This window comes from Triturus cristatus, chromosome 4_1 (genome assembly GCF_964204655.1).
Source record: "Triturus cristatus chromosome 4_1, aTriCri1.1, whole genome shotgun sequence".
NCBI lineage: Eukaryota > Metazoa > Chordata > Amphibia > Caudata > Salamandridae > Triturus > Triturus cristatus.
The window spans coordinates 504074709-504218887 of record NC_140585.1 but is presented as its reverse complement, the minus strand read 5'-3'; positions in this window follow the sequence as shown (position 1 = coordinate 504218887).

Here is a 144179-nt window from a genome sequence, read left to right as displayed (position 1 = left end):
GTGTACATACACGGTGGTACAACACATACACGGGTGGGGGTACTACTCGAACATACAGGGGTGTACATACACGGTGGTACGACACGTACACGGGTGGGGGTACGACTCGAATGTACTGGGGTGTACATACACGGTGGTACGACACGTACACGGGTGGGGGTAGGACTCGAACGTACTGGGGTGTACATACACGGTGGTACGACACGTACAGGGGTGGGGGTACGACTCCAACGTACTGGGGTGTACATACACGGTGATACAACACGTACATGGGTGGGGGTACTACTCGAACGTACAGGGGTGTACATACACGGTGGTACGACACGTACACGGGTGGGGGTAGGACTCGAACGTACTGGGGTGTACATACACGGTGGTACGACACGTACACGGGTGGGGGTACTACTCGTACGTACTGGGGTGTACATACACGGTGGTACGACACGTACACGGGTGGGGGTACTACTCGTACATATTGGGGTGTACATACACGGTGGTATGACACGTACACGGGTGGGGGAAGGACTCGAACGTACTGGGGTGTACATACACGGTGGTACGACACGTACACGGGTGGGGGTACTACTCGTACGTACACGGGTGTACATACACGGGTGGGGGTTCGACACGTACACGGGTGTACATACAGGGGGGGGTGTACATTCACGGGGAGTACGACTCGAACGTATGGGTGCTGGGGGGAGTGTTGGGCGCGTATGCGGGCACATGTCTCCATGGTTGCAATGGGAGTTCGGTGCGGACGGTGTTTTTACCATACGGTTGTAAGATCGGACGCACGGGTTGGATCGTGATTCCTCGGTCCTACTTCACTTTTCACATTTGTAGGGTAAATCGTCCGAGGACGTGTCGGACACATTTTCCGACCCGAGGACGTGTGGGGAATAATTCCCAAGGCGGTTCGTATGGACTTTTGACCATGCGAATCGTGATTGCCAGTTTGTACGGCACTTGTACGATTCGTACGGTAAAAAGACCGGATACGAGTCGTACGGGGAAATTTTTTACCGGATCGTAATTGGCACCGAAGTATTTACAGTGATGCCATTCAATTCACAATAATCACCATTTGATTTTGAGAAACAAAATATAGGTGCTTTATAAAACCAGGCTGGCTGTATTGAATAAAGTGAGTTGTAGATGGCCCCTGGCCCCTTAAAACTCATACATTCCCTAAACCCTAAAATTACCCCCTGGCACCCCAAAACTCATTACCACCATGAACCCTAAAATTTTCCCTGGCACCCCAAAACCCATTCTCGCCCTGAACCCTAAAATTACCCCTGGCACACCAAAACTCATCACCATGCTGAACCCTAATATAGCACTAATTCGGAAGATAAGCATATCTGACGAACTTTTTATAAGAAATGTATGTTCAGCCTGCCATTACTTTCTGCTGAGCAGTCAGGTTCTGGGTAGATGCACTCCAACAGCTGCCTGGGGGTGCTAAAACGTTCTAAAAGTTCTGTTTGCGGAATTCTGATTATGTTTGCCAAAAGAAAAACACCTGACAATGACTAGAAAGTGCTCACTATGGGGGCATACACTTTCAAACAAGAGAGAGCTGGTATGTTATGTGCTGATTTTTTTTTTCTTTATTTCATAAGTATTGTTTAAGATGTATTCGCTTTGGAAAATATAAAAACTTGTAAATTATTCCTCTCGTTGCGCACTTACAGTGAGGTCTATTGATTGACGGCTTCTTTGTCAACCCAAAGCCATCACAATGGAGTCCTCTGAAATGTTACATAAGCCAAAAGACTAAAAGTGTAGGAGTCACATGTCATCCATACTGGTAGGCAGTATAGTTTAAGAGTGCTTGGTGTGGAGAAGCCAAAACTCAGAGTCGAAAAAGAAACTGCATAGTTGGGAGTTCTCTTTAATAATAAGAATCGATTTCTAGCCAAATTAATCCTTTTTGCAACATTAATCAATTTTCTAATAATGTATTATTTGCAATGTGTATGCAGTTCTGGGATGAAAGTTAATAGCTCACTCTTCTATATTAGGACTTTAAGTTATAAATTGCAAGTAACAAAAGGAGGTTTCTTTTGAAAGCAGTAACCTGCTGCTCTGTACATACGCACTCTGTAATCACTTGGTACACACGTTCTTTGCAGAAGGCATATTAACCCTCTGCACTAACTTCACATAAGTCAAAACCTCAACTATGCAAAATGCTGATCTCTCTCGGACGATAATTAATCACAGGAGTTATTGTGACATTTATGTGAGCCTGGTAATTGCCGGGGGAAAGAAACGCTGCAGGCAGCAGGTGCTTCAAAAGCGTAACGTTCAAGCACGGCGCCACCAGGAAGGTGGCACCGGTCGCACCGCCCTAAAGCCGGCCCTGGCGCTCCATGCTTCTAACAGGTAAGAAAAACACGTGCATTTGCGTTTTAAATGTCCGATCCTGCAGCTACACACTTCCAAGGCCCATACATGACAGTAACCCGATTCAAGGCCCCATTCTCCCGATTTTTTTTACAGAATCTCCGACTTTGCTCTCCTGAAATGGTGGCATGTATGGGTAAGTAAGTACACCGTGACCCGGCCTCAATAAACACGGCGTCCGAATGGTTCAGTGACTAAATATCGAGGGACAAAATATCGACTATACAAAAAATCGACACTAAAATATCGAGGGACAGAATATCGACTCCCTATCTACAAACAGGTAAGTACTAAAATATCGATTCCAAAATATAGACTGTCAAAATATAGTTAGCCAAAATATCGAATTTTTTAAATGTATTAAAAATAATATAAAATTAATTAAATATTAAAAACTATTAAATAAAACATACATAATATAATATAAAATAGCTTAAAATGTAAACATAATATAAGTAATTTAAAAAAGTCGAGATTTTGTTGGAAACTAAGAGCGTAAAAATTACTATTCCCACTCCAGTGAGTGCAACAGTAGGGAAAGCGTTGGATAGCGTAGGGGTAAAAATTACTATTCTCACTCCAGTGAGTGCAACAGTAGGGAAAACGTTGGATAGCGTAGGGGTAAAAATTACTATTCCCACTCCAGAGAGTGCAACAGTAGGGAAAGCGTTGGATAGCGTAGAGGTAAAAATTACTATTCCCACTCCAGTGAGTGCAACAATAGGGAAAACGTTGGATAGCGTAGGGGTAAAAATTACTATTCCCACTCCAGAGAGTGCAACAGTAGGGAAAGCGTTGGATAGCGTAGGGGTAAAAATTACTATTCCCACTCCAGTGAGTGCAACAGTAGGGAAAACGTTGGATAGCGTAGGGGTAAAAATTACTATTCCCACTCCAGAGAGTGCAACAGTAGGGAAAGCGTTGGATAGCGTAGGGGTATAAATTACTATTCCCACTCCAGTGAGTGTAACAGTAGGGAAAACGTTGGATAGCATAGGGGTAAAAATTACTGTTCCCACTCCAGAGAGTGCAACAGTAGGGAAAGCGTTGGATAGCATAGAGGTAAAAATTACTATTCCCACTCCAGTGAGTGCAACAGTAGGGAAAACGTTGGATAGCGTAGGGATAAAAATTACTATTCCAACTCCAGAGAGTGCAACAGTAGGGAAAGCGTTGGATAGCGTAGAGGTTAAAATTACTATTCCCACTCCAGTGAGTGCAACAGTAGAGAAAACGTTGGATAGCGTAGGGGTAAAAATTACTATTCCAACTCCAAACAGAGCAACAGTAGGGAAAGCGTTGGATAGCGCAGAGGTAAAAATTACTATTCCCACTCCAGAGAGTGCAAAAGTAGGGAAAGTAATGATTTAAATTAAATATAAGATGACATTAATTATCAATACTGATAAAAAGTTAATTAAAAATAATTACCAATTAATAACAACTAATTACCATTTAAAAATATTAATTATCAATTGATAAAAATTTAATACCAATTAATAATAATTAATTAACAATTACAAATTAATTATCAATTATCAATACACATAAATAAAAAAATGTATATTTACTTTATTACAATTAATTTACTTCCCAACCAATTCCCCTACAAACCCACAACCCACTCCCAATAATAAAAAATACAATTCACATTATTATCAATTAATCAATTAATAAAAATATTTTTGCAAATAATACAAATTATTTAGCAATTCATACAAATTATTTACCCATTAATACAAATTTATTACCAATTATTAATTAATTATCAATGAATTATCAATACACATAAATAAAAAATTAATTATTTACTTTATTACAATTAATTTACTTCCCACCCAATTCCCCTACAAACCCACAACCCGCTCCTATTAATAACAAATACAATTAACATAATTATCAATTAATCAATTAATATAAATTAATTACCAATTAATAAATTACCAATTAATAATTAATTATCAATTAATTAATTATCAAAACATATAAATATAATTAACATTTAATTAACCATAATTAAATTACTTCCCACCCTATTCCCCTATAAACCCACAACCCGCTACGGAATTAAATTACGCAATAATTAAATTACATAACATTCATTTGTTTAAATAAATTAAACATACATTACAACAATAATACATCATTTTAACACATATACTACCATACATAACACAAAAAAAAAATCGATATTATGGTAATCTATATTTTAAAATTCGATATTATGGTATTCGATATTTTTAAGGTCTATATTTTGGTAATCGATATTTTTAAGGTCTATATTTTGGTAATCGATATTTTGTACCCCAATTTCGATATTCTGACCTATCTATATTTTGTAGAGTCGATATTCTGTCCACTCTATATTTTAACTTCGATATTCTGGGCAGTCGATATTTTGGAATCGATATTTTGGGTGTTTACCGTCCGAATTCCCCTGGCCTTGCCCTTGCCCACTAGCTGTAAATTTAATTAAAAAATAAACACTCACGTGCTCCGACCTCGAGTGGTCCAAGATGCCGGAATGCTAGTGTTCTTAGCCGAAAGCGGAGACAGGGCGTTGGGCGGCAAAATGCTCCTGGGCTGGCCGCAAACGCGAAGGAAGACGCACTGCCGTGCGAACGTGCGCGCCTATAAAATAATAAGCCAATCACCCTTCAGCTTCCACCCCAAAGCTGAAATGGTGATTGGCCCGATTTTTTTGGGTCCTGCCGCCCTGGCCTGCGCTGTCATTCAGTGCTTGTAGCCGTAGTAGCGCATGGGCGCTTCAATATAATACGATCCTGTTCGCGGACCCCCTGGGAATGCACGGCCCACAGGGCCCAAAGAGGGGCACTCTGGGGGGGGGGGGGGCAAGTGCCCCTCCTTGCCCCCCCCTTGCGGACGCCCATGCGCTCACCAGCTGCAGCGGCTCGCGTACGAGGGTTAGCGACGATTTTCAGCACTCCTTTCTCAGCAGTAGAACTAGAGGCCCTGGAACTCACAGGAGCCTCACCTGCAGATAGAAATCCTCGCTGGGAGGAAACAGGAGGCTGGTGGTGGAGTCTGATGTGCCTGAGACTCCAGCAGGGGGCTAGCTCTCTTCTAGCCCTTGGGTGATTGCTGTAGCAAAAATAACAGTTCCTTCAAAGTCCTTTTCCTCTTCTTCCAAGTCCAGTAGTAACCACTGCAGGCCAATCCAAGAAACAGCACACCAGCACAAGGACAGTCCTTCTCCTGCAGATTCCTGTAGTTACACGGACAGAGGTTCTTCTTGTTGTCCAGGAGCAATACCAATTGTAGGGGTTTGGGCACAAATCTTTATACCCCCAAAGTCTTTGTTCTTAAGAGTCACAAGTCTCTGAACCCAGCCAGAACCAGTTCTGCCCAGCCCTGGAGCACGTTGTTTACCAGGCTGCATCCTTCCTTTCAGAAAGAGGGGGTCTGCCTTCAGACGCACAGTGGGAGGTGGAGCCAGCATTCACCTTGCCAGGCACAGCCCTATTCAAGTGCAGGAGCTATCCCTCCCCTCACTCCAAGGCAGATCTCTCTATTCAACCCAGGTCTGACTCAGCCTGCCCTGTCCCTCCAAAACCAGACAGCCAATACACATAATAGCAGAGCACACTGGAAGGCTTAGGCAAGACAGTACCTATACTCTAAAAGTGGTTGTTTCAAACACAGAATATAAAAATAACCTTCACTAAAGATGTATTTTAATATTCTGAGCTCAGGCACACTAAATTCGTTTTTCTACCATGTTCTGTGGGTCAGTTAGGACTATAGGATGTAATAGCCCAGACCTCCAATTCTGGCCTATGGAGAACAGGTAGCCTTACAGTAGTGAAAAACGAAATTGGGTGTAATTCACTGCCAGGACATGCTACACACATCAGAGCATGTCCTACCTTACACATACAATGCACCCTATCACAAGGGTGGCTTACAGGATGCCAAGGGAAGGTTCAGGGGCTGGGAAGTGGGTGCACTTCACAGCCAAGATGGCAGTTCTGGACTGCACGCAGACACTGCAGTGGCAGGTCTGAGACACACTTTACAAGCTGCTTCTGTGGGTGGCACAAACCAGTGCTGCAGGCCCACCACTAGCATTCGGTTTACCAGCCCTGGGCACACACAGGCCATGCTACTAGGGACTAACAGGTAAACCAAATAAGCCAATCATGGATGTACCAATTCACATGTCATCTTTACAAAGGGAGCATTCGCGCTGTGGCACTGAATGGCAGTGGCACAGCGCCCAGAGCATCTATAACCAGCAAAAACAGAGGAGACACAGCGAAAAATGGAAGGGAGACTCACCCCAATGGTGCCAGGTCTAACAACTCCTAACTAGCAAGTGACGAAAGAGAAATATTGTGTTCATTTATAATATGCGGAGGCCCTTGGTTTTTCGTGCATGAGATTTCTTCTCATCTCTGTGACGTTTTTCGTATGGATTTGGTGTGATGATCTTAGAAGGAATTATACTACATCAGTTACATTTTTACTTACCTGCCTTGAAAAAGTCAAGATTGACAAAATACATGTTGGCTGAGTTTTGTCTGGAGGCATTGGTGCCGATTACGATCCGTTAAAAACCGCGTACGAACCGTCGGTCGGAGCGAATTCCCCGTCCGACTCGTACCCGGTTGTAAAACTTTACAAACATGGAATTACGATTCGCACGGAAACACCATTTCCGTACGAATCGTAAAAAACACCGACCGACGAAAATATACATACGAATGTGATCCGGGAATGCTGCGACGTGACGTCGGGACGCTTTCAGGCAGCGTTTCACGAACCAGGAATTACGATTCGAACCGACAGCAGTCCGGACGGCAATATTTTCACGGCACCCAAAAAGTGCCGCAAAAGCGAAGTACGGCGCGAATCGACCAGAGTAGGTGGCCCGGTACGCGCCGACCCCCCCCCAGCCCCCGTAGGTACGCGCCGACCCCCCCCCAGCCCCCGTAGGGACGCGCCGACCCCCCCTGTGTGTACACCCGTGTACGGTGCGTACCCCCCCGTGTACGCTCGAGTCGTACCCCCACCCGTGTATGTACGGTGCGTACCCCCCCGTGTACGCTCGAGTCATACCCCCACCCGTGTATGTACGGTGCGTACCCCCCGTGTACGCTCGAGTCGAACCCCCCCGTGTACGCTCGAGTCGTACCCCCACCCGTGTATGTACGGTGCGTACCCCCCGTGTACGCTCGAGTCGAACCCCCCCGTGTACGCTCGAGTCGTACCCCCACCCGTGTATGTACGGTGCGTACCCCCAGCGCGTAGCGCTGGGGGTACGCACCGTACATACACGGGTGGGGGTACGACTCGAGCGTACACGGGGGGGTTCGACTCGAGCGTACACGGGGGGGTTCGACTCGAGCGTACACGGGGGGGTACGCACCGTACATACACGGGTGGGGGTACGACTCGAGCGTACACGGGGGGGTTCGACTCGAGCGTACACGGGGGGTACGCACCGTACATACACGGGTTAATCACACCTTGAGTTGTTTCTGTGTTGAACATAGCTGACTCTCCCGTCTGCCACCCCACACCTCTAGCCCCGGCACAGAAGACGTGCCTTGTTTTCATTTGTGTTCCTGTTTCACGGCGGCTACCTGCAGCAATGGGCACATTGCATTGGTGTTCAGTGCAGCAACAAGTGAGAGGGGTGTAGGGCGTTATATGGTCAGTGTATGCCTTGAGCGGTGATATGCTTTAATCCCAAGCATTCTTTAGTTGAACAGCCTTTCAGGTCAGTAAGAGGAGGCCCATTCAGCACGCCCATTCTCATGCCTGCACAGAGTTCAGATGTTCTCTACAGTTAAAACAGATATTCATTTATTTTTTTTTAAATCATTTTGTACTTTTATTACAGATTATTTATGCATGCAGTCATTGTTGAACATTCTGGCTGATACATTAGATATGGTACATGTACATTTGTATGTCCCATTTGTATGTCCCAGTTGCATTCCCAAGACAGTATAAATGCTGCGAAAACAAAAGCTTTTGGGTGCAGTTGCAATTTGTGTCCAATAAACAAGCGAAAGAAGAGAGGAGGAACAGAATGTCAGAACAGTTACTATTAGCGTACAGTTCTAATTGTCCTTTAGACCATACATGTTATTACATGTCAACTACTGCTTGCCTTTACATGTGTTAACATACAGAAAAAGTGATAGTACTGGTACTTGTAAATAGCTAGGCAAAATTAATAGCTTAACAAGATAAGTCAAAAAAGTTGCATGACCTAACAAAAACAAGCATTGGCATAGGCAATAGGTCTCGCCTTTGGGACCTTATAAGTGTTTAGCTATGCAGCATAATATTACGGGTGATGTGCCATCAGGGATTGAAGAGCTATCCGATAACTACACAATGGGTCATGCATTCTGATGCAGGAATACATGCTTGCCTCAGGAAAGATCTATAGACCCATTCCAAGGATTTTTAATACGCCGACAGAAAGACAAATGCCTCCATGCATGTGAACATGAAAAAGAACAATATCTCAAATGGTATCAATCTGAAGGACAAATAGACATGTATGTATAAAACATTATGTGCAAAGAAAACATGCACAGCACTAAAAAATTATCTGTGTGACTGCAAAGTATCATAAAGTAACATATTATAAAATCATGTACCTTCCCTTCTTCTGCGTCACTTTGAATTGTTGAAGCAACAGAAAGGCAGTAAAAGCGCTGCCCAAGCTCCAGCATGATGCACACAGAAGAGTTATTATATTGTCATAGTGTCCACACAGCATATGCAGGGGCGCAGCTTCCATTGGTGCAGCAAGTGCAGTTGCACCGGGGCCCACTGAACCCTTATTATTGCTGTATTTTATACTTAAAACAGCTTCCAGGGGAGGACATTTCCTTCCTTGCCCTAGGGCTTAGGACACCATGGCTACACCACTGAATACAATCTGAGTAAGTCAGCGCACTACTGGAGTAATAGCAAAAGAACTAGTGTTCACAATTGTTAATCATTCTATAACTTGAACTGCGTGCAAACCGGAAAAGGTAGCCACCCTGGGAATACATGAAAAAGCAGATGCAATGCACCTGCTTTTTCATGTACACCACTGAATACCCACACAATCTCCCTCCTTTTTGGCGTATTGTGTACATAGCAGGTAGCTTCAAGGGCTGGGGGCCTGAAGCACTATCAAGCCATTGTCCATTTCATAGCTGGAAGTTTGGAGGGCTGTGAGTGCTTCAATGTTGCCGCTGTACATGTACATGTCCGTCATCCAGGAGTGAGTCAGATTCAAATGGTAGCCTTATTAACACAGCCCTTCTTCAGTGCACCTGGCTTATGGTCACTTTTCCACAGAGGATTCTGTATAAAAGGTCACTGGTTTGCCAGCGCCCCACCCAGTGTTGTAATTTCCCCAGACTCTTGTGACAAACGGAGTGGTGTCACTCACTCATTGACCCCTTGTGAAGAGACGTTTTAAAGAACACAAGATAACAGAGACTGCAGCATTTGATAATCCAGGATTGATGACGGACACAAAGTCCAAGCGACTGAACTAGCAAAGGTAGCAATACCGGTGCGCTCACTGCTAAAAGATTTGTCAGACCTGTTGGTCAGTGTGCCTTCTGGTCACCAAGGGAGACTTCCTTCGAGTTCAGTGAGCATCATAGCTTCATCAAGGCTCCACGTCTTATTAAACATTTCCAGGCATGACTTTTTAGACAGCAGCACTCTACAGTTATAATGTGCATTCAGCTAAAACGGCAAACACTTTCTTAAGCTTCAGTTGTATTTATAAGGGGCCACTTGAATAGCCCCTTTTTACACAGAGCAGTAAAAGTCCGCACTTGTGCAACCTCAAGGCTGTCTCTTCCACATACAGGCCGTGAGGCTGACTCAGCCATTGGTATTTCTGTTATTAGGTTTTTATTGCTGTTTTATTATAATTTGCTTCACACCTGCCAATTTACAAACAAGTTTCACTGTGTGAGGAGGGAGCGGGGCCTTGGAGGGGTGGTGCCGAGAGCTACGTAAGAGGCACTCTGTCCCTCACCAAGCCCCCCCCCCCTCCCTCCAGGAAAAAAACAATGGTCATTGGGGATGTGGCCGATGTCCTGAGGTGTTTTTGCACTTCTTAATGGAGATCAGCTGCTTACTGCCTCTGAAAAGGAACAGCAAATCCACTGTTTACAGGGCTTTTCAGCTTTTTTCCCCCAGCACTGTGTGATTTCGGCTTCTCATCGAGTGACCGTGTGAAGGGAACCAAAAATCGTGTGGCACGCGGTGCCACCGTGTGTGTTGGCAGGTCTGGTGCTTGCAGTTTATCATTTTATTTAAAAAATGTGCTTGCTATCACACACATGTATCGTAGAAATAAATCGTGGAAGTAAGTGCAAATCGCAGCCCAGTACTACTGACTCAAATCTGGGCATAATTCAGTGGGACCCTTCATGCCAAGATTACAGACCACCATATGTAGAGCAGCCCCTTATGTTTTGTCTATTTTATGTTTTGGGCAGCCTTGCTAACTCTGGGCTGTGATCAGGACCGCTGATGTTAATGAGGTAAACACATTTCACTGAGATAAGGACTTCTCTTTGCATAAAACAGCGCCCCTCCCTCCAGTCCCTTTGGCTTTTATGCATGTTGAAAGTCGAAGCTTTCCTACACAGTCAATAGTGGGGTGATTAGAAAGCACACACCCTCTCACGTGCTGATGTTCTAAAACAACGCAGAGGTGATCAGTGTTTACTGAGATCTCGATTGCTCTGGGCATTAAATGGTGACCTTTGCTCTTAACAGACCTCTGCATGTAGTAATGTTGAAAGGCGGAGCTTGGCATTCCTTTATTACACTTATGCTAGTTAACCTGTGCAAGGTCTTTTTGCACATATGACCACTAGTTGTTGACTTAACCCAGAGAACTTGGCTCATTTTGCCAAACTTCATAAAATCTTCTTAATATCTGTTGTGTATATTTTCCAAAACGCATTAACAAATATCCTGATTGTTTTCAACATTACGTTCTCTGTTCTGTGTTCTATTTCCTAATGCCTTAAAATGCAGAATTGCTTTATTTTCTCCAGCAGCCATCTTGAAACAAGTAATCAACACTACACCATCAAACTGTGGTCTAAGAAAAAATGAGCCAGTCCAAGCAGAGTAGCAATAGTCCTTCAACAGTGTCCATCGCCACTCAAGCCTCCTCTTTCTCTCTGTGAACACAGCCAATCCTGTCCAGAATTAGTCTTGATTATTCATGTACAATCCTACGAAGAGAAACACTGCTCGTGAGACAAAGGAAACATTCCAATAACTCCAATAGATCAATAGCTGAACAGTTAGCGAAATACTATAACTCTAACGCAAGCTTAACAGACTGATATGGAGAAAACATTTCATGTAACAAACACCTCATATTGACAGACAATTCATAAAGAAAATCCACATATTTTCGTCAATCAGTTAAATCCTCAGGTTATAGAAAGAACAGACACTCTAGGGTGGGAAGACTGAGATACCATCAATCCGGTGGGCTAATCCTCGCCTCTGCGTCTTTAATAGAATTGAAACTTTCCTTTACGTTAACTAGGAAATGTTTTATTCTATGTCAAGGCCGGAGGCGAAGATTAGGTTAGTTTCAAGCTTCTCCACAACCAGAGATGCCAAATGTGTAATCGGCTTACAATAAAACCATTTAAACATAGAGTTAGAGGAACAGTCCACCGCATTGAGGATGTCCTTCAAGCGCGCCCCTAGAGAAAAAGCCTTGGAAGCCATGGCCCCTCGCATAGAGTGAGCCCCGACTTTAGAAACATCAATCCCAGCTTCCTATAAAGCCCATCTGACCCACCTGACAATGGTAGGGGAGGACACAGCTTTGTGAGGATTTGTAAGTGCAATAAACAGTTGTTGTTCGCCTGTAGGGTAGATTTCTTCAGTCATGGTTTCAGATATTTTTGGTGCCCTTACAACACACAATTTAGGAACATTAGGAAAATTGGTATAATACACAATTCTCGAATTACATTTTGTGCATCTAGAGATGTGAAAAGTGACCCCCATCCAGAGTAAATACTCTACCTGTGAGATCCAGCATCCTCACATCTGACACTCTCTGGCAGGAGACAAGACAGAGCAGTGTAGCCAGCTTCACTGACATCTGTTTCCTTGAAATCTATTTATTGGCTGGCCAGGACTTGCAGAAGTGAAAAACCGTATTACCGTCCCACAGTTGGGAATAATGCAGTTCTGGGGGGCTAGACAACCTAATGCCCCTGAGGAGTTTCCAAACAAGGGGTTGCTCCCCAACTGGATGCCCAACCTCAGAACCATGGTCAGCATAGATCGCCGAGCAGAAAGTATTGATCGACTGGTATGCCAAACCGTCAGTTGCCAGATCCACCAGAAAATTTAAAATACACACAACTTCTGCCCACACGGGATCAAGTTGCCGTTGATGACACCGTTTATGTGTGCCCTCCGCCCAGGCTTTGGTAAGAAGGGCCGCAGCTTGAGATGAAATGCCCGGGACTTTCCATCGTTCCCTGTAACACGCCACACCATGAGACGGAGGGTCCGAGAGAGCACCAGATGATGAGGGTTCCTTGGGGATCTTATAGGAGATATGAAACGGGGGTAGAGGGATTGGAAAATCCCTAGAAAGTTCCATCATAACTGGAAACCAGACTTGAGACCTCCATATCGGGATGATCAGCACTAGGTCCACGCTCTCCTGACGTACTTGAGTGGAGACTCGTATGATCATTGCAAATGGGGGAAAGGCATAACCCCTCTCCTCGCTCCAGTATTGGAGAAACAAATCAGAGGCCACTGCATCGGGGTCTGGACGCCAACTGCAGTACCTCCCCAGCTGATGAGCAAACCGAAATGCGAACAGGTCGATTGAGAAGGGCCCCCATTTCCACTGCAGGACAACAAATACCGTCGGGTCAAGCCTCCCAAGGCTGGTGTCCCTCCAATGGCGAGAGTGCCTGTCTGCTACCCGATTGTATTGTCCCGGCCGATGTTCTGCAGACAGAGAGATTGTGATTAGTCAAGCCATAGTCACATAGTACTTGTGCTAGATTGGACAGCACCCTGGACCAGGTGCCTCCAAGATGATTTACATAACAAACATCCTTTCTAGTGGCACTCTGAATCTAAACCTTTTGTTGATTTCTTGGGATGTCTTCTACAACCAGTGCATTAGTACGGATTTCCTGTACCTTGGGTACTGAAGGCCTCTCATTTTCTTTGCTTTTCACTTTTGAGCACTTCTCTGGTGACAGAAACACACAAGCATGCCACACATGTTGTGTTTAAGATTGACAATTACAATATTGGGTTTTGTATATATTTCTAATTGATATTTCACAACTGCTACTATTTGTTGTGGTAATGCAATCTACATGTGACATGTCTATAATGATGAGTAATTGTAGGATGTTTTTTACAGGTTTTCCCCTGAAGAAGGGACTCACCAGTCGCGAAATGCATCGGGCCGCTCACTAACGACAGATGAACTGATTTCTTTTGCTCTTTATATTGCGATTGATTTGTGTTATGTATTATTATGCACAAAGCAGTGCATTTCTTGTTTATGTGCTAATAAAGTAATGGTTTCATTGGATATGAATTGAATAATTCATGAACATATTGAATACAACCTTTACTTGAATGAACATTGTTCGTAAAAGTGTTTAGTTATTGCTTTGATTGTACTAACAAGATAGGGTCTAGATAAACCGATAAAACCCAGTGAACAGTGCACGGTACCAGCAGTCACCCCTGCTATTTCCATATACATAACTGTTAGAAGGCGACCTCAGAGGAGCCCGGAGGGGGCCCTGACTATCCTGAGACCAACCCTCAAGGTATCGTAGCCGGGCACTGGCGGGAGACTCCTCAAGGGAGGAATCTCTTGTCTAGGATCGCACACTCGGCACCACACGACAAAGAGATGCCACACCGTGAGTTCTTAAGAACAAATCTTTATCAAATCGGAGTCGTAGGATCTTTATGATCAGCACGGCAAGTATATACAAGTAGAGCACGGGCTCACAGAGTCTCGGGGAGGGGTAGGAGGTAGCGGGACAGTCTTTGGGGTTATGGATCAAATGCAGGGGCGTACCCAGCGCACAGCTCACAATCCTCGAGCTGGGGGATACGCTTGTCGTCGTCGGGGTCCGGCGGGACCAGGAGAGTATATGGGAGCCGCGAGTCACTCAGCAGTGCTCAAGCACAAGTTCGGAGGTCTTACGATCTTCAGGGAGCCGCGAGTCACTCAGCAGGGCTCAAGCACAAGTTCGGAGGTCTTACGATCTTCAGGGAGCCGCGAGTCACTCAGCAGGGCTCAAGCACAAGTTCGGAGGTCTTACGATCTTCAGGGAGCCGCGAGTCACTCAGCAGGGCTCAAGCACAAGTTCGGAGGTCTTACGATCTTCAGGGAGCCGTGAGTCACTCAGCAGTGCTCAGGTGTTTCCAAAGGCGAATCTGCCGGATCATCCCAGCGCACCCCTTGTTATAGGTCGACTCCCCTTTGATGTCCGGAGTCTGTGCAGGCAGGGGTCTTGTCACCTGGAAGTCGCTTGGCGGGGTTTCCTGCCATTGTCTTTTGATCCTTTCAGGGCCAGGTCGGGAGGAGTCCCAGACACCCAGCAGGCGTGGAGCCAGCCCTCGGGGAGGCTGGAGGGCCGATCGAAACCCACCTGCCCAGGGGAGCTCAGAGGTGCGATGGAAACTGCTCCTCCTTCTCTCATCCCAATGGGAGCGCGATGTCCTCCAGCCGGAGTGGCGCCTCTAGGCCAGGGTCGCGCTGGGGCCGGGCGGCCATCATGGTGCATGAAGTGGGCACGCGGGCCCGGCGTGGCCGAATGGAGGACGGCCACGGACGGGGAAGTCCGGGTCGGGTGTGTGTGTCCTGGTGGGAAGGATCGGCTAGGCCGTGTGCTCGGGGGCTGCATGAGGTGCATGGGTCAGGGTGTGTGGTGCGGGGACAGGGATGGCCATGCCACGAGGCCGGGTCTAACACGCGTCCCCCCCAGCTGAAAGCCAGAGAGAACTACCCATCTTCTTGGGGGTTCTCTTCGCTGAGGCGGAAGAACCGGGAGAGGCCATCGGCGTTGGCGTGGTCAGTACCAGGGCGATGTTCCACGGTGAAATCCATCCCCTGGAGGGAGATTGACCACCGCAGTAGTTTGGGGTTTTCTCCTCGCATCTGCATGAGCCATCGCAAGGGGCGATGATTGGTTAGGACTTTGAAATGGGTGCCGAACAGATAGGGGCGTAACTTCTTGAGGGCCCAGACTACGGTGAACGCCTCGCGCTCGATGGTGCTCCATCTCTGTGCTCTGGGCAACAGCCTTCGGCTGAGGAAGGCTACGGGCTGGTCTAGGCCTTGGTCATTCACCTGGGACAGGACGGCCCCAATGCCATGCTCGGAGGCGTCCGTTTGTACCACAAACTCCTTGGAGTAGTCGGGGGCCTGGAGGACGGGGGCAGTGCACATGGCCGCTTTCAGGGCATCGAACGCCTCTTGGCAGGCAGAGGTCCACTGCACTTTCTTGGGTTGTTTCTTGGACGTGAGTTCCGTGAGAGGACCGACCAGACTGCCGTACCCTCGGATGAATCTCCGGTAGTAGCCCGTGAGGCCCAGAAAGGCTCGGACCACCGTTTGGGTAGTGGGTGGTTCCCAGGCTAGGATGGCGTTGATCTTGGACTGTAGAGGGGCGACCTGGCCGCTTCCAACCTGGTGCCCCAGGTAGACTACCGAACCTTGTCCGATCTGGCATTTGCTGGCTTTTACGGTGAGGCCTGCCTGGCGCAGGGCGGTTAGCACCCTCCGGAGGTGCTGGAGGTGCTCACTCCATTCGGAACTGGAAACCGCGATATCGTCTAGATAGGCAGCGCTGAACTTTTCCAACCCGGCCAGGACTCTATTTACCAGTCGCTGGAAGGTGGCCGGGGCATTTTTCATCCCGAAGGGCATCACGCGAAAGCGGTAGTGCCCATCCGGGGTGGAGAAGGCGGACCGCTCCTTGGCTCCTTCTGTGAGCGCAATTTGCCAATAGCCGCAGGTGAGATCGAATGTGCTGAGGAACCGAGCAGCCCCAAGTCGGTCAATGAGCTCGTCGGCGCGGGGAATGGGGTGGGCATCGGCTCGGGTGACTTCATTGAGTCCCCGGTAGTCCACGCAGAAGCGGAGTTCTGGGGCGACACCGGGAGCAGCTGCCTTCGGGACCAGGACCACGGGGCTGGCCCAGGGACTGTCTGAGGGTTCGATCACTCCCAAGGTAAACATCTTCGAGACCTCGGCTTGAATGCAGGACCGGACCCGATCAGGGACGCGGTAGGCTCGGTGTTTCACCGGTGGGCTGTCTCCGGTGTCCACGTCATGGACACACCAGTCGGTGACTTGGGGGACTAGCGGGAATAGGTCGGAAAACTGCCCTAGGAGCTGGTGGCAATCCTGACGTTGCTGGGAAGTGAGGGAGGGGGAGAGGTTCACTCCCTCTACGGAGCCATCCTTCTCTTTGGTACACAGGAGATCAGGGAGGGGATCCGACTCCTCTTCGGCCCCGTCATCGGTGGCCAGCAGGAGGCTCAGTTCCGTCCGCACAAAGTGAGGCTTGAGTCGGTTCACGTGAAGGACCTGGAGGGGGTCCCGTGGTGACTGGACGTCCACCAAGTACGTGACCTGGCCCTTCCGCTCAATCACTTTGAAGGGCCCGGTCCATTTATCCTGGAGGGCGCAAGGTTTCACGGGGGCCATGACCCATACCTGCTGGTCCGGCTGGAACTCGACCAGAGTGGCGTTCTGGTCGTACCAGCGCTTCATCTCTTCCTGGCTCGCCTCCAGGTTGGCCTCGGCCAGCTCTCGGAACTTCCTAGTCTGGTTCCGGAGGGTCAGGACATAGCGGAACACATCTTGTGGGGTGTTTCGGGGCGCCGCCTCCCACCCTTCCTTGACCAGGCTGAGGGGCCCCCGGACGGGGTGCCCATAGAGTAACTCAAATGGGCTGAACCCCAAGGATTTCTGGGGAACTTCCCGGTAGGCCAACAGGAGGCAGGGGAGCAAGACGTCCCACTTACGCCGGAGGGGTTCTTCCAGGCCCGCGATCATCCCCTTCAGAGTCCGGTTAAACCGCTCTACCAGGCCATTTCCTTGGGGGTGGTACGGTGTGGTGAACTTATAGGACACTCCACATTGTTGCCACAGGGACGTCATGTATTTGGAGATGAAGTTTGTGCCGCGCTCGCTCACAACCTCGTGGGGAGAACCCATACGGGAAAAGATTCCCATCAGCGCCCGGCCCACCACGGGGGCTGTGACGGTGTGCAGGGGTATGGCCTCAGGGTATCGGGTGGCATGGTCCACCAGGAGGAGGATAAAGCGGTGACCTTGGGAGGTTGGGGGGTCCAGGGGCCCCACAATGTCGATCCCGACCCGTTCAAAAGGGGTACTGACGACAGGGAAGGGTTGGAGGGGAGCCTTGCGCTTTCCTCCGCTCTTCCCACTAGCCTGGCACGTGGGACAGGACTTGCAGTGGGCTTCTACATCCGCTTTCATTCTGGGCCAGTAGAAGTGAGTCACAAGGCGACTGTAGGTTTTGTCCTGGCCCAAGTGGCCTGCGAGGGGGACATCGTGGGCCAAGCCCAGGAGGAGGTCTCGGAAGCGTAGGGGTACCACCAGCACCCGGGCGGATCCTAGCTCCACCGACTTCTGCTCGCTGTACAAAAGGTCATTTTCCCAATACACCCGGTGTGTTCCAGTTTCGTCGGCCGCGGCCTGGGCCTCTGCTTGTTGCCGGGGCCCGACCAGGGAAGGACAGGTAGCTTGCTCCTGGCAGAACTCCTCTCAGGAGGTGCCCCCCTCGTGGCGCCACTGGGCCAACTCGGGCAGATCGCCTAATTCGGTGACCTGGGCGGAGCCGGAAGGTGGGGGTTCGTCGCTGGCGACCGGCCCTCCTTGTGGGGGGATGTGGGGACCCTCGGCGGAGACCATCCTGTCTTCGGTGGTCGGGGCGTCTTCGACTTCCCCAAGGGGGGTCAGTCGGGCTGCCATAAATCGGGTGGTGGCGCACACCCACTCAGGGAGACCCATCATCCCTAGGTGGGTCTTGCGCTCGACTTGTTTCCAGGGGGAACTTTCCAGGTCGTTCCCCAGGAGACAGTCGACTGGCTGGGAGGTTCTCACTGCAACTTTCAGTTTACCGACCACCCCTCCCCATTCAAAAGGCACCAGGGCTACCTTACACAAACTTTCCGTATTGTCAGCGGAAATTACTGGGCAAAAGACGTTGGGGAGGACCTGGTCTTCGTTGACTAAATGACTGAGGACACCGGTGTCACGAAGGGCCTCTACTTGGTGGCCATTGATCGTTACGAGCTGCCCATATTTCTTCGTGTTGGAGGGCAGGAGGCTTCCAGGGACCATTTCTCTATCCCCTAATGATACTAGGGCCATGGCGGCGGGTTCCCACTCTACGGTCTCCTCAACCTCCTCCCCCAGTGCTACATTGGCTATCTGTCTAACGGGGGGTGCTGTCGGGGTGATGTGTGGTGCCATGGGGCATTCAGGGTCGTTGACGTAATGCCTGGGCTTCTGACAACGGAAACAAGTGATGGTCACCCGGTGCCCCGTCTCACGGGTGGGCCGGATACAGCTGGTGGGGGCGCCGGGAAAGGCGGAGGTTGGGTTTTCGGGGGACTGGACTGGGACTCTCTCTGCCCTCCCTGGTTCCCCCCCCCCTCTCTGGCGGGGTGGTCCCTGACTGGCTCGGGGGTACTCTCCTACGGGGCCCCGGGAGACCCGGGTGTTGGTCCAGCGATCCGCCTCGACAGCCAGCTTTCTCGGATCCGTGAGCTTGCTGTCGAGCAGATGCTGGCGTAGTTCCACAAAGCAGTTTGCAGCCAGGTGCTCCCACAACATGAGGTTGGTTAGTTCTTCTAGGGCGGTTACCTTGCTGCCCTTGATCCACCCATCGAATGCACGGCTGAAGAAGTTTACATATTCCACCCAGGTGGTGCCCGGGATCTTCCTGCAGTCCCGGAACCGCTGGCGGTACATCTCCGGGGTGAGGCCGTACCTTGTGAGGAGGGCCTCTTTCATGTGGTTGTAGGAGGTCTGCATGGAGGTCGGTAGGTCGAGCAGGGTGTCTCTCCCTTCGCTCAGGAATCGTCCCCACAACCCGGCCCCCCAATCCTTCTGCGGGACCCGATGGGAGGTCATGGCGGCCTCGTATGCCCTGAACCACTGTTGGATGTCATCGTTTTTGTAATATTCTTTGACCACATCCTTGGGAATGTGGACCTTCTGCTCCGCCGGGGAGGCCGCCTCTCGGTTCCCCGGGGGCCGCGCTTCTTCGCTTTTTGCTTTTAGCTCGATTTCCTTCAAGCTGCGTTCGTGCTCCAGTTGGAGTCTCCTTCCTTCGTGCTCCAGTTGGAGTTTCTTCTCTTCTAGTTCTCCTTGTACTCGCAACTGTTCCACTGCTAGCTTTTTCTCGGCTAATTTCAACTCGCCCTCGATTTTAAGTTTGGCCAATTCGAGTTCGTGATAGCGACTTCTCTCTCTCTCTGCGAGTTCCTCCGGGGATAGGCCACCGTCTGGTACGAAGCTTCGCACCTGGTTGCTGCCGCGTTCTCCTTGGGAGTGTCCAGCTTCGTCGTGGAGCTCCACCGCTCCTTCTGGGCGGGGGGCTCCAGAATCCACCCAAGCTTTCAGTGCCTTCTGCATATCTTCTTTGCTGTTGAGACCAGTGGTAGCGATTTTTAGTTCTTTGCAGAATTGCTTCAGTTCTCTGTGCGTGTATTCCTCCAGTTGTTCCGCCTGGAACACGGTACTGGTGTCGTTTTCTGTGAGACTCATGGCGTTTCCTTCTGCCATCTTTGTCGGTAGTGTGTCAGCCGTTCACGGTACGATCTCTAGATTATGGGCCCGAATCCCGTCGCTTGCCACCAATGTTAGAAGGCGACCTCAGAGGAGCCTCGAGGGGGCCCTGACTATCCTGAGACCAACCCTCGAGGTATCGTAGCCGGGCACTGGCGGGAGACTCCTCAAGGGAGGAATCTCGTATCTAGGATCGCACACTCGGCACCACACGACAAAGAGACACCACACCGTGAGTTCTTAAGAACAAATCTTTATCAAATCGGAGTCGTAGGATCTTTATGATCAGCACGGCAAGTATATACAAGTAGAGCACAGGCTCACAGAGTCTCTGGGAGGGGTAGGAGGTAGCGGGACAGTCTTTGGGGTTATGGATCAAATGCAGGGGCGTACCCAGCGCACAGCTCACAATCCTCGAGCTGGGGGACACGCTTGTCGTCGTCGGGGTCCGGCGGGACCAGGAGAGTCTGTGGGAGCCACGAGTCACTCAGCAGGGCTCAAGCACAAGTTCGGAGGTCTTACGATCTTCAGGGAGCCGCGAGTCACTCAGCAGGGCACAAGCACAAGTTCGGAGGTCTTACGATCTTCAGGGAGCTGCGAGTCACTCAGCAGGGCTCAAGCACAAGTTCGGAGGTCTTACGATCTTCAGGGAGCCGCGAGTCACTCAGCAGGGCTCAGGTGTTTCCAAAGGCGAATCTGCCGGATCGTCCCAGAGCACCCCTTGTTATAGGTCGACTCCCCTTTGATGTCCGGAGTCTGTGCAGGCAGGGGTCTTGTCACCTGGGGGTCGCTTGTCGGGGTTTCCTGCCATTGTCTTTTGATCTTTTCAGGGCCGGGTCGGGAGGAGTCCCAGACACCCAGCAGGCGTGGAGCCAGGCCTCGGGGAGGCCGGAGGGCCGATCGAAACCCACCTGCCCAGGGGAGCTCAGAGGTGCGATGGAAACTGCTCCTCCCTCTCTCATCCCAATGGGAGCGCGATGTCCTCCAGCCGGAGTGGCGCCTCTAGGCCAGGGTCGCGCTGGGGCCGGGGGGCCATCATGGTGCATGAAGTGGGCACGCGGGCCCGGCGTGGCCGAATGGAGGACAGCCACGGACGGGGAAGTCCGGGTCGGGTGTGTGTGTCCTGGTGGGAAGGATCGGCTAGGCCGTGTGCTCGGGGGCTGCATGAGGTGCATGGGTCAGGGTGTGTGGTGCGGGGACATCGATGGCCATGCCACGAGGCCGGGTCTAACAATAACAAACAGCTGCCACATTGTCCATCTTTAAAAGGACACAGCAGTGAGCCCTGTCTTTGGTCCAACATTTCACTGCAAAGGAGCCCGCCATTAACTCCAAGTAGTTTATGTGGAGGGATTGTTCGGTGGAGGACCATTTTCTGCCAAAATAGCCCGGCTGTTCCCAGCGGCTATATGATTTATCCACCACCGCAGTTCCTCTCTCACCCCTTCCGAAAGAGGGATGGTCTGGGAGTAACTGAGACCGCTATGTAAATGAGATATCTTCAGGCATTTTAATTCCCTGTAGTGCAGGGGGCCTGGGAAGATTGCAAGATTAGAAGATGAAAGCAGGCCCACCACCCGGGCTAAGTGGCATAGGGTGATTGAAGACTTGGACAATGTCCGATGGAGCACGTGTTTGATCTTTGTGAGCTTGCGGGAGGGAAGGCTAAGAGATGCTGTCACCGAATCCACCACAAACCCCAAAAATAGGGTAGACTACGAAGGGGTGAGGGCAGACTTCTCCTTGTTTATCACGAAGCCCAGAGACTCCAGGAGGTCTATGGACATCTGACGCTATTGGACTAGGCATGAGTAGCACTGATTCATAATCAGAATATAGGTAGACGATTATCCAGATTCCCTGGTCCCACAGGTGTTTGGTCACCGGTTTCATGACGTTGGTGAATCACCACGGAGTGGATGACAGACCGAAAGGAAGGGAGGTGAACTTGAACACTCAAGATCACCATTGAAACTGAAGGAACAGCCTGTGAGGAGGAAAACTTGGGATTATGAGATAAGCATGTTTGAGATCCAAAGGAACCATCCAATTCCGGGCCTGAAGGAAATCCCGAAGGAGATGAATATCTTCCATTTTGAAATGCTGATAAATCGGCCACCAATTAAATTCTTCTAAATTGATCACCGGGCGATACCCTCCAGCCCTCTTCTCCACCAGGAAGATGTTGCTGAGAAACCCACGGCAATGGAGGGTGCACTCGACAATGGCCCCTTTTTCCAGCAATTGGAGAGTCTCTTCCTCTACCAGGGGGGTCTGTTCCGGGGAAAAACTTAATGGAATCGGATGAGACAGCTGAAGAGGAGAACCCAAAAACTCCATCTGAAACCCTTGAACCGTGTGCTGTACCCAAGCATCTGAAGTGAGGAGTCACTAGTTGTGGAGGAAGACTCCCAACCTGCCCCCCAAGCGTATCCCCACAGAAGATTGAACTCTCACCTGATTGGGTCTGATGTTGGCTGAAGCTTCTTCCTCTCAACCCTCAACTTCAGGGTAGGTTCTGGTGTTATAGAAGGTACCAAATTTCTCTGGGCCTTGCCATTGTCCACAGCGATTATTTTCACCTTTGGTTGAGGGCTGATAGAAAGCGATTCTGTGTCAGTTTAATTCGCTGCCATATTATTATTATTATTATTATTATCGATATTATTATTTCCCCTGCTGTTTAGTTGTATAAAAACAACACTTTAAATAAGTACTTCTCAATGCAGTTTTATAATATGCCTCTTAGTGTCAAAACTCCAATTTAAAGAACAGTATATGTTTTAGCATCCAGGATAATATGTTCCATGGCTTAAAATTTATAATCAGTGGCGGCTGCCAGTTATGGCAGTGGTGAGGTGGGCAAATGGGTGCATGCATAGGCGAAACAAAATTCAAGCCAACATGCATTAAATTATTGTTTTGAAGTTAAAATGTTTAACTTTAAAAAGGTAATGTAATGCATGTTGGAGATTTAATGCCATACAATATACATTTAAAAAAAGAAAATAAGTCTCTTACCTGGCTGCACTTCCTCGCTCCGGTCCTAATCTTCTTCTCACCTTCAGCATGGGCCCGGCCACCTCCCTTAACCAATCATGGCCCTATTCTCATGCTGTTAACTCGCATGAGAGAAGCACCAGGATTGGATGGAGCGGGCTGGCTGGAGGCTCCTTCAGGCCCTGTAGGCTTGTGCTTGGTCTCCACCCAGCTGTCTATGACAGCTGGGTGGAGTGCTTAAAAGTGCACATGTGACTTTGGTCGGCTGTGTGGAGAGCTTCAAAGTGAACATATCACTTTGACAGGCGTAAAAAAGCCGACATTGCACCAGCCAAAGTTACATGTGCACTTTGATGTGTCTGGCAAGTCACTGCTTCAGTCCTCCGAGCTGCCAATCAGCAGCAGAGGACAGGAGGACACGCGCTGCATGTTTCTGGCCTCGGGAGGAGCTGACTGCTGTAGTGTGCACAAGATAAAAAATAAAATGGCAATTAAATCTTTTTATTGCTTTTTTATTTTTTCCTGCGCGGCTCGCAATCGGTGGGGCGGGGTTATGCTCCTCGGTCCTCGAGAAGAACCCCTGTTGCTTATAAGGTCCCAAAGGCGAGACCTATTGGTTATGCCAATGCTTTTTGTTAACAACAGTGTCTTGCCAGCAAGACGCATGCTCTAGCGCATGCTGTCGCAGGCTCGACCCTAAAATCAGACTGTACATGATGTTCTTAAATAGTAATGTTCGTGGCATGCTCAATTGACTCGATTTCTAAAATTATTTGTGCATAAGCAAATCACGTGCACAAATAGCCTTGTTTACTTGTGCAAAAGCAGCAAACTTGTTCTTGCATTCGTAAATGAATTTACTAACGAAGATTTTTGAGTGAGTAAAATCTGGAACCAGACAGCTTTACAGTATCGGAGTGCCCTTTGGGTTTATGAACACCCACAAACATGAACAATTGAGGGATTTCACAAAAAAACAATCCAACCAGTTCCCAACCTGGAAAAGGTAGGAAACGTGTTCTTGTCAAGAGTGGGAAGGGTAAGTAGTCAGGAGGATTTCACTACAGCGAATGCGGCTGTCCGCAGCCCCCACAGGGGGCCAATCAAGCAGGGCGGCCCTTTAGTGCCATTTTGGGCACCGCCCACCCGCTCTAGTCGTTGGGGGCTCCTGGAGGATTCCTCTCGCCAGGTCGCCACTGTGGCGTCAGATCCGGTGCGCCAGTTAGGAGGAGGGCACATAAGCCTCCCCCGCCCTTCCTTGCGGTCTCTGTTTACCAGGCTCGCCGTCTAGAAGGGTCGTTCATCGTCGTCATTGTCCTCACAGGCCCGGTCATTCCTTGTGCACTCCCACGCGACATCAGTCACGGTGAGTGCACCATAGCCACCCCCACGCCCCATCCCTGGGACAGTTCCGGGTTGTACAGGGGCCATGGTGGGGGGTGTGAGCTCTTTGCAAGCACGGTGGGCCGACTGTGGCCTTAGGGCACGAATCGGTGCAGCACTCCCCCCCTCCGCACCCATACCTTCCCCCGTGTCCCCACCAGGAAGGACAGGGTCCAGGGGGATCACGCCCGTTGTATGTTCCCGGGTCTGGCTCCCACAGGAAGCACAATGGCCAACATTTGCGGTTAGGGTCGTGTCGGGGGATGGGGGCAAGGAAGGGGGGGGCTATCGTTCGGCCTCTGGCTGCGCTGGCCGAACGAGTCAGCCACAGCTCAGGAGCGCTTCTGGTTCACCCGGGGTCCGGCAGGCACGCCCCCGGTTTCACACCGGCATGGGCAGGTCACAGCGCGGCGAGATTGAAGGCGTGTGGGAGCCTCCGGCGGTTAGCCCATGGGGGGGAAGAGTACAGCCAACCCCGGCATCAGCGCCGAGGGTCGGGGTATTTTATCGGAGCCAGGCAGGGAGTCCGCCAATGCTTGTGGGGTGGAGGGGCGTAGAGCCGCGCTGCCCCCCACATGTGTACAGATGAGCCCCCGGCATCAGCGCCGAGGGGCGGGGAGTGCAACGTTGTGGGGGAGGAGGGAGAGCGACGAGCCGCGCTTGTCCGCCTCCCCTGGAGACTGCCTTTCTGGGTTGCGTTGGGCCAGGCCTCGGCAGGCAGGGCTCGGTGAGCTTGGAGGCCCAGGGCCCGATCCCAATTACCCTGGGTTGGTCGGTGGAGCTGGGCCCTGGGTGTATGCTCGAGTGTTTCTGCCCATTCCTTTCGGGCGTGGGGCCCGGCTCGCGATAGCCTGGGGGTGGTGGTGCGTGGCTCCCTCCCCGCTGCCCTTACACACAGGGTGGTGGTAGGGTCTTTACCTGCAGGGGTCCTGTGGCAGCCGTCGCTTTGTCCTCCTGGACACGCGGGGCAGCGGTGTAGCTTTGCGCGCCCATGGGTTCCGGCGGTACCGCTGACGTTGGATTTTCTTGGTGAGGGCTGAGTGGGAGGAAGGCCCGCCCCAATCCCGTGTAGTACAAGGGTGCCAGGGGCCCTCGGAAAAACCTACTGGTAACAGGTAGGGGGCAAGGTGTCGGGGATTTCCTAAGCTCGGCGGTCCTCACACCTGAGCGTCTTCCAAGTAGTGATCCCGGGGGCTCTGACGGACAAGCTCGCTGCCCACCAGTTCTAGCTGTTGTGAGCATAATTTTAACTTGAGCTAAATTCCTGGCATCAGTTTGGTGTTGCGGTGGGTGTCGGGCCAGGGCATGGGCCGAACAGCCTCCCCCCTCTGGGTCCTCCAGCGAGGACACGGTGGCCAGCGGGGACCCGGTTGCCGCGAATTGTAGGCAGCGCGACTCTCCAACGCCCCCCCGAGCGTGGCCACGGTCATGCGCGGTGCAGAGCGAAGAGCCGCTGCGATGGCGGGACAGCGGGACTCTATAGACGCTCATCATGGTTAAAGGCTTGTGTAGCCCCCTTAGCACAATGGACCCCCCCCCCTTGTCCCTCACTATTCCCGAGACGGCCGGACCTGTGCATCCACAGGCCTCACGGTGGGAGCTCCAGTGGTGCAATCGCAAAGGCGTTCACGTTTTTGCATTGTAATTTGGGGGCTGGCACAGGGCCACTTTCGGTCCTGAACTTAATCTCCTCACGCTATGGAGGAGCGGGCGTGCCACGTTTGCAACAGCAGGCTGAACCCGATACTGTTTGATGTTGGTTTTATGTTGTGAAAGTTGTAATTGAAATAATGACACCATATTTGTCCCCACCACAGGCTTCAGACGTGGGGTGGTGATGCCTCAGTGCTTTCATCTCCCCAAGTGAAAACCGGGGAGTGCAAGTACTAGAGCTGGACGGATGCCCCCGCTGGGCCATTCCTCGTGTCCTGCTAATGTTTATGCTTTGTATTACAGAGTACCGCTGACAAATAGGTCATTGTGAGGCTCCTGTAGTTTGGGGAAGTCAGGCAAGGGTCAACCCGTGATCGATCGCTAGAAGCCGGTCGCTCATGAACAATAAGGAGGTTTGTGGCGAAGGGACAAGCAGGCATTGGTGAGGTGATTATTGTAGCAGAAGGGTGACCCTATGCCTCTAATGTGCCCACTGCACTGCGTGCAGGGAGAAGAAGGGCAGTAGGCAGGGGGGTATCCTCACTAAGCATGGGAGAAACATTTTGCGGGTGGCCGGCGGGCAGTATGAACCTCAAATGAGGGAATTGGGTTTGTGGTGAAGTGTCTCATTCTACAATATGAATTGCAGCAACCTGATCACCCTTGGTTCCGTTGTCGTGGGCGCTTCGCCCCACAAGTGCGCCGACTACCTACCGCTCCGACCGTCCAACCCGTAACCGTTCAAGAGTTTAGGGTGTGAGGAATCAAGAAGTGGAGTAAGTACCGGGGAACGAGTGAGTTGGACACACGCCGGGGATTGGGAAACGGGGCTCCCTGCGGCAGTATGGTGGCACCCTCAGGGTAGGGCGGGATAAGTAATTACGATTTTCTCTCCCCCCAGAGCACACCTAGACAGTCGGCTCGACAATCCGGAGCCATGGACAGCCAGGGAACTCCCGCCCCACTGTTCTCACAAATCAGCTGTGTAGATGAGTCCCAACCCAGCACGTCGCAGGAGGCACTATGGGAGAACTTCATGGCCATGGCCAAGGCTAAAGGACCGGAATGGGCTCAAGGATTCCTCCACGCCAGAGGGCAGGAGGATTCCGGGGTGGTTGCTGACATCCCACCTGTGACACAAGCGGGGCCCGTGGATCAGGGAACAGCCCGATCCAAGCGGGTGCGCAAGCCCACCAACAAGGACTTTCCTGTGGACCTGCCCCCAGTGAAAAACAGGGTAGGGATCACCCCGTGAGAACCAGAACCCACAGGGGTACCGGCAGCGGTAGCCAACACTATCACAGCAGGCACCAAGAACTTTGAGAAAATGGGTAAGGTGATGGACAATATGCAGATGTTGATGGGTACATTTCGGACGCGACCAGACGCCATGGCATCAACGCCCATAGTATCGCAGGTTTGGGGGGCCAGGCAAGTTGCGCGAATACAGCCGCTAGGGTGGTGAGTTCTGGGGCCACTACGGGTCTAGGGCCAGGGTCCGATGCAGCGTTGGTCTCTGACACCGCAGCACCAGCCATTTCTGCCACTGGTCAGGGGGACAGCCAACTGGCGACACCACCATCAAATGCTAATCAAGCGGCTGCGACGAGTTCCCCGCCGATCAGTGGACTGGGGGCTGTCACGACCACCCCACCTCAGCCCAGCACCATCTCCTCCCGCGCCGAGCCCCCCAAAGCAGCGACACCCCTGCCACTCGTCACTGTGGCACCCTTGGCCTCGGGCGTTGCTCACTGTCTTGCCCCAGGCGGCCAAAGAGGGGATTTGGAGACGGGAATTCATTGATATTCTGACCTTACTCATGCACGGGGCAGCAGGGAGAGATACTAGGAAAATGGGTGGAAAAGATGAGGAGAAGAAGGTGAGATACCAACGCTGCCCCGAGAAAACGATTGAGAACTGGGTTGAGGCGTTCACCATACTCTCAGCAGTAATTATGGCGAAGTATCCAGAGTAGGGGGAGGCATTAATGCAATATTCCCAGACCATGCAGCAGGAGGCAAAAGTGACAGGAGGGGTCGGGTGGTTCAACTATGATCAGGACTTCCGCAAGAGAATGGCCATATGCCCGGAGTTAGGGTGGGATCAAAAGAAGATCCAGCTATGGGTTCAACACATGTGTAAATTCACCACGGAGTACAAGGAGGGGGCGGGCAAGAACCTGAAGGAGTGGGACAATCAGAAAGGGACCAAGCAGACTGGAAAACGCCCGTTCAAACAGCCTTTTCGAAGGAGCCAGGGAAGGGGACAGAAGCAAGGGAGTAGGAAATCCAACTCCGGCAACTGCAGGCTTTATATTGCCGGGTCCTGCTCCTGGGGAAAGGTCTGCAAGTTTGCCCACAGCTGCAGCAAGTGTGGGGCCACGCACCCGGCCGTGTCATGCACTATCAGGAGAGTAGGTCCTCCGCCTCACACTGGCAGACAAGATAGTTAGTAACATAGAGGAGACAGAACCACCTGTGAAATCCCACCAAACCCCTCCCACCCCCTCCGCTGACCCTGCAATGCCGGCGAACGCCAGCCTGCCAACCTCAAATGTCAAGGGACCCTCCCCCATCATCATTAGGGAACCTCCTCCCCTTGCTCAGGTCCTATCCCAACCATAAAGACAGATTGCTCTTGGCTCACGGCTTCATCGAAGGGTTTAGGATTCCATACCAGGGCCCCCTGGGTTGCAGGGATGCAGAGAATCTCAAATCAGCCAGGGATGCGCCAGGAGTAGTAAGGGAGAAGGTCCAGAAGGAGGGGGCCCTGGGCAGGGTAGCGGGACCCTTTAACCACCCCCCACTGGAGCACTTCCTTATCTCCCCACTGGGTGTTGTCCCCAAGAAGCAGCCTGGGGCCTACCGAGTGATCCACCACCTGTCTTACCCTGACGGCAACTCGGTGAACCACTGGTTAGAAGAGGGGTCATATTCAGTCTCCTACTGCTCCCTAGACATGGCAGTGGACATGGTCAGGAGAGCAGGAAAGGGGGCCTGGCTGGCCAAGGCTGACATTGAGTCTGCCTTCCGCATGCTCTTGGTTCACCCGGCCAGTCAGCACCTCCTAGGGTTCAAATGGCAGGGTGAGGTGTTCTTTGATCGCTGCATGCCTATGGGCTGCGCGGTGTCCTGCGTGTACCTTGAGGCTTTTAGCTCCTTCCTCCCATGGGCGCTCTCCTGGGCCTACGGCATCGAGGGAGTGACATACTACCTGGATGATTTCCTGTTCATCGGGGGATTAGGGACCCAGGAGTGTACTGAGGGGTTGCAGTGTTTCCAAACTTTGGCTGGGCATCTGGGGGTCCCCCTGGCACCGGGTAAGACTGAGGGTCCGGCACAGGTTCTCACGTTTTTGGGCATCGAACTGGACACCATCAAGGGTGAGTCCAGGCTCCCTGCCAAGAAGGTTGAGGACATGAGGCAGGATATCCAGGCGTTACTGGGCAAGGATAAGGCCACCCTGGGCGCGGTTCAGAGTCTCCTGGGAAAACTGAATTTCGCAGCTAAGAGTCATCCCAGCTGGGAGAGTATTTTCCAGAAGGCTATCTAGGGCTACGGCCAAGGTACATAAAAAACATCACCTGGTGAGGCTAGGCAGCGGACTGAAGGAGGACCTTTCAATGTGGTTTGATTTCCTACTCGACTTCAATGGGACAGTGATATGGAGAGCCCCCTGGGCAGGTAGTCCATGTGAGAAGGTGGTCCTGATATATGCTGTCCACTAGTTCTAGTGGGCACCCTGTATCAGTCCAAACAACCCCTTATGATGATAGGTTAAAGACAACCTTTATTGAAAGCTATCCTAGTGGTAGCTATGGAGAGCAGCCTTCAGGCTAAGTCTTGAAGGAATGTAAAGCAGCTTGTTTTACCAGTCTATAATCTCTTGAATGATCGAATGAAAAGACAACCACACCTGGTACATATTTAAAATATATGTATTTAGTATAAAACACACCCCTCTAGTCTCTTTATGAGACTGGAGTTCGAAGTACTTTGTTTACAAGTCAGCAATTATCAGTAATAGCACAAATACACGTATGGGCCCTAGGGGCGTACCAAACCATATACCAAAAAAGTGGTATAAGAACCACGACTGGAATAGGCACTAGGCCTATAGCCTCTAGAATCGCTGGGACCCCAAGGAACCACCCATGATAGTGACACAGGGGACCCACGGGACTGTATGCAGTGTGTAACACAAACACGGGTTCCCGTTATCTTCTATGGGCAATGTCGCGGTCGGAAATTTAAAGATTAGGGACACTTCTAATCGAGTCAGGACCAAACCCTTTTGGACTTAAGAAGTTCTAGGGCTAACACCCACGAGAGCACCGGAGTACTCGAGTTACCTCACCCAGGGAAGCCGGGTGCATAGGTGTCTTTTGGTGTCGAGTCGCGTCTTCAATTTCAATGGGAGCCTGCAAAGAACTGCTGCTGTTGTGAAGAGGAGAACTGTCCAAAGGGATCCAAGCCTGGATCTAGGATGGAAGGAACCTGAAAGCAGAGGAGACAGAGTCTGGGTCTCTAGCCAATGACCAAGGGCAGGATGGACCAATGCCCACAGATGTCAGGTGCTTCAGGTGAGTTGATGGGTGTCTTGACTCTTCAGCCAAGAGGTCCAGGAGGCGTCAACGAAGTCCGCGAGCCGGATTCGAGCTGTCCCACAAAGTCTGTCGAGTGCTGCGGTATCGGCGACCAGAATGGACCCAACAAGCCTTGGCAACGGCAAGTCACAGGAATTCAGAGAAAGGACTGCGGTGCAGACCAGCAAGGTCTGAGGGACTCACCCAGCGAGGGTAAGTCAGGGCATGTCTGGAGCAACCAGGAACACCCAATCAGAAAAAGAGTTGCCTTCGTGGGGACCTGATAGCCAATGGGCTAGTGATCTCAAAGGAGCCTTGAGCGGTCGCACTTGAAGCTGGCCCACGGGTCACTCGTAGAGTTGAGGCCAACAATCTTCAGTGCAGGAGGTGCTCAAGGCTGGGGCTACTCGGAGCCCAAAGCACAACTTCAAGGAGTACCAGGAAGATAGTGTTGCTGCAAAAGTTCACGGTGTCCAGGGGTCACGGTTCCACATCACCCACGATAGCCACGTGCCTCAGCTTTGCTGTGGACTCAGGGTAGCCTCGGGGAAGTCTGGAAATCCACCTCTGGTGATGCAAAGACTTCAGCGTCTGGCGGGAGCTTCAGCAATGCAGACCGGTCAGTTGCTTCTTTGGTGCCTGCCAAGCAGGAGAGTCACTCCTTGACCCCAAGGGAGATCTCTTCAGTCTTCTAGTCAGGATAGAACGTCGAAGGTCCAGGATGTACGTTGCAGAGTTTCGTCCAGGGTAATCTAAAGTCCTAGGGACTGGATTCCTATAATTATAGTAAGTTTAGGGGATGGACTAACTCTAAGGCCCCACCTATGGGTTGGCCTGCAAACAGGGGTGGTTACACCCATTTCCTTTGTCCAGTTTTGCACCAGAGCAGGGGCAGGTAGCCCCTGCAACCTGTTTGAACTGGGCTATGCACAGGGACAGCAAACGTGCCCCAGTACAGGACTTCAAAGCACCAGAGAGTGCTCCCGCCCAGCCCCAATACACATCAGCCTGTCTGGGGAGGTGGTCACACCTCCCTTAGACAGGAAACCTATTGTTCAGGCCTCCCCTGTCGGAGTTTCGGTCAGCAGGAGGAGGCCAGACCCGTGTCTTTGGCAGAGGCATCCATTTTGTGAGGCCAGGGCTCAGGAAAGTCCTACCAGGTTAAGCCAGTGTGAACCTGTCTCTCCCTCTAGAAGGGAGGGTGGAATGCTACCCCCGCTGCCAGAACTGGCGGGTGGGGGGGGGTAGTATTCCAAAGCGTTTGACACCAAACACGATATGTTTTGATGCAGCCATTCCAAAGTTAGCATTTACCGCGAGGTTATAATGCACTTAAGAGTATATGGTATGGCTGTATCACAGAACAGCCATAAGGAAGTATTTACGAAAGCTGCAGAGGGGCTCAGCTCATGCTTGGGCACCCTCTAACATAAAACCAAGCACTCTGCCTTCAGGATTGTCAAGGCCTGCCATAGGAGTGGCTTATAGGTTTATATGTGTCTGTATAGGGTAGTGATATAGGTAGCCTATACCACAGTAAGGGGTGCAAGCACACCCTTACACAGGCTGCAGTAGCAGGCCTGTGGTGCCATTTTGGAGTGCTTCCCAGGGGTGGCATAATATATGCTGCAACCCCTGGAAGGCCTCTGAGGTACCTATGCCCTAGGTACATAGTATACCATATACTAGGGGCTTATAAAGCACTCCAGAATCCAATTAGAAAAGTACCTAATGTACATGGAAACCATGTTAGAGAGGAAGCAGCTAGGCTGTGGTCCTGATTAGCAGGGCCACAGCCAGACTAAGGTAAAAAAAACTGTGAAACACCAGCAAAAAGTGGGGGTACCCATGTGAAGCAGATCCTACTCTCCTACAGTCCGGAACTGTGCCTCTTCACAGACGATTCAGGGAGAGAGGGTTTCGGTGCCATAATGGGGGAGAAATGGTGTCAACAGAAGTGGCCTAATGCATGGCGGCAGCATAAGATAACCTTGAACATAACGGTACTCGAGCTGTTCCCCATTGTGATTGCCCTGCACTTGTGGCCCAAAGCGTTGGCAGACAGGAAGGTAATTTTCTGGTCCGACAACATGGCGGATGGTGCAGGCAATCAATGGCCAGACAGCAAGGTGCCCCCTGGTGCTGTGCCTATTGAGAGAATTGGTCAGGGCCGGCTTGCGCAGCAACATCGTGTTTAGGGCTAGGCACATCGAGGGGGTCCAAAATATGTCAGCTGACGCTCTCTCTCGTTTTCAGTGGCTCTGTTTCTGGGAGGCTTGGCCGCGAGCGAGAGCGGAGATGACACCCTTCCAAGCACACCTATGGCGCATTCTGCAGTAGAGCAGCGGCTGAGATCACTGGGGGAATGCTCCTTGGCACCGGGGACCAGGAAGAAGTACAAGGCCTATCTTGATACATTTAGAAGTGTTACAGAGACTCTGAGCACAGGCTCGCTTGCATTGGACCAGCAGGTTCAAGCGTTTGTTTTATGGGCCAAAGATCAGGGGAAGAGCCACTCGCGGGTCTGTGGCCACCTGGCGGCGGTGAGCCATGACACCAAGCTGAAGGGGAGGCAGGACCCAACCAAGTCCTTCTTGATTAGAGCGGCCCTCAAGGGATGGGCCAGAGATGAGGTTAGGACCCCGGATTCTAGGGGTCCCATTGACTTTCCCACCCTACAGGGGATGCTAGATGTAGTACACCAGATCACCAACTCGCAATTTGAGGCCAAGCTATTCTCGGCAGCCTTCTACCTGGCATTCTTTGGGGCGTTCAGGATGGGCGAATTGGTAGTCAGGTCTAAAACAGACATGTCTGGTGCCACCTTGAACAGCCAGGATGTCAAACTATCGGACAAGCTGGTGATACGTATCAGGAGGTCCAAAACAGATCAGGCAGGGCGTGGGGCGGATGTAGTTCTTGAACCGCTAGGAGACCCTAGGTATTGCCCAGTGGACAGAGTTAGGGATTACATGTCCGTGCGTCCTGCGGCACAAGGGAACTTCCTGATACATGCGGCCTTGGGTCCCCTGACAAAATTCCAGATCGACCGGATCATGGGCGCCTGCCTGGTTCGCATAAAGAGGGTTGGGCGCTGGCAATCGCACTGTTTTGTGTGTTACATTCGCCCATGAAGGCTCAGCATATAAATATAATAATGAGTGCCGTGGTTTGTAGTGATCTTGATAAAGTGTGATTTAATAGATATTAAGCAAGTTTGTAAAAGATGGCACCCATTTATTCACCAAGTTCCCGAGTGTGGGTGATCGGCCATTCATTTGTTGCCAGGATGGCTCAGTGGGCTGCACGCAGGAATTGGATGCGGGGGTTCACACAAACGCAGTTTGTCTGGATGGGCTTTCCTGGAATGAGATGGAGCAGCTTCACTAGCAGACTAGAGAAATGGCTGGCTCTAGGGGGCGCCCTCCCCAGCATCCTGGTGATTCACCTGGGGGGCAACAACCTTATCCCCATGGGAAGGAGAGCACTATTACAAACCATGAAGTCTGACTAGGGGGAAATCAGCAAACGCATGGGACAATGCGAACTCTGGTGGATGAAAATCATCCCTCGCAGAAACTGGCACGGGGCCAGGTCCAGCGAGGCGGTGGAACATTCACATAAGAAGGTCAATGGTGTCATGCATACGTTCACAGACCAGAGGGGCCTGGGTTTCATCCGGCATGAGCTGATTCAGTCCAGAGTCGAGGGATACTTTGAGAAGGATGGGGTCCACTTATCTCCTGTGGGGATGGACCTGTTCCTGCTTGACTTGCAGGAGGCACTGGAAATAGCAGGTTGCAGGTGACAGTATAGCTCGTATGTGGGGGGGGGGCTCTGGCGACGATAGGAGCCGCCTCCAGAGCTGTGGCGATCTGGAAGCAGACGGGTACAGCAATATTTTCCCAGAACAAAAGTTGTCTTGTGTATTTATTCATTCTTGCATGCTCAGACCGGGGGTGGGAGAAGTTGCAGATAATGGCACTGATCCAGCGCAAACAACAACTCGGGGAAAAAGTGAGAGCACAACTGTCCTCCTTGCATCGCAGACCCGCTGTCACACTAACTCATTCACACATGCATTCATTGGTGGGGCCCATAACACCAACACTCGCACGTTTTCTCTCTCACAGGTCTGCACACAGGAGGGGTAACGATGCGCTGGACATGTGGGTGGGAGTACCTTATAACCTATAGGGAAAGAAAAGTTATCTTACATCATATACATTAACATTTGCCACCTATAAATTCCTAATCCTAAACATCAAGGCACTCCGCCCACTTGGTCGATCGGACCAAATAGTTGGATTGGTTGATGGTGATTTAGAACCAGCTAAAACACATTTAAGACACAGAATCTTCTATTCTTTTTAATGAAGAAACTCATAATTTCTGTTAATCAATATTTGTTTATCTAAAATTTCATTAAATTAGCATTTGTTTCTTCAAATTTAGAATTTCTAGATCAATTTAATCAAATCGCAGAACACCATATTTACCTATTCTGGCTATCGGGCACCAGAGGGATTCCCTTTCACTAAAAATAGCCGAGGCCCCCCCCCCCCTGCTTTCAGTGTAATGACGATCGGCGCGCACGTCGCACCGAAGTCATTACACTGAAAGTGAAATTGAAATGAGCCAAGAGGTTCATTTCTGTTTCTCTTTCTAGGTGCTCAGGGGGCTATCTCAGCCCCCTGAGCACGTAGAAAGACGGGAGAGGTATGGTTGGAAAGGGGAGAATCTCACTAGACACCAGGGAGGGGGGAGCGTCCCCTTGGGCAAGGGCCTTTGCTCCCCCCTGATTATTTTGGCACGATGTAGTCTTTTTGCCCCCCCTGGGGGGGCAGATGGGGGCAGTAACCCCCAATCTGCCCCCTCCGGGGGGGGGGGCAAAAAGTCCACTAGACACCAGGGAATTTTGAAAAAGATAAAGATAGGGGTGGGGGTTGCCTAAAATGGGCAGGCCCATGCCCCCACCCCCCCCAATTATCACAGTCTTTCTGCCCCCCCCCGGGGAGCAGATGGGGCATTGGCCCCTAATCTGCCCCTTCGGGGGGGCAGAAAGCCCACTATACACCAGGGATTTCTTTTCATTTTTTTTAGGGTGGGGGCTGCCCGAAACAAGCACGCCAATGCCCACACCCACCCACCCACCACCATTATAGCCTTTCTGCCCCCCCTGGGGGGTAGATGGGGTATTGGCACCCAATCTGCCCCCCCAGGGGGGGCAAAAAGACCACTAGACACCAGGGAATTGTAAAAAAAATAAAAATAGGGGTGGGGGCTGCCCAAAACGGGCAGGCCCATGCCCCCACCCCACCCCCCAAACTATCACAGTCTTTCTGCCCCCCGGGGGGCAGATGGGGTATTGGCCCCTAATCTGCCCCTTCGGGGGGGCAGAAAGCCCACTATACACCAGGGATTTGTTTTCATTTTTTTTTTAGGGTGGGGGCTGCCCGAAACGGGCACACCAATGCCCCCACCCACCCGCCACCATCACAGCCTTTCTGCCCCCCCTGGGGGGCAGATGGGGCATTGGCCCCCAATCTGCCCCCCAGGGGGGGCAAAAAGACCACTAGACACCAGGGAATAATAAAAAAAAAAAAATAGGGGTGGGGGCTGGCCAAAACCGGCAGGCCTATGCCCCCACCCCACCCCCCAATTATTACAGTCTTTATGCCCCCCCGGGGGAAAGATGGGGCATTGGCCCCTAATCTGCCCCTTCGGGGGGGGGGCAGAAAGCCCACTAAACACCAGGGATTTTTTTGCGCAATTGTTTTAAGGGTGTGGGCTGCCCGAAACGGGCACGCCAATGCCCCCACCCTCCCCCCCACAAAAATGACAGTCTTTCTGCCCCCCAGGAGGCAGATGGGAGCTGTAGCCCCCAATCTGGCCCCCCCTGGGGGTGCAGAATGCCCACTAGAAACCATGGATTTTTTTGTTTTATTAGTGTAGGGGTAGGGGCTCCCCAAAATGGGCATGACAATACCCCACCCCACCCCCAGAGAAATTCCAGTCTTTCTGCCCCCCCGGGAGGGCAGATGGTGGCAGTGGCCCCTGATCTGCCCCCTGGGGGGCCAGAAAGCCCACTAGGCGCCAGCGAGTACGCAGGCTTTTTTTATTCGTGGGGGTGGGGGCTGCCCAAAATGGTCATACCAATGCCCCCACCCCCACAAAAAATAGCCACAGTCTTTCTGCCCCTTTAGGGGCATATCAGGATGAAACCCCCTTTCCCGATTCCCCCCCAGGGCGGCAGAAAGCCCAGTGTCGCGGGTACTTGGGCCTCCCACACGAGTGAGTCACCGTTTTTATCAGGAGACCCGGGGGAACGCTGGGTGGTAGGAAATTTGTGTCAGCCCGGTGATGCCACAACTTTCCCACACAAAAATGTGTGAAAAAGGTGAATTTTTCAGCTAAATTTGAGGTTTGCAGGGCATTCTGGGTAAGGAAACGTTGGGGGAGCCACGCAAGCCATACCTCTCTGAAATCACCCCGGTGTCTAGTTTCCAGAAATGTGTGGGTTTGGTAGATTCCCCTAGGTGGCCGCCGAGCACCGGGCCAAAAACCCAGGTGACCCCCCCCTTGCAAAACCAGGTCGTTTTGAGGTAGGCAATTTTCATGTCGCCTCAATACGTTTTGGCCCCTTGCCTGTCGCGGGTACTTGGGCCTCCCACACGAGTGAGGCACTGTTTTTATTGGAAGACCCGGGGGAACGCTGGGTGGTAGGAAATGTGTGTCAGCCCAGTGATGCCACAACTTTCCCACACAAAAATGTGTGAAAAAAGTGAATTTTCCAGCTACATTTGAGGTTTACAGGGCATTCTGGGTAAGGAAATGTTGGGGAATCCACGCAAGCCATACCTCGCTGGAATCCCCCGGGTGTCTAGTTTTCAGAAATGTGTGGGTTTGGTAGGTTCCCCTAGGTGGCCACCGAGCACCGGGCCAAAAACCCAGGTGACCCCCCTTGCAAAACGAGGTCGTTTTGAGGTAGGCAATTTTCATGTCGCCTCAATACGTTTTGGGCCCTTGCCTGTCGCGGGTACTTGGGCCTCCCACACGAGTGAGGCACCGTTTTTATCGGGAGACACGAGGGAACGCTGGGTGGTAGGAAATTTGTGTCAGCCCGGTGATGCCACAACTTTCCCACACAAAAATGTGTGAAAAAGGTGATTTTTTTCAGCTAAATTTGAGGTTTGCAGGGCATTCTGGGTAAGGAAACGTTGGGGGATCCACGCAAACCATATCTCCCTAGAATCCCCCGGGTGTCTAGTTTTCAGAAATGTGTGGGTTTGGTAGGTTTCCCTAGGTGCCGGCAGAGCTAGGGTTAAAAAACTACTGCTAGGCACTTTGCCAAAAAAGGTTAATTTTTCACTGCGAAATTGAGGTGTGTCCACGATGCGTTTTGCGCCGTTTCCTGTCGCGGGCACTAGGCCGACCCGCACAAGTGAGGTACCATTTTTATCGGAAGACTTTGGGGAACACGGGGTGGGTCGAAATTTGTGGATCCACGCAGATTCCAGAACTTTCCACCACAGAAATGTGGGGAAAATGTGTTTTTTTTGGCAATTTTTTAGGTTTGCAAGGGATTCTGGGTAGCAGAACCTGGTGGGAGGCAGTCAAGTCACCCCATCCTGGATTCCCCTGGGTGTCTAGTTTTCAAAAATGTATAGGTTTGCTAGGTTTCCCTAGGTGCCGGCAGAGCTATGGTTTGAAAACTACAGCTAGGCACTTTGCCAAAAAAGGGTCATTTTTCACAGCGAAATTGAGGTGTGTCCACGTTGCATTTTGCGCCGTTTCCTGTCGCGGGCACTAGGCTGACCCACACAAGTGAGGTACCATTTTTCTCGGAAGACTTTGGGGAACGCGGGGTGGGTGGAAATTTGTAGATCCACGCAGATTCCAGAACTTTCCACCAGAGAAATATGGGGGAAATGCGTTTTTTTGGCAATTGTTTAGGTTTGCAAGGGATTCTGGGTAACAGAACCTGGCGGGAGGCAGTCAAGTCACCCGATCCTGGATTCCCCTGGGTGTCTAGTTTTCAAAAATGTATAGGTGTGCTAGGTTTCCCTAGGTGCCGGCAGAGCTATGGTTAAAAAACTACAGCTAGGCACTTTGCCTAAAAAGGGTCATTTTTCGCAACAAAATTGAGGTGTGTTCACATTACGTTTTGCGCCGTTTCCTGTCGCGGGCACTAGGCTGACCCACACAAGTGAGGTGCCATTTTTCTCGGAAGACTTTGAGGAACGCGGGGTGGGTAGAAATTTGTGGATCTACGCAGATTACAGAACTTTCCACCAGAGAAATGTGGGGAAAAGGTGGTTTTTTTGGCAATTTTTTAGGTTTGCAAGGGATTCTGGGTAACTGAACCTGGTGGGAGGCAGTCAAGTCACCCCATCCTGGATTACCCTGGGTGTCTAGTTTGCAAAAATGTATAGGTTTGCTATGTTTCCCTAGGTGCTGGCAGAGCTAGGGTTAAAAAACTACAGCTAGGCACTTTGCTAAAAAAGGGTAATTTTGCATTGTGAAAATGTGGTGTGTTCACGTTGGGTTTTGAGCCCTTTCCTGTCGTGGGCACTATGCCTACCCCTACAAGTGAGGTACCATTTTTATCGGGAGACTTAGGATAATTCAGATTTGTAAAGGAACTGTTATTACCTATTGACTTTCGATGCATTTCTGCCTTCCAAATGAAAGACATTGTGTTAAAAAGAAGTCATTCTAAAAAATGACTGATAATTCTCATGCTAGTATGAGTATCCCAATTTCGGAAATGTGCAAATATCTACTGTTTCTAAACTCTATATTTTGTTCCCATTTCAGAAATACATAGGTTTCTTTCATACCGATTTTTCCATGTACACATTTTTACAGAATAATTACCATATACCCGATACATAATAAAAAACCATTGCAAGTTGCTGCTCAGTTTTTGGCTCTGGGTTCGTCGGGTTCTTGGTGAACCTACAAGTCCTATATATCCCCACAACCAGTAATGTCCAGCGGATGTAACGGTATATTGCTTTCAAAGAGCTGTCAAAATTAGAAGAAGTTACAGGTGAAAAGGTTGACACAAAAGGCGCTTTTTTTCAACAAATTTTCAATTTATCCTATTGTTAACTGTTAGTTTCTATAAAGAAACCTTGATAGATCTACACAAATTACCCCTTGCTGAATTCAGAATTTTGTCTACTTCTCTAAAATGTATAGCTTTCCAGGATCCATTATTACTTTTGTACCCATTTCTACCATTAACTGGAAGGAGGTTGAAAGCACAAAAAATAGCAAAAATAGGCTATGTCCCAGAAAAATGCCAAGACTGTGTAAAAAATGTTGGGTTTCTGACAAAAGTCTGGTACCCACTAAAAGCTGGGAAAATGGTGATTTCAGCCCCACAAACCCTTTTTTGATAACATTTGCAGGGAAAAACTCAGAAGCTTTCATTTTCAGCCCGTTTTTCCCATTTCCCCCCCCAAAAACTAAATTTTGCTGTATTTTGGCTGATTTCTGTGACCCCTCCAGGGGAATCCACAAACCCTGAGTACCTTCAGAATCCCCATGATGTTGGAAGAAAAGGACGCAAATTTGGCGTGGATACCTTATGTGGTCAAAAAGTTACAGGGGCCTCAGCGCGCACTACCCCAAATAGCCAAAAAAGGGCGTGGCACAGGAGGGGGAAAAGGCCTGGCAGCGAAGGGGTTAAATTGTCCAAAGAACTGGCCAGATCTCAGAGTCAAAAAGTCCTGTGCTCAGCACGCTATAGTCCCAAGGATCATCGATGGACCAAAAGTCGTGCCAGCATTCGTCATCTGGAAAGAATAGCGTAGCAATAGCTCCTCCCTATTCTACTACTCATTTTATAATAAATTTCGGGATAACATGAAACATTTTTGGGCGGAGGAGAAAGGAGGTGATTGGTCAGGAGAAATCGTCCGATTCTGAATAGTCAGTGTTCAGAGGGATTTTGGTGATGTGATTTCCGGCTATGATCAAATTCTTAATGTTGCAATGTTTCTAAAATGTTCATTGTTCATTGATAACAGTTGTGGTCTTCTGGGGTCTTTGGCAGTTCACCAATAACCCATCCTTGACAGGAACAGCATGTACAGAGGTCGTTAGGGAATTCACGGTACCATCCGATTCTGCGCACTAGGCTTCGCGCATCACAATACGGTGGCCACTTCTGAACCCGTACTCTGCTGCCATCTTTTGCTAGGCCAAGATGTCAACTTAAGCGAAACAAACACAAAAGAATAATTAATACAAAGAAATGATGCTACTAATGTTATACCCTCACTAATCCCTTTACGTATTAGTATTTTCCTAGCATATAGTGACATTTAAAGCAGTATATTCACCTTTACGGTGCTCCACTAAGGTGCAGACATCACAAAGCAACATAAAGCATGCAATATCTAATTATCATATGTACTACTGTTAATATGCGTATGTATTTTAATTATTTTAGTTATTTTGCCATGCAATAGCAAGTTCCCATGTGTAATTCGTGTATGCAGGTTGGTTAATTTTAATATATCACAGTACACAATTAGTAAATTATAATAAGTAGATTATTCAGTTAATTCTTTCATGCAAAATAGAGGAGGTATACAAAAGTTTGCATTACCTGCTCCATCAATCCCACCTTTGGTGATTTTTAACATCACCACACTACCTTTAAAATTTTTTAAATATTTAGTAAAAGAAATGTATTCATTACTCTTAATTTTTTGTTAGATTACATTATTGTTTCCCCTGTCTCTTTTTATCTTGTTTTTCTATACATATTGTCTTCCACTCTTCTAATTCTACTTCTTCAAAATCTCTTTTTCTTTCTTTTTCTTTATTTCTTACAGATTCTCTTTATATCTGTTTTTGTAATTTCTTCTTCTTGTTACATAAACATCCTAGTCTTAGAATCAACACTAATATAACTACACATGTTACTGGAAATAATATTTTACCAATAAAAGTACTACCTAGCTTGAGTAAGAAGTTCTAAACTTTCCCAATCTTTTCCCAAATACCTTCAACCTCCAGTGGAACAATTTCCTCATGCAAATCAGTTATATTCTTAATGTACGTCTTCAAATCTTGACTTTCGTCAGGAATGTAAGTACAACAATGTTGAACTTTCAGCATTCCACAGACACCACCCTCTTTTGCCAAAATTATATCAAGGGCAAGTCGATTTTGCATTACCATGGCATGCATGGCAACCATTTCAGTATTTACCAATAAAATTCCTCCAGCGGTGCTTGTTGACAAGCGATCCACTACTCTTGATAGTTTTCTAATTTTGTGTGCATTCAGAGATATTCCCACTGCTGGGCTCCGAAAATATCTCCTACAATTTCTGACGAAGATTCTCTTTTCCTAGGAATATGTTTGGGAAAACCAGGCCTAGATAACATGTGCCATACCAATGATCTGGTAATTGATAATATGCTTTATTCCCGCAGATAAAATATAATCCAGGAAAAACTGGATCATTTCCTCCTTTAAATCCCCATCCTCCCATGATTCTATAAGTATCATGGCAATCACTGGTGCCTACAAAATAATTATCATATGCAGTTTGATTTCTTCTAATACACAACTTTCCTTTCTGAGGCCAATCTAAAGCCATTGTTGGACTAGCTTCTCCTTTCAAATGATCTTCTCTTTCAACATCCCAGACTGTCTTTTCTTCCTTTCCCTCAGGTACTTTCCTTTGCATTTTTAATCGTCTTTCTTCAACCATATCCAAGAAAACCTTTTCCTCCTTCTTTAAACTGCAAGTTAGATTATTTCTAAATATTGATTCTAATGTTACTTCTTTAGTTTCTAAGAAAAATTCACCTAGCACTTTTGCAGGTGTTACTTTATTTAACTTGTTAATTACAGGTACTTGTGAAAATACATTATCTACGTCTAAAAAATAATATTCTAATTTCCCTATTTTGTAAAACAAACTTGCTATTACACTACATGTTATTCCATATGTTACTGGAAGGTGATGGTAAGTCACTCCCTCAGATACAGACGCTGGCAACTGCATACAGACGTAGCAATCCCTCACGTCCATCGTCTTCACATATTCGTATAGTAATTTTGAAAATACATTGTTAGAAAAATCAGTTATGGACCTATCTTTATGTAAATAATTTCTATCTATTTTAGTCGGATATACCTTCTGAGTCCTTTCTACATTAGTTTTATTCTCGCTATGTCCTTCTATCGTTTCTAGTGTAACCTTAAATGAAACCATTAGAGCTAACACACTCCACAGAAGTATTAGTAATCCTGTACAACACATTTTGAACCATCTTCTAAGAAACACACATTTTGATTTTCTATTTTCTGTGTTTGCCATTTCGAAAAATGATCAGTGTCTTTTGACTTAGCCTCTTCTACTTCACAACTAGTTTTGTCTAACCCAAGGCTCTAAGCACCTACTTGGTTCTTCCAGTTTTATGTCTTTTCCGGTAATTTATTGTTTCTTCATTTTGAACACTCTTATCTTTTCAATTTGGCATTTGATCGTCCTTCACTTTTCTTTCGTAGTCTTGTTGCAGAATTTCCTGAACATCCGTCTCTTCTCCGATGTCGGACAAGATTACTCTCAGGATTTCCGATTCTTTGTCTTCCTCAACCACTCCTGGTACAGTCACCTCTGGATCCCCTTGGCTGTCTGCCTCTTCTTTTATTTCAGGCAATGCCACATAAGACCATTCCGGCGACTTATAATTCTGATTAGGTTTTCTCGTTCTTGTGTTCTCTTCTACTGTTGTTTGCTCCATATCTTTCAACGTTTCTTGGCTAGACACTTCATTTACTTGTTCAGCCCTAGATGAATTCACTCGTCTCAATCTGTATCTTAATCTCTTTATCTTGTTAGGCCAAATTTCATCTCTTGCTAGCCTTTTCAACTTACTCACTTTTTCATTTTTCTCAGATCTCCATGCTCTCTTTCTCAGGACTTGGCCTACTGGTACTTCTTCATCACTGTCCTCTGATTCAGTTACAAGTTGACTTTTACTTTCAACTGTTCTTCTTTCCACCACTTCTGTTTTATTCCCTACTTCTGTCCCTCCTCGTGGTTCTTCCACACAATCTTCCTGCTGACTAACCGTCCCTTTCTCTAACTGGATGTGTGAGTTCCCTACAACTCCTCGGGGGTCTTCCGCAAAAATCTTTCCCTCACTCTCTGTATCTGGTACCTCACCATCTAATTTTATTACTTCAGGTGGAATTTCTCTTGAACTTTCATGCGGGACTGTCTTGTCAAAAATTTCTTTTACAGTCTCTTCACTGTTTTTATTCTCCCTCTTTTGTGCTTGGTCAGGTTCGATGTCTGATTCTGAGCTGGTGTCAGAAATCTGTAACTTTCTTCTTAAAGGAAGATTTTCTGGTGCAATAGCTGGGCTTTGTTCTGGTTCCCCCCTTTCAGGAATTTGTCTTGTTCCTATTTCTTCAGTATCGGATTCAGAGCTCGTATCTGATTCTTCAAAATATTCTCCCTCCTTGTTATCCACGGGGTTTTGAATTCGCAAGGTGTGACTAGCATGAATCCAGTTCTTCACTCCTGCACATTTTACTGCTGTTGTCGTAGTCAAGATCACCTGATGTGGTTTTCCCCAACGTGGGACCAAACAGTTTCGTCTTCGGTGCACTTTTATTCTCACCCAGTCCCCTGGGCTCAAATCATGAGCTGGCTTCTTTTCAGGAGTGGTGGCATCCGATCCAACCTGATGGAAGACAGAATGAATGGAATCAGCCAACCCCTTGCAATAATCCAACTCCAAGTCATCAGATATAGGCAATAGCTTGTTGACTGGTATGAAAACATGTTGCATTGCTCTTCTCATGACGATTTCTTGGGGACTCAGACCTGTATTCCTATCTGGAATTGACCTTATAGTCATGAGTACCAGAGGCAAGACATCAGGCCAATTCAAACCTGTGGCTAAACACATTTTTCCCAACCTGTTTTTAATGGTGCCATTTACTTGTTTCACCACACCCGAAGCCTCTGGGCGTAAGGCACAATGTAGTTTCTGTTGTACATTCAATGCTTCACAAATCAACTTCATGATTTCATTATGAAAACGTTTTCCTCTGACTCAATTGTGACTGGAAAACCAAACCTTGGAATGAACTCTCTTAGTAATAGCTTGGCTACTGTAATTCCATCACTTCTTCTCGTTGGGTATGCTTCCACCCACCGTGAGAACAGACAAACCATCACTAAAACATACCTCAACCTTTTACTGGGGGGCATTTCAATGAAGTCAATCTGCATTCTGGTGAAAGGCCCTCCTTCTCGACCTATTGTTTCCAGACTTAATACTGTTTTACTTCCAGGATTGAACTGTTGACATATAAGACATCTCTGACAAAGACTCTCAGCTACAAGTCTAAATTTAGCATTGTACCATGTCTGTTTCAATAGTCTGATCATTGCATCTCTTCCTACATGTGCTTGTCCATGATACATCCGTGCCATGGCAGACACCATGCTATCAGGCATAACTGGTCTTCCATCCCGATAAACCCACACATGATCTGTTTCCCGTGGTGCACATCCTGCTTTTAACCACTGTCTCATTTCCTCATCTCCTGCTTCTTCCTGCAACTGCCTTACTTCCTCCCATGTATTCACAGTGTTAGTAAACAACAAGGGGCATGAATTAATTTCCCTTTCTCTTCCCCTGTTTATTGAATTCTGATTTTGTGCACAATATTGAGCCATATCGTTGGCGAATTGGTTACCAGCCGACACATAGTCATTAGACTTTGTGTGTGCTGCACACTTCACAACAGCCAATTGCCTAGGCAGCTGTATCGCCTCAAGCAATTTCCCAACCACTTCAGCATTTCTTATAGGAGTTCCACTCGATGACAAAAATCCTCTTTGTGACCAACTCTGGCCAAAATCATGCACCATACCGAAGCCATATTGACTATCGGTTATCACAGTCACTCTCACATTCTTTCCCAACTTACATGCTCTTGTTAAGGCAAATAGTTCAGCAACTAGGGCTGATTTTACTCTTTTCGGACACAATGCTTGCAAAACAGCTGCTACTGTGCATACTGCATATGCTGCACTCAGAATTCCCTCATCTGTTCTCAAGCATGATCCGTTCACAAACATCACATAGTCACTTTCTGTGAAAGGTACATCTTTTATGTCAGGTCGGGGTTTAGTACAGAAGTCAAGCACTTCCAAACAGTCATGATCCACATCATCTCTGACTTCCACATTCTCAGGATCAGGCAGTAACGTTGAAGGATTCACATTCGAACATCTCACCAAGCTCACATTTGTTGCACCTAGGATAACTTTCTCATATTTAGTCAGGCGACTGTGCGTCATGAACTGGGTGCGGCTTCTTGTTAAAAGGATTGCCACATCATGAGGTACAAAGACTCTCACAGGATATCCCATCACAATTCCTTCACTTTGTTCCAAACTCTTGCAAGTGGCTGTGACGGCTTTCACACAACCTGGCAATGCTACAGCAACAGGGTATAATATAGCTGAGAAATATGCAATTGGTCTCCTTAGTTTTCCATGTTTCTGTATTAAGACAGAAAGTGCACATCCATTTCTTTCGCTACAATAGAGTTCAAATTCCTTTTCATAAACGGGCATACCAAGTGCTGGTGCTTCACATAAACTGTCTCTCGATTGTTTAAAAGCTGCTAATTCCTCTTTATTTAATTCAATGGGGTCTTTTACATCACTTCTTGTCAAACGTACCAAAGGTTTTTGCAATCAGGGAAAAGTTACTTATCCACTGACGACAGTATCCAACCATTCCAAGAAACATTCTTACTTCTCTTTGTGTCATTGGGGCTCTCATTCCTTTTATTATCTTGATTCTGTCTGCAGTTACTTTTCTCAGTCCTTTTTCGATTTTGTGACCTAAATATTGTACTTCTTTCTGACAGAATTGCAATTTCGATGGAGATACTTTAAGTCCTCCATCTGCCAAATGATTCAGCAGTGCAATGGTATCCACGACACATGCTTCTCTAGTTCTTGATGCCACAAGCAGACAATCTATATATTGTACCAGAACTGAACTTTCAGGCATTTTTAAATCTTCTAGAGACTTTTTCAATATCTGATTGAATAGTGAGGGACTCTCTGTGTACCCCTGTGGAATTTGGCACCATGCCAAGATACGTTCGTCAAATCGGAACGCAAAAATTTATTGACTATCATGATGCAATGGGATGGAAAAGAAAGCATGGCACAAGTCAATCACTGTGTACCTTTCTGCATCATGAGGAATCTGATACAAAATCACGGATGGATCTGTTACAATAGGACAACATGACATAAAAATTTTGTTTATTTTCTACAGATCTTGTACTATTCTAAATGTTCCATTAGGCTTTTTCAGGCGCATAATTGGTGAATTACCATGGACTGATCATTATTTATCTCAGAATACCTTGTTTGATCATTCTGTCTATTCTGGGAGTAACTCCTACAATTATCTCGGGTGTCAATTTGTACTGGGGAATATTTGGGTAACTTATTCCTTCTTTTATAGCAACTTTTACAGGATCTACATTTTTCATTAATCCTACATCTTCTCCTGTGAAATCCCAGACCTCCGCTTTCACTGTCTTTTTCAGCTCTTGAGGCAGTTCTTCAGGGTTAAATACAGCAAATGCCTCAGTAATCTCAGGTTCCATATTAGCCATAGTCATTTTATATAGTACATCTTCATCTGGAGTCTCAAATGCTATACCATCGGGCGTATAAAATGTAGTGCAATTCATCTTGCACAGCAAATCTCTTCCTAACAAATTTACAGGGCTTGAGTCACACACGACAAAGCTGTGCATTTCAGAAAATTTCCCTATGTTAACTTTTACTGGATCAGTGAGATACGTTTTTATCTGTCTGTTGGATACTCCAACTACTTGGATTGTTTCGTACAAGAGAGGAAGATTTTTAACATCAGCTGACCTAACAGTTGAATGAGTAGCACCAGTATCTACTAGGACAGTAATGTTTTCGTCATTTACCTTTCCATCCACAAATGGGCCTGTCTGGTCTACTTCTAGATTTGCGCCAAGTACGCACTCCTCTTCCTCCCCTCGGCACCGTCAATAACCTTCTTCTGACTCACTCTCTTCGCGTTGTCGTCAATACTGCGAAACAGCACTAGCGCGCGGCAGCTTAGTTACCTGTTCTTCGTTATAGAATCCTGCCTCATTACTGTATTTCTGATGATTTACGCTCTGTGGAAAAGGCGGTTTTGGCGCCCGATTCTGTTGGGGAACAACCTGCTGCTGTTGCTGCGGTTGACAACTCACCTCTTTCTGCACCTGTGAATTCAATGATGCATTATCACCATTAGTATTCGGGGGAAATTTACACTCGGATTTCCAGTGTCCCATTCTTCCACAATTATGACATGGCCATTTCTTTTTGGCTTCATCTATATTAAATTGTCCTTTCCCTTTTCCATTATTAAATTTTAGTTTCATACCCATACCAGTTGCTTGTTCAATCAATTGAGCTTCCTGTCTTTCTGCTACCTTTACCTGAGCTCACATGGCTTTTTCTTTTAATTTACGCTGTTTTGCTTCAATTTCATCACTAAAATATTTTGCATGGCTTAATACTTCGTCTATCTTTTTGTTCTGCGAATCAACTGTATGCTGTTTAATCATTTCACTTACTTCAGGTCGCAATCCATAAACATTCGATATACAAAATAACTCAAATCCTTTTCGCTCAAGTTTTCATCACCACTATACTGTTTAAAGGCAAGAATCAGCCTTTAATGGAAAGCATGTACCGAGTCTTTCGCTTCTTGATGAGTTCTGTCAATTTTGACCCAATCAGTTTCTTTAGGAGGTACTTTATTTTTCAAAAAGGTAATTACTTGTTCATATTTTCTCATTACTTCTGGATCAGGGGCACCTGTTTTTGGATCTCTAGGGTATTCTTGTGCAGGCCAGATGATCATTACTTTGCACTCTGTCCATAAATCTGCAGGTACTATTATGTCAAAAAGACTGTTCAAATCAATCCATAGGACTTTTGGTAATTTCACAAACCTGTCTACCTGCCTATACCACTCAACTGGCTTTTCGCGCAGTCGAGGAAAATCATTGGTAAATGACAAAATATCTTGTCTAGTCCAGGGGACATGTACATAGCCTCCACCTGGAATCTCTCTCATGGGACATTCAGTTACTACCTTTTCCTTTTCTTTTACTGGGTAAGCTGCAAACGTTTTATCCATTGCATCATCTCGCTTTCGAAACCATCTACTCTTCCATTTGTCTACATCGCCCCATTTTCTCAGTAATATGATTAAATCTTTAATCTGAATCATTTGTCCTGTCGTGTTTAAGTTTTCGATGTCTTTTTGAGAAAAATCTACTCTATATGGTTTTTGTAATGACTTTACCTTTTCAAAATCAATACTCATTTAATTTGCCACTTCTTCTAGTCTTTCATGTACATTTCTGGCTCTCCATGTTATGCTTTTACATAGAAACATTAATTCTTCATCGTGATAACTTTTTAATTTTTCTGTAGGAATAGTCCCTACTATTAATTCCTCTAATACTATTTTTAATTTGGACACATCTAAGGGTTTAGGTTCAGCATCTTTTTGTTGTAAACTTCTTAGCCAATCACTTAATTCATCAGAAGTAGGACCTACAAGAATCATTTTGGTGATCCTGGTACTGACTCTGTCGTCATTATTGCTCTATTGAACTCTGATTTACTGTCAATTTTTTAGGAGTACTTTGTTCAGAAATTCCTACCATTTGTCCCCACAAATTTTCTCTTGTATCTCGTCTTTGTATTTCATTTTCTCTGTTTTCATTGTAAGGAATCATCCGACAATGCTCACTATCCTTCTGTTTATCAAAAATCTGCATTACAGGTCCTATTGTTACAGGTACAGTTACTGCTTCCATATTTGTAGTTAGTTCTCTAATCTTCTCAGTCAATTCTAAAGTTTTCCTAGCCAATTCAGCTGAATTTTCATTAGCTATTTTACTAACTTGAGTATTTTCTGTTTCTCTAAAAGGATTATTTCTTCCTGCCTCATGTGGTACTGTTTCAAATTTTATATTCTGTGGCGATTCTTTTACTGGAGCACTCTGTGTCAATGTGGAATTTGGTTGATATGGGGTGGATTTTTATAAAACATGTCCTCAAGCACATCATCCTCCATCTCATGCACACCATACTTATGACCTCCTGATCCTGTATTATTTCTCTTTTCCGTACATTTTCTAATAGTTGTCTCCTCTACATTTCTCATAGGAAACAACCCATCATTCATATTTGCCCTTCGCCATCTCTTCATTCTATCATCATGATTTTCCTGTCCATACGATCTACCAAACATATATCTATACCTTCCGCCACTCCGTTGTCGTTCTCTGTCATACATCTCATCTTCCCATTCTTTTTTTTGAGCAGAGGAGAGCAGGATAAATAACAATTTATAAACACTTTTACAGTTACTTTCTGATAGATGTATGAATCTGAAACACCACATCATGACATACCAATCTGTAAACGAGAATATAGCCTTAAAAAAAAAAAAAAAAAAAAAGCAACCCCACATAAAGTAGCGTCATGCTTTCTTAAAGTACAAGCCATAAAAATAACCCGAAACAAAGTGTAGGGCTACTAAAGTACAGCGTGCGACCCTATGGGACTTTCTACAACACTTCAATTTTATATTGATAGCAATTTATCTAATGGCCTCCATTTCACAGTAAGAAAAGCATCTGCTTTTCTATCCCCCTCATTCCCGCCATATTTAAACTATTTCCTCGAGTCAACAATAAATTGTGCAAAAATTACAAATTTTCTTAAAGTGCAATATGCTAAAGTGCTAAGTGCTAAAATGCTATACCATTACCATACTAAAATTCTATATAGCTTGATACTGTATGCATCACTATTAGACTTTCTACACAACTTCAAATTTATATTGCTAGCAATTTATCTAGTGGCCTCCAATCCACCGTAGGAAAAGCATTGCTTTTCCCCACTCTTCTTTCCCGCCATATTTTAATCTATTTCATCGAATCACAATAGATTGTGCAAAATTACAAATTTTCATAAAGTGCAATATGCTAAAGTGCTTGGTGCTAAAGTGTTGAACCAGTCCCGTACTAAAGTTCTATATAGCTTGATACTTATCCAAAAACCTCCAAACCAAAGTAAATTTTTTTACTGCCCCTACCCGCTTGGCATATGCTTATTCATATCTCCTTGTCCTCCACATTTTAATTAACCATTCCGAATAAGTGGGGATCTCTTCTGTTCTCCACTTTTGTAGAATCAATGACCGTGCTATTACAGTGCCAATAGCCACAAACCTTGCTTCTGCTTTATTAAGGTCAGCTCTTACTCTAGAGATCCCAAACAATGCCACCTCTGTCTCAGGATCAATATTTTTATCAATTGCATAGCTTATAGCTGAAAAAAATTTGTTCCAGAACGTTTGGAGTTTTGGGCATGTAAAACAAATATGAAGCCAGTCCCCCTCTCCCAAGGCCTGGCACCGAAAGCAGTTATTTTCAACCCCGGCATGGCGCTTGTTTAATACTGTCGGAGTATAATATGCCATCCACCTTGAAAGAAAGGCCATCCTTTTAAAATTGGCCGCTCTCAATGCTTTACTACCTAATAGTGCAATCTGCTGCCATTCTTGATGGGAGAACTTGCAATTTGTTTCTTGTCTAATCTTTCCCCAAAAAGTTTCAACTATTGGAGCTGACCTTAATTTTAAAAGTAGAGAGTACCAGTTTCCTACACCTTTCATCTTCCCATTCTGTCAATGCTTCAAACTGTGTAGGTCTAGGTCTTAGTTCTGATTTCATCATTCTTTCTCTCAGATTTCTCAAAACCGCTAAATTAAATGAACCATGTTCCGGAAATGCCAAAACTCCATCATCTTTTGTATACTTTGCCCAATTGTCTAACCAAATACATGTATGATAACCATATTTCGTAATCATAAAATATGCAGGTGATTTAGCTGGAGGGAGCAACTGTCCCTCTCTAGTTACAATCGGTTTGTCCTTTTTAAATATGTTCTTGATTTTACCGAACCAGGACTTTTTCTCCTTTTCTAGGGGATCGTAATACATCATTTTCACTTTTCTGTATCCCTAGATTTCTCCTACAACTGTTTTTGTTCGTTCTATCCAATCGTAGCGCAACTCACACTAACGCACCAATCCTGAGCGTCTATGTCACCGTTACAATTCTCCAATCTCAGCGCGACTCTCACTAACGCACCAATCTGGATCGTCTACGTCACCCTGTAATTCTCCACTCCTAGCCCGGCGCACATTAACGCACCAATCCGGAGCGTCTACGTCTCTTACTGACTGACCAATTTCAGCGCGGTCTTTCTGACATCAGCTTTTCTCGCTTTCGCTGCTCCTGCTGACCCCTCCTTTACAAAATTTATCTGCAAACTTTTTACAATCACTTTCTCACTAAATTCTGTTAGAAACGACATAAAAAGTCACCATTATCTGTTTCGGTAACAAAGGATAGTCTTGACCTTTTTCACAAGAATTCCGTCTTTCCCGAGAACAGCGCTTACCTCTGCCCTACTACGGAATCGTTACTTCTGCTGATAAAGTAGCACTTCCCTCTACCCTTCTAGCAAGCATTAGCTAACCATTTCTCCAGAAATAAAACACCTGTTGGAGACCCACTGCTCCTGAGAATTAAAACCAGAGTTTCACAATTAACCTGAATGCCATTTACACACATTCATACGGAAAATTTAGTTCATTCACACAGAATCCTGTCTTTCCCGAGAGCAGTGCTTACCTCTGCCCTACTACAGAATTATTTCATTTGTTAATAAAGTAGCACTTCCCTCTACTTTATCCTTCTAACAAGCGTAGGGAACACCTATTACCTTTCCAGTGATAAGCGTAATCAGAGCTCCTTTTGGACTCCTGGTACTTAAGACCAAAATTTCACAGATGACCTTTCGCTACCATACATTTCTCTCAAACAGAAAATGTCCCTAAAGGCAACACACAACGATGTTACCAATCAAACCCAGACAATGCGTTGTGCAACTCCAATCGTCACACGTTTTCCCCGTGTACCTACAGGGTAACAACAATCCCGTCTTTCCCGAGAACAGCGCTTACCTCTGCTCTACTACGGAATCGTTACAAACTTCCGACTTCGTACATCCCAGATGTCGTCAAAAAACATGGAACGCAACGCGACTCAACATAGAGTGTTAATACATAAACCAATACTTATCCACAATCAATAATCAATAAGCAATCTACTAGCAATAATCACCAAACCAATGCAAGAAAACCATAACTCTGCTACCAGAAAAACTGATCCAGGGCAAACAACAACTCGGGGAAAAAGTGAGAGCACAACTCCTCCTTGCATCGCAGACCCGCTGTCACACTAACTCATTCACATTTGCATTCACTGGTGGGGCCCATAACACCAACACTCGCACGTTTTCTCTCTCACAGGTCTGCACACAGGAGGGGGAACGATGCGCTGGAAATGTGGGTGGGAGTACCTTATAACCTATAGGGAAAGAAAAGTTATCTTACCTCATATACATTAACATTTGCCACCTATAGATTCCTAATCCTAAACTTCAAGGCACTCTGTCCACTTGGTCGATCGGACCAAATAGTTGGATTGGTTGATGGTGATTTAGAACCAGCTAAAACACATTTAAGACACAGAATCTTCTATTCTTTTTAATGAAGAACCACAAACTCATAATTTCTGTTAATCCATATTTGTTTATCTAAAATTTCATTAAATTAGCATTTGTTTCTTCAAATTTAGAATTTCTAGATCAATTTAATCAAATCGCAGAACACCATATTTACCTATTCTGGCTATCTGGGTTTTCTCTATTTAATTGGCTCAGCATAACCGGATTTTGTAGTTAAATTGTCCAAAGAACAGGCCAGATCTCAGAGTCAAAAAGTCCTTTGCTCAGCACGTTATAGTCCCAAGGATCATCAATGGACCAAAAGTCGTGCCAGCATCCGTCATCTGGAAAGAATAGCGTAGAAATAGCTCCTCCCTATTCTACTACTCATTTTATAATAAATTTCGGGATAACATGAAACATTTTTGGGTGGAGAAAGGAGGTGATTGGTCAGGAGAAATCGTCCGATTCTGTATAGTCCGGGTTCACAGGGATTTTGCTGATGTGATTTCCGGCTATGATCAAATTCCGAATGTTGCAATGTTTCTAAAATGTTCATTGTTCATTTATAACAGTTCTGGTCTTCTGGGGTCTTTGGCAGTTCACCAATAACCCATTCTTGACAGGAACAGCGTGTACAGAGGTTGTTAGGGAATTCATGGTACCATCCGATTCTGCGCACTAGGCTTCGCGCATCACGAGACGGTGGCCACTTCTGAACCCGTACTCTGCCGCCATCTTTTGTTAGGCCAAGATGTCAACTTAAGCGAAACAAACACAAAACAATAATTAATACAAAGAAATGATGCTACTAATGTTATACCCTCACTAATCCCTTTACGTATTAGTATTTTCCTAGCATATAGGGACATTTAAAGCATTATATTCACCTTTCAGTCCTCCACGAAGGTGCAAACATCACAAAGCAACATAAAGCATGCAATATCTAATTATCATATGTACTAATCTTACTATGCGTACGTATTTTAATTATTTTAGTTATGTTGCCATGCAATAGCAAGTTCCCATGTGTAATTTGTGTATGCAGGTTGGTTAATTTTAATATATCATAGTACACAATTAGTAAATTATAATAGGTAGGTTGTTCAGTTAATAATTTCATGCAAAATAGAGGAGGTATACAAAATTTTGCATTACCTGCTCCATCAGCACTATGCGGCTGTCCGCGGCCCCGGCAGGGGGCCAATCCAGCAGGGCGACCCTTTAGTGCCATTTTGGGCACCGCCCACTCGCTCTAGTCATTGGGGGCTCCTGGAGGAGTCCTCTCACCAGGACGCCAATGTGGCATCAGATACGGTACGCCAGGGAGGGGGAGGGCATATAAGCCTCCCCGCCCCTCCTGGCGGTCTCTGTTCATCAGGCATGCCGTCTCCCACCCCACCTCTTACACGGCATCCTGGCTGGTGGACACGGTACTCTGAATGTTTTAATGTTTTCTTTTGTGTTGCAGGCGGAGTTACAGGGCAATCTGGAAGCAGACGGGTACAGTAAGGGTACCTCTGTGGCAGACGGGTACAGTAAGGGTACCACTGCACGGCACAGTAAGGGTGCCAGAGCCAAAGACCAGGAGCCTCAGGGCAGGTTCCTGGAAAACCGCGATGGCGCCCCGTTAGTCCTTCGGGCAGTTGGGGGCCTGACCAACCGAGGGTTTGCCCTGCTACGCTCCGCCCTGAAAAGGGCGTGAGTAGAAGAGACCAACGTGTCACGTGATCTGGAAGAGGATCATCAAAGGTAGCACTGCCGGGGTGTCCCACAGTCAGTGCTGGCTCACCAGGCGGGCAGGGGCAGCATAGGTTGGCACAGCTGCCCACCCTCGGATCTCCCGTAAGATAACCCACAGATTGTATACTCTTGTATGGAATAAACCTGCAGCAATATTTTCCCAGAACAAAAGTTATCTTGTGTATTTATTCATTCTTGCATGCTCAGACAGGGGGTGGGAGAAGTTGCAGATAATGGCACTATGCGGCTGTCCGCGGCCCCTGCAGGAGGCCAATCCAGCAGGGCGGCCCTTTAGTGCCATTTTGGGCACCGCCCTCCCGCTCTAGTCATTGGGGGCTCCTGGAGGAGTCCTCTCGCCAGGTCGCCACTGTGGCGTCAGATCTGGTGCGCCAGGTAGGGAGAGGGCATATAAGCCTCCCCGCCCCTCCTGGCGGTCTCTGTTCATCAGGCATGCCGTCTCCCACCCCACCTCTTACCCAGAATCCTGGCTGGTGGACACGGTATTCTGAATGTTTTAATGTTTTCTTTTGTGTTGCAGGTGGAGTTACAGGGCGATCTGGAAGCAGACGGGTACAGGAAGTGTACCTCTGTGGCAGATGAGTACAGTAAGGGTACCTCTGCGTGGCACAGTAAGGGTGTCAGAGCCAAAGACCAGGAGCCTCAGGGCAGGTTCCTGGCAAACCGCGACGGCGCCCCGTTAGTCCTTCGGACGGTTGGGGGCCTGACCAACCGGGGGTTTGCCCTGCTACGCTCCACCCTGAAAAGGGCGTGAGTAGAAGAGACCAACGTGTCACGTGATCCGGAAGAGGTTCATCAAAGGTAGCACTGCCGGGGTGTCCCACAGTCAGTGCAGGCTCACCAGGCGGGCGGGGGCAGCATAGGTTGGCACAGCTGCCCGCCCTTGGATCTCCCGTGAGATAACCCACAGATTGCATACTCTTGTATGGAATAAACCTGCAGCAATATTTTCCCAGAACAAAAGTTCTCTTGTGTATTTATTCATTCTTGCATGCTCAGACAGGGGGTGGGAGAAGTTGTCGATAATGGTATTAACATCTTTTCCAACTGGAGAGAAAAAAGCGCATTCAGCTAGGGTTTCCGGTTTCTACACACAAAGATATGCATGTACATTTTTACATGTAGTAATAGAAGTAACAAAAGGTTTTCCGGAGTAATATTGTAGACCTATGACTGTTGCTGGTGTACAGGCATAATGTAGGTTGCTTTAAAACGAGAGTAAATTGACTCCCATTGCGGTCGTAAACCTTTGGGTGGAGATAAATGTAGTCGTTTCTTTATTTTTAGAGTATCGGCCCTCAGAGCCTGGAAACTTTAGAGAACAGCTGCTGGTACGCTGTATAGTGCACAAACTGTGAGTTCGAGTATCGCGTTGCTTGAGCATAAGAGCAGCGACAGCTGCTGCTCTCTGTGGCTCTGTTTTCAGAATATAGTGACTTCCACAGCACAGTGGATCAGGTTTAGGAAAAACCGTCCCTTCACTTTAAGATTATTCATAACATAATGGCTGTTTCTAGCAATGACATTGCCTTGTGCTGGTTTTGCTAGGCCTCAACTGAGTCCAGTAACTGCTGACATGGGTATGACCCAAGCCAACGCCTGGATTCGACGTAGATTCTTTGGGAGGCTGAAAATAGACCTTGTAGGCGGAGACATTCTTCGGATGCTTTCTGTAAAGCGCACCATGGGAAGTCTTGGCAGTAACCACGCCCACCTCCCCAATATACATTTGTAAGAGAGACGTGCAGAAATCAGAATGGTCTTGAGTAATTCACAAAGTATGCAAAAACATGTCATTTACTTGACTTTTCTTAGATGCCATGTGGTGTTCTTCGAGCTTCTGTGCTGCATGCCGCTCACAAACTGCTTCGGGGCGCTAAGAGTGAACGCAGGGGACTCAGTGGGGGAGGGTGTAAGTCGAGTGGAAAGATTTTTGTTTCTGAATATTAAGAGCACCTGCTCTCATTCTTGTTTTTCTAGTTTCCCAGGGCCTCTCGGAAGAAGAGGCAACCCCGCCTTGAATCTTAGGGGGCTGTTTTGCAGCCGCACAGATGCGCCTGCTTGTTCCATTCCTGGGGTCTACGCTCACGCACGCTTGTTTAGGGTTTGGCGTTTCATAATTCACCTGCTGTAAATATATGGGGAACTGACCCGAGCTTTTACTTCCAAAGCATGCACCTGCCTCCTTTTCCTATCTGGTGCGCAGCCACTGCAGGCACTTTCCTCTGAATGGAAGCTGAAACCAAGGACCCTGACAGCTGCTTCATAACTCACTTCATGAGCGAATATCAAACAAACAGCCACAACTAAGCCTCAAAGACTTCTCGTTCCTTCTTCTAAAATATTTGTCTTTTTAAATGAACGCACTGTTGTGTGAGGAATTGTTTTCTTGTTTTGTTCTTGTTCAATGAGTTTTTCAACAGTTGGAACAGGCTATCCACGTGAAAGAAAAGCACTAGTTGTGGATTTAAACCTCTCGATAACACCTATATATACTAATAAAAGGTGTGCTTAATGGTTGTCTGTCTTTTCATACTGTCTATCCAATTATCCAATTAAATGTTTGCAATTGGTAAAAGGAAATCAAAAACTTATCTGAGCGGAAGGCTACTCAAAAAGTAAATCTTAAAGGATGTATGGGCAACTTTTACAAAATGCAAATTTACTGGAAGGATTCAAAGTCAACATGGATCTGCCACTCCCTTACCCCCCTCCCTGAACGGTCAACCTAATTTCTAAACCAAGGCATACCAGGATAACATTCTGCACAGAAGGCAGAGAGACACTCAACCAATGTTTTGTTAAGTAGTCTGTGCCTAAAGGTGAAGGTATTTAAAATAAATATATATTTATTAATTTTCTGTCATCAAAACAATACAATAACGATAAACTTACAGATGTCCCGAACTCTAAGCCCCCCTCACATCCTCACCTGTACAGCCTCATCCTCCCCATTGTCATCTAGTGGGGTGGGTTCCCCAACCAGTTCCTCCATATCTTTGTCATGCAAACCACAGTAGGACCTCCACTGCCCCCACACCCTGTCAAATCTTCGGGAACAGCTTTCATACACTACCCATTTTGCTTCCATACATCTGGTCATCCCTACTCTCCACTCGTCCCTCATAGGGACCCCGTCCCAACCCCACACTCTGGATACGTCCCTTTTGGTCACTACAAACCCCAGCACATAAAACAGCAACTTGTGCCAGGGCAGAACCACATCATTAGGTATGCCCAGAAGCACAAAGTGGGGTATCTTCAGGAGAGCAACTGACAGCACCAATTCCAACTCCTTATCGACCTCATCCCAATAGGCAGGGATTTAAGTGGGCCGAGTCTCACCAGTGCTGAGCAACGACAGTTTTTTAAAGGGGGTCTCGAAATGGGTCTCTATCGGGCTCTGTTTTGTGCCCTGACACAGGCGGTCCGTTTTTTTCGGGACTGCAGTGACAGCAGGCACGTGGATGTTAGTGTGCTCACAATGCTCACTTCTCACTGGTGGAGAAGTTACGTCATGACGTCATGCCAGGTGAGCGTTGTAGGGGAAGGGAAATCCTTTAGACAGTCATTTTCTCTCAGGATTTCCCTTCTCTTTTTGAAACTCAGGATCAGCAACATTGTCCTGGGGTCACCAGGACTTTAAGTGGAAGCTTTTTTCAATATTATTTACAAGCCATAGTTGCTGCTTATTTATCTTATGCAACTAACAATCATTGACAAAGCCAACAGTCCTGACTTGTTGTAGGTATGATGTTACTTGTTGTATCATATATCTGGATGCAATGACAGAAACAGCAAAACACAAGTTGGGCGGCACACTAAGCTATGCTCCGATTTTTAGCTTAAGTATTTTAAGCCACAACCTTAATTACATTGTCCACGCCCCTTTGAGAGACCCCCCCCCCCCCCCGTTTTTTCATCCCACTTTAAGCCCTGCCAATAGGAACTCAGCCCTGGGCAGTCCTACACTGTATGCATGAAGGTGCCCACCGCAACAGCGCACCGCTGGCACATCAGGCTTTCCGCTCTCCCCGTTTTATGGAGATGAGAGCGGTTATAGTAGGTCCAATGAGAGATAATGATTTAGATAAACTCCAGTCTAGTGGGTACAGTGAAGGGTTTTGAACAAGCTATATTCCCATCTTCACTTGGTTGCACACATTGTTTATGTGAAGTGCACAATCTGTGTCCGAATCACAAAGTTTCTTCCACAATCTGCTCAAGCAGAAGTTTAAATTAACAAAACACATTTGCACTTGCCCGACATTTACTGTGCTTGCACGAACTGCTCTGCACACACTCATCTGACACAAACTGGCACACGTGAGTAGAGAGTAGGCAGTGAGAATGGTTGGTGGAATTGCGTGTATCCCTCATTCACAGAAATATATGCACAGATGGGTGCCTGCTACACCTCTCTTCCCTACTGGAGTTCTGCCCTAGAACAGGAAAACACAGTGCAGGCAGGGGGCAATCCTCTGCCTGCAGTGCAGACCCCTGCAAGCCATCCACTTTGGTGCAGAGGCTGACATTACCGTCTCTAACTCTTTGATGGCAATGTTACCCTTTGAAGTGCACTCGCTCACCTGTAAGTAGCTAAATGCTCCACATATGTGTGTAATTGCATGATTGTGAATCATGCCCTGTATTTATGTATCCTATGTCTTGATATCCATGTGAGTGTAAACCTAGGTGTGGATCAACAGAGCTTATCTAACGTAACAGTAAAGATTCATGATGGTGTGCCCAAACCATAACACATATTAAAAGCATCTCTGATTGTATGCCATGGATGGAACGCACTGCCACTATATCTCCGCATGGAATCTAGCCATCTTGCCTTGCCAACTGAAAACACTACTGCGCTCCTAAGTTTCTCTGCCACTAGTAACTAATCTTTTTTTTTGTCACAGTTCACTAGTCTAGCACAGCGCTGGGAGGCCCCCGGGTAGCCATGCGCTATATAAGTCTCTTTTTCATTTCATTTCATTCATATCCACATACAGCTCACACTACCTTCACATATACAGTTTTTGTCTGATCTTGGGGTTTTAAAATAAGTAGATATATAATAAAATATATTAGTATAATAATAATAATATTAATAATAACAAAAACATGAATATTTCCCTGCCATATTTTAAAAGAAACGTTGCAATGATAATCCCCTTGATAGCACAACAGGGCCTAAATGTTGCCAAGAAGTGAAATAGGGGCGAATAAATTCTTGTCGCGATTACTCGACGAGGACCTGGGAACTACAACACCCAGAACACTCGGGGGCAAGGAGGAGGAACCCGCGTTCTACCAGGAAGTAGAAAAGGCCGCCTCGCCCACTAGGGGGCGCTTGACAATCTTTTCCTTGTTGTGCAGAGCCTCGTCTAAGAAGCTCGTTTCCCGGACGCCGCAGTATCCCCGAGCAGAATTACCCCGACAAGAAGCAGGCGGAGGCAACGGACCAGTGGTCGGACTTCTCCCTCCCCCTGACTCCAAGTTTCACCCAGCGCCGAGGCGCATAACCTCGGAGCAGAGCCTTGCTCCTTTCACCGCTCCCGTTGTGAGGAAACAGCGGGTGAGCGATACGCATCAGTCGAGATGCGGAACGCGCCTCCCGTGTGAGGCGTGAGGCTATCGTTTGGTTTACCGAAGTTTCCCCCTTTTGAACCCACGGTAAAGCTGTGTCGGAAACAGCTTGCGTTACTGTGGTTCATTCAGTTCCTCTGGACCAACTTATTTTACTCCTCAGAGGCGCGAGACAAGACGCTGGATTGTAGGGGGTTAAAGAACCCTCCCTTGTCCTCGCTCCTCGTCTACACCGCCGATCCATACCCACTCAAAGGGCACAGGAGCAGCGCAACTTCCTCGCCCTTGTGTAACCCGAAATTTGGCAGAAGCGGAAGACGCTCAATCCTTGCGGAATCACAGTGAGTCCATGGGCAGAGGGTGGGGGCTGGAGGAGGATAGGCTGAGACTCTCACCCTTTAACACCTTTCCCTTTCTCCTCCCTAGGGCTCTACCTGGGACACCCGTGTAGGACCTGTTGAGTGCCCCCCTGTCAATCCTCTCTCCTTCTCAACTTCCTGTCCCCCTGTTTTCCCCCGTTGGTTCCCGTGCACTGCGTGGGCCTACTCGTCGCAGTGGGCGGGAGCTGAAGAGGGAAGGAAGGGATCAGCAACAATATATCCTCGTTCCTGCTGGCTGGCTCAGGTTAGTGGGTTGTGTACATACTCCCTCTGACACTCAGACCTAACGTGACAGATTGTCAAGCCCACGATTGTGTCCCAGCCTGAACGATGGATACTAATGTTGTCCTCGCATCCCTTGTGGATAGCCTAACAGCGTTGCAAGTAGAGGTACATGCTTCCCGTGCCGAAAACAGAGATCTCAAAACCGAGTTAGGTACCCTACGCAGAGAAGTAGCAGGATTATCCCGTCAAGGGAGACCTGCAGCTAGGAGCCCATACATTAAAGACTGGACGCTTCCCCCTCCCGGTATGATGCAACAAACTGGCCAGGTAAAAGGGAATGGTGAATTTTCCCTTCGTTGTGCAGCTCCTGTCACAGATACCGCTCCCACAGTACATGTGTTGCAGAGCACGAGTATACCTCTGGCCCCTCCCAAAAGATTCTATGGTGAGCCCAAAAAATTTGAGACATTCCTAAATCAATGTCGATTGCACTTCCTATGTAAGCCTGCTGTTTTCCAGGATGAAGCGGCGAAAACAGCGTTCATGATGTCCTACATGGGAGGAAATGCAGCCAGTTGGACTATTCCCCTGATGGAAAGAAATGACCCGGTGCTACACCACTTCGTGGACTTTTGCGCAGAAATGAGGAAGCTATTCGATCGCAAATCGCACATGTTAACACTGGATCGGGAATTGATAACACTGAAGCAGGGATCACAAGATCTCCTTACGTATATCACCTCTTTCAACCGCTTGGTGGTGGAGACAGACTGGCCACAAGAGAAACGCACTTCCCTTTTTTATCAAGGATTGAGAGGGGAGCTAAAGGACGTTCTGTCTCAAGTGATGCAACTCCCGCCAACATGCGAGGAATTTATTTCACTCACGGTCCAATTGGAACACCGACTTTTGGAACGAAAGGGTGACCGATCCAGAGGGGACGGCCGAGTACCGTTCTTCCGACCTAAGGTTCTCCCGAGTGACTCCCCGAAACTCCCGGATACAACCGAGCCCATGCAGATCGGGGGTATTAAAGGACCCTTGACAACCGAGGAACGAGAAAGACGACGGAACATGAAACTATGTCTCTACTGTGGAAAGAGTGGACACTTCATTAGGGAATGCCGTTCCAGAACCCGTCTCCCTGATAAAACGGGTAACGTAAACCTGCAAAGTGCCTCAGTACATCACGGAGAAACGTCGGAAAACTAGGAAGCCCGAGTCTGGAAGAGATCCCTAGACCGGTTGGGAAACAGGCCGTGATCTCCTCTGCCGTCGCGAACACTGTCCAGCCGGCAGTAGCGCATCTCTACGTAGGGGTTACCATATGGATTTCTTCTGCTACACCCCTGGAGGTGCCAGCTATGTTGGATTCCGGTGCAACCGGGAATTACATGGACATACGCTATGCTGAAAACATAGGAGTTCCAAAAGAGAAGAAACCGCTCCCTGAGGAAGTCAAGGCAGTCGATGGTACCGCACTGTCCTCTGGTCCCGTTCTTTATCAGACAGTATCTCTCCTCATGAAAGTGGGTAGAACGCATTACGAATACATCAGCTTTGACCTGATAGACGCGCCTCATTTCGGGCTCATATTAGGGATGCCCTGGCTCACCCTCCATGATCCGGTTATTAAGTGGGCAGACCGATCAGTTACCTTGCAATCCAAATATTGTGTAGAACATTGCACGAACCAAGTTATCCATCAAGGAAGGACAGACATCTCTCAAGCAAGCCTTCTGGCTTCTGGGTGTAAGGAAACTGGGTTCTGCTGTACCACCACTGTACCAGAAGACTACCACGAATACCTTACAGTTTTTGACAAAGAAAAAGCAACTCGACTCCCCCCGCATCGTTCCTACGACTGCCAAATAGACCTCGTTCCAGGAGCCACCATTCCTTGTAGCCGAGTGTACGCTCTCACAGAACCCGAAACGACATACCTCCAACACTATCTTACAGAGAACCTGGCATCAGGATTCATCAGACACTCCTCATCCCCCGCTTCATCCCCACTCTTTTTCATACCGAAGAAGGATTGTGCTGAACTCAGGCCGTGTATAGACTTCAGAGCACTCAATCGTATTACGATTAAAAATAGGTACCCCCTACCGTTGATCCCGGTTCTCCTAGACCAACTAAAGGGAGCTCGATGGTTCACTAAATTGGACTTAAGGGGGGCCTATCACTTGGTACGAGTGAAAAGCGGGGATGAGTGGAAGACAGCATTTCGAACTAAATTCGGCCTGTATGAATACCTGGTGATGCCATTTGGACTCTGTAATGCCCCAGCTGCTTTCCAATTCTTCATGGATGAGGTACTCAGAGGGTTCTTGGAAACATGCTGTGTGGTGTACATAGACGACATCCTGGTCTATTCCACCACCCTAGAGGACCATGTAACACATGTGAAGGCAGTGCTCGACAGGCTACAACAATACTCCTTGTTTGCGAAACTAGAGAAATGTTTATTTCATGTGGAAGAGGTAGCCTTTTTGGGGTACATCATCAACGCTCAGGGTTTCCAGATGGATCAGGGCAAAGTCAACGCTGTTACAGACTGGGAGGCTCCTCGTACTGTAAAGGCAGTGCAGAGATTCTTGGGGTTCGCTAATTACTATCGGCGATTCATAAAAGACTTCTCCAAGATCATTAAACCCATTTCCAATCTCTTAAGAAAAAACACCCCCTTTCAGTGGGGAACGGACGCCGACCAAGCCTTTCAGGCTCTGAAGTTACGGTTCACACAAGCCCCGATTCTCAGACATCCAGACACCCACCTACCGTTTGTAGTCGAGACCGACGCTTCACAATATGCCATAGGAGGAGTACTTTCGCAAAGACATCCGGAAACTGGGCAGCTTCATCCCGTTGCATATTACTCAAAGAAACTTACCCCGTGTGAAACTAACTATACCGTCACCGACAAGGAGTTACTGGCGATCAAGAGAGCCTGTGAGGAATGGAGACATTACCTCATGGGGGCAAGCCACACGGTCGAGATTTACACTGACCACAGGAATTTACTCTTCCTAACAACCGCAAAGGCCCTGACACCCAGACAATTGCGATGGTCGCTTTTTTTTTCCGATTATGATTTCGTCATTAAATACCGCCCTGGAACACAACATGGGAAGGCCGATGCTTTATCAAGACCCGAAGAGACAGACATCGGCACAAGAACGGAAGAAGAAGCCCCTCCATTGATCCTCCCAGGCAAAAAGGCGTCATGCATGGCAATCACCCTGAGCGCCCCACGCCAGTTTCTCGAAGACCTAAAGATAGCCGTAGCGACGGTGGATGCACAAGCCTGGATACACGAACAACCCGATCACCGACAGGAAAAAGACAATCTGCTGTATCACTCTCACGCCCTATATGTACCAAACATTGGACTCCAACAGAGAGTACTCAAGTGGACACACGATGCCCCTCTGGGTGGTCATATGGGCATCAATAAAACGATTTCGGGCCTCGAGAGATCCTTCTGGTGGCCTGCCTTACGTAAAGACACCCAGAACTACGTAAAGACATGTTCGATATGCGTACAAGGCAAAGCACTTCATACAAGACCCGTGGGGTTATTACGACCGATCCCCATTCCCCCACGACCATGGCACACCATCTCGATGGACTTCATCGTGGAAATGCCCCCCTGCGAAGGATACACGGTAATACTGGTACTGGTGGACCACTTAACTAAGATGGGGCACTTCATTCCACTGACAAAACTCCCCTCCTCCGCTGAGCTGGCTCAAGTGTTCCTCCAACATGTCATCAAAGCACATGGAATTCCGAGTACCCTGATCACAGATAGGGGGTCTCAATTCACCTCCAGATTCTGGAAGGCCCTCTGCGAAACCCTCTCCATCGATATGAGAACCTCCACAAGCTTCCATCCACAAACAGATGGAAAAACAGAACGCTTAAATCAGACCCTTGAACAATATTTGCGATGCTTCACGTTGCAAAATCCCATGCAATGGTACCCGTTGCTCTGGATGGCGGAATTCGCGTATAATAACGCGGACCACTCCACCTTGGGGTGTTCCCCTTTCTTTTGCCTCTATGGCTATCACCCCAACGTGCTCCCTTTTGACTGGCCAGTGCAATCAAACCTTCCAAGCATCCAAGAACATCACGTGCACCTACAGGCGGTGATGATTGAAGCCAAGCAGAATCTGGCTAATGCCCAAGCCGCACACAAAAAGTACGCAGACAGAAGGAGGGAGGAGGAACCCCAGTACAAAGTAGGGGATAAGGTATGGTTATCAACGCGTAATCTGAAGTTGAAGGGAGTAGATAAGCTTAAACCCAGATACATAGGCCCATACAGTATCGAAAAAATAGTGAATCCAGTAGCTTTGAAGCTGTCCCTCCCCATGGCCTGGCGTATACATCCTGTCTTCCACGTGTCCTTACTCCAACCCTGCCCAATAGGCACGAGACTCCCGGTGAGACCGCATCCGATAGATATCGACGGACAAGAAGAGTACGAAGTACAAGAACTCTTAGATTCCCGTATTGTAAGAGGGAGGGTCCAATATTTAGTGGATTGGAAGGGCTTTGGAGTGGAAGACAGAACATGGGAACCAGCACACAATCTAAACTGCCCTGACCTATTGAAAGCCTTCCATGATGCACATCCTGGGAAGCCGGGTCGACCGCCGAGACGGCAGTCCTTGAGAGGGGGTTCTGTCGCGATTACTCGACGAGGACCTGGGAACTACAACACCCAGAACACTCGGGGGCAAGGAGGAGGAACCCGCGTTCTACCAGGAAGTAGAAAAGGCCGCCTCGCCCACTAGGGGGCGCTTGACAATCTTTTCCTTGTTGTGCAGAGCCTCGTCTAAGAAGCTCGTTTCCCGGACGCCGCAGTATCCCCGAGCAGAATTACCCCGACAAGAAGCAGGCGGAGGCAACGGACCAGTGGTCGGACTTCTCCCTCCCCCTGACTCCAAGTTTCACCCAGCGCCGAGGCGCATAACCTCGGAGCAGAGCCTTGCTCCTTTCACCGCTCCCGTTGTGAGGAAACAGCGGGTGAGCGATACGCATCAGTCGAGATGCGGAACGCGCCTCCCGTGTGAGGCGTGAGGCTATCGTTTGGTTTACCGAAGTTTCCCCCTTTTGAACCCACGGTAAAGCTGTGTCGGAAACAGCTTGCGTTACTGTGGTTCATTCAGTTCCTCTGGACCAACTTATTTTACTCCTCAGAGGCGCGAGACAAGACGCTGGATTGTAGGGGGTTAAAGAACCCTCCCTTGTCCTCGCTCCTCGTCTACACCGCCGATCCATACCCACTCAAAGGGCACAGGAGCAGCGCAACTTCCTCGCCCTTGTGTAACCCGAAATTTGGCAGAAGCGGAAGACGCTCAATCCTTGCGGAATCACAGTGAGTCCATGGGCAGAGGGTGGGGGCTGGAGGAGGATAGGCTGAGACTCTCACCCTTTAACACCTTTCCCTTTCTCCTCCCTAGGGCTCTACCTGGGACACCCGTGTAGGACCTGTTGAGTGCCTCCCTGTCAATCCTCTCTCCTTCTCAACTTCCTGTCCCCCTGTTTTCCCCCGTTGGTTCCCGTGCACTGCGTGGGCCTACTCGTCGCAGTGGGCGGGAGCTGAAGAGGGAAGGAAGGGATCAGCAACAATATATCCTCGTTCCTGCTGGCTGGCTCAGGTTAGTGGGTTGTGTACATACTCCCTCTGACACTCAGACCTAACGTGACAATTCTAGACATAAACATTCAAGTTCTTACATAGAAAATGTATGACTACTATAACATTGAAATATACTGACCATGGCAATAAGCTTAATTGCCCGTTTTTGCACATTGTCTTACAACATATTTCTATATGGGGCCTAAGTGGACCCAGGAACTTGTTTTTTTGTCAGCAATAATTTTCATATCCGAATCCCCAATGCATTTTCTAAACAATACCGCCAAATTCTAGCCTTCTGAATTGCTAAAATGTTTAAACTAATACAATCACATACTCCTCCCTCTCCCTTTACAGTTGCCAGTGGTAGAAAGCGCTCATGCTGCTTTTGTAACCGTTTCAAGGATTTGGTGGCCAATATTCGCATACTTAAAAAAAGATATGATTGAGAAGGGCCTCTTCACCCCAGCAGGAGACAGCCTGATGTTTTACTGGACCTAGCATTTGAGAAAATCTTGATACTGTCAAAAATACATTTTGATTCGTAATAAAAGGGGACAAGCTCACCCCATGGACGTCCCTGCAGAATATCTCTGCCAGCCTCGCACCATTGCAATAGACACGAAAAAGAATATAAATGGAATCAGGGCAAGGGACCAACCAAGCGGAACAAGGTATCAAAGTGCAATCGAGCTGGCAGACAGGTAGATGACCGAGGGATGTAAATGAGCCAACCAGGAAGTGACGTTGAGAGCAGGTCAACATCTGGGTCAACACTGCCAGCAGCAGTCGCCATGCTGTGGGGCACCGCTACACACGTATGCTGTGTGTGCAGAAAGGGTAGCCTCGCAGGACCAGGGGACCCAGACAGGGCCGTTTCTAGGTGCTTTGCCGCCCTAGGCGAGAACTTTTACTACTATCACTCTCTGCCCGTCATCCAGGCTAGAATAATTAATGCATTAGATATTCCCAAAGTCATGTTTTTTGCTGTCCTAGGCAGCTGCCTAGCCTTGCCTAATAGTAGAAACGGCCCAGGACCCAGAGGTACATTCTCAAGTACTGACAAAAACATACCGGGAATCAAAGGGAGTAGGAGAATCCTTGAGATGCTGACTTTAAAAACATGCATTGGCGAGGGCGGCAGCATGAGGGGCAGATGTGTCACACTGAAGTCTCTGTGCTGAATTCCCCTATAACCATACATCAGTTGTGCTGCTACGCCTCTGAAATGTAAATATTGTATATACGTACTCCTTAGTTTACAATGTTTTGTACTCTTCCACAACCTATGGCCGGAGTGATGGTACAATAATAGCAAGAAAAACTCATAAAGCAGATCTGATCTCCTCTCTGATACTCTGCCAACACTGCCATCCTTTTGACCAACCACCACTCGCCTGGATGATACATTTTCAGGAATTAAGTGCTTAGTTCCCGGTAAAATAATTAGCCCTCTTTTAATTAGCAGGAAAATCAATTTAAAGTGCACTGACGGTAGAGCAAAGGATCTGTCTCTCCAACGCAACATTATTTGAGAGTACAGCTGCGCTTCTTTCTCTCTGACACCTAAAGTCCAAGAACAGCTAATTGGCTGAAAGCAGGAGCAAAGAAGACAATCAAGGACACTGTTAGTAGACGTGAACCACAGCCTAGCAAACAGGTGTCTGCCGCCAAGCCTCTTCATTCAAAAGGTGACAACTACCACTGTGCACCCTTCATATCAATCTGATGGGCCACAGCCGCAGGAGTAAAGCATAGCACTTTATATGATTGATAGATCCCCTTAGAATGGCCACACCTGATTAACAAAGCACACGAAAGCTCATTTGAGAGTAGAGAATGAGCTATGATGTCATTCACTCTAAGCAACTGTGAACAACAGGACCTTACATATCAACACTTTGGAGTCAGCTAATCGTTTGAGATAATATATTATGACAGGAGGGGGCTAGGTGTCTACGTCCCAGTATTTCAAAAAGCCTTAAAATCGCACACTCAGGATGTGGTTATATTATAGAACTCAGATTTCCTGGTTAGCACTCTTTCCCAGCAATAAAGAGGCATTATGGGATAACTGAATGGAGGACAGGTGTTGGAGAAGATGCAGGTGTTTTTTTAAATCACAAACGATAACCAAGTTATGGTCAATGACTCACGTGCACTATATAATGCACGTTCAGCTGCAGGTCAAAACCAAATACTCTGCATACTGGAAGGGGCCGTCGTTCAATGAAAATGAATATGCAGTACCTGCATGGATCCTGTATGCAATAGGTCTAGAATCCAATGTCAGTGACTCTGCAGAACAATGTGCAGTAAAGCACAGCCATATATGATATCAATGACAGACCGGAACTTCTGTGTATCAGGCTTCCTCACATGCTTCTCATATATGATTATATCCTAGGAAAACCCCTGCCACAAACTCAGTCAATCGCCGCCTTTCCACAGCGCAGGTCAAGAAACAACAAACAACAATTAAGCTCTATATCTATCTTGAGCGCAACCTCAGATGGCATAAACCACACTAGAGCACACAGCTCACTGCTGCCACACACTGTGAGGGCAGGAACCCGAATGCCACCTAGTCCAACATGACTTTCAGTAGTTGTGAGAAGTTGGCCTGGTATATGATGCTCACTAGTTGAAGTGATCACCTTGTACCATGCCAAGCAACCCTTATGGTGTGGTTGTAAGTCAACCTTTTCGGACTAGCTGCCCTAGTGGTAGCGTAGGCTAAGCAGTCTTTGAGGCTAAACTCGTGAAGCGTGTTAAGCCAGCTGTTTTACCAAATGTAACCCCCTTTTATACCAATGAAAGGACACCACACAGATATATATTCAAAATATATATGTATTTATTTCTCAAAGTAACCCCTAGTCTCTTTATGAGCACAGGAGCACAAATCGTCAAACAAGATTACAGTAGAATACACAGAAGTTGCACTTTATATGGATAGGCCCTGGTGGCCACTCGAACCATATACTAAAATAGTGGTATAAGTACCACGAACAGAAAAGGGAAAAGGCCTAGGGCCTCTAGAATCACTGGGCCTACAAGGAGCTAACGTCAGTTAGTGACCAGGAGGTCCACGGGTGGCGTGTGCAGAGCAAATAGTCACACGCGTGCTCCCATAGGTTTCAATGGGTGCGTAAAAAGTACAAAGTTACTGCAAAGAGGATCTTCCGGATGGACTAGGAACTCAAGATTTGGAACACAGGCACTAGAGATGTAATACTACACTTGGGCACAGGTGTGCCAGCTTTACCTCACCCACAGGAAGCGGGTGCATAGGCCTCGAAGTGCGTCGGGTTTCTTCTATCTGTTCCGTGGAGCCTGAAGACAAAGAGGCTGCAGGCGGTCGGTCCGGGAGAGATGCAGTGGATCCAAGAGTGGATCGGAGATGTTGAAGACCTGTAAGCAGAGGGGACAGTGTTCACAGTCACTAGCCAGTGACCAGCGTGGCACCAGGTGGGTACCAGGCAATGTCGGGTGCAAACAGGAAGAAAGGTGTAGCTTGTCTCTGCAGCCACGTGGTCCCTGGAGGTCGACGACGTCCAGGAGTCGGTTCACGAGCTGTCCCACGGAGGCTCTCGCTGTCGGCGGTGTCGGCGACTTGATCGAAGCAAACAAGCCTTGGCAAAAGCAATTGTTGTAGGAGATGAAATAAGCTGATGGTTCTGACCAGCAAGGTCAGAAGGACTGCTCCTTTGGAGGGGAGCAAGGGCCAGTCTGGAGCAACCAGACCAGCGGTGTATTTCTTGAAGTTCGTCGCCAAGATGGCTACTAGCCAGCGGGCCAGCAACCGGTTAGGCGCGTCGAGTGGCAAAATGCAGAAGGGCCCCACGCAGATCGTGGAGATGCTGGAGGGCTCACCTTTGGTGCAGATGCTGCTCGGGTGTTGCGCTTCTCAGATCCCAAAGCACAACTTGGAGGGAGCCTCGGTTGTTGCATTTGTCAGCTTGTCGTGGTCGTTTCAAGATGGCTGGCTCCACGTGTCTCGGTGCCTCCACTGGTCTCCTCTTTTCAGGGACTGTGGATCGGGCGGTGAGAGGTCTGGAGGTCCAGGTCTTGTCAGTCTCTGGGCTCGGGCTCCGGCGGGAGGCGGCGGCAAAGCAGACGTTGATTCGCTGGATGGTGCTTGCGTTAGCAAGGTGGTCACTCCCTGACCACAGGGGAGATTGGCTTCAGTCCTCTGTGCAGCAGAGCGTCGAAGTTCCCGTCTTCTTCTTAGTGTTAAGTTGATTCCAGGATGTCTGAAGTCTTAGGACACAGCTCCTACCTTTAAGCGGATTCTAGGGGCCGGACTACCTGCTAGGTCCCTCCCTATGGGTGGGACCAGGAAGGGGGGTGGTTACACCCCCAATCCTTTGTCCAGCTCGCCCCAGGCCCGGGACTGGTGTGCCCCAGGACCGGTTTGAACTGGCATATGCACCGAGGCTCCTTGTGAGCCACAGGCCTGTCTGGTTTCTTTCAAGCCCTACCTGACCAATACACAAAATCCTGTCTGGGGTGGTGCACGCACCTCCCCTGGCAGGAAACCCTTTGTCCACACCTCCCAAGCTGGAAGGACTCCAAGCAGCAGGAGGGCAGACTTGTGTCTGTGGTGGCAGCATCCATTTTGTGGAGCTGAGGCTATGTCTGATTTTACCCGGGTTTCAGGTACTGTACATGTCGTGTCCCTCTAGAAGGGTGGAATGCTAACCCCGTCGCCAGAATTGGCGAGGGGTTAGTATTCCAATTCGTATGACACCTTACTCGACATGTTTTGATAAAGCCAAACCAAAGATAGCATTTAACCGCGAGGTTCATAATGCACTTAAGAGTATATGGTATGACGATATCCGGAAACAGTAGAAGGAAGTTGTTCCGACCACTGCAGACAGGCTCAGCTCATGCCAGAGCACCATCTCACATGGAACCAAGCACTCTGCCTTCAGGATTGTTAAGGCCTGCCATAGGAGTGACTTATAGGTTACCAGGTGTCCCATTTAAGGTTAGGTATAGGTATACTACACCTAAGTAAGAGGTGATTACACCAACTTACCCCAGCTGAGTGATCAGCCAGTTGTGTCAAATTGTTAGGCCAAGCCTGGGGTGGCATAATACATGCTGCAGCCCCTGGCAGGCCTTGGGTACACCAATGCCCTGGGTACCTAGTGTACACTGGTACAGGGGCTGACAGGGTGATCCACTTCCAATTGGTTAGGCACCTAGGGTGCATAGTTTTAATTTAGTAGAGAGAACAGCAGGCTGGGGGTCTGATTGGCAGGCCCACAGCCTCAGTATGTCAAAAACCAGTGAAGCAAAAAGCAAAAATTTGGGGTGACCATAGGATAGCAGACCCTACTCTCCTACACAACCCCCCCCCCCCCAAACGCTGGGACATGAAACTAGCCTTGACCAGTCTCGTCTTCATGTCCTAAGTGGAAGTACCTGGAGAGACCATCTGCATTCCCATGGTCAGTACCTGGCCGGTGCTCCACTGTAAAGTCCATCCCCTGTAGGGAAATGGACCACCTAAGCAGTTTGGGGTTTTCACCCTTCATCTGATTTAGCCACAAGAGGGGCTTATGGTCGGTCTGAATCTTGAAGTGAGTGCCAAACAAGTATGGCCTCAGCTTCTTCAGGGCCCACACCACAGCAAAGGCCTCCCTCTCAATAGCTGACCAATTCTTCTCTCTGGGGGTCAACCTTCTGCTAATAAAAGCAATGGGTTGGTCTTGACCATCTACATTAAGTTGTGACAGCACAGCTCCCACACCCAACTCAGAAGCATCTGTTTGGACAATAAACTCTTTGGAGTAGTCAGGACTTTTCAGGATAGGTGCAGAGCACATGGCCTCCTTCAGGTCATCAAATGCCTTTTGACAGCTTACTGTCCACTGAACCTTTTTGGGCATCTTCTTGGATGTCAGATCATTAAGAGGAGTCACAATGGACCCATAGTTCTTAACAAACTTCCTGTAGTACCCAGTCAAGCCCAAGAAAGCTCGAACTTGAGTCTGGGTGGTTGGAGGGGACCAGTCCTTGATGGATTGTATCTTACTCTCCAGTGGTTGAACTTGGCCTCCACCTACAAGGTGGCCCAAATATACAACCTTACTCTGCCCTATCTGGCACTTAGTAGCCTTGATAGTGAGGCCTGCCCTTTGCAGAGCCTCAAGAGCCTTCTTCAGGTGGATCAGGTGATCCTCCCAGGTGGAGCTAAAGACAGCAATGTCATCAAGATATGCTGCGCAAAAGTCATCCAACCCAGTAAGGACTTGGTTCACCAGCCTTTGGAAGGTGGCAGGTGCATTCTTCAGACCAAAGGGCATCACCACAAACTGGTAGTGCCCACCTGGGGTTGAGAATGCTGTTTTGGCCTTAGACTCCTCAGCTAATCTGATTTGCCAATAGCCAGCTGTTAAGTCAAATGTGCTCAAAAACTTTGCAGAAGCTAGTTTGTCTATGAGCTCATCTGCCCTTGGAATAGGGTGTGCATCTGTCCTGGTGACAGCATTGAGACCCCTGTAGTCCACACAGAACCTCATTTCTCTCTTGCCATCTTTGGTGTGAGGTTTGGGGACCAGAACCACTGGGCTAGCCCAGGGGCTCTCTGAGGGTTCAATGACACCTAATTCCAGCATTTTATGTACCTCAGCCTTTATACAGTCCCTGACGTGGTCAGGTTGTCTGTAAAGCTTGTTCTTTACAGGCAGACTGTCACCAGTGTCCACCACATGGGTACACCAGTCAGTTTGACTAGGTATCAAGGAAAACATATGTGAAAATGATTGTAGAACCTGTCTACATTCAGTCTGCTGATGGGCAGTGAGGTTGCCTCCAAGGGTCACTCCTTCAACTGAGCCATCTTCAGGGTTCTGAGACAACAGGTCTGGGAGAGGGTCACTCTCTTCCTCCTGTCCCTCATCTGTAGCCATGAGCAAGCCCATGTCTGCCCTGTCAACATATGCTTTAAGCCTGTTAACATGGAGTACCCTGTGGGGACTCCTGGGAGTTCCTAGGTCGACCAAGTAGGTGACCTCTCCCTTCTTTTCCAGGATTGTATGGGGTCCAGACCATTTGTCTTGGAGTGCTGCTGGGGCCACTGGCTCCAACACCCATACCTTCTGTCCTGGCTGAAACTCAACCAAGACAGCCTTTTGGTCATGCCAAGCTTTCTGTAAGGCCTGGCTTGCCTCAAGGTTTTTGGATGCCTTCTCCATATACTCAGCCATCCTGGAGCGGAGACCAAGTACATAGTCCACTCTGTCTAGCTTAGGCTTTTTGAGAGGTAACTCCCATCCTTCCTTCACCAAACACAGTGGGCCTCTCACAGGGTGCCCAAACAACAATTCAAAGGGGCTGTAGCCAACTCCTTTTTGTGGGACCTCTCTGTAAGCAAACAGAAGGCATGGTAGAAGGATGTCCCATCTTCGCCTGAGCTTTTCAGGTAATCCTTTGATCATACCCTTTAGGGTCTTGTTGAATCTCTCAACAAGCCCATTGCATTGTGGGTGATAAGGGGTGGTGAACTTGTAGTTGACACCACATTCCTTCCACATAGCTGTCAAGTATCCTGACATAAAGTTGGTACCTCTGTCAGATACTACCTCCTTAGGAAACCCCACTCTGGAGAATACTCCCAGCAGGGCCCTGGCCACAACAGGAGCTGTAGTGGTCCTAAGGGGAATTGCCTCTGGATACCTGGTGGCATGATCCACTACCACCAGTATAAATCTGTGCCCAGATGCAGTGGGAGGATCCATGGGACCCACTATGTCTATTTCCACTCTTTCAAAGGGGACCCCCACCACAGGTAGTGGTATTAGGGGGGCCTTTGTTGTGCCACCTGATTTGCCACTGGCTTGGCAGGTAACACAGGAGCGACAAAACTCCTTTGTATCTTCATTCATGTGAGGCCAGTGAAAGTGAGGGACAAGCCTGTCCCAAGTCTTATTCTGGCCTAAGTGTCCTGCTAAAGGAATGTCATGGGCCAAGGTAAGAAGGAAGCCCCTAAATTGCAGAGGTATAACCAACCTCCTGGTAGCACCAGGCTTGGGGTCTCTCACCTCTGAATAAAGGAGCCCTTCATCCCAATACACTTTATGGGTACCTTGAGCATTCCCAGCAGCCTCAGCAGCAGCCAGCTGTCTGAGGGGTTCAAGAGAGGGACAGGATAACTGAGCCTGCCTCAAGTCAGCCCTTGAAGGTCCCCCTGTCCCCAGAAACTCAACCTGATCAGGTTCAAGCTCTTCAGGGACAGTTCCTTCAGGGTCCTCTAGATCAGCTTCCTGGGAAGGCTGATCATCACTCTGAGGCAGGGGGGAAGGCACAGCCTTGACCCTCCTGTTCTTCTTCTTGGTAGGTGCTTGGTCCATTGTTCCAGGATCCAAGACCTGAGGTTCAGTGAGGCATTTTTTGGCCTGTGACCTGGTCACAGCAAGGACATGTGATGATATACCTAACATCTCTGCATGAGTCCTGTACTCCACTTCTGACCATAGAGAACTCTCTAGGTCATTGCCCAACAAACATTCTACTGGGAGGTCTGCACTAACCACAACCCTTTTGAGGCCAGTTACCCCTCCCCATGAGAAGTTAACAACTGCCACACTATGTGAAGTAGTGGCATTGCTGGCATTGGTCACCAGGTAGTTCTCACCTGGTATGTACTGTCCAGGGTCCACAAAGCCTGGTGTCACCATAGTGACACTGGCACATGTGTCCCTGTAGGCTTGAGCCACTTTCTCATTAATTAAAGGAGTCTGTCTGTACTTGCCCAGGTTACTGGGGCTCACAGTCAGGGACAAATCAATGTCCCCATCACAGATCAAGACTGCCTGTGTCAGGGTTCTGTCTAAGTCAGAATCTCCTTCAGTTCCCATAGTGATTACCACTACACCCTTTGTCTGGGGACCAACACTGCTAACAGTAGTACTGGGAGTAGGTGCCTTAGGGGCAACAGTGTTGGGGGCTCCACCCTTTTTGCAATCACTAGTCCAGTGAGTTGTATTTTTGCAATGATTGCACCAGGGTTTCTTTTGACCTTCTTTCTTCTTTTTGGACTGTTGTTGGGACCCACCCTCCTTAGCAGTAGTTTGGGGCCCTGTTGAAGACTTCTGGTCTTTAGATTTCTGATCTCCACCCTTTTGGTCTGTTTTCTTCTGATCACCCCCTTGGCCCTGGTTCTGGTTCTTTTGCTTAACCCTGGTTCTGACCCATTTGCCTGCCTTCTTTCCCAATTCTTGGGGAGAGGTCAGATCAGAGTCAACCAAGTGTTGATGCAGTTGCTGGTTTTGACAGTTATTTAAAATCTGTTCTCTCATCATCAAATTATACAATCCTGTAAAATCAGATACCTTACTTCCCAGCAACCAACCCTCCAAAGCCTTAGTGGCACATTCAACATATTCAGACCAGTCCTGAGTCTGTGTCTTTTGGGTGTCTCTGAACATTAACCTGTACTGTTCAGTGGTTAAGCCTAACCCATCTACCAGAACACTCTTCAGGACTCTGTAATTTCTGACATCCTCTTCTCTAACAGTGAGGAGTCTGTCTCTGCCTCTTCCTTCAAAGGAGAGCCAGAGGATTGCTGCCCACTGGTCTTCAGGAACCTGCTGCACTTTGCAGGCTCTCTCAAGAGCAGTTATCCATTTGTGGATGTCATCCCCACTTTTGTAGGGGGGCACAACCTTAGACAGGTTCCTATTATCAAAGACCCTATCTTTGTCCTTAGGGACAATGCTGCCACCAGTGGGTATAGACCCACTCTCTCTAGGTTGCCTAGCCTTGTTCAGTTTTTCTTCCATCAGGGCTACTTCTAGCTCCTGCTTCCTGATCCTCAGCTGGGCTTCCTGCATTCTGGCCTCATGTTCCCTCTTCTGAGGGGTGGTCATCCTTTTCCTGGAGTGACCTTGAGAGCCTCTAGAGCCATGGGAAGCATTGGAGTCACCTGAGCGATTCCTTTGGCTCCCAAGCCCTGGGTTAAGTCCACTGGGGAGATCCAATGGGGTAAACCCACTGTCAATCCCCAATAGCCTTAGTTTAGCTGGGCCAAGTATAACACTTGGCACTGGGCTAGTTCTCCCTTCATCATCACTACTTTCTGTATCCTCACCACTTTCCTCCCCTGTAGTATGATTCTCATCTAAGGGATGGCTATTGGAACTGGGTATCTCTGTAGCATCTTCAGAAGGGGGGCCTCCTGTTCCTGACCCTAAGGGGGCTAACTGGGAAGCTTTCCTGAGTTCTCTCTGATTCTCATCATTCTGTAAGAGTTCTCTGAGCTCAGCAGAGGTAGGGTTCTTGGGCTGTTTAAGGCCTCTAAGAGTTGCCAAATGCCTGAGCTCATTCTGATTAAGGGTAGTCAAGTCAAGTCAAAACAGCTTTATTCGATTTTTAAAAGAAAAACCATAAAAGCATACATATAAAATAGTTCATTTTTTACAAGAAGCAGTACAAATTAATAACAGTTAAAAACATATCCTAATTCATGGAGATCCTAAATCTTATAATGGTTTTAAGAAATGTTGAAACAGAGAAAATGAGGAATTCATCATCCAGCAATTGCAGTTTAACCAAAGCCACTCTACATTGCCTCAGCCCTAGTTTTTTTAAAACGGGTCGGAGCAACCTGTTCCTAGGTTCTGAGTAATATTTGCAAAAAAGGATACAATGCAGAGACGATTGAACGGAGACCTCGTCACAGGGACAGGGAGTAAGTTCCTTAGACCAACAATTCATCACAGGAAAAGTCACTAATCTAAAAAAGGCATCAACCCTAAATCGGGTTAAAAGCATTCGAGAATAGCAGCTAGGGACAAGATTCAAGTATGGCTGTATGCCTTGCTTCTGAATAAGTAAATGGTTAGCCATAACGGAGCTCTTACGTTTCTCCAGCAACCAGCGTTTCTCTGACAGAAAGACCAGGCATAATTTCTTAAGTTTTTTTCTTGACAGTTCTGCCATGGTGTCTGGGGAATCAAAGAATTCCGGATGGCCCATCTCAACAAAGAAACTTTTTAGATATTTAAACCAGGAGATTTTTGGAGACCCATCTAAGCCAAGACAGTCCTTGATTATATCCCTGTTCAAGCCCGTCTCGGTGCCCGACCAAACTTTGTGCCACAACAGAATGGGCTCTAGGTTAATGAGGTCAGAGATATAAGGTACGCCCAGCTCTTGATGACAAACGTAAGAGCAAGTGGACCCAGGTACTGCCAGTAAAAAACGAAGAAAAACATTTTGACAGATCTGGATGGTCGAGGCGTTTCCTATACCCCAAATTCCTGCACCATACAGTGCGGTGGATACACATTTGGCTCTATAAATGTCCAACAGCACTGATACAGGACGACCCCCTACCTTATTAGAGAAATGTTTGACGGCTCCTATAGCTCGTGAGAAGGCTAATTTTCTTGATTCCCTTGCTGCTAGCCAAGTGCCCTTTTTATCAAAATTAATACCCAGATAGGAGAAAGTATTGACAATCGCAAGTTTTGTGTCGGATAAAAAAGAATTGCAGCGAAGGTTCTTCTTTTTTGTGCAGCACATAGTAAAAGTTTTGCTGATATTGATCTTTAAACCCCTATTGCCCATGTACTCTGAGAATTTGCTAATCGATCTTTGTAGGCCGATTTGAGTCCGGGCCATAATTACAGCATCGTCTGCATATAAAAGAATGGGGATGTGGGAGTTGCCGATTTTTGGATAGTCCTGCTTATCTTCCAGGAGGTGAGATGCGACTGAGTTAATATATAGGTTAAACAAAAAAGGAGCTAAAATGCAGCCTTGTCTCACGCCCTTTCCTATAAGGAATTTGGAAGAGCACTCCCCCTTATCTCCGAAACGAACCCTAGCACCCGCATCTCGATATAATTCTCTGATAAAAATTAGAAGGTTTGGGTCCACACCCATGTCCTGCATGGTTAGCCAGAGTTTGTTGTGGTTGATGCAGTCAAAAGCCGAGCTTAAGTCCACAAATGTGAGGAATATATTTTCGTTTTTTGCCTCAACATATTTGGCTACTAGCAGAGCTAGATTCAATCCTTGCTCAATAGTTCCCAAACCTTCCCTAAAACCATATTGGAACTGGGAGAGAATACCTTTTTCGTCGGCCCATGTTTGCAGTTTATTAAGTATAACTCTCCCCGCGATCTTCATGAGAGAATCAAGTAAGGAGATCGGTCTATAACACTTCGGTGTGTTACGATCTCCTTTCTTGAAAATGGGGACCACGATGGCTTCCTGCCAAGTCCGTGGGAAACCCACTTTAGTAAAGCTGTTAAGAACATTGGTTAAAAGAGGAGCCCATAACTTATTGTTTGCCTTATATATATCCACGGGTATTCCGTCCGGGCCCGGAGCCTTTCCCGCTGGGCTCTTATCAATGGCTATCAGAACTTCGTCAATAGAGAAGGCAACGTTAATTGGAAAGTGCAATCTATCCTGTAATCTTAAATTTTTCCCCCCTTCTGTAACTACCGTGGGGTCTTCTTGATAGAGTTCCCGAAAGTAAGTCACCCAAGTCTCTTCAGTGATTGCTATTTCAATAGAGTCTGTTTCATTATTAGTAAAAAAAGGAGCGTTCACTGCTTTCCAAAAGGCAGTATTGTTTTTAGATTGACAGGCTTCTCGGAGGGTAAACCACGCATCCTGTTTAATTTGTTTCTTCCTTTTTTTAACTGCCTTTTGATAAGCGGATCTGGCCGATCTGACATCCACCATTACTCTGGGGTCTCTCTTTAGTTGGGTCAATAAGTAGGCGTGAGTCCTACTACACTCTCTGTCAAACCACCTCTTGGTTTTGTTAGCCCCATGATGAAGAGGTTTTGTAAGTAGATTCCCAATTTCCGCAGAGATACTAAGGAAAGCATCGGTCACTTTTGAAGGATCGGCGCTCTCAATTAGACAAGTATTGAATTCATCTACCCTGGAGCGGATTAAAGTACCGAGAAAGGCCGCTGGTTCTACTTTGTCCCATTTTAAGGTATAACCATTCCTCCTGGCAAGCCGCAATCTATGGTTGTATAGATTCTGAACCGTGGAATCGGTGTTGCTTTTAGCCTTCGGAATGGCCAGGGACAAACTGAGGGGTAGATGATCACTCATTGCTACCTCGCGTAATTCAAACGAGCAAATATAGTCAGAATAGCGTTTAGATATAAGCAGGAAGTCAATGATGGAGTTACATCCTCTGCCTATAAAAGTGGGGCTGAATGGGACTGATGGAGAACAAAGTTCGTTAGCAAAACCCAAATCCAAGGAGAAGAGTATGTCGTTTAGATTTTTTCCTAAAGGGGTGTGGGAAAAATGTGCAGAAGGAACGCCCTCCCTTTCCCCCAGGTCACATATGTTTTGATCACTGAGTGGACATAACGTGTGATTAAAATCGCCAGTCCAAATAACACAGGTATCAGAGGAATCCTTGTCGTCCAAGTTTTTTAAGGATTCAGTTAGTTCCTTAAGTGTTGAGGCCCACAGATCTTTCGGTATGTTGTTATAAAAATTTATCAGATCTATATGTAACTTTCCCCCAAGCGTGATGTGCAGAATTTGGTAAAAAGCAGAGACTGGTGCAAAGGAGATTTTTATGTCTTTTACACAGTTGGAAACATAAGTGCATAGACCCCCTTTGTTTCTCCCTCTAGTGGTGGGTATTGCAGGAGTGTGATGAGTTCGGTAGCCCATCATATGAATGGGATCAACCGCCCAACATTCCTGGAGGCAAATGAACGAAAACGTTTTCAAAAAAGTGATACAATTTGTGTCTCCTAGTCTGGAGGACAGACCTGCAATATTCCAAGACAAAAGGGTGAGGTCAGAGCATGTGTCAGCCTCTTGCAAGGAAGGAGGAATAGAAATTTCACAAGAAACAACATTGACAACCGGACCACTGTTTGGACTTAAGGGATAATTCGGAGTCTCTACCGTCATGAAGTTGCTAAAAGTAGTATCAGGATTAACCCGATGGCGGACTATCAATTGTGCTGTCTGTGGATCAAATGATTTTAACTCATCCTTATTTACAGCCTTCCCTACAAGTTCTGAGGCTGGGGGGTCATTCGGGGGCAGTCAATCAACCGCATCTAGGCAACTGTACCTATTTGCGCATGAAAAAGACTCCAGCCAGTCCTGGTCGGTTATAGCCATCCCGCCTCTTTCAGAGTTGCCGTTAGCTTTACCTCGCCCAACCTGAACCCACCAGTTGTTATTAGCTTGGGGGGGATAGAAATAAGCAAGTGGGAAAGGGGTAATGCTGGTAAAATGTAAGGAGGATCGTGTCTGTTGGATGTGTTTAACCGCATGAGGGTTGCTAAAATTGATCACAATACAGTCCCCTGTTGTATCTTTATTTCTTCTGCCCACCCAACTAACTCTCTGCACAAACAGAATCTTTGCGTGGGTACCAGGAGGGAGTGGTCGGTTGTTATTGAGCCAATGCATTGTTTTGTTCTTTAGCTCGTGATATGACTCAATAACATTAGCTCCAATACAAGGTACACCCGTCAATACAATAACATATGGGTCGGATTCTGGTGGAAGATCTAGAATGGGTAGGTTATGTACGTTTTCATTGGGCAAAACCCTTCTACTAACTTTCGCATTATCATTCTGTACCGTGTCGTTAGTAACTATTATATTAGCATCTGGGGATTTCTGCTGAGGTATTTCTGCTATAAGTTGATCTTTAGTGGCGCTAATGCTGGTAGATTTTTCAGTGCAAGCAATAACCTCACCGGTTCTCCGGGATGTATCTAATGGCAGAGCCAAGTGAGGAATAGTCAGGAGAGGAGAGGTTTTCTCTGTAGAGTTACTTGCAATATTAGCTGGTGCGGGGGATTTATTATGCTCTCTATGTAAATCTATCTTCATTAGTTGATTAATTTCAAGATTTGTTAGAGCAGTTTGTTCTATTTTTTTAAGGCGCTCTTCTATCTTGATGAGCCTATCTAAAAACGGTCGGGTAGAGTTATCAAAAATTTCCCTTATTTTTGAGAGGAAACCCTCATCTATTTGCGTGGATTTGTTTGGGGTTACTTCAGACAGAGTTTGTTCGTTAGTCCCCAGAGAAAGATTAGACGGGAGTTTATCGTTTTTGGATTTGTTCGGTATAGATTTATTCCCCTTTTTACCACGCGGGGCAGCCTTTTGTTTTGGTTTGGCCCCTAGGGTTGAAGCAGGAAGGGGGGAGGTGACATCGGAGATGGCATGTGATTGTGCTCGAGTCGAAACACCGTCAGATTGGACATTCACAGCATCAGACGAGATGTCAGATCTGTTGGTATTTCTAGCAGTATTAGCCCTTATCCTTTCCAAGCTAGAGTCCATAGTTAAGTCAATACTACCCCCCTCGCTAATCGTACCATTATTTGTGCCAGAAATAGTATTATAAGGCGCAGGTGAAACAACTGTGGCAATAGTCCCTAGAGAAGAACGTTTGGCAGTAAGCGAGTCCAACGAGAGACGACGCTCTGTTAAGTCAATTTCACGTTCTAAAATGTTGGCTGCCCTAACAATGAAATTGTCCAGAGTTCCAGCCAGAGTAGTATTGGTAGCGGTACCCTTAGCCCTAGGCATTCTTTCTGCAAGTTCTGATATATATATCTCTCTCACTAAGAAGGCCGAGTTGCAGGGGGGGTGGCCCAGCCCAGTGTCTTGAGTCTCGAACGGCCTCAAACGGCCCGCTCTTTGCCCGGTCTTAGCCCCGTGCTAAGACCCGCGCGCGTCCCGCTAGCGCGTGAGGGCAAAATTATGTTTATAAAGGGAAAGGAAACGGTGTTGGGGGAGGAGTCGGGAAGAGGACCAGGTGCGGATGATCAGCTTCCCGCACAGCACCCTGGTCCTCGCAGTCCCGGTTACGCCGGTCGCTCACCGTAAAACAAGCATCCAGCAACGTCCCCTCACCACAGCAGAGCACAGCACAGCACAGGGGGGCCAACAGCGTGGAGCGTAGAGTCAGGGCATCAACAGGGCATCCACAATGACCCAGGCAGTGAACAGCGAAGTCCCGGTCCCTCAAGCGGCGCCCGCGCAGCGGGGGCCGCGAGGCGCGATGGAAGATCAAAAGGCTGGGGTAAGAATCCAGGCAGTCCTGGCAGTAACGAGCAGCACAAACCAGTTTCTCCAGCGGAGCCCGTAATGCAAGGGCTGCACCGCCTGATGAAGGTGTTGGGGGAGGAGTCGGGAAGAGGACCAGGTGCGGATGATCAGCTTCCCGCACAGCACCCTGGTCCTCGCAGTCCCGGTTACGCCGGTCGCTCACCGTAAAACAAGCATCCAGCAACGTCCCCTCACCACAGCAGAGCACAGCACAGCACAGGGGGGCCAACAGCGTGGAGCGTAGAGTCAGGGCATCAACAGGGCATCCACAATGACCCAGGCAGTGAACAGCGAAGTCCCGGTCCCTCGAGCGGCGCCCGCGCAGCGGGGGCCGCGAGGCGCGATGGAAGATCAAAAGGCTGGGGTAAGAATCCAGGCAGTCCTGGCAGTAACGAGCAGCACAAACCAGTTTCTCCAGATTAAGGGTAGCAAAGATGGATGGTGCCCTCTGGGGGTCACTCTCAACAGAGATGGGTACAGTGGACCCCTCTGCCCCGGCCATTGCTCTTAAGTGTGGGTAGATGTGTTGCAATCTACCTACACTTGTGTTTACCTACTAAACCTATCTAGTAGTTGTAGTCAGGGTGTGCTACTCCCTTTGCTCTACAACAACTAAGTTCAGTAGAACTTATGTATATCTAATCTTGTTTTATATGTACCTACAGGTACCTATGTGATCTTTCAATTGGTAACCAAGAGATTACAATGGTAAAACACAGCAAGCTCAAATCCAACCGCTGCTCACCAATGTGAGAAGTTGGCCTGGTATATGATGCTCACTAGTTGAAGTGATCACCTTGTACCATGCCAAGCAACCCTTATGGTGTGGTTGTAAGTCAACCTTTTCGGACTAGCTGCCCTAGTGGTAGCGTAGGCTAAGCAGTCTTTGAGGCTAAACTCGTGAAGCGTGTTAAGCCAGCTGTTTTACCAAATGTAACCCCCTTTTATACCAATGAAAGGACACCACACAGATATATATTCAAAATATATATGTATTTATTTCTCAAAGTAACCCCTAGTCTCTTTATGAGCACAGGAGCACAAATCGTCAAACAAGATTACAGTAGAATACAAAGAAGTTGCACTTTATATGGATAGGCCCTGGTGGCCACTCGAACCATATACTAAAATAGTGGTATAAGTACCACGAACAGAAAAGGGAAAAGGCCTAGGGCCTCTAGAATCGCTGGGCCTACAAGGAGCTAACGTCAGTTAGTGACCAGGAGGTCCACGGGTGGCGTGTGCAGAGCAAATAGTCACACGCGTGCTCCCATAGGTTTCAATGGGTGCGTAAAAAGTACAAAGTTACTGCAAAGAGGATCTTCCGGATGGACTAGGAACTCAAGATTTGGAACACAGGCACTAGAGATGTAATACTACACTTGGGCACAGGTGTGCCAGCTTTACCTCACCCACAGGAAGCGGGTGCATAGGCCTCGAAGTGCGTCGGGTTTCTTCTATCTGTTCCGTGGAGCCTGAAGACAAAGAGGCTGCAGGCGGTCGGTCCGGGAGAGATGCAGTGGATCCAAGAGTGGATCGGAGATGTTGAAGACCTGTAAGCAGAGGGGACAGTGTTCACAGTCACTAGCCAGTGACCAGCGTGGCACCAGGTGGGTACCAGGCAATGTCGGGTGCAAACAGGAAGAAAGGTGTAGCTTGTCTCTGCAGCCACGTGGTCCCTGGAGGTCGACGACGTCCAGGAGTCGGTTCACGAGCTGTCCCATGCAGGCTCTCGCTGTCGGCGGTGTCGACGACTTGATCGAAGCAAACAAGCCTTGGCAAAAGCAATTGTTGTAGGAGATGAAATAAGCTGATGGTTCTGACCAGCAAGGTCAGAAGGACTGCTCCTTTGGAGGGGAGCAAGGGCCAGTCTGGAGCAACCAGACCAGTGGTGTATTTCTTGAAGTTCGTCGCCAAGATGGCTACTAGCCAGCGGGCCAGCAACCGGTTAGGCGCGTCGAGTGGCAAAATGCAGAAGGGCCCCACGCAGATCGTGGAGATGCTGGAGGGCTCACCTTTGGTGCAGATGCTGCTCGGGTGTTGGGCTTCTCAGATCCCAAAGCACAACTTGGAGGGAGCCTCGGTTGTTGCACTTGTCAGCTTGTCGTGGTCGTTTCAAGATGGCTGGCTCCACGTGTCTCGGTGCCTCCACGGGTCTCCTCTTTTCAGGGACTGTGGATCGGGCGGTGAGAAGTCTGGAGGTCCAGGTCTTGTCAGTCTCTGGGCTCGGGCTCCGGCGGGAGGCGGCGGCAAAGCAGACGTTGATTCGCTGGATGGTGCTTGCGTTAGCAAGGTGGTCACTCCCTGACCACAGGGGAGATTGGCTTCAGTCCTCTGTGCAGCAGAGCGTCGAAGTTCCCGTCTTCTTCTTAGTGTTAAGTTGATTCCAGGATGTCTGAAGTCTTAGGACACAGCTCCTACCTTTAAGCGGATTCTAGGGGCCGGACTACCTGCTAGGTCCCTCCCTATGGGTGGGACCAGGAAGGGGGGTGGTTACACCCCCAATCCTTTGTCCAGCTCGCCCCAGGCCCGGGACTGGTGTGCCCCAGGACCGGTTTGAACTGGCATATGCACCGAGGCTCCTTGTGAGCCACAGGCATGTCTGGTTTCTATCAAGCCCTACCTGACCAATACACAAAATCCTGTCTGGGGTGGTGTACGCACCTCCCCTGGCAGGAAACCCTTTGTCCACACCTCCCAAGCTGGAAGGACTCCCAGCAGCAGGAGGGCAGACTTGTGTCTGTGGTGGCAGCATCCATTTTGTGGAGCTGAGGCTATGTCTGATTTTACCCGGGTTTCAGGTACTGTACATGTCGTGTCCCTCTAGAAGGGTGGAATGCTAACCCCGTCGCCAGAATTGGCGAGGGGTTAGTATTCCAATTCGTATGACACCTTACTCTACATGTTTTGATAAAGCCAAACCAAAGATAGCATTTAACCGCGAGGTTCATAATGCACTTAAGAGTATATGGTATGACGATATCCGGAAACAGTAGAAGGAAGTTGTTCCGACCACTGCAGACAGGCTCAGATCATGCCAGAGCACCATCTCACATGGAACCAAGCACTCTGCCTTCAGGATTGTTAAGGCCTGCCATAGGAGTGACTTATAGGTTACCAGGTGTCCCATTTAAGGTTAGGTATAGGTATACTACACCTAAGTAAGAGGTGATTACACCAACTTACCCCAGCTGAGTGATCAGCCAGTTGTGTCAAATTGTTAGGCCAAGCCTGGGGTGGCATAATACATGCTGCAGCCCCTGGCAGGCCTTGGGTACACCAATGCCCTGGGTACCTAGTGTACACTGGTACAGGGGCTGACAGGGTGATCCACTTCCAATTGGTTAGGCACCTAGGGTGCATAGTTTTAATTTAGTAGAGAGAACAGCAGGCTGGGGGTCTGATTGGCAGGCCCACAGCCTCAGTATGTCAAAAACCAGTGAAGCAAAAAGCAAAAATTTGGGGTGACCATAGGATAGCAGACCCTACTCTCCTACAGTAGTCCTGCTTACCGACCCAAAGTTAGAACCTTCACAAATGAGACTGACCTCTGCTGGTTTTAACAATGCGATCAGAGTGACATAGGGCATCTAGGATGACCTTTGACAAAAAGGAGTAAAATCTTTTTGCTGCTTGAGGAATAAGGGAAGAATCAAGCGTATTTTGCTTCAGCCCATGACTAAATTGAGATTTCTGGAACTGGGCAAGAATTAAACACACTGGATTTAGAAAATAAATTGAGCTTCAAACCAATCCCATTAATTACAATTAAAAACTGAAGCAACGTGTATGTGTTCTTTTTTTTATTTACTATGAAATGAACAATAATAGTGCAAAATCACTTTGGTCTATTTAGTGTTGTGTTCCAAAACTGTATGTAATGTGGTCGATGCTAAATTTGAAGCACATCTTTGTTGCTCAATTCTCAATCATACAAAGAGCAAAAACTATGGGTTAGGGTACAAACTAAAAGGAACCAGGACGCACAAATATGACTCCAATTCAAGGTGTGAATTAACAGAGGACATTCTGGTCACAAAACCAACGAACAGCATATAGTTTAACACCAAAGTGTACTCTACGCTGCCGAGGGTTGCACAGCAGGTAGAGAGAACAAATCTCACTCCTCTAATCCTATGAAAAAAGAGTGCACTAATTAAATATCTCATTTCAGTTGTCCAAGAAAGAGTATTTATACAGTGAAGAGGAGCAAGTAAAACAAAACGAATTTGGTACTAAACTAGAGGAAAAAATGTATTGTTTTCATTCGAGTCAAAAATGTTACTCATCCAAAAACATCCATTGGAAATAAGACCCTCCAAAAAAAATTCAAATGAGTCATAGAATAATTCATCAATTTCTAATATTCAAATATCCAGATAGTCGCTTGCAAAACACGTATTGAGATTGTATTTCTCTTATCAGGAGGACAATGTTATACCACATATCATGAAAAATAGGCGCAGTTTGAACGAAAAATATTAAGAAGTCAACGAATACTGAAAAATGTTTTCTATGCTCTCCCGCTGCTAAAACACTTTGTGAATGCCACAGCACACTCACCAGCAGATGGCTGCTATATTAAGGTTAGCCATAAAGTGGTATATTGCCACATTGTTAGTGCTTAGTGCAAGGGTCTCTAACCTTTTCTGTAATAAGAGCTACTTATGTTCAATGAATATCACCCCGAGCTACTGTTATTACTATTGTAATAGTGAGCATATCATACAAGTTTACATTAGCGACCACCCTATACAAGATTACTAGCAGTGATTACCTCTGTGCCACTTACAGGGTTGCCACCGTAATGTAAAAAAGACTTTATTAATTTGGAATGCCTCTACATGGGTAATACATAAAAGCCATAGCTGTAATATACCTAGTACTAAGGTAATAATATGCGTCATAAGTCTCCTTGAAGCTGCATGTTATATGTTGCTCAAATATTATCGTTAAATATATTTCATAAGATCGATAGCTTTTCTCAAATCATCAGCTTTTGAATTGTGCACATTTTGATCTCAAATACACTTTTCAATTTTGATATACATATATTAATTCAACATAGCAAAATCTTCTAATTTAGTACTCTGGGATGCACACAGGAGACCTACTTATAAGTAGCTGAAGAGCTACCAATTGCTAATGAGCTACTCATTGGAGCAGCCTGGCTTAGTGTGTTATGTGAATTACCTGAATTCCTGAGTTTTCATCATCGTTTATATACGACAGAAGCATGTCTTAAACAAGGAATTGTTTAATAAATGTTTGATTCTATAGAATTATAGTGTCAGACCCTTGAGAATGGGAAGCAATGTCTACGTTTTGGATAACATAAACAGCAAAAGTAATGCAGAAAATAGATTACATTATTGCCATAAAGTATAACAATCTTATAGCTATCAAGCACCTGTGAAAAGAGTAAGCTTAAATAAATAAAAAAGCTAAAGCTAAAACAGGAAGAGAAATTAAACTTTCTTCATAAAGGAGAAATGAAAAGACATAAAAAAGCCCAAAGATATTCACATACAAATTAGTCCTTTAAAAAAAGTTGTTGTCTGGTTTATGATTTAAAATACTTTTGTTTCCAATTTTCAGTGCAACATACCAAACATACCAAACATTAACAGAAAAGAAAAAAGACCATGGTGCTCCCAATTGTCCTCCCGAAAAGATCCCCAGTGAAGCACATCAGCGGAAGAAATACGATCCTTAATGTAGTTGTGGCAAAAGATCCCGCGTAACATGGCAAAGAGCATTGTAGTACTTCAATGTTCCAAATGCACCAACAACCCTCTATGGGTTACCTGAGAGCACTCAATGTCATGGAACAGTTGCGCAATCAAGCTTGCTTCACAAAAAGTCCAACATCAAAGCCCGTTGTCTCTAAAAATCTATTTTTTGCGACATTGTGAAAATCTTCCTCCAACTCCAGAACATGCCAAAGCCAATGGTACCAATTAGTCCTCGTCAGAGGGTCAAGTAACAACATTAGAACTAAGTTCCTGATGCCACTCTCCATTGTCCAGTTCACTTCTGGTATCTATCTCAAGAAAATACTGGGTCCGAGAAAGGACCTTGCAGCTAATGATTCAGAATATGTTTTCCACAACCTTACTGAAAAACACATCGATTTTGCTACATTGCCACATAACAAGGGATAGAGATCCCTTCTCCGTGCACCCACTCTCTTAGAGGTGTAATGCCAATGATGAGACAGCTTCAAACTAACCGCTGAACCAGCAACACAATGCGCCCCATGGAAGAGTAGCCCCAGAAACTCAGCAATAATCTTCTCTAAAGATAATGACAATTTCTCCCTCCCAAGCAATCCAAAACCTACATTAAGAAGTGCTTTCCTAAACCTGCATCAATTTACCCCGAAACGAATTATTTTGCTTTGTCACTTAATTGGAGAACTCTCTTAAAAGGAGTCAAGACTTGGGATGTCCCTGTCCTGACAGATTGATGTAGAGCCTAATAACACAAATGTGGTCAGTGGCATCTTTCACACTGTCTTGTTTGATGTGTTCAAATAAATTAAATATCCCCATATTAAAAAGATCACCAAATTGTATTCACTACCCACAGCCAGCTGAAAATCAGAGTTCCCAAAAAGAGGGATGAACAGAGAGTGGTAACTTGTCAAACGTTTCTTGATATTAAGTTACATCCCTATTTGTGTTGAAAACCACTGATACCCAAAGTGTTCTAAGCCTATCACACCTCCTGACTTACAGGTATTCCCTAAGTGACTGCCCTGTTGGTGTATGGTCCACATATATCTCAACTGAGCTACCCCTAATAGGATATGAAAAAAGGATACCCAAACTTCCAGTCCTAGGTGTCAGACTCAAGTTACCACTAACCTTAAGAATTGAACGTTGCTCTAGGTATGGCTCGGAACCTACCAGTCTCCTTACTCATCGACAGTTCAAAACACATCCAAAATTGTGCTTGATACTGAGGTCAAGGGGGGTTAGAAGGATATGGATATGAAAGCAAGCACACAAGAGATGTTGTGTAATAGTCACACCTTGTGTCTCATCAAATTAAGGCTCTCTCAGGTGTTTTGCAGTCTCTCACAAATAACGATCAGTACTGGTGACAGTAGTGGCCTTCCCAGCCCGTCTACTCACCAATGACTATGCCGCACACGGAGCTTAGTATAACACGTCTGTACTCTTCTGTGTGTAACCGCGAACCCAACATTCTAAACCTGCATTCACTTCACTATAATGATTACATCACAGTTCTACGGAGTCCATCAGGAGCCACAAGGGTTCCGTTCTTACAAACTCATACGACACTACATCTACCCTCTGTTAAATAAACATGTAAATGTTTTTACAAATATTTACACAATTATATCTTTTCAATGAGACTTCATAGCGCTTTGATCACACATCCCGAATGTGTCTTCATAAACTGGGGACATGAAGTAGAAGTGTCCATGACTGGTGTTGGTGATGAAGAAACAGCAGCAGTCAGGGGGTCTTCACTTGTCCTTTCATACCCAGTCTCTACGCTGATATCAGTGCCTGATGAGCGATGAGCCACATGTCAGAAATGCGAGGTATCTCACGCAATGGACTTTCCAGGACGTTGGAGAGTCACCATGTGTCTTTTGCTGGTCACAACATGAAATGGTTCAGCATCGAAAGGAGCATCAGTGTTTTGTTTCCTAGGCTGATGAACAAGCACTTGTTCTCCTCTAGTGAACGTAATGTTTTTTGCATGTCAACACTTCTCTGCAAAGGCCTTCATTTTCCTTTTACGATACTCTTTCATGCTGATCTCTTCCTCAGTGCATGCTCTACTGTCAGTCTAGTGAGGTAACCTGGTAGTCATTGCTCTCCCAAACATCAAGATTGCAGGGCTTCCACCTGTGGTCGAGTGAGGGTTCGAACTGTAAGCTCAAAGTGTCGAATTTGAGACAGTCTTAAGGTCGAGCTTTTCTAGTACAGTACACTGTGGACAGCTTTCTTAAGAGTGCTCATGAAACGTTCAACAAGGCCATTAGCCTGTGGCCAAAGAGGTGTGCTCTTCTGATGCTTCACATTAAGATGACTGAGAAAGTCAGACTTTAATATTGTAGGAACACCTCAGGTCATGAAGATGCTGTCTAATCTCTCATTGATTCATTCTTGAGTGATAGATGAAACATCTTCTATCAATAGAAAACAGGAGTATTCATCAACTATCACCATCAGATGATGTCCATTGTCAAGAGGACAGAAGACGTCAATAGCAATTCTTTGCCATGCATGTGTTGGCAACTCTGACATACTTAAGCTGTATTGAGTTTTTTGCAAATGACAGGCAGTTGCATAGATGACAGACCTTCAGTTCTCCTTTGACTCTCTCATCGACATGTGGAAACCAAACTCGTCTTGTAAAGCCTGTTTGGTGGTAACAATTCCACGATGTCCTGCATCGGCCCCTTCAATTATCTGTTGTTGCAGACTCTCCAGAATGACAGTTCTTGAACCTCTTAGAATAATACCTTCCTGAGTAATGGACAGTTCATCTTGGACAGTTTTAAACTTCTGATATGCACTGTCACTGGTAAGAGGTCGAGAGTGCTGGTACTAAGACTGATGTGTAAAAGTGTCCTTCAGTTGTAGCATGCCACTATTTTGACTTGTGGCAGTGACAATTTGCTCCAACGAAATAATAGCTGTGGTGCTGGATTTCAGAATGAAATTTATGTAGGCTTCAGCCATCTTAGAATGGGTAGAGGCACTTGTGCAAAGTAGCAGCAGCAGGGTTCTAATCTTTTCCTGTACAAGGCACTATGGTATAATTGTAGTCTTGCAATCACAGACACCAACGTTCAATGTGATGAGGCACTTTTGCCTTTGGTTCCCAAAGATAGTCAACAATGCTTGATGATCTGTCACAAGCACGAAAGGCTTCCCATACAAGAATATGTGGAAATGTTCACAAGCCCACACCACTGCTAAGCTTTCTTTTTCAGGTTGTGAACAAGCATGTTCAGTTTGGGACAAACTTCGACTTGCATATGCCACAATATGTCTTCAAGCATTTCGGTGTCCACTGTTGCTGTGCATGGACAGCTTCTAACCCGACAAGGCTAGCATCAACAACAACCTCAGTATGAAGCTTTAGATCAAAGTATACCATTTCAGTAGCGTTCTCAATAGCTTGTTTAATTCTCTGGAAGCTCTTCTTGCATACATGTGACCAGAGAAAATAAACATTCTTTTTTTCACGTCTCTTATTGGCACATTATTACAACCCAGCTGTTACAATGCAACTGCCTTTACATAGCATTTGAAAAGCAAACTATCATGATTCTGATTGCCGCTCTTGACTTTTTGAACTTTGGAGACTTTTAGAGTTGTTCTGAGCGCCACTCAGCAGCCTTGGTAGGATGCCGCTTCAGGTATGGATGGCTCTGCAAGCACAACCCGGGGTGCTTCCTCTGGGGTCACTCCCTTCAGCATTGTGGCTTGATAACTCTCTTTAATCAGAATTAAGGTAAGCCTATGCAGGGGCTCTGTACATTTTATGTTCCAACGCGAGCACTGCGCTCCGCAGACCTGCATCTGGCCTGCACCCCTAAGGTGCGCAGGAGCAGAGCAGGAGGGTGCTCCTTTAGGTCTCTGGCCCCTGTCCTATGGAACTCTATTCCACTCATGGCGCGCAGCACACAAGATCACTGGGCATTTCGAAAACAGATCAAAACCTGGCTGTTTTCATCCATATAGTTCATGTGTATGTGCATGCCGCGCTCTTGTTCCCATGGCTCTTAGAAACTAACTATACCTGATTGTCTCTTCATCTGGCATGCATCACTTTCCCTGGGACGCCCCGATGTTGGGGCAGCAATGCGCTATACAAGCACTTCTAACATGACATATCATATGACCGTTTCTTGTATCACTTTGCCTTTGCCTCTGCGTTGTCTGACACCTGGTTGATCTCTGCCTTGCAGCACTTCTGTTCACAGTGTTATCTTGTAATTTGCTACTCTTTCAAAACCTGGTTGCATCCACCTATAGCATTCTCACTCCGTCCAAATGTACAGCTATAAGTTCTGTAGTAACGCAGTACCTCTCTTTACGGCCTTCCGAGCAGGTTCTCAGCAACTGATGTGTAGACTTCACCGCAAAGTTTTCATTAACCTCAAATGCTTGACACAGAACTGGGACTGCACTTTGAATCCACATATGCTAAAGGTCAATTCACAAATTCAACGGAGGCACACGTGGCACGTACTACCAGTTTTCTGGACCACGGCAAACTCTCTGAGAGAGCACTGTCAATCTTTGTGTTACTTATTCCCTATCTCGTTGGCAGTTGTAGCATCCTCCCCAGCCCGGGTCCTCGCCATTGACTACGCCACAAACAGAGCTGAGTATAAAACGCTGTTATTCTTCTGCATGTAACCGCGAACCCAACATTCTAAACCATAATTTATTTCGCTGCATTCTAAAGCTTACATCACAGTTCTACAGAGTCCATTAGAGCCACAAGGGTTCTGTCATTACAAACTCACATGACACTACAGTGACAACTCTTTTATGCTAAACAAAACACACAATTACTGTTACTCTGTTCTTACATGAATTACAATGGCATGCAGCTTTTTCTTTTACATGGCTTTTTAACACTACAGAAACGGAAAAAATAGCCAAGAATCACACTAGCAACAAGTGCATTACAGTAAATTCTCAATGCTTCAATGACACAGTACCTTTATGTTGCTAGAGCTAAGGAAATCAAGAGACTAGTTAAGATCTGATATCCTATACACAGCTGTTAAAGCTCTTCAACTTGAGGCACCAAACAGAAACAAAAGTTCACTCAGGATTTGTAATGAAGTCTGTGCAGGCCCAAGAGACAGTTGGTACAGCACAACTTAGAGGGTGAAGCACAGTTCCAGTAAATAGGTGACTCTTATTAGCTAAAAACAAACTGACTAACTGGAGGCATCCGAAGAAAGTGCTGGGGAAGGCTAAAGGGTTCTAAGGATGCAAGGGAATTCTTTGTAGAGTTCTAAGGCTGTGAGGACATTATATGAAGCAAGGCTGTAGAAGAAACTCCTATAAATGTCTCAACCAGAAAACATCTGAGAAGATGAACGTAGCATCTAGCTTGATGATTGTCTCAGCTGGAGAGCCAATTACACAGGTGAAAAGGAGAACCCAAGCAGAGAAATACACATGGTAGAGAGCACAACCCAAGCAGAGTCTTCCTCTGATCAACAAGGAGGAAAGCCAAGCACCTGGCCATGCCCTGGGTGCAGCTTTTATAGACTACAAAATCCCAGACTCCTGCAGAAGCTCTCAGAATCCTAGAGTCCTGAAATGCTGCGGTAGCTCCTCAAATCCAGGGACCTTAGAATCCTCCAGCAGGTCCTCGAGTCTTGCTGTAGAATGCCGCTCAGATGGGACATATTGTCACTGCGTTTGGGGTGCCTGTATTGAGACAGAAGTGGCTGTACTGTTGATGGGAGTCACAACTGAGGAGCACACATGTAGTAGCCACAATTAGGGGCGGCATAGTTCCTGTCACACCAGATTCCCAGGACTAGAGGTGGATGAGATTGGGGGCAAGTCATGACACTAGGTGTAGGAAGCTCTGCTTAAGTCCATTCTTCATCTTCTCTCTCCCAGTGAAGTTGAAACTGACCCTGCTAAAAGGCTCTCAAGACGTACAGATTGGAAAGGGCTGAAATAGCACTTGTCGTAGAACTGTAATTCTGAGTGAGGCTATGTGCCCTAGCCACAAGTGATGCAGGTGTGCCACTACTGGCCAAATGACTTAAAGAAACAGCGTTTACCGCATACCAAAAATAGAGCACCTGCACTGCTCATTGTGAGCATTATTTGTTGTGCAATTTGCGTGGAGAAATATGGTTTACACAGTGCTTACAATACTTTGCTATGTCCTGGAACCGTGTATACAAATTTTCTTCAAATGCTGCCCATACAAAAGTTAGTAAGATGCCATGGACAGATTGTATTACCAGCAGAGCAACAGAGCAGTGCTCATAGATGTTGTGGGCAACTCCATCTTGTGATTCATCTTCTGCTTCCCCAATCAGAAAGCACTATAATGAATGGAGTGAGAGTGCCTTATCATTGTTGAGTGTGAAAACTGCAATAACTGCGGCGCATATAGCTCTCATATATATATCATATAGCTAACATGTGACTAGTATGGCATTCAGTTTTTGGCACACTCCAGAACTGAGAAGAAGTTCCAATAATGGATTCTGAAAGAGATTTCTTTTGGTATCTTCCGCTTCCTCTTGTCGACCTACACATTTTCTGCCGACAGATCCAATAGAGAAGTGAAAAACACTCACTCATTTAATCGAAGCCTTTCCTGCAGTGGAACAGCTGTGAATGAATGAACTCTGCAAGGATTTCCAGTGGAGCAAGGGCACTCTGCTTACGGCGATGAATACATATCATTTAATCACTAAAATCCAACTGTTTGGTCATTAAGAGTTTGCATTTGTCCAAGAACCCCACTTATATCCAAGGATAACTTATAGCTGAGTACACTGCAATTTCACAATGAAAAAAATAAATGTTATGATATGTAAAGTTATTGTCATCTCTTCCTTACGACAGATAGACAACATGCCTTTTTAATCAACTCGGGCATAAACAATCGCAGGATTTGCGGGCCTGAAATATGAATCCAGTATGAACCAAGTCCCACTAAAAAACATCACCAAAAGTGGCATGACTAGCTGTTTGATGCCTGAATGAACTTGTGGAATTCAATTTCAGAAATAGGGATTTTTAGTATATATAAATATATTTACTATTATTCATAATAGATGTTTAAGTGATGACTAAGGGCATCTCAATGATTGCAGTGAACATTTGTAGTGAATTTGATAAGTTTCAAAACCACATGGATTCCATGAGCTCATCCCAGAAGTCTGCTTGCCTCAAACTAGAAAACTCCCCCAAAACATTGTAGGCAGGGGAGGGTTGCTGTTTTGTGATCTGTATGCATCAGGGATGAGGTCACATATGAAAGAACATTTAGTACTCTGCTTACTGTTAAACATAATGTGGATCTCAAAATGTGCTTTCAGAGTTTCCTTCTTGTTTCTGGAACAAGATAACCTTTCCTAGTTAAAACATTAGCTTATTGTTTCCTTTTAAAAATGTTAGACTAGATAGGATTAATGCGAAATTTGTTGTGATCTTCTCCGTGTGTGGGGATGAGTAAGATCCTCCTGCACTAGGCAATCCGGATCACTGATACAGTACAGGCCCTGCAGCTGTGTGCGCTTTTATTCGATGATGGGAACGAGGAGAGTCTACCTCTTCCAAAGAGATGGCGCAACCTGATTGGTCCTAGTTTGGAGGAGTTGGTGGGCAGACGTTCTGGTAGAAATTAAATGTATTTAACAATGCGTCTTAGAAGAGTGGTTGGGAGATCCTGTCCTGACTTTCCAGAGGGAAGACCTTTCCCTAACTGGCGCAATCTATTTGACGACTACACTAGAGCCCGAAGGTATAGAAAATTGAGCTGCATCAGTACATTCATGCACATTTATTGTGCCTTATTGCAGGTAGTTAGGTCATGTCTTAGCTGACCTTCGTGATTATAGTGTGCATTCATATGGAGCTGACAGCTTGTACAAATGCCCCAAGTCCACAGACTGGTCCCAGACGTCTGTTGGTTTTCAACTGAAAGCAAGTACTTATTGTTAGGTCAACAGATTTCTGGCCCAGTTCTGCAGACCTTTTGTCCAGATCCAACAGGAGTGATGCTAGCATCTACACTTCCCTGAACCCACTGATGACCTTGCAAAGAATATTTATGCCAGTTAGCCGTAGTTTAGGTGAAAGGACAATTGGACAAGAGAGAGCGGAATAGAGACACTGGACATCTTCAACACGCATGCTCTTACTGCCGCACTGCAGAGATGTTGATAGCTGCAACAAAAAATACTTCTTTTAGTATCTGGTCAACGGTATTACAGTTTCCTATTTCTACTACAACATCTGATATACTTTTTCGCAACCTCTGTATAACTCACTCCATTTGGTTGCTCATAACACTATGATATCCTAGAGCTGAAAGATTTAAATAACTTTTGTATTCCCAGGAATCATTTAACATTAAGGCACCTTCTTATATGTACAACTACCTTCAGTAAGTTAGAAATACAATCTATGGTCTCTCAATACATATTGTTTATCCCCTGTAAAATAATGAATACTGATTAGAATTGTGCTTTCATTCCCAGCAATGTACATTGACTTCCTCACCACTGGCAATACCTTAATACCATGTGTGATTCAAGTGATATCAATAAAGGGATTCATTAGTTGCTTCTGTGAATAGGTGAACTAGAGTTAGTATTCCGAGAAAGGATTACTCCAGTGTATAGGGTTAATAATCCTAGCATGGATGACTTCAATATTAAAGTGCAAATTAAAGTCAAAATCCTTTCTCACTAGTATTTATCTAAAATATTTCCCTGAAAACAAAGTCCTTGAAATTTCTCGAAGAACATACAATGAATTTCAGTCCCCTGGCAACAAGATTTTGGATGCAGCAACACATTATCACAATTGCCTAGCAAGGAATCCTCTGAACCACGAGGAACTAATAGTCATGACTGCTGGAATTAAGCAGTCAATCTTTGTGCAGGGTCTTACACTGCATGGGAACACGTATAACGTTTGACCCAAATGTACTAGAAACAAAACATTTGTGTTAAAATCTGCAGTGTATGCAGGAGATGATGAATTATGTGTCAATGTGGCAAATTCATAATCATGCTGAAAACACAGTGGCCACAGAATCGCAGGATGCCAGTGGCCCTGCTTATGCTCAGTATATTAGATCAATAGATCTAAGGTGGTTGCCACCATTGCAAGTCTCAAGAGGCACATAGGGAAATGCAGTTTGCATTTATTTCACTTGCATATTTCATATAGTGCTGGCGTTGCAGCTATGAAGCCTCACACGAAGTGGCACCTACAATCTGGGTGTACCGCTGGCCTCCTCTGCAGTGGAGACATTAGCACCATTGATGTTTGGAGGAGTGCATCTCCTTGCCTACCTGGCATAGGGAGTTATGCACGGGCCACTGAGCATGACAACAGAGTGAGGGGTTTTCATTGTTTTTGGGTAATATATTCATCCACATGAAAAAGTGCATATTTCTTAAAAAGTCCTTGTCACCATTTTGTGTTGAACAGAAATCACCAGAACTTGCCATTTAGTCTTGCAGGGACACCATGCTGATCAGTGGTGACTAAGAGAGTGCTAGACTGAGGTCTTCTTCACATGAAGAATAGGAAGGAGATGACCATCAGAGCTGCGTAGGAGAAACATCACATTAAGTGGAAAGGTCGCCCAGGGCTCCACCATCTAGGAATTTTAAGCAGTTTTAAGCAATTATTTTTTCATGGTAGAGGAAAAATAAATTCCAGAAATAACATTTGCAGGCTTGCGTAGGTGGTGAACCGGGTACACAATGGGTTGGATTCCTTTGCAGCATCTGTAATGAAGAAGCAGCTAAAATGAAAACGTGGGTATTAGTTCACAAAGCATGAACTTGAAGAGCATAAGAAGGCCCAAGAAAGCTCTATAGGACATGCAACTAACTGATAAATACTTTGTTGACGGTATATTATGTTTGCCTATTCTCATATTAAATGCATTATTTTTTCTAAAACACTCAGAAATTCAATTGAAAAAATCAGTTTTACTTGCAAGGGAGACCCTAAAAACAAGTGAAATTACCGAATTTTTGTAAACTGTGCAAAGTATAACTCACGCTGCCATTAGCTACTCATCACCTCACGAATAACGTCAATAATTACAACTCAAATCACATCATCAATAACTTCACTGATGAAATATCAAATTACATTACTAATGATATGACTGTGATGAGATTATCAGAGACAGTCCATTCTCACAAAATGGGGAACACCTGGCCTCTCTGAAAAATATCAAGCTATAAGCTCAGACAATGCAGCTACGTGACAGAATGAAGTACACAAATTGAGTCAGGCTGCTGAAGGTAGGGAAAAGACTCAGCAACTAAGAAGGTGCCAGAGTACTATTGTAGGAGGCACCGCTAGAACCCATACACTCCCCACTTGTGTTCCTCAGATCACCATCCCTTTGCCACTACTTGCCACTGATACTCATTGCCACCTTCTTCCTCCTTCTTTGATCTATCTCTCCTGAGCTGCTCTCCCTTCCTCCCATAATGCCTAATAATCCAGCTCCTGCCTCTTATGTTTTACACATTCCTAAGATATTGCGCTCACTAGGAAGCAAGGGGTAAAGCATTGCAGATGCCTACTTTCTTGAAGAGTTAAGGAGAACCAAGGATGGGAATGCATGTGAAGGGGGTACTCGACTTTAAAGGAATACTACATAAGGTGGGCGGGGATAAAAGCGCATATAAAGAGGGAGTCAACACAAAATGGTGTTGCTGATTAGTGTTTTGCAGAATCTTTGTTGAGGAATAAAACGTAAGTGAACATAAAGGACGATGATATCAAATAACTGCTAAAATGGTAGGCATATGTTGGCCCCCAAAAAGAATGAGACCCTTAGGCTTTGCAGTTCTGTTGTGTGTTTAGTGTACACTCTTCTTAAAGAAAGAGTACATCAATGGTGTGGCCAGGGTGTGCTGTAGCGTTGAACTTCAAAATATAAAGCCTTGTTGTTAACTAGCTACTTGTCACAGTCTCCAGAAGTTAGAGATGCAAGTGTGTGATGCAGGATTAATGTTATGTCTAGTAACATCAAGTATGTCAGACCTGTGCCTTTTCTTACTCAAAAATCTGTTAAACCAGTAAGGTTTTAGTAACAGTGAGTAAACTTTGTTTTATTAAGTCACAGAGTGGTCTTTGTCTTTCAGGATAAGCAACTGTTTTTGTAATCAAACTTCCAAAGCGTGATGACTCCTTATGGCTTCAAAGGCAGGATCAATCAATCAATCAATCAAGGGAATTGTAAGCACGCTACTCACCCGTGAGGGTCTCAAGGAGCTGAAGGAGGGGGGGGGGGGATCCACAGCTCTGCTTAGCCGATAAGCCAGGTATTTAGAGTCTTTCGGAAGGTGTTCAGGGAGGGTACGCGTCTGATGTCTGCAGGTAGCTGTTTCCAGGTCTTGGCTGCAATGTGAGAGAAGGATCTTCCGCCTGCTCTGGCTTTGTGGATCCGTGGGGTTTCGGTCAAGACGTGTTGATAAAGATATGCCCTTATGAAAGATGCAATCTGAAATTTACCTAAAAACGAGGGTGTAAAGTACCCTCCACAAAGCTGTATTCAGCTGCTTCAGTATTTGATAATGAGGTAGAATTAACTACTAGGCATCCAACTTAAATTGAATGTGACTGGATCCATGCCAGGTTTTCTGGATATTTGTACATAAGATGAATCTAAACAGAAGTAATTGACATAGTTCTTGGTTATCATGAAAATATGTCTCGAAACAGCCCTACTTGAGTTGATCAATCTTGTTGGTGTAGAAAGAAGACATTTTAAATGAAAATATGCAACTGATGTGCCAGATGGTATAGCCATCTGCAGAAATTTCAGCTTTTCAATGGTGGCAGAAAATGCCAATAAACTACCAGTAATGTTGGGGGGTGCGGGGGGAGAGGCGACGATAAAGAAAAGGAATGTTGCAAAGTTACTCTAAACATCTCACTGGCTCAAGCTAGCCTGTGGGCCCAGAATATCTTGGTGGAGCTTCAAGCTTTTGAGCAGGATCCCCCAGACCTGTCTTCTTCATCCATATCAGGTGTTCTGGACTTGGCCCTCTCTGCAGGTTCACCCCCACATTTCTTTCCTTTAACCTCTTGTGTTCTAAACCCACTTTGGTTGCCTTTTAGGGCTCTGCACACTCTACCACTAGTAACCAATGCTAAAGTGTATGTACTCTCTCCTCTAAACATGGTAAAATTGGCTTACACCCAATTGGCAAATTAATTGTACATGTAAGACCCTAGTAAAGTGGTACAACATGTACCCAGGGCCTGTAAATTAAATGCTACCAGTGGGTCTGCAGCACCTATTGGGTCTCCCACTTAAGTAGCCTTTTAAACATGTTTCAGGCCTGCCATTGAAGAATGAGTGTGTAGTTTTAAACTGCCATTTTGACCTGGCAAAATAAGCCTTGTGCACAGCCTAAACGTTCATGTTTGATACTTATAAGTTACTCCTATGACAGGCCCTAAACAGCCCATAGGGCAGGGTGCATTCATTTTTCACTACTGCAAGGCCTGCCTCTCCCATAAAGTGATAACTTTTAATTGGGAGCAGGAAGGAATGTTGAGTTTGGTCTCTAAGGAATTTAAATTTAAAACCCTCTTCAATGGTCAAGTAGGATTTTAAGTCACAATTCTGAAGAACCCACTTCTCGAAAGTTGGCGTTTTCTTGTCCAACCCATTTGGTGCCTGTAGCTTGTATCCCTAATCACATGATTAGGCATATCTGGTCTTTGTCTATTATGTCAGAATCAATCTAGATGGAATATGTTCTTCTACAGAGCTACAGAGGCAGCATGGTGTTGCAATCCCCTGAAAGCATCCAACGCCTAGTAGATATAGTCAACCGGTGTAACTCTCAGCTGTGGTTTCCGCAGGGAAGAGACACAAGTTCTGAAGTGAGGTCCCAACTTCCCTCACCCATCATATAAGCCAAGCACTGTCAAAGCCAGAAATGGTGAGATGGGGGAAGAAGGGGAAACAGGGAAAGAAAAAAGACACACATCCAGGAAGTGCTCAGGGATGAACAGGGATCTTCTGGATCTGTTTATGTGATTCCTGCATGTAAGACAAAAGTATATGTGTAGCTAGATATACATACTATTGATGTAACACAATGCCCCCATGTTATTAATGTATTCACACTCAGTAAACGACTACCTGTGAATTTGCCCTGTTCTACTTAAGATTATTAGAGAGCAGAAGCAGGATCAAGTATCATCTATCTAAGCAAAAAAAATGAAGTTAGGTGTTTTTCTTATCAAAGCAGAATATGTATGTATGAAGAGAATATATCCTATGTATACTGACCTTTAATGATGAGATACCCTAGAATCAGTATAAAGCCCCAAACAGATATTCATTCCAAAAAGGAAAAAACAAAAAACCTATTCCCCAACTTGACAGGTTCAAAACAGAAAACAGGAGGCTACTCAAAAACTTTGCAGGGCTGAAAATTATTTATAATTATTCCCTTGACGTCAGGTTTGACTAACTTTATATTTTGTTTCTCCCACAGCTTAACAGCAGTGCACAAGAGGAACTGGAATCTTCAAACGCCGTGGAGAACACATCAGCTAAGTATTGTATATTGAATATTATGCGCAGCGCGCTTAACCGACTTAGAAGCAAAACGTGGATTCTTTATAGTTTGTTTCTGTGCTTTCTCTTTGCAAGATTATTCAAGAAGTAATTGTGAGGACAGGTGCGGCTAATCAGAATCGCAGGGGGAAGGAAAGCTGCCCTACTGCAGCCCGACGACGAATGTTGACTTTGGATGCTGAGGTGACCTGGAAGCAAACAGGTGAGCCAGTGGGCAAGGAAGGAAGACACGCATGGGTCCACTAAAACATGAAGCATTCTTCCGTGTTTGCCAGCCATCTTTATTCCTGACTTGCTCCACCCCATCTTCACACACGATCGGGCAAAGAGCAAATATTACAGTACACCGGGCGGAATTTCCTCCCACCGGTTTGGGTTTCCAAGGATATTGTCTATGGAACATTCGTAACAATGTAGAGGCATGGACATGGCCAGCAGGTTCCCATGTACAGTCCTCCTGACCATATCCTTTCCAACGGACCAGATACTGCAATCTACATCTCACTCTTCGGAAATCAGCAATAGCCTCCACTTCATAATCGGGCTCATTATCAACTATTATCGGGGGGGTGTTGGACAGGTAGTCTCATTGTTGATACCACCTGTTTCAATAAAGAAACGTGAAAAAAATGGGTGGAATTTTAGAGTTGAGGGACGTTCAAATTTCAAGGATTAACTACGTTCACAATTTTGTAAGGACCAATAAAACAAGGCTTGACCTTGTGTGTTCCTTTTACAGCGATGTTATGTGTGCACAACCACACTTTGTCTCCAACCACAACATCAGGGGATGGGCATTTCCTTAGTACACACTTGTTGCTTTATCCAAATTAATTTGGGCTGTCTTTTGTGTATCATGTATGTGATCCACGAACTCCAGTGCAGCAGAAGTTGGGGTTAAACCAAGAGGGGGCAAGAGCAACAAACGTGGGTGAAATCCATAGCTACAATAAAAAGTGGAAAGGCTAATAGAAGAATGTATACCATTGTTGAGAGCAAATTCAGCTGTCCTGAAAAAGGTGTCCCAGTTGGCAGGGGGTGTAACAATTGGCACCACAAGTATTGCCTAAGACATTGATTTATTTTTTCCGTCTGACCATCTGTCTGGGAATGTTGGCCAGATTAAAGACGAACATCAATTTGTAATAGGGAACCCAACCTCCTCCAAAACATAGACACACACTGGGGATCTCTATCCGATACAATCATAGAAGGAAGACCAAGCAATCTCACTATGTGTTGCAAAAACACAGGGGCTACATCTTTGGTTGTAGGCAGTGCTTTCAAGGGAATAAAGTGAGACATTTTAATCAACATGTCTACGACTACCAGAATTACTGTAAATCCTTGGGTGGTTTGTGGTAGTTCCACAATTAAATCCATGGAAATTGAATGCCATGGACTGGGGGTGTTGCCACTAACCCAGCTGGGACTTGGTGGGATATCTTACTGTGAGCACATACATGCCATCTTTGAATGTAGTGGTTTGTATCATAAGACATAGTGGGTCACCAACAGGACCTTTTAAGTAGATCCATAGTTTTCTTATATTCTGGATGCCCCGATAGCATGTGTGTGTGTGTGTCACAATTCTAATGCTTGTTGTTGTAAAGGTATTGTGGGAATGACTAAACCCCCCTGAAGGTTTTGTACCCTTAAGCTATTATATTTCTGTTCCAGATCTTCAACCTCCTCACAGTTTTGTGCTTGAAGCACCTCATTAATAAAAATCTCTTCAGACCAAATGCCCCTCCAAAACACGTTCTCTGGCTATAATAGGATTATCAATTGCAGTTTCCACCTCTTCGTAGCCAAATTGAGACAAGGCATCTGCTTTCCTGTGGTTTTGCCTGCTTGACATTGTATCACAAAATTAAAATAGCTGAAATAGTGGTTCTAGGGCAGTTGCCTCATGGAAAGAGCTCTGGATGCCTTCAAGAACTGTAAGTTTCTATTGTCAGTAACTGTGCCTGTATGCAGAGCACCAAACAGATACTGGCGCCATTCTTCAAAGGCACGTTTTATTGCAAGGAGTTCTCTATCTCCTACAGAGTTGTTTTGCTCTGTGGGATTCAATTTATGTGAATAAAAACCACAGGATGTAAATAGTTGGACTCCCTATCTCTTTGGGACAACCCCCCCCAATGACTCCTTGAAATGCATAAGCCTCTACTAAGAAAGGTTGGGATGAGTCAGCATGCTTTAATATGGGGGCCAACTGAAGTTTTTCAACTTCATAAAAGCTCCAGCTGCAGCAGAGGTCCAACAGAAGGCAACCCCCTTTTTCAGCAATTTAGTGATAGGAGTTGCCAAGGCTGTGAAGTCAGCAATGTAACACCTATAACAATTGACAAAGCCCAAGAAGCTCTTTACTCCTTTTACTGAATGAGGGCGTTGCCACCGTGTTATTGTAGTTATCTTTTGTGGATCCATGCTCACCCCATCTGGGGATAGCACAAATCCCAAGAAGGTTGCTTTCGGTGTGTTGAATTTACACTTACCCAATTTAGCATATAGATGGTTGTCTCTTAAACGTTCTAGTATGGCCCTCACATGTCCCACATGTTCTGTGGTAGAAGAGGAATACACTAAAAAGTAATCTATATATGCTATGGCACATATGTCCTGCATGTCTCTCAAGGCCTAATTTATAAAAAATCAAAAGCTGCAAGGGCATTGCAAAGGCCAAATGGCATCACCAGATATTCATATACGCCATGTTTTCCATGCATCACACCCTTGTACCCTCACCAAATGATATGCTCCTCTCAAGTCTAGCATGGTCAACATTTTAGCATTTTTAACCTGATCAAGCAAGGATTGGATAAGTGGTATAGGGAACCATTTTTATATTGGCATACCATTGAGATATATATGGTCAATGCAGCTTCTGAGACCTCCATCCCATTTAGAATAAAGAAGAGAGGAGAAGAAGCAGAGCAACTGGAAGGTCTGATAAACCCGATAAAGAGCAAATATTCTCTCAAATAAAGGTTTTGTTTTTCATTTAAAGCATAGATTCGACTACATGGTATTTGTGCTCCTGTAATCAGATCAATCCAACAGACGTAGGGTCGGTGTGGCAGAAGAACAGAAGCCTTTTTATGTCAAAGACATCTGCTGTGTCTTGATAACAAGTGGGCAGTTCAGGTATAACAGTCTATAATCACTGCCATCTCTTTAGGAGGTACCAGTTCTGGATTACAGTGGTTCCTACAACACTCAGAGCAAAAAGACAAGGAATGCTTTCTCCATTCTATGTCTGGATGATGTTGCATTAACAATGGAATGCTCAAAATAGCTTGGAACTGAGGTGACAGAATGAGATCAAACTGGACAGTCTCTTTATGTTAATTATGTATAACGAGTAGCAACTCAGCAGTAGCATGGGTAATAGGACCGGATTTTATGCTGTTTCTGTCAATGGTCTTAACTTCATCTATCGCAGAGTTGGATACTACAGGGAGTTCCCTTTGTAATGCCCATTGCACATCCATGAAATTTTCTGTAGCGCAAGAATCAATCATAATCTGGAGTTCTATGGACTTATCTACCCTTAAGAGTTGGGCCAATACCAAGAAATGATGGGGAGAGGACAAGAATTAATTTTGGTCTAAGAGTTGGGAGACTATTAATCTCGATCTACCCGAAAATCTTGTCTCCCTAGACCTCGGACTATCTGGGCAATCACGTAATGTAGTGGAGACGGGGTTTTATGTGCAAACATTGCTATGTTAGCATACGCTCTTTAGAAGTAAAACTCCATCTTGCCACTTTGCTGCTTTTTGCACAACAACACTACAGGTAGCTGTTATTACAAGTAAAACTGCTTGCTTGCTTTTTCTTCACATGAGAACGGTCTGTTGTTCACATCCATAGACGTGCACCGCGACCTTAGTCTGAACACTATGTGCAGAAGCCGTCAAGGTCAAATAACAATGTGTGCAGTTAAATTTAGGTTGATCGGCCCACGCTCTAGACACAACATGCACACAGCTGCAAATATCTGAAACTCGGGTGCCTTTAATATTGCATTTGCATGCATGATTCAGACACTTCGTGAAAACCTTTCCAGACACAGAGAGCAGAGCTGATCCTGTGATGTGATTCACATAAGCTGATCTTTGAGGTAAGGGGTTCCCCATTCAAACCTAGAGACCTTCTATTAGTTTATAAAACTAGTTTACTAGCAAAGGGAGGGTGGTTCACAGAGTATTATAGGACTTGTTTTCCACTATCATTTGTAATATGATTTCTCCCTTTATTTTCTATTGTATTGTAACAATGCTGATGGTTTTGTTTTTAATCATTTGCCTGCTTATATTAGCCAAAGTACTGCACCTTAGAGCACGTAGTTAAAAAGAAACATTTTGAACTTTACCGTGTCTCTGATTACTCTTGTTGTGGACTGATATGAGAATAATAACGAAAAGGTGTTTCTGATTCCCACCATTCCTGAGAGTACTCTAAGTCGCATGTTCTGTGTTGTCTAATCATTGGTAGCTTCGAGGTGATACGGAGAACAAATGAGAAACTGATGCTAGTCGGATAGGGGTTCTGGGCACTGAGGTGAGTTTTTTGGTACACCACAATTCACTGAGGTCCTGGTTTCCTGTGCATAGTTCTGTGCATGAGCAGAATGCCCGCAACATGGCGCCCAATGTTTTGGTCTTATAATGGAGACGCCTTAGTAGTGCTTATATTAGTCCACAATACCCTCACTCTTGTTTCCGGTTGACGGGAGTGACTGTTTAAACCTACCTAAATAGTTAATATATAGGTTCTCTCAAGTCTGACAATTAAAAAGGTTTCATTTTATCTTATACCCTTTTTGTGCTACTGTTTATATATATTGTTTTTCATCTCTGTGTCCTTATGGCTGAAGTCGCTATTGCAGCGCATAGTCACGCACCTCTCCGGCGTCATTTGACGCAGTTCGGGGTGCCTGACGATGTGATGTCTATTATCTTTGTAGTGAATGCCGATGCATCGTATCTCTATGAGCTCTTTTACTTTTGGGTTACTTTGCCAGAGGTGAATGCGGATGATAATACGTTTCACGCATACAATCCTCCGGCAGTCCCAGCTAATTACACACCGTATAGGACACATGAAATTCCCATTTCTGCTTGGCAGCATCGTATTTGGTTCAATGGCGCCCTCCCCCACACGGTTACACCGGTTCGTTTGGGTCCCTTGTCCATTCCAGGGGTCACTTGGCCAGTCTTGGCTGGGTTTACACCACATCCACGTTATTTGCAAGCCCCAGTGGATGACTTACGTCAGCCCCATACCGCCTTAATTATGGTACATAGGGCTTTAGTGCAATACGTCTCTCGCAATGTCCAGGTGGGGGCACCTAGGGTTGCGGCGCAACCAGCTGGCCCAGCCGGGATTACTATTAGTCCCGTCATGGTTAATTCGGTAATGGGCAAGCGCCCCCAGAATAAGGACGATATGCCTTATTGGCTTGCTGAGAAATTTGGCCAGCTGGAAGCGGTATTTCCAAATTCTACTCCTGTGGAAAAACACAGGATCCTCACCATTAGTTTGCAGAAAGACTTAGTCCCAGAGGTGGCTGATTGTGACAACTGGGGTAAAGTGTTTACAGCAGTCTACTCTAAGCGTGTTCAGGATCAACACGGTCTGGAGGCAGCGGTTGAGTTAGGGATGAGGCTTGTCGGCATGTTCGACGTAGTGGCCAAGCTCATCCTTGCTAATGTCAAGGGAGATGGGGTTAACTTCCAAGTGTCGAATGCGCTGCACCTCGACGCTGACGTCGATAAACCCCGGCAGTTACCAAAGATGATTGCGGAGGCTTATAAGACCATTGGCCGCAATAGTTTAGGGGTTAAGCCTTTTGTTCAAACAACAACGCAACCGCAAACTAAGACGGTGACGTCTTCTAAGGACGTCCGTCCAGCTTTTCCTAAACAAAATTGGAAAACCAAAAAACAGGGGAAGCAGGAATAGAAACAGGGGTCTCGACCCACGTCACCGGTTCAAGCGACTACTGAACGCACATATGATTTGCGCGATCGCACTAGAATTAGGTCTCCTGATAGATTTCAGGTTCCTGAGCAACGTTTTCCTCGTTCTTTACAGGAAACATCGGTCTCACAGTCCGGTGGAGGAGACCGTGGCAAAGTTCGGGGTGCCGTCCAAGGACGTGAACAGCCCCGTCCGGCTGATGGTAAAGGCAAGCAGGACGAATTTGCACGACAACGACCCCCGTTTCAGAAGAAGAAAGTTGCGGCACTAACAGCGAGGTATGCCACAGCTAGTGAGAACGCAGCTTCAGAACCTGACATGGGCACTAACGCTGCTAGACAGCGCAGCGGAGGTTACAATAGTGAGGCAAGCACTGCGTCCATATCTGAAGGCGACAGCAACTGACATATTCATTACTGTAGAAACTGCTGATATTAGAGTGGCTCCCCCTGACAGACTATATGACATAGTCCTTTTAATTGAAGGTGACATACAACGTACCATAAAAGGGATTTTTTGGGAACATCTGTCCTCTACATATGACATTCTGTTAGCAGAGGCAGACTGGCCCCCAGCTTTTGTTTTGGCAGCTCCCAGAGGGGAGGAGGTAATCCTCCCCTCTTTTGCACACACTGTACCAAAGGAGCAAGCGCAGAACTTTGCAGAAGAGTGGGCTCAGGTACTAGCTCCGGCATTATACCGTACTCAGGTTGGGTGGGACCAAGTCATGAGATTCCATTACGGTCTATGCCCCAGCCACAACCCCAATATCCCATGCGCCGCGAGGCTAGATCTCATGTCGCAGAAATCCTTGAACAATTGGAATATCAAGGTGTAATTGAAAAATGTGTGTCACCCATGAATACTCCTCTTTTTACTGTAACCAAACCTGATGGGTCGTACCGCCTAGTTTTGGATTATCGGCATTTGAACTCTCATTGTCGGACCTGTGCGGTACAAAACACCCACAGTTCTGCCCTCGTTGATAGTCTTGTGAGAAAACGGTTTAAGACCACACTTGACATCTCCAATGGTTTTTATAGCCATAACCTGTCCTCTATTAGTAGTCAATGGACAGCCTTTACTTCCGGCGGCAAACAGAAACAGTTTCAAAGATTAGCCATGGGCTATAAAAACAGTCCAGGTGTCTTTGCCCCTTGTGTAGTCTCTCTGTTAGAGAGCATTGACCCTGATGCGTACTCATATGTTGTTGATATTCATCTCACAGACAACGAATTGTGACCGCATCTGTGTCGCGTTGACCGCATCATTGTCATGTTTGCGGACTTCGGTTACAAATTGCAAAATCACACATTGCAGAGTATACAGTGTTGTTTTTGGGCTATGAACTCAACAATGAAGGTTGAGGTTTAGCACCTCACTTCCTGGAGAAATGCGCTTGTTTGCGCGCTCCGACAACTCTGAAAAAACTACAATCTTTGCTGGGTTTTTTGAATTTCGGGCGTACTTACATTCCCAATTATGCCCAGCATATCAAGCCGCTATATGCTTTGGTACAACCTACTTTTTCCAAATCGAGCTGGCTGCCAGAACATTCAGCTATCCTGCAATCTTTGCAGGCTGATCTTCTTGCTTCAAAATACTTACTGACGCGTGATAACCACACAAACCTGGTAGCAAGAATTGTGCCTGGCGCGGTGGGTTTCATGCACTTAACGTTCAATGAGGGCGACACAGTCCCCCTTTTCTTACAAGTCGCACTTGTACACTTTGGCTGAAATGCGCTTTTCCACTGTCGAAAAAGTTTTGACTGCAGTACAGATGGCGATTCTGAAAGAGAGAGCGCTGTCGCAAGGGAAACACATTTTGGTTGCCTCAACGTATCCTGCTCTAGAGGCAGTAACGAAAGCCAGTGTACCAAATTCTAAAGCTTTGCATCCGCGTTGGATACAATGGGCCACTTCTTTGACATCTCATTGCAGGACTCAGGAGTACTTGCAGTATGAATTTGTTCATCCAGCTCCTCTGTCCTTGCGCCCGCTTGAGGATTACCATTGTATCATTTACACTGACGGTTCGGCGCAACCAACAACGAGTTCTAAGCATGCTTATTCAGCGGCCTGCGCAATAGTGGCTGGTACTTTCGTGAATGGTGAATTCAAATCTTATGTCACGCGCACGCAGACATTGGGTGATTGTACCGCCCAGTTGGCAGAGCTTCGTGCTCTAGGGCTTGCAATGGAGTTTGCTGATCCTCGAGTTACTACTCATATAGTGAGTGACTCTTTTTACTGTGTTCAGTCTTTCAACAACAATTTATTCTTTTGGTCTCAAAATGAGTATCGTGATTCCAAAGGTAGCACAATCAAGCATAAAATGCTTTGGGTTCGAGTCGCAGAACTTTAACAACGTCTGCCGCTCGTGAATGTAATTCATACTCTTGGGCACCAGCGAGTGGGTGTCCACGCTGTCGGAAACAGCTTAGCTGATGAAGCAGCGAAAACAGCAGTGGCAACATATCTAGTAGCAGCAGTTACAAGATCCAAAAGTAAGAGTGATGATGACATCTTGGCAGCTATTGCTGCGACAGAGAAGGGTGATAATTACCCTCGGAGTTTCCCTTCTAAATACTCTTATCATTTAAGTCCTGATAAAATACCCTATGTGAGAATTAACGACATTGGTGACAGATTGATTCCCAACGCGGACTACAGACTTTCTTTGATAAAAGCAGCTCATAAAGGTATGGCTTCTGCCCATGCTGGCGTTTCGGCAACTGTTACTATCTTACAACAACGTTACTGGTGGCGTGGATTTTATAAACAGACTCGTGCTTATGTCCTTAATTGTGAAATTTGACAGCAGATTAAGCCTTCGACTGCTGCACGTCCACCTCAAACACAGTTGTACATATCTAATAAACTGCTTGGGTGTGTTTATTTAGATCACTGCGGTCCTTTCTCCTCTGATACTGCGTATAAGTACATCTTAGTTGCAGTGGATTCGTGCACACGTTTTCTATGGGTCTGGCCACAACGGAGTGATGATGCTCGAACTGTCATCAGGGATTTGCGTGTCTTTGTGGGAATTTTTGCGTGTGGTACCCTCCATTCTGACCAAGGTCCAGCGTTCGCCTCTAAGGCGTACAAGGATGCCATGAGATCTTTGGGGGTCCAGGTCAAATTTTCGTCTCCATCCCACCTGAGGGCAATAGCGTTGTGGAACGAATGAACCGTGACTTAAAGCAATCCCTGACAGCTAGGGTTTTAGGTACTGGCGGGAACTGGCCCATTTGTATAGCGTTCAACATGCACTTAATAACCTCCCTAGAAGGTCTCTAGGTGGGCAGGCCCCATACGAAATGCTCTTTGGCATAAAGATGTTTGTCCCGGACCTTGATGGTCTAGACATGGCGGCGTTGGCCGCACCCTTTGACGTAGATGATCACTCCGCTGTATTACAGAATCTACAAGAGACCAGAGACAGTCTTGCAAAGGAACACTTGCCCTCCACAACTGATTCTGCACTTCAGATTCCGGTAGTTGGCTGGCTACCTTGAGTTGGTGACCTGGTCCGTGAGAAGGTGGAGAACAAGAAGGAGTTTGGCCCCTCTTATCATGCTCCAGTACCAGTGCTTGGCGTGCAGGGTACAAGAACAGTCATTTTACCTCCACTTCCTGGTCGCAAGGGTAACAGGTTCATCTCCATTGACAATGTCAAACTACGAGTGGCAGATTCTTCTTAGTATGACTCCAGAAGTCTCTTGTCCAGCAATGCTGAGAAATTCTGTTTTGACTCCGGCGACTACCAACAGGCCTGACATTGCCATCGAGATGAACACAGTTACTAATCCTTTATTGCCTCCACCGGCTGGTGGTCCAGTTGAAGATACTGAGTATACTTATCCCACAGATGTGCCGTTGCCTGGTTTACATTCAAGTGTAGTTGACCAGTCAAGTCACGTTTTTCATTTGACACTAACTCTATGACTTCCAATGCCCCTTTGAAAAGTTCTATTTTTGCTGCTAGGTTTAAAAGACATTTTTTAATTCCCCCTTGGACTTACATTTGGCTGGTGCTCATAACTATTTTTTTTGTTTATGTCCATTGGATTTGTGGTTGTATTTTTTCGTATAGTAAATGGACACTATCTCAACGAAAGATCTACAATTAGATTAATTGATGGAACTTTGGCACCCCACTCCTCATCACACATCATGAAAAGGGACCAGATTTTTGTGAATATTACTACCTGGCCTTTGCTGGATGGGATTGTATGGGATGCTGTTAAATTTCAAATTCATGGTCCGACAGAGGTGATTAATGTCCCCAATGTACTTTGTGTTTCTATGGGGGATGTTGTGAAACAAAATATACGCTCTGATGATTGGGATGTCCAAGCCGTAGAGGCTCTTTTTTCTGATTTGAAATATTATGCTGCTTTTGATGCTGAAGATTTATATTTAGACACAGCGAATAATGGAGAGTTGTTTTGCTACCAACACTATGCCAATCATTTTCTGCATAAAGCAAATACATTTGGAAATGTCATCAATTTTACACAATGGGAAAATTGTCCACCGCCCATTGAAGGCAACTCCAACACTCTAGTGAACACATTTACATATTTTACTGACTTCAGCGTATCTAAACCTGAAGCTTTTTTATTTTAAATTGGCTGCAGAGTCAGCTTCCAAAGTTAGACTGACCCACACTAAATTATTGTATTCTAAGTCTTTTATGGATAAATTAGCTATAGGGGGCTATGAGCTGTGGAAAGATGCCATTGATCTTAAATCAGTTTTGGGTTCTAAAGCATGGCAGATACAAGGTACGGAAGCTCTGCATGATGCTTGCCTTATCCCAAATCACATGTTGTTTTTTAATTCTACCATTTTTCAAACCACCTGCTTTGGATTGGCTACTCCTAAAAAAATTAATTCACCTACTATTCCTGATCTGGGCGCTTATCCGAGATGGGATAATCAAACAGATCTGTCCCTTGATGCATTGCAGTAATTTCTAACTAATACATCCTTCAACATTTCCAACCTAGACCCTGAAGGATGGTTAATATGGCAGAAAAACTCAGATTCTTGTCTACATCGTTTTCTGGGTCTGTACCCCGGCTATATACAGGTTAGGGTGGACCCCCAGTTTGAATCTTCCCATTCTGTTACTACCTATTCTGTAGGAAATGTATGTCAAACCTGGCTGCAACATTCCACCTTGGCATCTGTTAAACTTCATTTATCAAAATTGAATGACAAGGTAGATTTGAATGATTTTGTTAAAGGCCCTGTGGGTGGCAGGTCCAAAAGATGGGTGTATGCTGTTTACAATGAAGTTTGGAAATTATCTCAAATTGAAGCTGCTTCTAGATTACGGGCTATTGATCAATCCAATTTAGAAAAAGTGCTAGCTGTCACTGATAATAGCATTAACACCCTTTCTTCCAGAATTTACACGTTAGATAATATTGTTTCATCTGTTGTGGATATTGTTCAGGATGATATGTCTGTTTTATACCATGGTCAAAATCAACTGCGTTCTCTAATGCAGTTTGCATGGACTTTACAAACATTGAAGGCTGGGATAAGTTCCTTGGGACTACATGAACACCTCATCTTTATCCCTGCAATTTAACCTGACTGATAAACAACAGTTCGTGTCCATGAAGGATGCAACATAGTCTATATTGCATATTGAAAAGTTGGAACCTTTACCGTTCTCTGTGGCCGAATCGAACTCAGCTGTGTGGCTTATCCATGGTTTAATCACCTTACCATTTCCATTGTTTAAGTTCAGTTCATGTATGAAACATTATGCCCTAGGCAAATACGAACCATTGGGTACTGCTTTCCTGCATGAAGTTTGGTCACTCCCATTTACATATGCTTGAGAGAGGGTAAAGAAGTTTATTTGAAAGGAGAGGAATGCACTTCCACACCTGATCACACTAGTCTGTAGGAACATCCAATTGCATGGCGCATGCAACGTTCAAGCACCGAATTTAGCTTGCATTCTGAAGGGAAATCCTATGCCAGCAATTACACCTACATTTACGTTATTGGCTAACGGTAGTTATTTGCTTTTAAATAATCAGGCATGCTGCGGGATGCTAGTGGGGATTCCGTACATTGTGACTGTCTCACAACGCGTAGTCTGCTGTAAAAATGTCTTCTTCCCACCCCCGCACGGGAGACTAGATGTATCCATCTGGCCTTCCATACCAACCTTGAAAGCAGAGTTCCACAAGATGAGCCGAATAAGGGCTCTATTGTCTCAAAAAGAAGTCGCCCTGACTTCCTCCCGTGAAACATTTGTCCTTCATGTAGCAAACACCCACACCGAGGTGCATGTGCTTTTAAATAATGATCTCCCCCTTCATTTCGGTGCTCTGATTCATACTATATTCAATGCCTCGTCAACAACTGGCTTGGTGCATTTTTTCAAAGTTGTGGGCTCCGGCCTCGTGACCTCCTTCCAAACAATATTTGGTGTGATACCGGCATTTTTTGCATTTTAGTTTTTTCCAGCGACTTTGGCGGGCTACCGTTGATTCTTGCCCTGACTGCTGGTGTGCTCCTGTTGGCTGCACAATCTGTATCACATTACAACCCGCCCCGGCTGCTTCAACTGCGCAACCGGATGCTTGATTATTATGGAACATTACCACTGGCCACTTTAAGCGTAGTTGGATTATCCTTCCGGTTCTCTTCCATTACTTGCGTGCAACCTGTTTTCCATTGCCTAGATTGTCCATTCGAATGGACTCTGGATTTGTGCCTGTCGAACACGTCGTCTCCTGCCCCGGATTTTAATCGACTAATGAGTCCCTTAGTGGCTCATGAGTTGGACTGTTCCGGAATCGGGATTATGGCCTATGGAGCGGCACATGGAGTCCTAGGGAATTGGGATATATATGCGGCAGCATATGACTTCTTGGCAAGAATTTATCTTGAAGATCACGCAAGTTGTCCTCTGATTGTGCCAGAGGCTCCAGTTATCGATGACCATGTATGCTCATTTACTTTACTTGACTGGATGGCAGACTCATTTACTGACCATTACAATGACTTCCTCTTGGAGGCAGTTGCAACATATTGTGCCTACACGTTGATGGATTAAATTGGCAGTTGTCCATCTTCCGTTCGTCCTAATCCGGATATTTTTTAACTTTTTCTTTTTTACTCCGCATTGGGCTGTATAGCGCCCCTGAGAGATGTTGTTTTTCTTTTCCCAACAAAGGTTTCGAACTTTCACTACCAATTATATGGCTTGGCAATACATGAACTTGGTTCTGTTTCCCTCAAACTTGAACTCTGCGTTCCTACATTGCTTCTCTATTTTGTTCGTGGTCCAATCAAGGGAGGGTGTAGTGGAGACGAGTGTCAGGTCTGTCAGGCCGTTAGTAGCGTTAGTTTAGAAGGGCCACTAACCTGCAAGGACGGCCAGCAGGGACGATATCGTGAAGATGGCTCCTGTTCCTCCCATGAAAACAACCCCACCCAGAGGAACTATATTACCGCTGTGTGAGGAAGCACCCCGGGGAAAAAGGGAAGGGCCAAAAATAACAAATACTGAGGTTGCTAGCGCTTCTGGGATGCAACTAGAAAAACGAGCAGCTCAGCATCTAGGTAAGATCCCTCTTGGGAGAACTGCAGGGGGAAGAAAGAACAAGGACATACAAATAAGGGAACAATAGGCAAAGTACTATCGTTATGCTTTCTGCGTTTACATCCCTCCCCCCAAACCACTTCGCTCCTTACTGGTGTAACCGCAGAGGGGTCCTGGAATGATGTCTACGAGGGTATACAAGCAGTACCAGGTAACTGGGGGAGGAAGCAGAAAACACTACACCCTGCGAGAGAACGATAGGCGCGTTAAGCTTCCCAGCGCCTTCCTTCTCACGTCGTCAAAGTACAAAGGGGTGTTGGTACTAAAGCCGGCAATCATTCTTGTCGGTAATCCAGGATTTGCTGTTATAACACGGCGAATCTCCGGGATACCAAAAACACTCCCAGGACTCGTGACTCCGTTTGAGTCGGGAAGTCTTGGATTATGCAAACAGGGACGAAGGGCGCAGGAGGAGCGGGGAATGGGTCTGCCCTCTGCACTAGCCTAAATACCTGAAACGAGCTCCTATGCCCGTGGGTGCTGTGGTGCAGGCGAAGACAGCAAGGTTCAACTCAGGCCCGGTTCCGGGTGATGCAAAAAGAAAGGCTTGGCTTGCAGATAGGTAAGCGCGCATAAGAATCCACGGGGAATACCATCCGCTGCGCGCTCACCCAAGTACTCTGAATCGGGAAGTTTGTCAAGCCCCGTATGGCGGAAGTGGCGGGGCTTTTATCTTGCGCATGACCTGGCGGCACTTGGTGAGGTTAGCGAGTCGCGGCCCCTTGGCTTTCTGGGCCTTGTAGTTTGTAGTGGCCCGCACTCTGTTTTGCCGCCCGAGAATCGTGACAACGGGCTTTTATGTGCACACATTGCTATGTTAGCATAAGCGCTTTAGAAGTAAAACACCATCTTGCCACTTTGCTGCTTTTTGCACACAACACTACAGGTAGCTGTTATTACAAGTAAAACTGCTTGCTTGCTTTTTCTTCACATGAGAACGGTCTGTTGTTCACATTCCTAGACGTGCACCGCGACCTTAGTCTGAACACTGTGTGCAGAAGCCGTCAAGGTCAAATAACAATGTGTGCAGTTGAATTCAGGTTGATCTGCCCACGCTCTAGACACACCACGCACACAGCTGAAAATATCTGAAACTCAGGTGCCTTTAATATTGCATTTGCATGCATGATTCAGACACTTGGAGAAAACCTTTCCAGACACAGAGAGCAGAGCTGATCCTTTGATGTGATTCACATAAGCTGATCTTTGTGGTATGGAGTTCCCAATTCAAACCTAGAGACCTTCTATTAGTTTATAAAACTAGTTTACTAGTGAAGGGAGGGTGGTTCACAAATTATTATATGACTTGTTTTCCACTATCATTTGTAATATGATTTCTCCCTTCATTTTCTATGGTATTTTAACAATGCTGATGGTTTTGTTTTTAATCATTTGCTTGCTTATATTAGCCAAAGTACTGCACCTTAGAGCACGTAGTTAAAAATAAACATTTTAAACTTTACCGTGTCTCTGATTACTCTTGTTGTGGACTGATATGAGAATAATAACGAAAAGGTGTTTCTGATTCCCACCATTCCTGAGAGTACTCTAAGTCGCATCTTCTAGGTTCTCTAATTATTGGTAGCTTCGAGGTGATACGGAGAACGAATGAGACACTGATGCTAGTCGGATAGGGGTTCTGGGTACTGAGGTGAGTTTTTTGGTACACCACAATTCACTGAGGTCCTGGTTTCCTGTGCATAGTTCTGTGCATGAGCAGAATCCCCGCAACAGTAAGAAGTGTCCTTGTTTCCCGCAAAAGAGAAATAACTTCTTGTCTCTGCGATGTTGTCTCTCTTTGTCACTAAGAGGGCAACTTTTACTCCCTATTTGCATAGTCTCAGGTTCTTTTGTAGGTCTTTCAGGCTCTACTTTCTTTTTTTTTATAGATTACGATTTAGGACTACTCTCATGTAACCGATGATCTAACTTGACTGTTAGGTCAATAAATGCATTAAATGATTTTGAGGGATCAATTACTTGAGCCAATAAATCTTTTAATTCATCTCATAGCCCTTTATATAAAAGAGGGCTTCATTTTGTCTTAGGCAACCCTGCCTCTGCCACTAATCCATTAAAACTGAAGATATAAGCTGGTCTGATGGCTCAGTGGACTAATGCGTCTACTGCAGGGGCCTGCGTTCGACCTCATGGTCACAGGTTCAAATCCCAGCAGGTCCACTCAGCCTTTCATCCATCTGAGGTCGATAAAATGAGTACCATTGAGTTGGGGAACAACAAACATCTGTTATTTAGCGGCAAGATACCCGTAGTGGTGAATGTGCGCTTTACAAATACACATGTTATGTTGATTGATTGATGTACTTATAGAGCGCAGCTATCACCCTACGGGCATCTTGGCGCTTGCATTGGGAACCCGTCCTGGTTTTTCCCTGTAAGAAACCCGTACTGGGCATCCCCAAGGTGAAAGCCAGGCATCCCGCCGCGGGGGGCCGTTGTGGAGATTAAGCAGGCTTGTTGCCCAGAGCTGCATAGTGTGAACTCGTGCTTAGAGTGGGCACCGAAGCGAGAATTATCGAGTCTGTGGACGATTGGGCTCTGGACCCTGCCGCGTCGGGAATCGAACCCAGGTCCCGGGTCTGATCTCTGCTTCAGGGTATGCTCCTCTAACCAGTGAGCTACACTTCTCCATGTTATGTGATGTTATAAGTCATTAAATCTATAGAACCTTGTTTCAAAAGTTCAGTATAAATAGATTGCATGAAGAAATGTCTATTGAACAATCTACGTAGCTCGTCTTTGAAGTCTCAATAATTATATAGAAAAGGGTCGTTTTGCTCTACCAATGAGATTGAACAAGTAGCAGCAGTTCCACCTAGATAGAACAAAACAAAAGCTACATTAGCTTGTTTAGTCAGAAAGCAGGAAACCTTGCACCTAAAATGCAATTGACACTGGTTTATGAAAGTAGCAAACTTAGAAGGGTCTCCCATAAACCGCTCAGGAGGAGCTACTGGTATAGCAGAGGGACTGGTTACATTGAACACCGGATGACTGGTACTAGAAGAGGAAGGAGCAGTGGAGAACAAATTACCAGATGCCCCTGTATTGACCACTGCTGTGGTAGCAGGAAGAGAGCCTTGCTGTGAGGCATCTACCCTAAATGTAAGGGCGTGAGTTTCCATTTGTAGAATCCCTATCATATGGGCTATATCAGGCAGTGTTTTCTGGCATTCTTCCATCTCGCCCAGGCAGAAAGTAAAATGTGGGCTTTGCGTTCTGTAACTCTCACCTGTGGTTTCCGCAGGAGCGAGACGCAAGTTCTGAAGCAAGGTCACAACTACCCTCACCCACCATATAAGCCCAACAATGTCAAAACCAGAAATGATGAGATGGGGGAAGAAGGGAAAACAAGGGAAGAGTAAAGACACACGACCAGGAAGCACTCGGGATGAACAGGGATCTTCTGGATCTTTTTATGTGATTTTTGCATGTAAGACAAGAGTATATGTGTAACTAAATATACATACTATGGATGTGACACCATGCCCCTTGTTATTAATGTATTCACACTCACTTTAAATTTCACCTCTTACACTTAAGATCATTAGGTATCAGAAGCAGTATCAAGTACCATCTATCTAAGCAAAAAAAGGGAAAGTTAGGTGTTTCACTAATCAAAGCAGAGTATATATGTATGAAGAGAATATATCCTATGTACTCACCTCTAATGATGAGATACCGAAAATCAGTAAAAAGCCCCAAAAAGATATTCATTCCAAAAAAGAAAAACTAAAAAACCTATTTCCCAACTGGATAGGTTCAAAAAAGAAAACAGGAGGATACACAAAAAATGTGCAGAGTCGAAAATAATTAATAATTTGTCCCTTGACTTCAAAAATATTGCCACCCTACAATCAAAAGGCAAAGTGCACCAAGAGGTACTAGAGACCATTCTGGAAAGAGTGCCGGCAATGGAATGCCCAGGGGGCTGTACTTACGGTACTCCTGTGTTCAGGAGGTAGTGGTGAAAGCGCAATGCAGTTTGGCTCCGGACCGCCAGGGAGACTCCCACAGATGGGGGAAGCCTGCATCAACTTTGTCCTAAGAAAGCTCAAAGTGAAGCATCAAGCACTTTCATGGGCGGGCTTTTAATACCTTTTGATTCCAAGATGACCACCAGGGCTTTCCAATGCAGCCCCAGCAGCAAAGGGTCGTCCGGACTGCCAGAAGTGCAGCCCTAGCCGCTAAGGGCTGCTTTAACTCCTCTGCCCCAGCCACGAAGGGCCAGCTAAAATGAAAGTACAGTTCTAGCAGCAGCAATGGGAAACTATTCACTGCGCTTGCTGCCCTGCTGTGATGTGGCCCTCCGGGGAGATCTCCTAGGACAGGAATCCTATGGGGCCCGGCTCTAATCTCAGATATCTGTGATATATCATTGCGCTCATGTAGTGAGGTTAGGCAAATATATCATTCGCCATGGTAGGGCTTTTCATTGTGTACAGTCAACTGATAATGCTAATTACGTTACTAAGTTGCAAATGTTTCCTGATTGCAGCACAGTTGCTTCATGATAGAGCACAATAGTTTCAATAAGTACTGTAAACTTACCTTGTGTCTTTCAGTTGTTTGTTATGGACATGTTTGAGTGAGAGAACGAAAATGATGGCCTATTACCACGGTTCCGTGAGGGGACTGGAGTGTTGTGTTCTGGGGTGCCAATTACTTGTTATTCTGGGAAGACTAGGAGGGCAAATAAGACAGTATGAGCTAGTCAGGATTTGGGCCCATGGTATGGTGACTCAGTCACTACTTACTGATGTTCTATGATCCCAGGCATAGTTCTGTTTCCAAAGCAGAATCGCTGCAACAAGACCACTACGAACACATAAATATATTCCCTAAGGAGGCTAATAAAAAAGTGTAGGAATGCGGCCGAGCGGTACAGAGCCCAAAGGGTATCACGTGGTACTCATAAAGCCCAAATGTTGTCCTGAAGACAATCTTCCACTCTTCCCCCTTGCAAACGCGCACCAAATGATAGGACCCATGAAGGTCAAGCTAAATGAAGATTGTGGTTGACCACAATTGATCTAACATGGTGGGGATTATCGGGAGGGGGTACCGATTCTTGATGGTAATCTGACCCATGACCCTGTAGTCAATGCAAGCTCTTAATTTGCCTGACTTTGTGGTTGCAAAAACAAGGGAGACGAGGCCGGTGACTTGGAATGTCTAATTAAACTGTTTGAATGCAAAAAGAACAATTGATGGACAGAATGCAGAACAATGTCGTACATTCACCCCAGTACAGAGATCTGGGCCTAAATCCATCGTTTTTTTGCTCACCATGCCATTCCAGTTTGGACCCAGCCATATGCAAATCAGTCTTGACCCTGCGCCCAATGGGAACAGTCCAGCCCGAACTGCCAGGCCAGGTCCTCCCTGGACTGGAAACAAGCATCCTAGGACCGGTTTTGGGCTTTCAGCCATCATCAGCCAGGATACCTTGACTCCAGTGGCATGGAGAGCACGGTACCCACGTCTGGGCATAATCGTCCCACTCAGGCTGACAAATGCAAAAAGAACAATTGATGAACAGAATGCAGAACAATGTCGTACATTCACCCAGTACAAAGATCTGGGCCTAAATCCATCGTTTTTTTGCTCACCATGCCATTCCAGTTTGGCTTGGCAGTTCGGGCTGGACTGTTCCCATGAAGCACAGGTTCAAGACTGATTTGTATAAAGCTGGGTCTGAACTGAGGTGGCGAAGTGAGCTAAAGAACGATGATTGATTCAACCCAGATCTGTGACTGGGGTGAGTGTTTGAAACATTTCAGCGCACCGTCCATTATCTCTTTGTGTTTGCTTTAAAAAACTGTTCACCAAAAATTTGGCTATGTGTTTGTTCTCTGCCTCCATCAGGGCGTAAATGTGGCTACATGGGATTTTAGCCCCAGGTTCCAGGTCGATCTGGCAGTCAAATTCCCTGCGGGGAGGCAGGGTTCCCACTTTTTGTTCATCTGACCAAGCCCCAGAAATCCTCGTAGTGGTGTGGACGGTGGTGGATAGTTGTGGTGGCCACACTGCAACCTGGTAACTCTTCTAAGGCACTAGTACTAGGAATCTTTAGAAACGTCTTGGGGATGTACAAAATATCCGACAATAGTCAGAGAAAAAGGTAACTGTCCAGTGGTGCCAATCTATCATAGGGTTGTGTTCCATTAGCCAGGGAAGGCCCAGGATAAACCTATATTTTGGGACATCAATTAAATCAAATTGGCATAAGGACCTGCTTAAATATAGCTCCTGGTTCCCCCCTTTTTTTGCGACATATCTGCACGGCGGCCAAGCTGTGGAACCTTTCTTTGCCCTTTAATTTGAGGTTGCCCAGTCACAAAACCACAATGCAGAACAATAAAGGACTTCCATTTAGCGATGACTTGATTTCTGAAATACCGAGAACACCATCCTTACTTGACCCAGATGGAGGGGTAGCTGCAAGTAGCTCAGGCAGTGATTGGACAACAATTACCAACATGAAACGACAAGTTGTGAAAATTATCATGCATGGCGCTATCATAACAGAATATCTACGTGCCAATATAGACCCCAATGGTCTGATAGTCACCAATATCCCCAGAATATTTCTCGAGGACAAGCAGTTTAAAGAAGAATGGTCCCTGGTTACCTGGAAGGGCATCTATGTGGAGCATCAGTACAGGACTTTATACATTTAATATGCATTTGCCCGGTGTTAGGATGCCGCCGCCAGCATTTGCTTAGGAGGAAGTTCAATGAAAGTGGTATCCGCACGTGCAGATCAGCAATACTAAAAAGTCTGGACTCAAAGGACCCACAATTAATTTGTCAACTAATTAAATTGTTATCCTATTTTGAGAATTTAACAAAAGAATAATATAGGTTACAATCATAATTCAGCAATTCCTGCTTGTTTAAAAAAAAAAAACATTTTAAAAGAAAAATTCACACATTTTGTAAATTGAAATCAAATCTTTAATGCGGTACTAATTGTTTATATTTATTCTATTATAGCATGTGAAGGAAATATATTTTTATGTTTTGGAATATTGTAATGGTTTTACTTAACTATACAATAAAGAATTTCTTCTTCTTCTACCTGGAAGAGCACCAGGGACCTGTTGGTTCTAATCATCAGAACAGCCAAGCGTTTGGCCGATGAGCTCATTATGAAGATCACCATAGTAGAAGGGGTGTTAAAAGCCAGCATTGCCGGCACGGCCTTCAAAGCAAAATTGGCAGTAATTACCAAAGAAATGAACGACAATAAAGATTACCTAATGAGACAAAAAGTAGTTAAACTTCAGAAAGATATAACGAGGTTTAGCAAAGAAAAAATATACCCTTACCTCAAAGACGACTACAATCCCTCAGGAGAAGATAATTCATCGGACGACAGCTCTAACCCACGAAGGAGAAATTACTCCTCAAGCAGTAATTCCAGCACTGACAGCCGAGGGGGACTCCAACAACATCAACCACAAAGAACACCCATGAACCTGATGTATGGGTATGGACTACCAACCTACCAGGGTCCACCTATGTGGCAATATCCCACCTTCCAACATGGTCCCCAACCACCGTTTGCCCCCTTCCAACAACAACCTTTTTTAGGCAGAGGCTGGGGCAGAGGGAGAGGCAGAAAAAGTAGAGAAGGTTCCAACCAACACAAACAAGTGCAGTGGCAGGACCAAACACAACAACCACACATGGAACTCAGGAGGCACGTGGAGAAGAAAAACTAATTGTGAACTTGTCCACCAGGCCGCTCTCTAACGTGGAATCTACCGTCCTCAGACGGGGCCTTGGTTTCATACCCACGCCCAAAACTGACGACAATCGCACCAACTGCGAACTACAGAATTTTTTCAGAAAGTTACGCCTCAGAGCCTTCTTCGGGGACCAGCCAGAATCTCCTCCTGTGGACTCAGGCCTTTGCAAGCCCTCCACGTTCACTCCGAACACCAGCATGGTACCACCGGAGGTGCTGACCTTTGAAAAAGCAGTATTGAAAAAAATAAATAGAAAACCAAAAAACATAGGATTCTCCAATACATCTAGATTGGAATCAGAGGCTACAAAAACCTTGGCTTCAGACCCCGCCATCACCATCAAAGAAGCGGACAAGGGAGGGGCCATTGTGATCATGTCTACCACTAACTACCAAGCAGAACACCTGCTACTACAACCCTCTTACCGAGGACCCTGTACCACGCCTCTCCCCATGCATCAAACTGATGGTGACCACCTCTGTCAATCAGGGGTGGATTACAAAACATGAAGCGGGCTTCCTGATCAACGACTCCCCCAAAATGCCCTAAATGCCCTATTTTTACACCCTCCCCAAAATCCACAAGGGGGTCCAACCGCCCCCTGGGAGACCCATAGTTTTGGGCATAGGGTCAGTCCTGGAACCGCTCTCAAAGTTCTGCGACCATTTCTTCCAACCCCTGGTCCAAACTACACCCACCCACCATCCTTCAGTACACCAGGGATGTCCTTAATTTAATTGAGATCAACAGCAAAGAGGGGATCCATCCTGACATCCTCCTAACATTGGACATCGAGGCTTTATATACAAATATACCTCAACTGGCCACCCTTGAGGTGGTGGAGGAAATCCTTCGCAACACTACCTGGACGTCTAGAACCACCATACGCTTCATTATGGAGTGTGCACACATTGTTCTAACTGAGATTTTTTTTCAGTTTGAAGACAAAATCTACCACCAAGGGACATCCATGGGGAGTACCTTTGCCCGAAGTCTGGCATGTCTTTACATGTCAGACTTCGAGGCAAGGTTCGTCCTCAAAACCACCAACCCCTACACTTAGAACATCTCTCTTTGGCGTCGCTACATCGACGATATCCAGGTGTTTTGGACAGGAGATGCGCTCCTCATCCCCAATTTTCTCACTTGGGTTAATAGCCTTAACCACCACCTGAAATTCACTGCTAACAGCTCGGACACTGAGGTACCTTTCATAGACCTCATGATCCAACCCAGACATGGCAGACTAGAGACCATCACCTTTAAAAAACCTACCCATAGTCACAGCCCTTTACTGTACACCTGTTTCCATCCAAATGCCCTAAGGGAGAACCTTCCTTATGGACAGTTTTACGCATAAGGCGTAACTGCAGCAATGCAGGGGACATTAAAACACAGGCAGCTGCACTCGCAACTGACCTGTCAAAAAGACAATACTCCATTAGAAAAATCAATCAGGCACAAAAAAGAGCACACAGCACCAACAGAATGTCACTATTGGAAGGGCAACCCAAAAATAACACTGCCCAAGTGACCTGTGTGACCACCTTCACTCCAGAGTCCAATATGATAAAACGAGCTATCATCAAGCACTAGAATATCCTCCAAGTAGGAGACCATGCCATAGAAAAACCCTGATTTGCTTTCAAACAAACAGAAAACTTAAAAGATCTACTCATTAACACCAGACCAAAAAGGAGACCTCCTGCAGCCACCAATACCCTATGGAACCTGCCACCAGTGACACTCCACGGCTTCACATTCTGTCAGAATTGATTGAAATGGAACACAATCTTCCTGCGTTCAGTCACAGAGGCAGCATGGTCTCACAATCCCCTGAAAGTATCCAACAACCAGGTGCTGACTGATACTCCCAAGCGAAGGGGATTTGGACAAATAATTAACTAACAAAAGATATCCAAACAACAGACTGATGGATGAGCTTGCATTAGTACATATGAGATACTCAATAGCACAGCTGAATTGTTCGATGTCACAAAAGGGGTACTCAGTGGTGCAGATGATGTACACAATAGCACAGGAGAAATGCACAACAGCACAGGTGAAGTAAGACAAAGCACAGTTACCTGACTTTACCCCCAGAGCCAGGAATGACTCACTGTTTGTGTCAGCTCTACACCTTGGAGATGGTAATTCTATGAGGAGCTGGTACCTTGCATTGCAGATTCCTGATCCATATGTCGTCCAGCCTATAAATGGAGAAGCTCCCTGTTAAGGTGTCACAGGGAAAAACAAAGAGTCATATAGGGTTAAGCACACGTTGCAGTATTCGCCCCAAAAACATGCAGTAATATTGGCATAAACAAAAGTGCACATTTGCGCATGCCTCTTCCAACACACTCTTGTCACGACACACCACCAGTTCCAAATGCCCCTCTTGTGCAGGGATGCTCATGTAGTCAGAATGGTTCCAAGTAGGGCTCTTAGACAGTTGTAATTTGTTCCTGCGCATCAAAAGGTCAAAGCGACCTCCCTGAAAAGTCTTACTCCAAAAACCAGAGACCGTTCTGGAAAGAGTGTAGGCAATGCAACGCCCAGGGGCTGTACACACGGTACCGCTGTGTTCAGGAGACTTCACCAAATAGTAGTAAAAGCAGACTGCAATTTGGCTCCAGACCTCAAGGGAAACTCCCACAGATGGGGGAATCCTGTCATCAACTCCATAAAGCACTTTTCTGTGCGAGGTTTATATACCTTTTGAATCCAAGATGGCTTTCCAGTAGAGCCCCAGAGGCAGAGGGCTGTAAGGACTGCCAGAAGCGCAGCCCCAGCCGCTAAAGACCGATTTAACTTCACTTCACCAGCCACAAAGGACCGGCCAAAAAGAAACTACAGTTCTAGCAGCAACAGTGGGAAACCATTCACTCTGCTGCCTGCCATGCTGCCATGTGGCCCTCCAGCAAGATCATCAAGGACATGAATCCTCAGCAGAGGGGTCCACAGGGGCTATCTGGGGCATGAGGAAGGAATAACATAGGTATATTGCAGCCTGCCGTGTATCTCCTAGTGCAACACCCTCAATGCGCAATCACTATCCCCATGCAGTGTGGGTGGGACGTACGGTGAAAAAGCCTGTAGTGCCATGCGCTGGACCGGGGTACCCAGGCATTGGCAGGAGAGTGGGGTTTGCAGCCTACTGTGTGGATGCTTTTCCTGACATGTTACTTCCAAACAGAGAGAAAAATGGTAACTAGGTGTTGGCTGATGGACCATCTCAGTGATGAAGAGGGGGAGGAGCAGGCAACTACCACACTTGCACATCACAAAGGCTCTGCCTCAATACACTCACAAAGGGATTTACACTAGTCGTTTGTGCCTGTAAACAAACTGGGGCTAGGGCTGGGAGACAGGAAATTCTAGACAGCTGTGTAGGGGGAGGGCTCTAGTGTCATGTCTTCTAGGATAGTCCCATCATGTATATCCCATTTCTACATACATTGTCCCATCCACACGACAATAACGATTCTAAATAGGTGACCTTTTACCTAGTAGCTTGCTTCTGTCTCTTTGACACCAGGCTCTAAGTACTCTATAAAAATCCCTGACCTGACGTACACAAAAATGTCCCCACGCACGGCAGAATAATTCTGTAAAAGGGTCACCACTTTTTTTCATCATTGGCCAACAGCCAGCTGTGCATGATCACACTTGTTTGGAAAAGCATTGGTGATTGTTTTCAAAATATTATGATTGTTTTCATAACACCCATGATTGTTTTTATAACATATTGATTCTAGAAAAAACCCTGGCATGACCACTTTAGTATAAAAGACCCTCACTACTCCCTACAAATTAGAGGAGAATTCCTTCCAAGCTGAGACAGCGGTCCTGCATGCCGAATCTCCGACAAGCAGCAGTCTGACATCCCTTGGGGGTCGTCATCCTCAAAGCAGAGACGGGGTCCTTCATTCCCAACCATCAGGTGAGGGGGCTGGTTCTTCCCTGGGGGTTTCTTGGCAACATATACATACAGATATACACACATACACCTACACATCCAGGTTAGGCTAGGTACATTTTAGCAAAACTACTTAGAGCGTGCATTTTAGGAATATGCAAGTGCTACTGTTTTTAACTGAACTGTTTCTGTTCATCTTATTAGCACTATGGTAGAAATGTATCTACTATTCACTATATTGCTACTAGCAATCTCTTTCATATGCTTCTTTCTCCCAAATCTCGCAGCACATATGTTTTACATGAGGCTGTCGCTGGACCAATAAATTCTTATTGAAACGTCCTAATCCCCATCCTGTGTATTTTCTGAGAGAAAGCAAACACGAGTGTCTGAGCGAAACATACTGTACTGTTTTCCACGATCCTTGGGGAATCAGGGTTGTCATGTTCAGTGGTTGCCCGAGACTACCTGCACCACTGTAGAATACAGGGGGGGTGGTAGTGGCACTGCAGAGCTAGCTGTTCTAATGGCTGACATATCCTGTGGGGGTGTCCGGAAGCGGTTGGGACACCAAGCCCTCAGTTTCGGTCTTCCAAAATGCACAGGTCCAGGGGGACTCCTAAGAACTACATAACACTAGAAACTTTACCCGCATCAAAGTAGGCACCAGGTATAAGTAGTGGACTGTCAGACCCAACTCTTCAGTACATTTCTGGATCTGTGGAAGACTCAGAAGGACTGTAATGCTGCTATGCTGCAAAATGGACTGCTAACCTGCTGCTGTGCTAGTCTGCTGCCTGAGTGAGAAGGACTCAACCTGCATCTTGAACCCAGGACCATCAGAGTGACTCCAAGGGCTAGGTGGCTGGCCTACTAATCAGAGCCTCATGGACAGAAAAGGCTACAACCATCTAGAACCCTGCACCTGGACTCTGTCTGCAGTGAGTCCTGTCCCAAGTGGTGCCACCCCGTCCTGGACCCTTGGAAGTGGGCCTGAAGAGGCTTTTCCAGCCCAACTGTGGTTCTAGCAAAACTTACGCAGCTCAACGCATCGTCTTGCAGCTTCACATCAGAACCACCACTGGGCAACACAACCTCCATGCGGGACCCCGAAACGCTCTGCAGAGGAATTGTGTTCATCAATCCTGATAAAGGTCCCTGTATCTGGCCTGCACTCTATCACAGTCGGCCTGAACTTGGGACTTTATCATGGTCCAGCACAATCAGAAAACCCCAATTGCTGTTTTATGCTTTTACGTAAAACATTTTCCAATTTGTTTTAATTTGCATTTTTCAGGTTCTACTGATTGAATTTTTGTCATTTTGGACTCAAATGATTTATGAAAATATACACCATTTTTCTATATTGCTGTGGGATTTTTCTGCTGATGTATGTTCGCTTTATTGCTGTTTGTGTGCTGCATGAATAATTTACACATTGCTTGTAGGTTAAGCCTGACTGTTTTTGTGTCAAACTACCAGTAGGTTACACACAGGTTAATTTGAGGGTTGCTTGTGTTTCACCCTGATACGAACTTTGAGTTTTGCTTGAGTAGGGTTTCACCCCTCTCAAACAGTAAGTCATTTTCCTACATCTGGGCATTGTGCATTAGCAACTTTTCGCTTTATATGTTGCGCTTGTGGTTATCATTGAGCACATTCTTGTGGATGCCATGAGCAGTGCAGACAAGATGGCTGTGTACACAATGCTTTCTCTTTGTGAAGATCTCTTTGTTAAGTCATTCGGGCAATGACCGATGGGCTGGTATCTGAGCTGCAGCTGTGGGTCGATGTTTGGGCAACATGGTGGACGATTTGGTATCTGCAGTAGCGGCTGGCACAGATTGGGAGTGGTGAGGCAGGCGAGGAAGGGAGGTTAGGGGCGAGAGGGAGGATCGGGGATGTAAAAAATAAATGAAAAAACGAACCTGCTTGCTGCTCTCCCGCTCTCTCCCACAGCTCAGTCTCTCCTCTCCGGAGCCGGAACAAGAAGCTGCCAGGCTCCCTCCCCTTAGCCAATCACAACACTGCAACGCAGCGTTGTGATTGGTCTGAGCGCTGTGGATCAGCGCTCAGCCAGGGAATGGGGGCCTGGGCATGTTCTCCACTCAGGCTGTAATGCAGCTTGCGTGGAGAACATGCGAAATGTGCATGACTGCCGGCCAAACAGTTGTGCACTTGGGCAAACCATTCCTCCCCTGATCTGTGAGCTGAGCAGCCCCACCCACCCCACAAAGCTGCAAAGCAGATACAAATACAATTATAATAACCTTGAGTTATTATCATTTGCAGCAGTGGGGCGACGCTCCTCCGCCTTAGCGGAGGAGCCGTCACTGGGGCTCTGTCTGTATCTGTTCAGATGCCACCAGCAGCTCAGTGAGGGACTGAGCCTGCCATTTAGAGGCCTGTAGCTGTAGGCAAATGGGCCTCCGTTACCTCCGTTTCACCAAGGGGTGGAAGGTGTCATTTCCAGTCCTCCACCGGGCCAGCCCATTTATATAAAAAGCTGACTTTGTTCTAGCTCTGGGCACATTCATGTATGCTTATTGGGCAGGGGGCCTGAGCAGAAGCGGTCTCAATCATATTCATATGAGGTTCACCATTGTGATCTAATACGGGCACAAAGAATCCAAGCGTCATTTGCAATGCTTTTTATCTCAGTGAGGTTAAGAAAATATGCCTCTTTTAGATAACTCCCCCCCTCTTCTTGTCACACTACTTATAACACTGAAGCAGTGTTTTGCAAAAAGGCACAATCCGCAAATGTGGCCCACCTTGTTTGGGGTGCCCCGGCAGATTTTTAAACCCTATCCAACCCTGCCTCGAAGCCGAGCAAAGCTTACTTCAGTGTGTTCTATAAGGTGACAGGTATCCTACCCATTGCTGGCAGCGAGGCTTGCATTGGCTTGAGGGATATATATTAGGCAATACACAGTGTGGAAACTTGAATGTGTGTGCAATTAGTAGGGAATGAAGGCCCTCCAGAGCTGGTTTGACAGTCTCGCCTTCATAGACGCTGACTTAGAATGATGTACTCTGAAAGGGCAGAGCAGCGTGCACACTAAGGTTGATGGAACACACCACAGAGAGTTTATCTCCAGTGACTTACAAAGAACTTCAGCTACATTTGGATTCTATTGTGACCTTATATGGTAGGCAGTATTCCAGATATGGCCTTCCGTGCTGTACCTCCAGACACAACCTTTGCTCAGGGCTTTGCTTCACTGCTGAAGCCCAAAGCAGTAGACATGCAAGTGGGGTCTCCTGCTGCTCTTCGTATAGAGCACCGGGAACATGCTCTTCTTGAAGTCAGGATTCAGTATTTCCATTGGCCTCACTTGTAAGGACTCAGTGGCATGCAAGTGTTGCAGAGTGGAACATCGAATTCCCCCATCGTCGCAGACCACATACCTCAATAGCAAATTCACTCAAATACATTCATTGGTGGGGCCCATAACACCAACACTCACTCTTCGTTGATCTGCTTCCCTAGAGGAATAAGCTTCCAAACGCTGACATGAAAGGAATATCTTTACCTAATCTGGCTAATAGTCGTCCTCTAAGTCAGTCAAGTCGTGGAAAAACCTTTAAATTTCATCAAAGTCAGGCCGCAATTCAGTCTCTCAAAGATTCAGAATAACAGCTGTCCAGCATTGTCACCGTCCTCTCCGTCAGCATAACTTCAGGAAATCGAGTTCGTCAAAGAAGAAGAGTTTTTTAGTTCATTTCCCTACCTACTTTTATAATGGAATTAATGTCAAAATGTATCAAGATCGGGGTTTTGGAAAGTTCTGATTGGTAGACTTGGGGTCATCCGTTAAAGTTCTCACATAGTCCGCAAAATGAAGTCATCGCACTTGCTGGTTACGGTTTTAAGACAGTCCTTTGTATTGTCGTTGGCAAAGCTCCCAGAGTATCCTTGACTAGAACATCAGCTCCTGGGGTCAGGACTAGGCCATTGTTGCTGGCAGTGACGCATGCGCACTTCACCCAGAACCTCGTGTTGTCAGGAGCAGTCACGTTCAACGTCTCGTTCAGCCATTTTGAATTAGGCCGAAATGGTCAACTTAAGCAAAACAAACACAAAAACGTAATTAAAATGGAAATGGCTAATAAAATGTTAATCCCTCACTAATACCCTTATGTGTAAGTAATTATCTAGCAGAATAGCAACATCCAAAGCGTTTATACTCACTCAATGAAGCACAATTTACAATTAGATCACAAAAGCAACATATATCATGCAATATTCTAATTTTCTACTATTAGTATGCGTACATATGTTAGTTTACAATCAGTTTAGCCATGCAAAGTGCAATTCCCACGTGTAATCCTTTTTTTAATATAATTGGTAAGTCTTTCACTGCAGACAAATTAATAAGATTACTATTAGTTGATTATTCAGATTAATATATAAACATGAAGAATGAGGGGGGGCATACAACATTTTGTACTACCCGCTCCACCAATCCCCCCTTTGGTGATTATATCACCACACCAACAAAAAAAATGTTGTATCCCCTTTTACGGAATTTCAAATTGATTTCTTGTTTCATTCATATTTCAGTTTCTCCTTTCTCTTCTCTTTTCACTGTTTTATACATACTCTCCTTGATTTCTTCTAATTCTATTTCTTCAAATTCTCTTTCTTGTTTCTTATCTCTTCTCCTTAAGTTTTCTCTTTTTAATCTTTTCTGATTTTTAGCTTTTCTACAACAAATACATCCTAGTCTAATTATTAATACTAAGAAAATCACACATGTTAATGGAAATAATATTTCACCTATAAATGTACTACCTAATTTTACTACAAAATCTTTAATAGCTGATATTTTCTTTCCAATCTTCTCCCAAACACATTCAACCTCCAGTGGTGCAATTTTGTCATGCAATTCTGTAATATTCTTAATATAAATTTTCAAATCTCTACTTTCGTCAGGAATGTAAGTACAACAATGTTGAACTTTCAGCATTCTGCAGACTCCACCCTCTTTTGCCAATAAAATATCAAGGGAAAGTCGATTTTGCATTACCATAGCACGCATGGCAACCATTTCCGTATTTACCAATAAGAATCCTCCAATGGTGCTTGTTGACAAGCGATCCACTACTGTTGAAAGTCTTCTAATTTTGTTTGCATTCAGAGATATTCCCACTGTGGGTATCAGTGCTCCAAAAATGTCTCCCACAATTTCAGTCCAAGATTCTCTTTTGCTACGTGCTAAATAACTACCTAAACTATGTACATCATCTTCTCCTCCATCCATATGAATTTTTTTTTAGAAAAACCAGGCCAACATAGCATGTGCCATACCAATGGTCTGGCAAACGATAATATGCCCTGTTCCCACAAATAAAATCCAGTCCTGGAAAGACTGGATCTTTTCCACCTTTAAATCCCCATCCTCCCATGATTCGATATGTATCATGGCACTCACTATTCCCTACAAAATAATTATCATACGCTGTTTGATTCCTTCTTATACACAATTTCCCTTTCTGAGGCTAATCTAAAGCCATAGTTGGACTCGTTTCCCCTTTCAAGTGTTTTTCTATTTCTACATCCCAAACTCTGTTCTCCCCTTTCCCTTCTGAAGCCTTTCTTTGCATTTTCAATCTCCTTTCTTCAACCATATCTAAAAATGTCTTCTCCTCCTTCTTTAAACTGCAAGTCAAGTTATTTCTAAATATGTATTCTAATGTTAGTTCCTTAGTCTCTAAGAAAAATTCACCTAATACCTTTGCAGGTTTTACCTTGTTTAGTTTGTTAATTGCCGGTGCTTGTGAAAATATAGTATCTACATCTGAAAAATAATACTCTAATTTACCTGTTTGATAAAATAAGCTAGCTATTACACTACATGTTATTCCATATGTTACTAGAAGGTGATGCTAAGGCACTCCTTCAGATACAGATAACTGCATGCATACATAGCAATCCCTTACGTCCATCGTTTTTGCATATTCATACAACAATTTTGAAAACAAATTATTAGAAAAATCTGTTATAAACCTGTCTTTATGCAAATCATTTCTATCTATTCTAGTCGGAACTACCTCTTGAATCTTCCCTATATTAGTTATGTTTTCACTATGTCCTTCTAATGTATCTATAGTAACTTTAAATGAAATTAGTAGAGCAAGTATACTCCAAAGAAACATTAATAATCCTGTACAACAACAACACATTTTACACCATCTTCCATAGAAGGTACATCTACCTTTGCTACTATCTATGTCTGCCATCTTAGCTAAAATTAGCCGTGTCTTTTGACTTAGCCTCTTCTACTTCACAACTAGTTTTCTAACCCAAGGCTCTAAGCACCTACGTGGTTCTACCAGTTTTTGTCTTTTTCAGTATTTTATTGTCTTTCTATCAGTAATTTTTCTTTCTCTTGTCTTATTCAGTTTGGCATCTCATCACCTTACACTTTTCCTTCGTTTTCAGCATACAGAATGTCCTGAACATCCGCTTCTTCTCCAATATCGGACAAGATAACTCTCAGGATTTCCGATTCTTCGTCTTCCTCAACCACTTCCGGTACAATCACCTCTGGATTTCCTTGGCTATTCGCCTCTTCTTTTACTTCAGGCAGGGCCACATATGTCCATTCCGGTGATTTATACTTCTGGTTAGGTTTTCTTGTTCTTTTTCTTTCTTTAACCACAATTGTTTATTCTTCCTTTGTTTTCTCTTGACTCGTCACTTCATTCACATGTTCAGCCCTTGGCGAATTTACACGTGTCAGTCGATATCTCAATCTTTTTATTTTATTCGGCCAAACATCGTCTTTTGCCGCTCTTTTCAATTTACTTCCTTTATCATTCTTTTCAGTCCTCCAAGCTCTCTTTCTCAGAACTCGGCCTTCTGGTATTTCATCTTCGCTTTCCTCTGACTCTTTTTCAACTTGCTTTTTACTCTCAACAGTTTCTTTTTCCACCACTTCTTTTGTTTTCCCTACTTCTGTCCCTCCTCGAATCTCCGGCACACAATCTTCCTGCTGACTACTTGTCCTTGCTTCTAACTGGATGTTGGAGTTCCCTACACCTCCTCGGGGGTCTTCCGCAATAATCTTTCCCTCTCTCTCTGTATCTGGCACCTGTCCATCTAAAGGTGTTGTTTCAGGTGGAATTTCTCTCAATCTTTCATCTGGCACTTACTTCTAATGAATCTCTTTTATCGTCTCTCCACTGTCCTTTTCTTTGTTCTTCCCTTGTTCTCTCCTGGAAGAGTGTGCTCTTTGTTCTGTCTCTGAGTCTGAACTGGTATCAGAAATCTGTAACCTTCTCCTCAGGGAATTACTTCTGGGGACCAAAGTTAAACTCGGCTCTGTTTCCCCCATTTCAGGGTTTTCTTTGTCTTTTGGCTCTCCGTCATCTCACTCAGTACAGGATTCTGATTCGTCAAAATACTCCTTTTCTTTGCTGTCGACTGGATTTGGTATTCTCAAAGTATGGCTTGCATGGATATAGTTCTTCAATCCAGCACACTTCACGGCTGTCGTTGTGGTCAAGATGACTTGTCTTGGTTTTTCCCATCTGGGAACCAAACAGTTTCTTCTTCTGTGGACTTTTATCCTTACCCAGTCCCCTGGGCTTAGATCATGGGCTGGCTTCTATTCAAGAGTGGTGGCATCCGCTCCAACCTGATGAAACACAGAATGAACTGCGTCAGCCAGGCTTTTACAGTATTCCAACACCATGTCATCTGTTATAGTCATCAGCTTGTTGACTGGTATAAAAACATGACGCATTGCTCGTCCCGTGATGATTTCATGTGGACTCAAACCAGTAGTTCTGTCTGGAATTGATCTAATAGTCATGAGTACCAGAGGCAAGACATCGGGCCATTTCATACCTGTGGCTAAACACATTTTCCCTATTCTGTTTTTGATAGTACCATTCATTTGTTCTACTACACCAGAAGCCTCTGGTCGATAGGCACAATGCAGTTTTTGTCGTACATTCAATGCTTCACATATCAGTTTCATGATCTCATTATGGAAATGTCCTCCTCTGTCTGATTCAATTGTCACTGGGAACCCAAATCTAGGGATAAATCCCTCAAAAGTAATTTTGCCACTGTCATTCCATCATTTCTTCTTGTTGGGAACGCCTCTACCCACCTGGAAAATAGACATACCATGATCAAAATATACCTCAACCTGTTACAGGGAGGCATTTCAATTCTGGTAAAAGGCCCTCCTTCTCGACCTATTGTTCCTAGACTCACTACTGTTTTCCTTCCTGGATTGTATTGCTGACAAATTAGACATCTCTGACAAAGACTTTCTGCTACAAGTCTGAATTTTGCATTATACCAAGTTTGTTTAAAGGACCTAATCATAGCGTCTCTCCCTATATGTCCCTGTCCATGATACATCCGTGCCATGGCAGACATCATGCTATCAGGCATAACTGGTCTTCCATCTCGATAGACCCACACATGATCCTTCTCTCTTAGTGCACATCCTGCTTTTACCCACTGTTTTATTTCTTCCTCTCCTGCTTCTTCCTGTAATTGTCTCACTTCTTCCCATGTTCCCACAGTGTTAGTAAACATTGGGAAACAAGAAATCAACTCCTTTTCCTTTGCCCGACTGATTGAATTCTGATTTCGTGCACAGTATTGCGTCATGTCATTTGCGAATTTGTTACCAGTGGCAATGTAATCACCACTGCGACTATGAGCTGCACATTTCGAAAACAGCCAATTGTCTAGGCAGCTGTATCGCCTCAAGCAACTTTCTAACCACTTCAGCTTTCTTAATGGGAGTTCAACTCGAGGTTAGGAAACCTCTCTGCAGCCATATTTGGCCGAAGTCATGGACTACCCCATAGCCGTATTGGCTATCAGTTATCACAGTCGCCCTCACACTTTTCCCAATCATGCACTTGTCAAGGCAACAAGTTCAGCAACTTGGGCTGATTTTACCCCTTTCAAATAGGATGCTTCCATCACTGCTGCAACTGTACATACCGCATATGCTGCACTCAGCACTCCATCCTCTGTCCTCAAACAAGATTCATCAACGGACATGACATATTCACTTTCTGGTAAGGGTTCATCTTTTATGTCAGGTCGTGGTTTTGTACAAAAATCAAGTACATCCAAACAGTCATGATCTGCTTCATCTCTTACTTCCACATTCTCTACGTCTGGCAACAGCGTTGAAGGATTCACATTCACACATCTCACAAGACTCACATTTGTTGCACCCAATATGACCTTTTCATACTTAGTCAGCCGACTGTGCGTCATATACTGAGTACGACTCCTTGTTAAAAGGATCGCCACATCATGAGGTACAAACACTTTCACAGGATATCCCATCACAATTCCCTCACTCTGTTCCAAACTTCGACATGTAGCAGCTACTGCTTTCAAACACCCAGGAAGGGCTACAGCTACTGGATCCAACATGGATGAAAAATATGCAATTGGTTTCCTCAGTTTTCCATGCTTCTGTACTAGAACAGAGAGTGCACACCCATTTCTCTCACTGCAATACAACTCGAACTCCTTGTCATAATCAGGCATTCCTAATGCACTAATGCAGGTGGTTCACACAATCCTTCTCTCAATCTTTTGAATGCTGTCAATTCCTCTTTGTTCAAATCAATTGGATCTCTCACATCACTTCTTGTCAATCGTACCAAAGGTTTTGCAATCAATGAAAAATTGCTACTCCACTGACGACAATATACAACCATTCCCAGAAACATTCTCACTTCTCTATGGGTCGTTGGTGGACTCATTCTCTTTTTGATCCTTGATTCTGTCTATGGTTATTCTTTTCAGTCCTTTTTCAATGTTATGTCCTAGATATTGTACTTCCTTCTTACAAAATTGTAATTTCGATGGTGACACTTTTAGTCCTCCATCTGCCAAGTGATTCAGCAAGGCTACTGTGTCTACCTCACAAGCTTCACGAGTTTTCGATGCCACAAGCAGGTCATCGATGTACTGAACTAATACAGAATTTTCAGGCATTTCTAGATTTTCCAAAGACTTCTTCAATAGCTGATTAAATATTGAGGGGCTTTCTGTATACCCCTGTGGAATTCGGCACCATGCCAAAATACGCTCACCGAAACAAAATGAAAAAATTTGCTGACTGTCATGATGCAAAGGGATGGAAAAGAAAGCATGGCACAGATCAATCACTGTATACCATTCTGCGTCATGAGGGATCTGATATAAAATCACAGATGGATTCGGTACAATGGGACAACATGGTACAACAATTTTGTTTATCTTTCTCAGATCTTGCACTATCCTGAACTTCCCACTAGGCTTTTTCAATCCCATTATGGGTGATTTACATGGGCTACTCATTATTTCTCTCAAAATTCCTTGTTTTATCATTTTCTCAATTGCAGGAGTAACTCCTTCAATTATTTCAGGTGTCAATTTATATTGTGGGACATTTGGATAACTTACTCCTTCTTTTACTGTTATTTTTACTGGGTCTACATTTCTCATCAACCCTACATCTTCTCCAGTGAAATCCCACACTTCTGCTTTAACTGATTGTTTTAATTCTTTTGGTAATTCATCAGGGTTAAATACAGCATAGGATTCTGTAACCTCTTTCTCCCTGTTTGCCATTGTCATTTTATACAGCACATCATCATCTAGTGTTTCAAAGGCTATTCCATCTGGAGTACAAAATATAGTGCAGTTCATCTTGCACAATAAATCTCTACCTAACAGGTTCACAGGACTGGTGTCGCACACGACAAACCGGTGCATTTCAGAGAATTTCCCTATACTAACTTTCACTGGTTCTGTAAGATAAGTTTTAATCTGTCTGTTGGATACACCAACTACTTGGATCGTTTCATCCGAGAGAGGAAGATTCTTGACATCAGCTGATCTAACAGTTGATTGAGTAACACCAGTATCAACTAGGAAAGTAATATTTTCATTATTAACTTTTCCATCTACAAATGGGCCTGTCTGGTCTACTTCTAGAGTTGCGCCAAGCACGCACTCTTCTTCCTCTCTTCGGCACCGTCAATAACCCTCTTCTGAATCACTTTCATCGCGTTGCAGCCAATACTGCGAAGCAGCGCTAGCGCGTGGAGGCTTATTTACCTGTTCTTCGTTGTAGAATCCATTCTCTTTACTATACTTCTGGCAATTTTTGTTCTGTGTAAAAGGTGGTTTTGGCACCTGATTCTGTTGTGTTACAACCTGCTGTTGTCATTGCTGTTGACCACTCACCTCATTCTGCACCTGTGGATTCAATGATGCATTTTCATCGTTAGTACTCGGAGGAAATTTACACTCGGATTTCCAATGCCCTATCCTACCGCAATTATGACACAGAAATTTCTTTTTAGCTTCCTCGATATTCCCTTTATTTTTAACAGGATTACATTTTTGTCTTGACCCAGCTTGTTCTGCTAATTGAGCTTCCTGTCTCTCTGCTACCTTTACTTGTGCCCACATAGCCTTTTCTTTAAATTTTCGCTGTTTTGCTTCAATTTCATCACTGAAATATTAAGCATGTCTCATTACTTCGTCTATTTTCTTATTTTGCCAATCTACGGTATGCTGTTTTATCATCTCACCAATTTCTGGACGAAGGCCATATACAAATCTGTATACAAAATGACTCAAATCCTTGTCACTTAGATTTTCATCTCCACTGAATTGTTTAAAGGCCAAGATCAACCTCTCATAATAGGCATGTACCGATTCTTTGCTTTCCTGATGTGTTCTGTCAATTTTTACCCAGTCTGTCCCTTTAGGAGGTACCTTGTTTTTCAAAAATGCCATAACCAGTTCGTATTTCTTCATTACCTCGGGGTCTGGAGCCCCTGTTTTTGGATCCATTGGGTATTCCTGTGTCGGCCAATCTATCATGATTTTGCACTCTGTCCATAGATCTGCTGGTACTATTATGTCAAACAAGCTATTTAGATCAATCCACAATACTTTAGATAATTTTACGAATCTATCCACCTGTCTATACCACTCGACGGGTTTTTCACGTAGTCGAGGGAAGTCATTCGTAAATGACAAAATATCCTGTCTAGTCCATGGGACCTGTACATATCCTCCTCCTGGAATCTCTCTCATGGGGCATTCTGTCACAACCTTCTCTTTCTCTCTCACAGGGAAAGCTGAAAATGTTTCCCCATTTTCTCAACAAAATAATTATCTCTTTAATCTGACTTATTCGTCCTGTGGTATTCATGTTTTCAATGTCTATTTCAGTGAAATCTACTCGATAGGGTTTCTGTAGTGCTTTTACCTTTTCAATATCAATACCCATTTCATTTGCCACTTCTTCTAATCTTTCATGCAGACTTTTTGCTCTCCATGTTACGCTTTTACACAGAAATAACAACTCCTCATCTTGGTAAGTTTTTAACTTTTCCGTAGGGATAGTTCCTACTAATAATTCTTCCAGTACCATTTGTAGTTTGGCCACATCTATTGACTGCAATTCTTTGTCTTTCTTCTGCAAGCTTCTCAACCATTCACTCAATTCCTCTGTAGATGGTCCTACTGGCTCCTCTACATTTCCTTGTCCAAAACCCTTTTGTGTTTCTGATATTGACTCTACTATCGTCATACGCTTTTCTGCATAGTTTTGGCCTACAAACGGGTTATTTGAAAAATTCGGTTCAATCATACTCATTGTCTGTCTCCATAGATTTTCATTCTGACTCATTCTTGGTTGTTCAACCGGTTTACTACTTTTATAAGGGACCGTCAAACAGTGTTCGCTATCTTTATATTTATCAAAAATAGGCATTACTGGACCTATCGTTACTGGAACGGTTACTGCTTCCAGATTTTTAGTCAATTCTCTTATTTTCTCTGTTAATTCTAGGGTCGTTTTTGCTAGTTCTGCTGAATTTTCATCATTTACTTTACCTCCAGACTTCTTCTCTACCTCTCTAATGGAATTGTTTCTTCCCAAATCTAGGAATTCTGGTTCTGATTTTATGATTCGTACTGTTTCCTTTATTGGGGCACTTGGGGTTAATATTTCTGGTTCTGGTCGATATGGAGGTGGAGTTTTGTAAAACATGTCATCAAGAACATCATCCTCTGATTCATTCACTCCATACCCTCTCGATTCCACATTATGCCTCTTTTCTACACACTTTCTTCCTTCATTCTCTCTTTCTTACGGGAAACAAACCCTCCGTCATACTCGCATTCCGCCACTTTCTCATTCGATCATCATGCGTCTCATGTCCGTATGACCTACCAAACATGTACCTATATCCTCTACCATTTCTCTGTCTTTCTCGGTCATGCATCTCATCTTCCCACTCCGTCAATGCTTCGAATTGGGTCGGTCTAGGTCTTGGTTCTAAATTCATCATTTTCTCTCTCAAATTTCTCAAAGCTGCCAAATTAAATGAACCATGTTCTGGAAAAGCCAACACTCCGTCCTTTTCGGTATACTTGACCCAGTTATCTAACCAAATACAGGTGTGATATCCATATTTCGCAACCATAAAGGATGCAGGGGTTTTCGGTGGAGGAAGTAACTGTCCTTCCCTAGTTACAATCGGTTTGTCCTTTTTAAACCACTTCTTAATTCTACCAAACCATGACTTGTTCTCCTTTTCTGGTGGATCGTAATACATTTTCCTGTCTTTCGTGTATCACTAGTCTCTCCTTGCAACTGTACCACTATTCTGTCCAATCGTAGCGCAACTCACACTAACGCACCAATACGGAGCGTCTATGTCACTTTTGCATTTCTCCTATCCCAGCGCGACTCACACTAACGCACCAATACGGAGTGTCTACGTCACCCTGTACTTCTCCACTCCTAGCGCGGCACACACTAACGCACCAATCCGGAGCGTTTTACGTTTCTGACCGACTGTCCAATCCCAGCGCGGTCGTTCCGACGTCAGCAGCCGCTGCGGCAGCTCCTGCTCCTGTCTACCCCTCCTTCACAAAATCCACTCGGTAAGTTTTGTTTCGAAATTTACAATTCTGTTAGTAACAACATAAAAACACCACCATTGTCCGCTTCGCTAACCAAGGAATAGCAATAGACCTTTCTCACGAGAATTCCGTCTTTCCCGAGAACAGCGCTTACCTCTGCCCTACTACGGAATCGTTACTTCTGTTGATAAAGTAGCACATCCCACTACCTTCCCCTTCTAACAAGCATTAGCTAACCGTTTCTCCAGGATTAAGACACATAGGTGCCGATTCCGATCCGTTAAAAATAATTTGCGTACGACCCGTAGCCGTATTTTTTTACGGACGAGTCCTACAAGTACCGTACAAACTGCCAAGTACGATTCGTCCGTGAAAAATAACTACGAATAGCGTCGGGAAAAGTCTACGAGAGTGCGTCGGAAAGTTTTTACGTCCGAATATCGTCGGGAAAAGTGTACGAGAGTGAGCCGGACATTTTTACGTGCAAATCGTAAAACACAAGTCCGAGCACGCAGGTACGATCCCGACCGTCCGTCCGAATACACAATAGCACGTAAAATGGCCCGTACGGAGCTAACGCAGTAGCACACATGTACCCGGGTAAACTTATGCCCGTGTACGAGCCGTACAGCCCCCCCACCCCCAAATATGTCAGCACCGTACACCACCCTGTCCGCACTGTACCCCAGCCCCGCAACTGTATGCGCCGTACCCCCCGTGTATGTGCCGTACCCCCCATGTACGTGCCTTACCCCCCTGTCCGCACTGTACCCCAGCCCTGCACCTGTACGCGCCGTACCCCCCATGTACGCGCCTTCCCCCCCTGTACGCGCATCACCCCCGCATGTACGCGCCATACCTCCGCATGTACGCGCCGTACCCCAGGGCCGCACGTGTACGCACCGTACCCCTACCGCATGTACACGCCTTACCCCCCCAAGTACGCGCCGTACCTCTGCATGTACACGCCGTACCCCAGGGCCACACCTGTACGCACCGTACCCCCACCGCATGTACGCTCCCTCCCCCCATGTACGCGCCCTCCCCCATGTACGCGCCTTACCCCCCATGTACGCGCCGTACCTCCGCATGTACGCGCCGTACCCCAGGGCCGCACGTGTACGCACCGTACCCCCACCGCATGTACGCGCCGCACTCCAACACCGTACCCCAGCACCCTCACCCAGCATCGCGTATGTACGGATCGTACCTACGCGAAAAAGACTCTTACAGAACCAGGACACCGTTAAATCGCACAACACCACAAAACACGTCTACATGACAAAATACATCTCAATGACTGACCTGGCACATCCAAACAGGCAAACAGAGGCCCCAAATCACAACCACCTCTTATAACACACCCACCAAAATTCAAACACAGCCACACCCAAAAATGGACCAATAAAAAGGGCCCACACACATAACCCATGAGCCTTTGCAACAGACCCACTGCTGCCAGACCCCACTGAGAAACAACTCCACATTACTCATACCTCCACTACACCTTCACTCACACACCTTCACACAACCTCCTCCACAAACATCCCCCTCTTCACATTCACACACACACCGTCACATTCACACCCATACACCCACAACCATCCACACCCACACCCACACCCACACCCCACACCATGCCCACAGACAAGAATCCAAAGTTCACAACGGCGGAGCTGGACCTCCTTGTCAACGAAGTCATCAGAGTCGAGCCACAGCTGTTTGGAACATTGGTCAGACAGACCAGCATAGCTGAAAAATCTGCCATGTGGCAGAGGATTGTCGATAAGGTGAATGGTGTTGCGCCCATCCGAAGGACCAGGCATGAATACCAAGCCAGGTGGTACGATCTGCGCAGGGCGGTCAAGAGGAAAATGAACGAAGAGTATGCCCAGAGTAACATCACTGGAGGTGGGCCGCCCCGCAGACCCGTACACTACCATCCCTGGGAGGAGAAGGTGATGGCCCTGCTACCACCGGTGGGAGTACACGGAGTCGAAGGAGTCGCAGAGCCTGGTGAGTACACAAACAACTTACGTAACATGGGGGCAATGGGGTCCACACCACATATACACCAAATGCACGCAACTTCCCCCAAGCACTCACCGCACACAACCACACTCAAAAACCACGCTCATGCCACTAACGTCTCCATGCACCCTTCACAAATCAAGGCAAGGCCATGTCCAAGGCTACAACAACCACAAACACAAGATTTGATGTCTGGGAGGCTGGGAGGGTGGGCCCCACACAACA